The 135,813-nt window shown below is 34.9% G+C and overlaps 31 protein-coding genes across 31 annotated transcripts in view; 15 read left to right on the forward strand and 16 right to left on the reverse strand.

The window, feature by feature from the left end:
* Window positions 1-3,340, reverse strand: part of PKNH_1030000 (SICAvar, type I) — a gene marked incomplete at both ends in the record, with an annotated part of 13,433 nt that extends 10,093 nt beyond the window's left edge. Inside the window, one exon of the mRNA XM_002259745.2 lies at window positions 3,236-3,340. Coding sequence (XP_002259781.2) covers window positions 3,236-3,340 — 105 coding nt within the window. The remainder of the gene's footprint in view (window positions 1-3,235) is intronic.
* Window positions 3,341-9,403: 6,063 nt separating this feature from the next.
* Window positions 9,404-11,854, forward strand: PKNH_1030100 (protein kinase, putative; the record flags this gene model as incomplete). Its single annotated transcript, XM_002259748.1, has 1 exon — window positions 9,404-11,854. One exon carries the CDS (start codon window positions 9,404-9,406, stop codon window positions 11,852-11,854), a length of 2,451 nt encoding a protein of 816 aa, XP_002259784.1.
* Window positions 11,855-13,279: 1,425 nt separating this feature from the next.
* On the reverse strand, window positions 13,280-13,820 carry PKNH_1030200 (actin-depolymerizing factor 1, putative; the record flags this gene model as incomplete). The annotated part of the gene is made up of 2 exons (XM_002259749.1): window positions 13,280-13,440; window positions 13,613-13,820. 2 exons carry the CDS (start codon window positions 13,818-13,820, stop codon window positions 13,280-13,282), a joined length of 369 nt encoding a protein of 122 aa, XP_002259785.1.
* A 5,648-nt stretch (window positions 13,821-19,468) lies between these two features.
* Window positions 19,469-20,452, forward strand: PKNH_1030300 (serine/arginine-rich splicing factor 12, putative; the record flags this gene model as incomplete). Its single annotated transcript, XM_002259750.1, has 1 exon — window positions 19,469-20,452. One exon carries the CDS (start codon window positions 19,469-19,471, stop codon window positions 20,450-20,452), a length of 984 nt encoding a protein of 327 aa, XP_002259786.1.
* Window positions 20,453-22,568: 2,116 nt separating this feature from the next.
* PKNH_1030400 (conserved Plasmodium protein, unknown function) lies at window positions 22,569-23,288 on the reverse strand (the record flags this gene model as incomplete). Its single annotated transcript, XM_002259751.1, has 1 exon — window positions 22,569-23,288. One exon carries the CDS (start codon window positions 23,286-23,288, stop codon window positions 22,569-22,571), a length of 720 nt encoding a protein of 239 aa, XP_002259787.1.
* Window positions 23,289-24,900: 1,612 nt separating this feature from the next.
* Window positions 24,901-25,977, reverse strand: PKNH_1030500 (merozoite surface protein 3; the record flags this gene model as incomplete). The annotated part of the gene is made up of 1 exon (XM_002259752.1): window positions 24,901-25,977. One exon carries the CDS (start codon window positions 25,975-25,977, stop codon window positions 24,901-24,903), a length of 1,077 nt encoding a protein of 358 aa, XP_002259788.1.
* A 1,873-nt stretch (window positions 25,978-27,850) lies between these two features.
* On the reverse strand, window positions 27,851-30,736 carry PKNH_1030600 (merozoite surface protein 3, putative; the record flags this gene model as incomplete). Its single annotated transcript, XM_002259753.1, has 1 exon — window positions 27,851-30,736. One exon carries the CDS (start codon window positions 30,734-30,736, stop codon window positions 27,851-27,853), a length of 2,886 nt encoding a protein of 961 aa, XP_002259789.1.
* Window positions 30,737-32,389: 1,653 nt separating this feature from the next.
* Window positions 32,390-34,981, reverse strand: PKNH_1030700 (conserved Plasmodium protein, unknown function; the record flags this gene model as incomplete). The annotated part of the gene is made up of 1 exon (XM_002259754.1): window positions 32,390-34,981. One exon carries the CDS (start codon window positions 34,979-34,981, stop codon window positions 32,390-32,392), a length of 2,592 nt encoding a protein of 863 aa, XP_002259790.1.
* A 2,241-nt stretch (window positions 34,982-37,222) lies between these two features.
* PKNH_1030800 (4-diphosphocytidyl-2-C-methyl-D-erythritol kinase, putative) lies at window positions 37,223-38,749 on the forward strand (the record flags this gene model as incomplete). The annotated part of the gene is made up of 1 exon (XM_002259755.1): window positions 37,223-38,749. The coding sequence occupies one exon, from the start codon at window positions 37,223-37,225 to the stop codon at window positions 38,747-38,749; it is 1,527 nt and encodes a 508-aa protein (XP_002259791.1).
* A 656-nt stretch (window positions 38,750-39,405) lies between these two features.
* Window positions 39,406-40,838, reverse strand: PKNH_1030900 (50S ribosomal protein L28, apicoplast, putative; the record flags this gene model as incomplete). The annotated part of the gene is made up of 5 exons (XM_002259756.1): window positions 39,406-39,787; window positions 39,957-40,078; window positions 40,251-40,363; window positions 40,498-40,546; window positions 40,728-40,838. The coding sequence occupies 5 exons, from the start codon at window positions 40,836-40,838 to the stop codon at window positions 39,406-39,408; spliced, it is 777 nt and encodes a 258-aa protein (XP_002259792.1).
* Window positions 40,839-42,145: 1,307 nt separating this feature from the next.
* Window positions 42,146-42,803, forward strand: PKNH_1031000 (Tim10/DDP family zinc finger protein, putative; the record flags this gene model as incomplete). Its single annotated transcript, XM_002259757.1, has 3 exons — window positions 42,146-42,217; window positions 42,414-42,514; window positions 42,728-42,803. 3 exons carry the CDS (start codon window positions 42,146-42,148, stop codon window positions 42,801-42,803), a joined length of 249 nt encoding a protein of 82 aa, XP_002259793.1.
* Window positions 42,804-43,433: 630 nt separating this feature from the next.
* On the reverse strand, window positions 43,434-43,952 carry PKNH_1031100 (DnaJ protein, putative; the record flags this gene model as incomplete). Its single annotated transcript, XM_002259758.1, has 1 exon — window positions 43,434-43,952. One exon carries the CDS (start codon window positions 43,950-43,952, stop codon window positions 43,434-43,436), a length of 519 nt encoding a protein of 172 aa, XP_002259794.1.
* Window positions 43,953-45,053: 1,101 nt separating this feature from the next.
* PKNH_1031200 (uncharacterized protein) lies at window positions 45,054-46,296 on the forward strand (the record flags this gene model as incomplete). Its single annotated transcript, XM_002259759.1, has 2 exons — window positions 45,054-45,588; window positions 45,746-46,296. 2 exons carry the CDS (start codon window positions 45,054-45,056, stop codon window positions 46,294-46,296), a joined length of 1,086 nt encoding a protein of 361 aa, XP_002259795.1.
* An 828-nt stretch (window positions 46,297-47,124) lies between these two features.
* PKNH_1031300 (conserved Plasmodium protein, unknown function) lies at window positions 47,125-50,828 on the forward strand (the record flags this gene model as incomplete). The annotated part of the gene is made up of 8 exons (XM_002259760.2): window positions 47,125-47,572; window positions 47,889-47,957; window positions 48,102-48,350; window positions 48,468-49,933; window positions 50,041-50,121; window positions 50,261-50,362; window positions 50,563-50,679; window positions 50,796-50,828. 8 exons carry the CDS (start codon window positions 47,125-47,127, stop codon window positions 50,826-50,828), a joined length of 2,565 nt encoding a protein of 854 aa, XP_002259796.2.
* Window positions 50,829-51,037: 209 nt separating this feature from the next.
* Window positions 51,038-52,543, reverse strand: PKNH_1031400 (conserved Plasmodium protein, unknown function; the record flags this gene model as incomplete). The annotated part of the gene is made up of 1 exon (XM_002259761.1): window positions 51,038-52,543. One exon carries the CDS (start codon window positions 52,541-52,543, stop codon window positions 51,038-51,040), a length of 1,506 nt encoding a protein of 501 aa, XP_002259797.1.
* Window positions 52,544-55,733: 3,190 nt separating this feature from the next.
* PKNH_1031500 (merozoite surface protein 8, putative) lies at window positions 55,734-57,164 on the forward strand (the record flags this gene model as incomplete). Its single annotated transcript, XM_002259762.1, has 1 exon — window positions 55,734-57,164. One exon carries the CDS (start codon window positions 55,734-55,736, stop codon window positions 57,162-57,164), a length of 1,431 nt encoding a protein of 476 aa, XP_002259798.1.
* Window positions 57,165-59,761: 2,597 nt separating this feature from the next.
* Window positions 59,762-60,802, forward strand: PKNH_1031600 (conserved Plasmodium protein, unknown function; the record flags this gene model as incomplete). Its single annotated transcript, XM_002259763.1, has 1 exon — window positions 59,762-60,802. One exon carries the CDS (start codon window positions 59,762-59,764, stop codon window positions 60,800-60,802), a length of 1,041 nt encoding a protein of 346 aa, XP_002259799.1.
* Window positions 60,803-61,943: 1,141 nt separating this feature from the next.
* PKNH_1031700 (protein Mpv17, putative) lies at window positions 61,944-63,580 on the reverse strand (the record flags this gene model as incomplete). The annotated part of the gene is made up of 2 exons (XM_002259764.1): window positions 61,944-63,169; window positions 63,502-63,580. 2 exons carry the CDS (start codon window positions 63,578-63,580, stop codon window positions 61,944-61,946), a joined length of 1,305 nt encoding a protein of 434 aa, XP_002259800.1.
* Window positions 63,581-65,264: 1,684 nt separating this feature from the next.
* Window positions 65,265-66,152, forward strand: PKNH_1031800 (HCNGP-like protein, putative; the record flags this gene model as incomplete). Its single annotated transcript, XM_002259765.1, has 1 exon — window positions 65,265-66,152. One exon carries the CDS (start codon window positions 65,265-65,267, stop codon window positions 66,150-66,152), a length of 888 nt encoding a protein of 295 aa, XP_002259801.1.
* An 878-nt stretch (window positions 66,153-67,030) lies between these two features.
* PKNH_1031900 (vacuolar protein sorting-associated protein 11, putative) lies at window positions 67,031-71,000 on the reverse strand (the record flags this gene model as incomplete). The annotated part of the gene is made up of 3 exons (XM_002259766.1): window positions 67,031-70,136; window positions 70,487-70,676; window positions 70,946-71,000. The coding sequence occupies 3 exons, from the start codon at window positions 70,998-71,000 to the stop codon at window positions 67,031-67,033; spliced, it is 3,351 nt and encodes a 1,116-aa protein (XP_002259802.1).
* Window positions 71,001-71,866: 866 nt separating this feature from the next.
* Window positions 71,867-73,311, forward strand: PKNH_1032000 (conserved protein, unknown function; the record flags this gene model as incomplete). The annotated part of the gene is made up of 2 exons (XM_002259767.1): window positions 71,867-72,264; window positions 72,561-73,311. 2 exons carry the CDS (start codon window positions 71,867-71,869, stop codon window positions 73,309-73,311), a joined length of 1,149 nt encoding a protein of 382 aa, XP_002259803.1.
* A 386-nt stretch (window positions 73,312-73,697) lies between these two features.
* Window positions 73,698-76,634, reverse strand: PKNH_1032100 (chromatin assembly factor 1 subunit A, putative; the record flags this gene model as incomplete). The annotated part of the gene is made up of 1 exon (XM_002259768.1): window positions 73,698-76,634. The coding sequence occupies one exon, from the start codon at window positions 76,632-76,634 to the stop codon at window positions 73,698-73,700; it is 2,937 nt and encodes a 978-aa protein (XP_002259804.1).
* A 3,093-nt stretch (window positions 76,635-79,727) lies between these two features.
* Window positions 79,728-81,989, forward strand: PKNH_1032200 (anaphase-promoting complex subunit 3, putative; the record flags this gene model as incomplete). The annotated part of the gene is made up of 1 exon (XM_002259769.1): window positions 79,728-81,989. The coding sequence occupies one exon, from the start codon at window positions 79,728-79,730 to the stop codon at window positions 81,987-81,989; it is 2,262 nt and encodes a 753-aa protein (XP_002259805.1).
* Window positions 81,990-84,204: 2,215 nt separating this feature from the next.
* On the forward strand, window positions 84,205-85,407 carry PKNH_1032300 (rhoptry-associated protein 2, putative; the record flags this gene model as incomplete). The annotated part of the gene is made up of 1 exon (XM_002259770.1): window positions 84,205-85,407. The coding sequence occupies one exon, from the start codon at window positions 84,205-84,207 to the stop codon at window positions 85,405-85,407; it is 1,203 nt and encodes a 400-aa protein (XP_002259806.1).
* Window positions 85,408-88,568: 3,161 nt separating this feature from the next.
* On the reverse strand, window positions 88,569-89,354 carry PKNH_1032400 (skeleton-binding protein 1; the record flags this gene model as incomplete). The annotated part of the gene is made up of 1 exon (XM_002259771.1): window positions 88,569-89,354. One exon carries the CDS (start codon window positions 89,352-89,354, stop codon window positions 88,569-88,571), a length of 786 nt encoding a protein of 261 aa, XP_002259807.1.
* Window positions 89,355-93,117: 3,763 nt separating this feature from the next.
* On the reverse strand, window positions 93,118-94,184 carry PKNH_1032500 (tryptophan-rich antigen; the record flags this gene model as incomplete). The annotated part of the gene is made up of 2 exons (XM_002259772.2): window positions 93,118-93,888; window positions 94,101-94,184. The coding sequence occupies 2 exons, from the start codon at window positions 94,182-94,184 to the stop codon at window positions 93,118-93,120; spliced, it is 855 nt and encodes a 284-aa protein (XP_002259808.1).
* A 3,653-nt stretch (window positions 94,185-97,837) lies between these two features.
* Window positions 97,838-103,323, reverse strand: PKNH_1032600 (tryptophan-rich antigen; the record flags this gene model as incomplete). Its single annotated transcript, XM_039114114.1, has 2 exons — window positions 97,838-102,958; window positions 103,159-103,323. The coding sequence occupies 2 exons, from the start codon at window positions 103,321-103,323 to the stop codon at window positions 97,838-97,840; spliced, it is 5,286 nt and encodes a 1,761-aa protein (XP_038969734.1).
* Window positions 103,324-106,537: 3,214 nt separating this feature from the next.
* PKNH_1032700 (Plasmodium exported protein (PHIST), unknown function) lies at window positions 106,538-108,329 on the forward strand (the record flags this gene model as incomplete). The annotated part of the gene is made up of 2 exons (XM_002259774.1): window positions 106,538-106,681; window positions 107,268-108,329. 2 exons carry the CDS (start codon window positions 106,538-106,540, stop codon window positions 108,327-108,329), a joined length of 1,206 nt encoding a protein of 401 aa, XP_002259810.1.
* Window positions 108,330-112,152: 3,823 nt separating this feature from the next.
* PKNH_1032800 (Plasmodium exported protein, unknown function) lies at window positions 112,153-113,811 on the forward strand (the record flags this gene model as incomplete). Its single annotated transcript, XM_039114115.1, has 2 exons — window positions 112,153-112,224; window positions 113,392-113,811. 2 exons carry the CDS (start codon window positions 112,153-112,155, stop codon window positions 113,809-113,811), a joined length of 492 nt encoding a protein of 163 aa, XP_038969735.1.
* Window positions 113,812-116,606: 2,795 nt separating this feature from the next.
* On the reverse strand, window positions 116,607-118,115 carry PKNH_1032900 (Plasmodium exported protein, unknown function; the record flags this gene model as incomplete). Its single annotated transcript, XM_039114116.1, has 2 exons — window positions 116,607-117,581; window positions 118,023-118,115. 2 exons carry the CDS (start codon window positions 118,113-118,115, stop codon window positions 116,607-116,609), a joined length of 1,068 nt encoding a protein of 355 aa, XP_038969736.1.
* A 6,133-nt stretch (window positions 118,116-124,248) lies between these two features.
* Window positions 124,249-128,224, forward strand: PKNH_1033000 (SICAvar, type II; the record flags this gene model as incomplete). The annotated part of the gene is made up of 3 exons (XM_002257979.1): window positions 124,249-124,323; window positions 124,460-127,084; window positions 127,880-128,224. 3 exons carry the CDS (start codon window positions 124,249-124,251, stop codon window positions 128,222-128,224), a joined length of 3,045 nt encoding a protein of 1,014 aa, XP_002258015.1.
* Window positions 128,225-135,813: the final 7,589 nt, after the last annotated feature.

Genomic DNA, 135,813 nt, shown 5'->3' on the forward strand with positions numbered 1-135,813 from the left:
CCTAAACCCGGAACCCTACTCCTAAACCCTGAACCCTACTCCTAAACCCGGAACCCTACTCCTAAACCCGGAACCCTACTCCTAAACCCGGAACCCTACTCCTAAACCCGGAACCCTACTCCTAAACACGGAACCCTACTCCTAAACCCGGAATCCGAATTATGACACCCCTACAACATTTATTCCAGCACCCCAACAACCTTACTCCTATACCCCTAAAAGATTACACCTAAACCCGGAATCTAAGTTCTAACACCCTGACACCTTCTTCCTAAAACCGGAATCTAAGTCCTAACACCCTGACTCCTTTGTCCTAAACCCGGAATCTAAGTCCTAACACCCTGACTCCTTTGTCCTAAACCCGGAATCTAAGTCGTAACACCCTGACACCTTCCTTCTAAACCCGGAATCTAAGTTCTAACACCCTGACACCTTCTTCCTAAAACCGGAATCTAAGTCCTAACACCCTGACAACTTCCTCCTAAACCCGCAATCTAAGTCCTACCACCCTGACACCTTCGTCCTAAACCCGGATTCTGAATTTTAACACCCTGACACCTGCCTCCTAAACCCGGAATCTAAGTCCTAACACCCTGGCACCTTCGTCCTAAACCCGCATTCTGAATTCTAATACCCTGACACCTGCCTCCTAAACCCGGAATCTAAGTTCTAACACCCTGACACCTTCTTCCTAAACCAGGAATCCGAATTCTTGCATCCCTAAAACCCTATTCTAACACCCCTACAACCGCATTCTAACACCCCTACAACCGCATTCTAACACCCCTACAACCTTATTCTAGCACCCCTAAAACCTTATTCTAACACCCCTAAAACCTTATTCTAACACCCTGCAACCTTCTTTTTATACCCCTAAACCTTCATTCCTAAATCCGGAATCTGACCTCTAACACCGCACAACCCCCCTATCATCATCCCCCAACCTTTTTTCTTTCTTCTTTCTTCTTCTTCATTTTTTTTTTCTTTTTTTCTCTTAAAATTTTTTTTTTTATTCCTTTTTCGAGAGTTGCCCAATAGGTGCTATATCTTGTTCTCGTAAAAAGTGTATGGGACATCCGCGCGCGAGCGCGCGGACTATACTACGGTTTCGCGAAAAATGTGTGGAAGAACGCTAAACACTCATATAATTAGAACTTTTAAAAAAAAAAAAAAGATTCTCTCATTCACATTTATTTCCTGTTCTGTTTGTAACTTTTTTTTTTTTTGTCAAAGAACACCCTTTCTTTATAGAAAAAAAAAAAAAATTCTTCTTTTTTTTTTTAAGAACACACATTCTTTTTTTTTTCCGTCTGCGAAAAATATTTTTTCTGCCTTTTATTTTTTTTTTTTTGTTGAAAAAAAAAAAAAAAAAAAAAAAAAGATTCTTCCCCTAAATCATGTAAACAGCAGGCCATATATTGTTGTTCTTATAAACTCAAATCTTACACATATACACCGTAAAATATTATATCCCGCAACCTAAATGCCAAATCTTACACATGTACACCGTAAAATATTATAAATCCCGCAACCTAAAAATGCAAAATCTTACACATATACACCGTAAAAATATTATAAATCCCGCAACCTAAATACGAAATCTTACACATATACACCGAAAAATATTATAAATCCCACAACCTAAAAATGCAAAATCTTACACATATACACCGTAAAAATATTATAAATCCCACAACCTAAAAATGCAAAATCTTACACATATACACCCGTAAAAATATTATAAATCCCGCAACCTAAATACGAAATCTTACACATATACACCGAAAAATATTATAAATCCCACATACACTGTAAAATATTAAATTACTCATACAACGTAAAATATTAAATCCCACATACACTGTAAAATATTAAATTACTCATACAACGTAAAATATTAAATTACGAATACACCGTAAAATATTATAAATCCCGCAACCTACAAATACGAAATCATACACATATACACCGTAAAATGCGAAATCTTACAAATACACCTTGACTTCAGAATGCGGTACACTCCAATTTCTGAATGCAATACACCCGAAACATATTCATTCAATCCTTCCTTTCTTTTTTTTTTTTCTTTCTTTTTTTTCATTATTCTCTTTCCCCCATAAAAAATATATTTTATTTTATTTCTTGTCAGGCTGGCCTGTAGTTTCCAGTTGAACTGCGTATCCGGTTCCCTCCCCATTCCGTCTCCGTCCGCGGGAAGTTCATCCTTCACCTTCCCCCTGGAAAAACGTAACCCTAAACCCTAAATCCTATTCCTACAACGAAAAACATCAAACCTATATCATCAAACATTACTCCTAAACCCAAACCCTAAACCATAAAACCAAAATCATAAACCCTAAAACCCTGAACCCTGACACCCGGAACCCCGAAAACTAAACCCTGAACCCTGACACCCGGAACCCCGAAAACTAAACCCTGAACCCTGACACCCGGAACCCCGAAAACTAAACGCTGAACCCTGACACCCGGAACCCCGAAAACTAAACCCTGAACCCTGACACCCGGAACCCCGAAAACTAAACCCTGAACCCTAAGCCTTGAACCCTAAACCCTAAACCCTAAACCCTGAACCCTAAACCCTAAACCCTGAACCCTAAACCCTAAACCCTAAACCCTAAACCCTGAACCCTAAACCCTGAACCCTGAACCCTAAACCCTAAACCCTAAACCCAAACCCTGAACCCTAAACCCTGAACCCTGAACCCTAAACCCTAAACCCTAAACCCTAAACCCTGAACTCTAAACCCTAAACCCTTAATCCTTAACCCTGAATCCTGAACCCTTAACCCTGAATCCTGAATCCTAAACCGTGAACCCTAAATCCTGAACCATAAACCCTAAACCCTAAATCCTAAACCCTAAACCCTAAACCCTGAACCCAAAACCCTAAACCCTTAATCCTTAACCCTGAATCCTGAACCCTTAACCCTGAATCCTGAATCCTAAACCGTGAACCCTAAATCCTGAACCATAAACCCTAAACCCTAAATCCTAAACCCTAAACCCTAAACCCTGAACCGTAAAATGTGAACCCTAAACTGTGAACCCTAAACTGTGAACCCTAAAAACGCTAAACCCTAAAAGCGCTAAACCCTAAAACCTAAACACTGAAAGTATACTTCTATACCCTGAAACATCCCTTGCTTTATTTCCTTTCTTCTATGACATACATCCCACGTCTTCTTCTCTTTTATATATATATATATTCGCTTACCTTAATATTTCCAGCAGTAACCGGATTGTTCCCATTATTCTCCACGAGCACCTTCAGCCACTCCCCAAACATGGAAGTTCTGACTGAACTTTGTTGTATTGTCATTTTAGTTGTTCTGTTCTGTTGTTGCGTTCTGTTGTGGTTTTCGTATTAAAAATTTAAAACGGTAGCCCAAAGAAAAATTATCAAAATAAGGCAACATTCTTCTAAGAGTTCCTTTTTTTTCCTCAAAAAAAGGAAAGGTTCTTCCTCCCTCTAAGGAAGCTAAAATACCAGGCCATATTATTGTAGTTCTAATAACCGAAGAAAAAGAACCTTTTTAGAGGAAGGAGAAAGAAGTAATCTCTTCTTTTTTTTTCTCCTGTGGGAAGGTAAGGAAAGAAGGATGATTTCTTAAGGGGGGAAAGAAAAGAAGGTTTTCAAAGAAGGGGAAGGAAGGAAGGTTTATTGTGAAGGAAGAAGAAGGCTTCTTAAGGGGGAATAAAAAGAGGGTTCTCAAAGGGGGGAAAAGAATGAAAGAAGGTTTGAAGAGGGAAAAGAAGAAGGAAGGTTCTTTTTCCTCGGTTATTAGAACTACAATAATATGGCCTGGTACATAACCACCTTTAGGGGGGAGGAAGAATATTTTTTTTTTTATAGGTTTAAAGGGGAAAAAAAGAAAGAAGGTTTAAAGGAGGAAAAAGGAAGAAGGAATGTTTTGAAAGAGGGAAAAGAAGAAAGAAGATTTTGAAAGAGGGAAGGAAAGAAGGAATGTTTTAGGAGGGAAAAGGAATAGAAGGAAGCTGGAAAGGAAAAGGAATAGAAAAGGAAAGAAAATGTAAAGGAATAAAGGAAAGGAAATAAAAAGGAAAGGAAGAGGAAAAGAAAGGGAAAGTGAAGGAAAAGAAAAGGAATAGAAAGGGAAAGGAAAAGAAAAGGAAAGAAAAAGAGAAGGAAAGAGAAGGAAAAGAGAAGGAAAGAGAAGGAAAAGAGAAGGAAGGAGAAGGAAAAGAGAAGGAAATGAGAAGGAATAAAAAGAAAAGGAATAAAAGGAAAAGAAATAAAAATAAAAGGAGAAGGAAGAAAAAAAAAAGAAGGAAAAAAAGAAGAGAAATAGAAAGAAAAGGAAAGGAATAAAAAAGGAGAAGGTAAAGGAATAGAGGGAAAAGAAAGGAAAAGGAATAATGAATGAGGAAAGAGAAGGGAAGAAAAAAAGAAGGAACTTTTAAAGGGAGGAAAAAGAAAAAGTTTTTAAGGGGGAAGAAAAGAGGAGAAGATTTAGGGAAGACAAGGAAGTTTTAAAGGGATAAAGAAGAAGAAGTTTTAATAGGTAAGAAGGATGAATTTAAGGAGAAGAAGTAAGGTTTTAAGAGGGAAAAGGAAGAAGAACATATTTTAAGGAGGTAAAAGAAAGGAAGTCTTAAGGGAAGAAAAAAGAAGATGGTTTAATGGGAAAAGAATAAGTGTTTAAAGAAGAAAGAAGATCTTAAGGGGAGGAAGGGAACAAGAAAGAAGGTTTCTTAAGGGAAGAAAAAAGAAAGAAGGTTTAAAGGAGGAAGAAAAGGAAGGTTCCCTAAAGGGGTAACAGAAGAAAGAAGGCTCTTTCCTCGGTTTTCAGAACAAATAATATGGCCTGGTATTTTATCTTCCTTAGGGGGAGAAAGAATCTTTTCTTTTTGTAGGTGCTTAAAGGAAGAAAAAGAAAGATGGTTTTCTAAGGGAAGGAAAAGAAGAAAGAAGGTTTTCAAAGGGGGAAGAAAAAGATGGTTATAAGAGGGATAGGAAGAAGGTTCCTTAAAGGAGGAAAAAAAAGAAGGTTCTCAAAGGGGGAAAAGAAAGAAGGTTTTAAAGGGAAGAAGAAAGAAAAAGTTCCTTCCTCCGTTATTAGAACAGCACTATTATGACCTGGTGTTTAGCCACCTTAGGGGAACTGTTTTTTTTTTTTCTTTGAGGAAAAAAGAGAAGATTTAGAGGGTGAGTGACAGGGATTTTAAGTTATGATATGGTCACGTGAAGGTTATTTGTTTTTTTAATTAAATTTTCTTATGTGGAAATTTATATTACAAAGAATAACAGACAAGAAGGACAAGAAACATGGCGAAACCTAACAGTGGCAACGATGGACTCTTTGCATCGTGGCTGCAGAAATTGGCGGAAGGTCATACCTCCTCGAGTAGTACGGATATTCAGGTAAGGCAATATAATAGGGAAGAAAGGAAAGAAAGAAAACCCTCTCCAAAAAAAAAAAGAAATAAAGCAATAAAGGAAAGCAGTGAAGAAAGAAAAGAAAAAGAGGAAAAAAAGATAGAAAGGAAGAATGAAAGGTTTAGGGTTCAGGGTTCAGGATTTAGGGTTTAGGTTTTAAGAATTTAGGGTTAACGGTTTAGGGTTCAGGGTTTAGGGTTCAGGGTTTAGGGTTCAGGGTTTAGGGTTCAGGGTTTAGGGTTCATGGATTCAGGGTTTTCTCGGGTTTAGGGTTCATGGTTTAGGGTTTAAGGTTTAGTGTTCATGTGTTTAGGGTTCATGGGTTTAGGTTCATGGGTTTAGGTTCATGGGTTTAGGGTTCAGGGTTTAGGGTTCATGGGTTTAGGGTTCATGGCTTTAGGGTTCATGGGTTTAGGGTTTAGGGTTTAAGGTTCATGTTTCAGGGTTGAGGGTTCAGGGTTTTAGGGTTTAGGTTTAGGGTTCAGGGTTTAGGGTTTAGGGCTTAGGGTTCAGGGGTGCTGGAATAATGTTTTTCGAGTTAGTTTTATTTTCTTTAGTGGGGGGGATTGAATGAAAAACTTCTTGCTGACGGGGGGGAAAACCGAAAACTATACATCAACTGAACTAGGGGATTCCCCCCCTAAAGCTTCTCTTGTTGAGGGACTGCTGAAAACTCCATGAGGACAGAAACCAAACTGGATATTGCACTAACAGGAGAAGGATAACGGACAACAACAAAAGAAAAAAAAAATACAATGGATGAATGTTTATGGTGTGAAGCGCATTCTGAATTCAGATTGTACTGTATCGCGAATTTAAGATATATGTAAGATTTCGTATTTTTAGGTTGCGGGATTTAATATTTTACAGGTGTATATGTGTAGGATTTCGTATTTTTCGGTTGCGCGATTTAATATTTTACGGTGTATATGTGTAGGATTTCGTATTTTTCGGTTGCGGGATTTATAATATTTTACGGTGTACATGTGTAAGATTTCGCATTTTTAGGTTTGCGGGATTTATAATATTTTACGGTGTATATGTGTAAAATTTCGCTCTTAGGTTACGGGATATAATATTTTACGGTGTATATTTGTAAGATTTCGCATTCTTAGGTTACGGGATATAATATTTTACGGTGTATATTTGTAAGATTTCGTATTTAGGTTGCGGGATTTAATATTTTTCGGTTTATATGTGTAAGATTTCGCACTTCAGGTTGCAGGATTTAATATTTTTACGGTGTATATGCGTAAAATTTCGCATTTTTAGGTTGCAGGATTTAATATTTTACGGTGTATATGTGTAGGATTTCGCATTTTTAGGTTGCGGGATTTATAATATTTTACGGTGTATATGCGTAAAATTTCGCATTTTTAGGTTGCAGGATTTAATATTTTACGGTGTATATGTGTAGGATTTCGTATTTTTCGGTTGCGGGATTTATAATATTTTATGGTGTATATGTGTAAGATTTCGCATTTTTAGGTTGCGGGATTTATAATATTTTACGATGTATATGTGTAAGATTTCGTATTTATGTTGCGGGATTTATAATATTTTACGGTGTATATGTGTAAGATTTCGTATTTTTCGGTTGCGGGATATAATATTTTTACGGTGTACATGTGCAAGAATTCGCATTTAAGTTTGCGGGATTTATAATATTTTTACGGTGTGTATGTGTAGGATTTCGCATTTTTAGGTTGCGGGATTTATAATATTTTTACGGTGTATGTGTGTAAGATTTCGTATTTAGGTTGCGGGATTTATAATATTTTTTCGGTGTATATGTGTAAGATTTCGTATTTAGGTTGCGGGATTTATAATATTTTACGGTGTATATGTGTAGGATTTCGTATTTAGGTTGCGGGATTTCTAATATTTTGCGGTGTATATGTGTAGGATTTGGTATTTAGGTTGCGGGATATAATATTTTACGGTGTATATGTGTAAGATTTCGTATTTAGATTGCGGGATTTAATATTTTACGGTGTGTATGTGTAAAATTTCGTATTTTTAGGTTGCGGGATTTAATATTTTACGGTGTATATGTGTATGATTTCGTATTTAGGTTGCGGGATTTAATATTTTTACGGTGTACATGTGTAAGATTTCGTATTTAGTTTTGCGGGATTTATAATATTTTGTGGTGTACATGTGTAAGATTTCGTATTTAGTTTTGCGGGATTTATAATATTTTTACGGTGTATGTGTAAGATTTCGCATTTAGTTTTGCGGGATATAATATTTTTACGGTGTATGTGTATGATTTCGTATTTAGGTTGCGGGATTTAATATTTTTACGGTGTATATGTGTAAGATTTCGTATTTTTAGGTTGCGGGATTTATAATATTTTTACGGTGCATATGTGTAGGATTTCGCATTTTTAGTTTGCGGGATATAATATTTTACGGTGTATATGTGTAAGATTTCGCATTTTTAGTTTGCGGGATATAATATTTTACGGTGTATATGTGTAAGATTTCGTATTTTTAGGTTGCGGGATTTAACTTATAAGAACAATAATTATGGCCTGGTATTTAGATGTTTTAGGGTGAAGGTTCTTTCTTTTTTTTTCAAGAACAAATAAAAAGGAAAGAAAAAAAAAAAACATTCTTCTTTTTTTTTTTAAGAACAAACATTCTTTTTTTTCTTTTTCCGCCTGCGAAAAATATTTTTTTTCTTCTTTTTTCTTTTTCCGTTTGCGAAAAATATTTTTTCTTGTCCCTTTTTTTTTTTTTTTTTTTTTTTTTTTTTTCCTTTCCCTACTCTTCATGTAGTGCAGGTGAGATTTATCGGAATTAAAAATGGTGTGCGGATTTAGGACAGAGAAAGTGCTTCCTATTTGGACGTGCTCGGCATATTTTTGCCTCACCGCATTTGGAACTCCAATTAAGTGTGCCATAAAATTCTTTCATCATGTTGTTAATTCATTTTAGACGTGAAATTTGGGCAGTCGATTGGCGGCTGAACAGTTCTCTTCCCCCTCGATCTGATGTATTTTTCTCCTTTGCCCCATCACCGAGGAAAAAACGCATGCCCAAATGATGAGCTCCATCGGGGAAGTGTACAACATGAACGTGCATGCGGATGGGGAGGACTGCGGAACAGATATTTGCAAAAAGTTGGCCCATGAGAAAGGGGTTCTTTCGGTGAGGAAACGTACGCAAATGGTTTTTTGAGCAGAAGGGGATTTTACTTGCTTAGAGGAGGTACTTTAAAAAATGGCAACGAAAAAGGAAGCAGCATAAAATGGGTTTACATATTTGATCTTCAATTTTGCAAGTGACACATATTTTTGCAAGTGACACATATTTTTGCAAGTAACACATATTTTTTCAAGTGATACATTTTTGCAAGTGACACATTTTTTCAAGTGACATATTTTTTCCCGCAACACGCCATCGTGCCGCTCTCGGGGAAAAAGGAGTCGGGAATTTTGTAACACGCGCGCGGTATGCTCGCGGAGTGCAATACTTTCGTCACCTTTACGCGTCACTGTTCGGGCATTTTAGGGACATATTTCCGCATTTTCGTTCGGTTTTTCCCTCGTTCCTGATTAGCCCTTCGCCCATTAAAATGAGAAAGTGTTGAATTGTTCCTTGGGGGGGAAGGAGGACTGAACGACTGCATGCACAATTGATTGGATTATTTATTGGACGGTCGATTGGACGATTACTTGAATCTTCCTCGTACGTAATGCTATATATAGAAGGGTTGTGCGTGGTGCCCTGCGGATTGCTTATCAGGTTATGCGTTCGTATAATTTGAAATTCATTTGAGAAACACGTAAGTGGGGAAAGACCCCTGGTGTGTGTGGGGAAGTCAACTTGGATATGACGTGATCCCTACCGAATTGTCCACCCGTTATTCCCTCCGTGAAGGTGACGCCTCGTGACCACCAGTGAATGAGAAGTACCGAGATGAACTCCTGCCCCCCCCCGGACATTAGCGCAGAGCACAACTAGCCAGTGAAGACAATGCTGCAGTACTTCGTCGGTAAGCTGTTCGGCGACCTCCCAGCCAACTTCAGCTTCGTCATAGGGAAAAGGTTAGAGTGCCAGAGTCCTCAAAAATGGGGGTACTACGAGATATACGAAGGAGTAAACAAAAACAATGAAGGGGTATGCATATTTATATATGATAAGAAAGGGAAGGAAGGGAGTAGTAGGGAGAAAAGATATACAAGTAACCATTTGGCTTTTTCCAAAAAATTAATTCATCCAAATATTCTGAAAGTTCTATATACATACGAAAGTGATAAGAGAATCTACATAGTAACAGAAAAATGTGTCCCGTTACACATGGAGGGTGTAAAGAGTGACCCCTTATGGGGGTTATATGAAATTTTTAGTGCAGTGCATTTTATCAGCACGTGTAATTATGTGCACTGTTTGGTGAATCCTTTAAGCGTGTTCGTAAATGAAAGAGGGAGATGGAAATTGTCTCTGTTTGATTGTATTCACGAGAAAGGTGAAAGTATCCACAATATTTTGAATGACCTACAGAATCATATACTTTGTACTTACGGATATGCAGTTCCTATTCCAAATGAAGTTCATCCTACATGGGTAGATGCATACGGATTGGCGTTTCTAATGGCTTGGTCGTATAAAAATTACCTCCAACAAACAAGCCATTTTGGAGATGGTGCTCACCCAGGTCTTCCATCCATTAGGAGCAGTCCCCATGGTTGTGCCGCCATTCCATCACAGAGAGAACATTATTTAAAAACGCCAATGTTGAATGGGCAGGATAAACATGAGGAATTATCACCCAAAAATATTTTCGAAATAGACCTTCATATGAATGCACAGGAATGCATACCAAAGAGATTATTGCCACTATATAGTACCTTACTAAAGTATAGTAAAAAAGAAATAAATTTGTTCATCATTTTAAATGATGAGAGTCTGAGGGCAGACAACACGATAAGTACAATGCTGTTCCTGACGGAAATACATATGAAGTCGAAGAGTGAGAAAGTGCAGTTTTTGGATAACCTGTTTAGTAATCTAGATAATATCTCATCAAGTGTAAAGGCAGAGAAAATTTTACCTGAACTGCTTGAAAATATTGAAGTGTCTGAAAGTAGGGTAACATGTCTGAAAATCGTATTAACAATTTCCAGAGAACTACCAACAGAGCAATTTGACAAAATGATATTTCCAACTGTGTCAAAATATTTTTCCATAAACGACAGATCAATTAGATTTACTCTCCTGGAGAACTTCCATCACATAGAGAGGCACCTGAACAACAACCACATGAACGAAATATACAATTCCTACTTGTATGGATTTTTGGATAATAATACGTATATAAAAAATGAGAGTATAAAAAATTTCATTTTTGTTTTTCCAAAATTGAAGTCAAATTTGAAGTCATCATCTTTGATGACTTTGTTGGAGAATTTGACAGACTCTGACTTCTGCGCTAAGACAAATACAATAATTTGTGTGGCAAAAATTGCGAAACATATTTTGGAAGATAAAGAGAAAATACTTGAAAATGTCTACAGGGTTGGATTGCAGGAATCATTTGTTCAAACTAGGTTAGCCACAATCCAGGCTGTTAAATTTACATATGACCAATTCAGTCCCAAGAAGTACGCTTCTAATATTTTGCCGCTCCTGGTTAAGGCCCTCATTGATGATTCAGCGGAAGTTCGCGTCGCAGCGTTTGACGCTATGGATTATGTGTGTGCGCAGCTCAGGGTGCATTTGCTAAAGGGTATGAATTGTAGGAGCGATAACAATAGCAGTCCACCGGTACCCAGTGGCACGTCAAATGGGAACCCTCCTTCCATTTCTCCAATGGATTCCCTAAAAGGTTACACTTTTATAAATAAGATAAAGGGAATTATCACCGCTAAGGGTGAACTGGATGTTGCAAACGTGTCGCGGGCCACTCAGGAGAGAAGTCCCTGTGTGGATGAATTCTCTGGCAGAACTGTCCAAACGGGTGCGACGGATAGCGATCCTCTTAGCACCTTCATTTATGATGTACCCCCGGTCGCAGGTGCACTTGGCGTGGAAGGAAGTAGAGCTCACCTTAATATGAATTCCCAAACGGGGGTGAATAACAGCGGGGAGAGGCATTTGGCAACGTTCCAGCATCAGAATTACGGCCAAAGAGACAATTTCATTTTTGAGGGGGAAATGAAAAATTACCTCGACAGAAGAAGGGGTAGCCACTACGAACAGGGTAACCACGGTGACAATTACAACTGCGAGTTGGCAAGTATGAACAAGTCAGGTGAAACAAACCAAGAAGGCAACCTTCTTGATGGCAACTTCCATTTGGGCGAGTCTGCCAAAAGAACGACCATGAGAACGACCCAAAGAATCGACCTCGACATAGATGACTTTTTTAAGGAGTTCGACTTGAAGGAGGACAGCAATGACAAGGTGACATTGAGTTCGCTGTAGGATAGGTGGAATGTGATGCCCGTCCTGCTACTGTTATTTTTTTTGTTCTGCCAATTTGGCGACTTGGATTTTTTGAGTCCATCCTCCTTTGGGCATCACACTTCGAATGTTAACTTTGCCCTTGTCTTCCTTTGTTTTTGATTTTTTTTCTTTTTTTTCCTTTTTTTCCTTTTTTTCCTTTTTTTCCTTTTTTTCCTTTTTTTCCTTTTTTTCCTTTTTTTTTTTTTTTTTTCTTTCCGTTTCGTGGCATGGCTAAATTTTATAAAAGCAATTTTGAAAATTTTTACGGTACCGTCATTATTATTAATAGCGTTGGAGTAAATTCTCCCTTTTGAGTGAGCATTTTAAGACCATTTTGTGAATGCATGAAGCACCTGCTAAATGGATAGGCGAAGAGGATGAAGCATGTGGTGGGCGAGTTAACCGATTCCGCCCCAACTTTAGGTGCCCCAATTTTTCCCTTCCTCCAGAGCGAATTTCTTTGGGGAAAAAAATTTGCCACTTCCACATTTTTCCACTTTAACATCTATGAAAATTTGAAAAAGAGAGAAACATGGGTTTACATTATCTTTTATAATTGTGCTTAAATTTCAGAGGAGAAAAATAAGGAAGCAAAAAAAAAAAAAAGGCGAAAAGAAACACCTTTGTTAGACACGTGCATATATATAGGCAAAAAAAAAAAAAAAAAAAAAAAAAAAAAAACAGTTCGTTCGTGGTACTTTACTCCTGGGAATAACGCTTCCGCGGGCGAGCATGCGCGTTATCACATATAAGAATATATGCACACATTCACACAACGCATGTGCATATAGGTCGTCGGCACGTTTGCGTGCGCGTTTACAACTAAATGCACATGAGAAGTGAGGATAGATTTTTCGTTCCGGTCTGCTTGCGCGTTAAAAATGGTGCGTTTCAGGTTGCGCTTGGCGCTGAAGGCTTGTCCGCGCTTACGCCCGCGCGATGTAGGTATTAATTTCACATGACGACCTGCCAGCTACATTTTCTCCCCAGCAGGGAACACAAATTACGAATGTATACGTGCAAGGGGCTACACGCACATACGCATGTATATGCGTGCACACATTAAATGCACTTGCATTCCCCTTGGCCGTACACTCATCCCACCACTTGGTAACTCATTTATGTCATCTGCTCTGATTCATTCGGACTTTAAGGGGCATTTTCACTTGGTTAATTTTTCTTTCAATTTAAATACTTTATGATGATAATTTCGTGTACACCAGGGGACAAGAGATCACATGTTTCTTTTTTTTTTTTTTTTTTTTTTTTTTTTTTTGTGCTGCGCTGTCAAGCGAAATGCTTCAATATGGCTAGGATAAAAGACAAGTGCATCCATGTGCTTCTGCGCGTATGTTCATCTGCCTATGGATGCAGTGGAATTTTTCTTTAAAAAAAAAAACAAATTTACTTAAAATCGGCGACATCTTGGGCGCTTTCAATAACTGATGTGAGCACGTTCACTCCTTCGATTTTTTTCAGTAAGGCTTGTTTGCTGGAAGCGTAGGTCATCCTGTCCCTGGAGTTTGAAGATTCCCGTGCGTACATGAAGAAGTGAATCTTGTTGACTGCATGAGGGGGAAAAGTTGGAAACAAACGAAAAGGTAAGCAGGTGTGTGGACATGGATTAATGGTGTTGCATGGAGGTGGTGATCACCGTGTAATGGGCACTTTGATGAGCAGTGTGCTTGACAGCGCTTGGAATGACTTATCGTCCACGTGGCGGCACGACTCCCTAACCTGCGTCAAACACAACATAGGCGCACTGGATTTTATCGTTTTGATCAATGGACTTGACGAGCTCTGTAAGGGTGGTGGTATCACCTTTCGAATGAATAATTATTTCGCAGTTCTCTATGACGAATATGATCCATCGACACGTCTTCCTGATTTTCATGTTATTAAACTCGGTGATGCAGGTGTCATTTACGCGAATGCCGCTTATCATTTTGGATGCACGGGGGGGGAAGGAATAGGTAAAAAAAAAAAAAAAAAAAAAAAAACAATTGGGGGGAACGAGCAGAAGGGGGAAATGAAGAAAAAGGCTATGAACGAAATGTAAGCAGGAAGTTTTCACTTTTTTCAATTTTCTGAATTTTTTCAAATTTTTATGAATTCATCACAATTTTCACAATTTCAAAAATTTAAGGTTTCACGAATGAGAAATTTCACAAGTTGCAATTTCAGGAAAGGGGAACTGCCGCTTTAAAAATGCCACAAGTTGGAATTTTTTTTAAATTAAAAGATGGGAAAGGAAAAAAAGTTAATGGCCTCGACTGTTGTGCGCGTAGTTATTACTTTTTTTTTGGTGCAGCATATTTCATTTGCTTTTTCGTTCTGCGTACTTATTTTGTTTACTCGTTTTGTGTGTTTCTTTTGCTCATTCGTTTTGTGTGTTTCTTTTGCTCATTCGTTTTGTGTGCTTCTTTTGCTCATTCGTTTTGTGTGTTTCTTTTGCTCATTCGTTTTGTGTGCTTCTTTTGCTCGTTCCTTTTGCATGTTTCGTTTTTCCTTTTTAACATTTTATAAGTGAAGCAAGAAAAAAAATTATACTCAAAAAAAAAAAAAAAAAAAAAAAAAAAAAATTGCGATTTGAGGGATATGCATGTGTGATAAAAATATTACCTCTGTGCGTTTACGGGGGTGTGAAATTTGTGTATGTACGTGTGGGTAAATTTGCATTTGATCTTATGCATAAAATTCGTGCGAATGTTCCCATGTGTGAGCGTGTAAGTGTTACTGGGGGGTGATTTGGCCATTATGGAAAGTGCGTGCTTCCATGTGTATATACGAGCCACAGGAGGCGCATTAATTTTTTTCACTTTTTTGCGCGCATAAGCGGATGGATTTGTGCACGTGTGCTTGACACGCATACGCACGGCGCGCGAGTATAAGGGGCGGCTAACAGATGGCTAAACGAATGGCCACCCGGGTGGCCAACGAGATGATAAAAAGAAACGAATATTAGTCATAATCACTTGGCATTTGCTCCTTCCGTACACACACACCCAAATGTGTACAAAAATTGGGAAAGCCACTTTGAGTGCATCCTACTGTAAATTTTTCTTTTTTTTTTTTTTTTTTTTTTTGAGAAATATTTGCTCTGGGTGTGAATTAAGAAAGGCTAGTTGCATTTGGTGTGGAAATAAGCAAGTTCCGTTATCAGTTTACGTGTCCGTTTTGCGTAACCATTTGGGTAATTCATCGCGTGAACTATCGCAACACCACTGCGGTGAAGGCCATGGCCAAGTGTAAATTACGCATGGGTTGTTAAAAAAAAAAAAAAGAAAAACGAAATAGGAAGGAGGAAAATAAAAAAGAATAAAACACAAAAAATAAAATACACAGTAGAAAAAGTTGCTAGCTAAATGTTCCTCCAACCGTTTGTACGTACATGCTTACATGTCCTCCAAAAAATGAGTTACCCACCTAGAACAACATAATGCAAAACTTCCTTTCCTCAAGGATAAATGGTCCACGGAGTTCACCATTAATATTTTTTCCGCTTCCACGGTCAAGGGTGTGGGTTAAAAAGAAGGACATGTGCACATTGAATGCTCCCGAGGGCTCATTTGACGAAAGCAATCTGCGTAAAAGATGCACCCGAGTACGAACATGTACAAACGTATGCGTGTGTATACATTCATATCTGCAAAGGACGGGGTAGGGCAATTTTGGCACTTCCCTTCCGGAAGAAGCCACTTTGTGAACAGACGATCGTTAAGGAAAAACCATTGTGTAAGATAAAACAACGTTGTACGTTCTACACGTTCATATATATTTTTACCATCATGAGTATGAAAATTTTGTTCATTACACGGAAAACCGCTTTTTCAAAAAAAAAAAAAATGGTTCTCTCCTTCTTTCTCATTAAGGTGCGCAGCCTTCGGGGGGGATTCCGCAGGTGACAGTTCGCGGAAATGAAAATTTGCCCTCAGGGCACGTGAAATTTTGTCATCTTGCCATTTGTAGGCATCCTTTTTTTTGATCATCACCCTAGTGCGCAGCTCTTTGGTTATTCCTTCCCCTCGGTGGTTACTTCCAGATAAACTGTCTCCGTTCCGTGCAAAGGTTGGACATTTGTCAAGTGAGCTAACAGGAGCTAAATCGCGCGGGTTAAGCAAGTTGCATGCACTTGTAAAATGCCCCCATGCTATTAAGAAGAGCTTACACTTGGGGCATTGTTACACAAGTAAGACATTTTGAAGTGAACAAAAGAGAGGAGAAAAAAAAAAAAAAAAAAAAAAAAAAACGAAAACGCAAATGAACATATTTACTTTTCCGTATTGGGGGGAATAAACACTTATTGACTTTTCGAATTGTTGCCACGTTCACGTGGGCCCAAATAATTTTTCGACATCGCTTGCGATAATGCACGTTGCCACTTATCAAGTAAGACAAAGTAAGAAGCAGTAAATTTCATCATATAGCAGTGATGGCACTGCATGTTCGTTTTCTCTCATAGCGATAATTCTTTGGAGAAATTTTCGCAAGTATTCTGCTGTGAGTAAAGCATAAATGAATTTCTGTTGATTATTTATTGGGGGAACAGTTTAATCTTTCAACCTTGTCGAGGTTATTTTCTTCCCCTTCAAGATGAACCATAAGTTGCTTACACAAGGGGGTTCATCTGGAGTAGGCACACCTACGTATTTTATGTACCTACGAAGGCAGACTCGTAGGCACACAAAATGAATTTTGCATTTTTAGAAGTTTCTCCTTAATTTTCAATTTGGCGGAAAATAATTAAAATCGGTTTGAAAAAAGAGAGCCTAATGGTGAAACGTTTCTATGGCCAAGATGAAATAGGGTGATCCCTATGTTGGTACTGCAACTTTGCTGTAATGGACGTATTCCCTCGTCGCGGGAGTGGCGAAAGGGTGAAGCGGGGTCCGTGTACACAAATGTACGTTAATTCGACGGAAAAATTGTGTTTTGGTAGATTTCTCATATCAAACCTTGATGAGGAAAATAACACAATTTAAGAAAAATGGAAACCAAGTGAAGTTACTGCAAGAGACACAGAAAGTGTGGATTTTATTGCGCTTGGGAGAGTTTTTTTTTTTTAACCTTAAGCATTACAAACAAAATTATATTATTTTTACAAAAGGGATTGCTAAAAGGGAAATAAAAAATTTGCGGAAAAAATTGTATATTTTTATATTTTGCCTATCCCCCCCATGGGTTTTTAATTTTACAAGAGTTTCCCCCCCAAAAAAAAATAAAAGGTGCAGGGTTATTTATATCCCTTCACCTTATTTACATATTTCTAAGGTCACCGTCCGCCTACATTAACAGCGAAGGGGACACCTCTTATTTTACGCCTATTATTTTATGGATTTTTGCACATTTTTATACGCTATTTTTTCTTTCTGTATTTTTCCTCTATTCTTTATGCTATTTTTTGCTGTATTTGTTTTTGTGCTATATTTTTCTCATTTTTACCTCCCCCCTGCTGGAATTTTCTACTGTGTTCTCATTCCCCATTTTTTGCTATATGCTCTGCATATGTATTGGGGTGAGAAATATTTTTTTAGCTTTATCCAGGTGTCCCTCCTTCTGCGTTTATCCATTAAGCTACGAAAAAATATAAGTGCAGAAGGCTCCGTGCATCACCACAGCAGCATAATTATCTGCACCATGTAATTGCCAGTGTTCAGAAGTTACTGCAGAGTAGCATAGTGGCGTGTACATAATATAATCTACATATATATGTACAATATATGCATATATTGTACATATATAGCACATATATTATATATATAAATTGTGCGCATATAGAACGAGAGATAGTTTCTTCTTTGCCCCCGCCTGCGCGTCGCTTTTGCAGCGTTCGGTGTCACCTCGCTGCGCTTTCCTTCTCTTCCCGTTTGCGTTACTTTCCGTTACTTTTTGCTTTAACTTCACTTCTTCTTTCCCCTTGGTGGTGTTTTCTTTCCTTTTTTTTTTTTTTTTTTTTTTTCACGTTTTTCTTCCCTCCGCATTTTCTTTGAGTTTTCTTTGCATTTACGGCGAATTGGCGTTTTTTCTCCTGCTACAAAATTTACTCTTCACTTTTTTTCTTCACAATTTTGTTCACTTTCAAGCCCAACGCTTGCCATAAAATTAAATCCTTCACCTGTCGATTTAGTTTTTTGCGTGTTCAGTTTTTTTCTTTTTTTTCATTCAGTCACTGTTTTACTTCTCTATGAGAAAAGGCTAGAAATGTTTGAAGAAAAAAAAAAAGAGAGAGAGAAAAAAAAAAAAAAAAAAAAAGAAAATAGTAAATACTATAGCAGAGTTCTTAATTTTTTAAAATTTTAAAAAGGCATCTACCTCTCCACAGCAAGTACGTCCCACTTCACATATATACGTACATTTATATAAATATATGTAGATACATATCCCTGCGCGCGTGTTTATTTTGTCGAACTCTCGTATGTATATCTCCCATGTGCTCATAAGCACTTGTGTATATACCTATATCTATGGGGTTGTAAAAATGTGAAGTATACGCACAGGTACACCGATTTATATGCGTATATGTATAATATATTATTTATATGTATGTTTTGTGTACCTTCTGTGTGCCTTTTTTTACACCCACCTTCCATGCGTACGCCTTTCCATATATGTAGGACTTCCCTTATCATCGCCCCTTTATTTTTTCAATTCAGTCGTAAACCTGTTTTTAATTGTTTGTGGTGGGTTCCCTGTTCTACTACTATTTGTAATACCCCCACGGAGGGTACGTTTATATATGTATATGTACATGCGCATATGTATGTGTGTGCATATGTATAGGACACCGCTGCGCCTGGGTAACCAAGTACCTACATGCGTGGACACGTGTATGTGTATATAAGTGAACACGTAAAAACCTACAATCACTCGTTCCTGAAGGGAGCAGCTGACAAATGCAGCTTACGTTTAGGAGTAAGCCAGATAAAGTAGCTGAATCGGCCGAACCAACTGTAGACCCCCAATTTTCCAGAATCGTGCATCTGCCCAGAGTCCCCCTCGAGTTAACCCTCGTTTGAATCTCCACATTTTCTCCATTTAACGCTTTTGTATATTTAAACATATACCTTTATATATGCACACATAAAATACAGCACGTACCGATACATGCCTGTGTGGAGAGAGCAGTTCTTAAAGCGCTATTCTTTTGTACACTTTAGTGCATAACGGAGCTGTACATTATGATGTGCTAGTGTATGTTATGCGATATATCAGTGTATAATATAGTAGAGAAGTACACATCGCGAAGAGCATCATCGAGTATCTGTATAGTGCGTATTTAACTTGACTATCACGTTGAAACGCTTTTTAAAGATCGCACGCGTTTGCAAAGGTCGGGTGGACTTAGGTAGAGGATTATACTTGAGTTGTAAAGTGTCTATCAAGGGAGCGTAACAGATTGACAGTGGGTAAACATAGCGGAGAATTGTGTGGACGAAATTTAGAAAAGTGGGCTAAGGTTGGTTATAATAGGCCAGAAGCAGTATACCGAGTGGAACGAAAAAGCAAAAAGGATACTAGGCGGCATACTCCGCACAAAGATTGACAAGCCACGAACACGTGAACACACGAACAGAACATACGAGCGCAGACAAGATGGGGCCTTACATGCACCAGAGGAATCAACCCATGTCCCTGTTGATCAGGAAACTCAAGTATGACACGTCGCCATCGATGGTACGAGAAAAATTTAAAAGATTTGGAGCTATCAAAGATGTGTACCTACCGATAGATTACTACACGAAGGAACCGAGAGGATTCGGATTCGTTGAATTTTACGACCCCAAGGATGCTGAGGTAGCACTAAAAGAAATGAACGGGGCGGAGATAGATGGAAATAGAGTAGAAGTTTTTGTAGCCCAAAAGGGAAGGTCAGATCCAAGAGTTATGAGATATAAAGAAAAGGGAGGAATCCCACAAGGACAATATCCCTATAGAAAATATTCAGATTATAGAAGTAGAAAAAGATACATCTCCAAATCCAATTCTAGATACAGATCCTATTCTAGAGATAAAATAAGAAGGAGAGATGATAGATCCAGGGAAAGGTTTAGATCTAGAAATAGAGATAGCTACGACAGAAGGATGGAAAGTCATAGGGATAGAAAAAATTATTATCCTAAAAGTAGTTACAATAAATATAGAAATAAGGATTACGATCGAAGTCGCAGTAGGAGCAGAAGATCCAGAGATTACAGAGATGACAGCCCAAGATATAAAGAAAAAAGAAAGTATGATAAATACTACCGAAGTAGCAGTAGAAGGGTAAGCAGGGGCGGAGGTGCTGGGGATGATAAGTATGAACGTAAAAGTAGACATGACAGAAAAGATAATTATAAATCTAAATATGACAGTAATGATGAATATAGTGATGAAACTAGAAATTCTAGTAAGCATTCAAAAAAGCAACATGCTTCTAAATCTATATCTTTTAATACGGACAAGGAGGAGGGCAGAAAAAAAGATGACAATGCTAATGATAAGGATAATTCGAAGGATTGGCGAGAAAGTGAAGAGAGAGATGATGAACATAGCAACAGGAGGGAATCTGTAAATAGCCAGGATGAGGAGTCAAGTTAGGCTGTTTCCTCTTCCTTCCTGGGTGTGGCTGGACTATAAAGGAGCAGGCAGACTAATGGATGAACCGGTAAGTGTGTACTCGCCATGGTGTTCTCTATGGAGGGAAATAATGTGATTTACTCGTGAAGGGGCCAAGCGTGTGGTCGTGTTACCTGTTCTTAGGCGGGTCTGCGCACCTTGTGCTGTGAAAATGTGCATGTATATGTGTACGTGAAAGGATGCTTCGAAGAGGTTGTCATGTAACTTCTAGTGTGATTCCCTTCCCTTTAAACATCTCCTCCTCAATTTCTTCATTCCTTTTATAGAACAACCAAGAGGTTCACATTTTGTTAAGCAGGGCGTTTTCCAAAAGCTTAATTTTTATTTTCAAGCATATAAGCAAAAGTGAATTCATAACACCCCTTAGGAAGATGAGAATCCTCATGTCTTCATACACGCGTGTTGCTACGCTGTACGAGTTGTGTTTCGGTGGTTATGCTTCGCCCGTTGCGCTTTGCCTGCAACATTTCTCCAGCCACGATTAGCCAGTGACGCTTTGTTAACCAAGTTTTGCCAGGTGCACCTAATCACTCGCGTTTTTCTCTCCCCTTCTTTTTTTTTTTAATTATTTTTTCTTTTGCATTCTTCATATATAATTAATAAAAAAATTTAGTAAGTAATATATTTCTCATTTTCCTATTACGTTTTTTTTTTTTTTTTTTTTTTTTTTTTTCCTGCCATCCCCTTTTCTCCATTATTGTGCCACCCAAAACGATTTATTTAGTATAATGTTGTTGGTTTTTAATTATAAGTATTTCAAAAAAAAAAAAAAAAAAAGATTAAAATGCATTTTTAAAATACCAAATGTATGGAAAGGGAAAGAAATTAAATCACGAGAGAATAAAAAAAAAAAAAAAAAAAGGCCAAGAACCTCGTGGAACACGCACAAGCAACCTAACTGAACACAATATACCATGCTTGATATAACATACATACTACTTACAAATACACACGTAAACAAGAACGCAAACGCACGCGCAACCATAATCTTCTTCTCTCTTCGTTTCCACTTTTATGGTAAAGACATGTATATGAATATTCGGAGCAAGGCATAATTTGATTTGGGTTAGAGAAGAAAATTCTAGACATTCTAGAGGAAAAAAATTGAACAAAGAAGAGGACGGGGTGGTGTTACAAGATGTTTTTTTTTTTTTTCTTTTTTTTTTTTGTGTATCCAGTAATTGTTTTAAAAATTCGTTCCTGTTCTTTTATCACATTCTTTTTTCCATCCTTTTTCGTGACAACGGTGAGATTAAAAGAGAAAGAAAACGTGATAGAAGCTGGAATAGATGTTTCAAAAAATCGTGAAAAGTTTAGAAATACGGCAGATGGTGACTACATGGCAAGGAGAGCACACATTTGAACAAGGGCGATGATGAGTGAATATGTTTGTCCATGCGATGTACTATTCATCTTTGAAGGACTTGTTGCTTCGTTGCTATGGTGGAACATCGGCTACCCTAGAATTTGAAGTTTTTAAAGGCTGCTCTGTTATGAACAGGTGGTGATTTTCTTTACCAGTTTGATGAAGTAACATGTATACTTTCAGGCGTTGTTTATTTTTTTAAAAACGCCTTTCTCTTTTTTGAAGTTTTAATTCATAACAAATTTATCATGTTTTTTGTTTCTTTCCTTCTTTTTGTCTTGCCCCCAGGAATTTACCAATTATGATGGCTGCTTTTTGCATCCTTTTTTTTTTTTTTTTTGTTACTGTGTGATTCTTTTTTTGTTGTTTCTCAGTTGCCTCGCTTTTCTACTTTTCGGATTGGCCATTTTGCCACGAATCCTTTTACATTTTCTCTCCTTTTGGTGGCTTGCTAATTGAGTAGCCCCCCTCGAAATGATGGTCACTGAGAAAGGAGCTATTAACATACACACAAACATAAACTGTTTCCATTTCAAGAATGTCCATCTGTACAATTCTGACCGCTTGGACATGAACAAATGTTGGATTGTACGCGTATCCCAGATGGTGAACGTTTCTCAGCGTAAAATTTCCAGAAGGTTTTTACTTTACACGTGAATTTTCAATGTACAGTAAAACACGTTTTGCAATTTTTTTTTTTTTTTTGCGACTTTACAATTGTAAAAAGAAGAGAACCATTATTTTGATAATGTCATTGATTCTATTTTCAAGTTCTTTGTCTCCTATGATTAATTTGATCAGATCCTTCAGGGGCCCTTCTGTCGATTTAAAATATTCTTCTATATTGGGGCAAGGTTGGCAACATTCCCGATTAGCTTGCGCGTCATTTGGGGATGCATCCTTTCCTTCCTGGGCTATTTTTTCGGCTTCCTGTCCCTCCTGTGTTTGCTGCTGATGATGATCGTTCTCGCCCTTTCTGTCCGCCTCCCCCACCTGCTCATCGTCATCCTCCTCTTCCTCTTCATCAACATCATCTTCCACTTCCAACATCTGCACCTCGTCCTTTACTTCCTCATTCTTACCATTTACATTATTAGAATCTTGCAATGATATTTCCACAGGCTTCAGGGTGTGTTGATTCATTGTCTTCAAAGATTCATGCGATTCTTTATTTTTGGATTCCTTCACTTCATCCGTAAATTCCTTAGTCTCTTCCGAGGTCTCTTTCATTACATCTTTGGTACTGTCCTCGTCTCTCCCTTCTTGTGCGCTTGTTGGAAATTCATCTTCAGAGGGAATTTCTTCCTTTGGCATTTCATTCCTCAAGTTTATATTATTCATATTTCGAATTTTACCCCATACAGCCCCATTTTTCTGCATGTATAAATTTAAAATAGAAATGAAAAGGATGACACCGAGGAATTGCCTCATTCTGAAAAAGCGTGTTAAGATGGTGGAACGGAACTATTTTTAATCGATTTAAAAAAGTGGAACTTTTAACGGAATGCGGTTCATAGAAAACAATCCTTTCGATTTAATTTTTTTTTTTTTTTCAGAAGGGGATTATTAATATTATAGGATAAGTAAATGTTTAGATTTGCTAGAATTTAGGATCACATACGAACGGGAAAGTATACATATACATGTCAACTAAGGTAAACAGAGTATGACACACGGTTCAGAAAAAAAAAAAAAAATTCTTCAGTGCATTAAGTTTTAATAGATGAAATTAATTTTGTTAGTGCCACTCCAGTATATTTTTCAGCACCTGTGCATGCAAGCGTGTTATATATGGATATATATTGTGTACACGTTTGTGTATGTATTCCTTTTTTCGGTCACATCTTACCTGCACTTGTTCGTGCCATTTTCACTCGCAGCAGGACCCAACTAAGAACTGGTCTGGGTATGGGAGAGCAAGAACAAAATTTCGTGCTTCTTTTGCGCAAGGAGTCTCATCGCCTTTATTGCGTGATAAATATATATATCTAAGGGAACTTTAAATGATCCATGTGAAATGCCCTTTTATTTAGGGGCCTCAGCTAAACGAAAAATAAATAAAATGCAAAAAAAAAAAAAATAAATAAAACAACGCATACAGATAGAATGTCTCAACTGGGAGTAATTTCTGGAGGTAGTCCACAGATGGTCCACAAATCAGTATCTACCCAGGAAAATGGGGGTTATTCTGTTTGCACCTTTTGAGGAATTTTTTTTTTTTTTAAATACTAAAAGGGGACACACTTCCGTGTGTCATTATGCGCAAACAAAATCATGTCATCCTATATTTATATTTCTCCTTTTCAAAATATGGGCATGAAAAAAAAAAATGCACAATTTATTAAATTTGTGTTATGCAATATGTATGAAAAAGGGAAGATGCATCCACTGAACTCAGATTCCGAGCGTGCCAGAGAATTCCCTTAATAGAGTTTTTTCCTCCAAAACAATTTCGTGCAGACAAAAGTTCCTCCTTGTGTGCTTCTCCAATGCGATACTTTTTAATGATCATAATAGTTCGCTTAATGTAATTCACGATTGGTGATTGGAAATAGGACAAGAGAGAGTGACATTGTATTTGGGTTGACAAGGTAGAGGATATTTATCCCATGCGGTTAACATACTTGTGATGTTTACCCCATTTCGAGATTCACTCCATTTAGGGCCTAGGGGATGAAAATACACATAACTATATTTTAAGCAGACATAGTTGTCTCGTCAGTTGTTGTGTCTACTGAGAAGAGTAAAACGGAAGATGCAATCATGTACATTGGGGGGAGGGGGGTTTTCATTCATGTCATTTTGATAGATCTACACGGATCGGTCCCATTTGGTGGGAAATAAAAATGAGTGCGTGTTATGATTAACATTTTTTTTTTTTATCTTATAATGGACGTAGAAACAACTGCAAAATGGCACAAAAAGGATGTATTTTTTTTTTTTTTTTTTTTTTTTTTTTCTCATTATATTTGTTCATTCTGGCGGATAAGGCACCCCACCATCTTACGTTCAGCCTTTTCCTTTCACGAACGCGTGAGTTAGCTTACCAGAATTTCAAATATTTTATAAACTCCTTAATTTTGTTTATAAGAAGTTGCACCCAATTGAAAAATACGTTCTTTTGTTCCTGTTGGGGACTTCCCAATTCAGGCTGCAGTGCTTGTTCTTGGACCTTTTCTGCATCTGCGTGTCCTTCCTTTAAGCTTTTTTCTTCGTAGAGCAACTCTGAGCTGTTTTGCCCAGGTTGGTTGATTGCTCCTTCTACAGCTTTACTTTCCGCTGCGGGTTGGGGGCTGGCCGGAGTTGCTTCTGCCTCTGTTACTTTCTCCTGAGGAGTCGCTTCTTTCTGGGTAGGCGTTGCTTTAGCGTCTACTGCTACCACTGCTGGTGTTTTATTTGCGTCCTTCTTTTTCAAATTCTCCTTCTTCGGCTTCAAATTTTCTGGAATTGGAATTTGCATTTTTTCCAACTCAGATGCTTCGGCTTCCTTCTTGCCAGCTTTGAGTGTTTCTATTGAGTTTTTTTTTACGTATGTGGCTGCACGTTCTGCTAAATCCTTAGCCTTTTCCGCTTTATTCTTTGCTTCCTTTGCATCTTCTATATGTGTGGCTTCTTTGGCTTCCTTGACGGCATTTATGGCATCATTTTCTGCCCTTTTTGCGTCTTTCGCTGTGAGAATGGAATCCACCTTTGTCTCTGACTCAGATTCCGGCTTGATGTTTTCCTCTGGAATATTTCCCAAATGCGTTATTACCTTTTGAGACGCTTTGGTTGCCAAGTCCGCTAACATTTTTGCCTCTTCAGCTAAAAGCTCTGCTTCTTCAGCTATTTCTTCTATCTGCTTTTTCTCCTGTTCGCTTGGTATATGCACAGGCACATTCGGTTCCGCCACATTATCTTCTTCCGTTTCTTCATCATTTTCATTTTCCTCATTTAGGTTCTTGTTTGAGATGTCATTATCGTCGCTGCTCGCACCAAGAATATTTTTGCCATGAGATGAAGACCCGGTCCTAATGTTAGGTTTTCCTCCTTTGATTATTTCATTTTTTACAAGGCTATATTGGAGTATGTAAAAATTCAGGAAAAATATAAAAAGAGAAAAACTCCAAATGCGTTTCATGATGTATATATCTATATGTGTATAATTTTTTTTTAAAAAAAAGGAGAGTGAACTATTTTGATGTGCAAGAGAATGAGAAGGATGTTAGCACTTTGGGTGTTATTTCACGGGATGTGTGTGTGGTTGAAGAGGAAATTATATTTTACTTTTGCTTCGTTTATCTTTTCTATGTCTATATAATAGAACAAACTGGACTTGAAAAAGATAACTGCACTGAGTGAGGAAAGAGCAAAAATGGAAAGGTGCCAATTGTTAATATGAAATAAAATGTACACGTTAGAAAAAGTTAATTGTTAACTGCGACTTCAGAATCATCCTTTTGAGTGGCACATTGGAAAATGAGGATGAATGATGTGGTTGAAAAATGTAGGTGGGAAAATGAAGATGAAAAATGAATATTAAAGAACAACGTGAAATTTGTAAATTAAAAGGTGCAAATTAAAAATTGGTGTTTTAATCAGAGGGGCAGAACGAACAGGTTAAGATGGCAACGACATTACTTTTGTGAATCGCGTACGGTGAATGGCGCGACAACTTTGAAGAAACAACGGAAAAAAAAAAAAAATAAATAAATAAATAATATACAAATATATATATATATATATAATATAATGTGTATGCATCCAAAGTGGCAACAAATCTTTTAAATGGTTCTACATGTAATGCCCCTTTGCGCGTGAAAAAGTGCACGCACCCCCTTCAATGAAATTAATTCTCCCGTATATACCCCCATTTTATGTATATATTTTTCTACTAAATATACTGTGTGTGTTCAATAGACATTTTTCACGCGCTCGTTTTTTCCCCTCATAGTATGTGTAAAATCAGGGCGTGGTATATATATGTGCACAAGGAGGGACGAGGAAGGAAAAACAAATACGTAGTACTCTCAACTATAAGAAAAGACTCTTTCTGATTTTTTTTTTTTTTTTTTTTTTTTTTTTTTCTTGCGCTATTTAATTTGTTCAATAAAATGTCATGTTACTTATTTTACAAAAAAAATATATTTTTACTTAAGTGATGTACAAAATTGGGCGGAACCACAGAAACGTCAAATTTTATTTCCGTAGCGATTGAACAAAATTTACGGCAGATTTTGCCGAAAATTTTTCTTTTTTCTCACTTGTAGAGCGAATTGCCGGTCGTTTGGTAACTACCTTGTTTTATTAATATTCTTTCCGAAAGAAAAAATAAAAAAATAAAAGTACAAATGTAGAAAAAATAAAAAACTACCGGAAGAAGAAAAATTTAAATAAATCTTAAAGAAAATGCCAGGGGGGTGATATTGCGTCGCGTAGCTCTTCAGCGAAACCACAAAAATGAAAATTCCCCTGAGGCTTCCTTTTTGCAGACAAAACAAAAAAAAGGTACCATTATAATAATCCGTTAAAAAAAAAATAAGACAACTACTTTTATGTACATATAAGTGCATATGCGCAACCGCAGATTGCATTTGGTACGTTACTCTGGTAATTGAAATTTATTCTTTCCACACACTAAAGGATATATATCTATCTATATACATATATATAATATATATATAATATATATATAATATATATATAATATATATATAATATATATATAATATATATATAATATATATATAATATATATATAATATATATATTTTGCAATTTTGCACTTTTTCTGATTTCGTCACACTCTTCCTAGCGGTACCATGTTTGGAGGAGACTTCTCCCGCTGCGTCATTCGAGTGTAGCCGTGTCAGTGGCTCGTTCCGTTGTCTGCTCCATAGTTTGTCTAACAATAAGTGTAGCCATCTTTGAGTCAATTTTTAAAGCGGCTATAAAGGGGGCACATAAATGATGGATATTTGCTGATAAAGGTGAAATATTTCACATGCAGTTTTTTACCAGGTCAGAATAAACTGATTTAAATCTTCAGCGAAATCCTTGAGCGTGTCTAGGACTGTCGTGTCCCCGTCAAGTGTGTTCATTATATTTTTTGTTATTTGATCAACTTTTTTTTTTAAGTCGATAAAATTTTTATTGTTATCTGTGAGGAGCGCTTGGGCTTTGCTATCACTTAATGGTTTGACAACCTGTTCTGGGGATTGCACATTTGAATTTTGTTCTTTAGGAGGAGTGTCACTGGGGGGCGTATTTTCTTCCGTTTCTTCTCCTTGGTTTGCTTTTTCTAGCTCTCCTTCTTGCACGGTCGATTGGTCTACTTCTTCTTTCTCTTCTACTTTTACCTGTCCCTCTTCTTCAACGACATCATTCTCTTCTTCTTCCTCCTCGTCCTCATCATCATCATTGTCATCCTCCACGTCATCTTCCACATCATCTGCTACTTCTTCTTCTCCCTCCTCATCTGCTTCTTCTTTTTCTGCAGGATTGTCTTCTTTATTTCCCGGATCTTCGACTTCGTGTTCCACCTCTTCATTTATATCTATTACATTAAGACTTTCATCTTCAGGTATTTCCAATGGTTCTAATACGTCTTGCTTTATCAGTTTCAGGTATTCGAATTCAGTTTTCAGTACATACATTTTTGCTTTTTTGTGTGCTTTTTGTGCCTTTTTAGAAGCGTCTATTGCTTTTATTGCTTCTTCTTTGGCTTCTTCCAGCGTATTGGTTTTTTTCGCCTTATCTGCTGCAGCATTTGCTTCTTCTGCTTCAATTGTTACTTTTTTTACTTCAGCTTCTGCTACTTTTCCAGCCTCTTCAGCTGCTTGTTTTTCTTCTTCTGATACTTTGGTTTCCTTTACTTTTGCTTCTAACTCTTTTATTTCTTGTTCCTCTTTTTTTACATCTTCTACTACTTTATATGCTTGAGCTTTTGCTGCTTCTGCTTTGGCTACTTCTGCTGCTTTCTGTGCCTTTTTAGAAGCGTCTATTGCTTTCTGCGTAAAATTAAATGTCTCCTGTGCCTTATGGTTTGCTTGTTCCACCGCTTGTAATGCCTTTTCTTGTGCTTTTTCTAATGTACTTTTTATATTTTCTCCTTGTGCTGCTTCTGCTTCATTAGCTGCTTCCGTCACCATTAATAATAGATATTCTAATGTGTATGCTTCCTGTGCAGCTTCTATTGCTTCCATCTCAGCTTTCTCTTCTTCCTTTTTTGCAGTTTCTACTTCTGCTTCTGCGGATTTTACAGCCTCTACTATTTTTGCAACATTTTTAAAATTTCCAGATACCTTTTCTGCTTCCTTTTTTGCATTTTCCGCCGTTTTTGCTGCCTCTTTTGCTTTGTTTTTCTCTTCATCAGCTACCCGTGCTAACCTCGTTGCTTCCTGTTTCGCTACATGTACCCGTGCAACTGATACGGCTATTTCTGCTTCTTCTTTTGCTTTTTTCGCTATGTCTTTTGCTTCCGTTGCTTTCTGCACTTTTTCCTTAGCTTCATTCACTTTTTCTAATGGTCTTTTTTCTTTTTCTATTTTTTCTATGTTTTTTATTTCTTCCAATAATTTTTCTATTTCTTTTACCTTATTATTTGCTTGTGTTGCCTTTCCTGTTGCTGCTTCCTTAGGTACGTTAGCTGATGTTGCCATTCTTGCTAATTCATCTGCCAGATTTTTTGCTAATGCAGCTTCCTTTGCTGCTATTTTTGCTTCTTCCAATGCCACTATAATTTTTGCTATTCCTGCTAGTATTTGTGCCTGTTCTTTTGATTCCGTGTTTTTTTTCGCTGCTTCCATTGCTTCTTCAGCATGTTGTTCTATGTTCTTTACATTTGTTTCGTTTATTGTTGCATTCTCTCCTTTATTTTCACTTTTCCTTGCAACTTCCATAGCTTCAATTGTTTCAATTGCTTCAGTTGCAGCTCTAGCTGACTCAGTTGCTTTAGTTGTCTTTTGTTTTGCATTTTTCAGTTCTTCCTCTATCTTTTCTAATGCTTGTTCTATATTATTCTTCGCTGTTTCCAACCTTTTCGTTTCTTCTTCTGTTTCTTTCTTTTTAGATTCTTCCATTAATTTTGTTGCCGCCTTTTTTGCGATATCTGCTTCTTCCTTAGCCTTTTGTATTTCTTTCACAGCGTTTTCTGCTTCTTCTTTTGCTTTCTCTGCTTTCTTTTTCGCTTCATATGCATTTGCAACATGCGGTGCTATTTCGACTACCTTTTCTTTTTCTACCACCACCTCATTTTTTACCTCTTCAGCATTATTTGCGTGCAAACTGGCTACAGTAGGTGTATTCGCCCCTTTTCCTTCTTCTGTTTTCTCTTCTTCTTCCCTTGCCTTTATTGTTCCTATTTCCTTTGCCTCTTCTGCTTCTCCTTTTGTATTTGTAGTTTGTTTCAAGGATTCTTTTATTTTTTCTTCGCTTTCTGTTATTTCCTTTTCTCCCTTTTGATTAGGTTGAGGGACTTCAGTTGGTTGAGAATCCTGTTCTTCTGTTACTGTTTCTTGTTTATCCTGTGCCGCTCCTTCTTCACTTTGTGTTTCAATGTTTTCTGTATCTCCTTCTACCTCTTCTTCCGTTTCTTTATTTGTTGGTTTCAAATCGGATTGTTCCTGTTGCTCATTAACTTCTTTTTCTTCAGATTGTCCTGATAATACTTCCTCCATTGCTTCCATTTTGAAATTGCCCTCATCTGTATTATTCAGATAATCAGCATTTTTTCCATTTAAATTATTTTTCCCATTGTGTATGGTGGCCTTTTTTATTGACGAGCCATTTCTCAAGTTGGTCTTCTCAGCATTTACAGTCGCACACTTTTTAGCATCTTCGATGTGCACATACCAAAATACAAAAATGATGTAAAGGGTAATTTTCAAATTGGATTTCATTTTTTTTTGCGAGGGAGAAACTTTAACATTTTAAAGATTTCCCAAAAGGGTGTAAAATAATTGTGTATTTTTAAAAACAATTTTAACCGTATGCTCCTTTTACACTTTTTTTTTTTTTTTTTTTTTGTTTCCTTCTTTGCGAGACGGTTTATGTAAATTTCAAATAAGTGAAAATAAAGGGGAAAAAAAAAAATAATAATTTATATGATACACTACCTTGAACTTCGCAAAATGTACCCGTGCCTAGACTGTACAGAGGTGAAAAAAGTATGGAGAGTAACTGCGCAGAACTAACCTGCTAAAGAAAGGATGTATATTCATCTTTTAAGGAAGACAAAAAAATTCGAGTTGCGTGCGAAATTATACTTTCCTTTTACGCGTGATAAATTTTATTATTTTTTTTTCATTTTTCATTTTTAATTTTGACAAAGTGGAATTCACTTATTGTGTAAATTCCGCATAGTTCATTTCACGTGAGTGCTGAATAACGCGGGAAAAACGGAAGAAAGGAGCGCGCACTGTTTATATGAAGCGACACTCTGTTAGGTTAATTTTCTTTCCTTTAGGTTTGGTTGTCCAATGTCTTCCCCCTTAAGGGGAGGTGGTATTTTAAAGTCGAATGTACAAAATGAAAAAGAACAGTGCGGAAAATTGCCTCACTTTTGGCATGAATGTTGAAAAGTTGAAGAATTTTCAAATATTTCCAAAAAGTAAAGAAAATAAAATATTGAAAATAAATTAACAATAGTTCAGTCATCTAATTGGAATAAGTTTACACATTGACAAAAAGTATCTCCAAAGGGAATTAATATTTGTGTTTCCATGTTATGCACAATTTAGTTGCTAAAAGGTTATTTGAAAAAAAAAATGTAAAAATAGAATTATCGTTAACATTTCTAACAAGCGCTATTATTTTCACCCAAATGGGGGAAACGTTTATAAGAGAACACAAAAAAGTTTAACAAATTAAAAATATATATATATATATATATATATATATATAATAAACGAACAAATATTCGCGTATATAATTTTTAATTAATAATTTGAGTCCATGCTTAAATTCTGTGCAATTTCTGTGGAAGCCTTCGTTACAATGGTGTGGGCTTCGTACCTGCGTCAAAAAGGAGAGAAGGGAAGGCGTAAAAAAAAAAAAGAAAAAAGAAAGGGTATAAAAAGGAAATATTTCTTTTCCTGGGATAAGACACACTGTCGTTGGCAGGTGTAAGTTATAGCTCAGGAGGGAACATAAAAACTGAGCTCATGTACATTTGTAGATTTGTTTGTGTGTGTTGGCTCCATTTCGCTATAAATTCTTACCCCCTCATGAGGAGGAATCCATCCCGCGTGGATTCACCGACAGATACACTTTGGAAGTTTCGTTCGGGCGCATTATTCAAGGAGTGTGAAAAAGTGAAGTGCTCGTTTGTGATGCAAACATGTAGTGCTTATTTTGGTTAATTCGGTTAATTTAGTTAATTTGGTTAATTTGGTTAATTGGGTTAATTGGGTTAATTGGGTTAATCTGCTTAATCTGCGTGGTCAAGGAAAGGGAGATAAGTACCTTCCCTTGTGACGTTATGCAATTCACCTGGCCAAAGCACTCCGGTGTGGGCCCTTCCTATGGGCACACTATAATTTTGCTGATCCATATCAGAACTCGGCATTCCGATCAAAGCTGGAAAGTATGGAGGAGATCTCTTTAAGGGTCTGCTTAATTACACACACGGGTAGATTGAAGTAATACACAGTGTTCATCTTACTATGTGATGAAAAATTTCTGTTGTTCTTCATGTTTGCAAATCTGGGAGTTAATCCTTTAGGAACTTTTACAACGCTTTTTCTTTCGTTAACTTTTTGATTCTTTCTACAATTAGTTAGAATGCCAAGTTCTTCAAAATGTTCAATGGCCTGGTCAATAGTGTTTCCTTCGAGAATGTCTCTTATGTAGGAAGTTTCTGATAGATTGCTGCAGAGGCTTCTAAATCCTCGTTGTATATCAGCATAGGTAATTTCTATGAGCTGCTTTGTATTTTGCTTCTTTTCCTCACAGTCGTTTTTTTCATCATCTGAATTTAAATGTGTATCATTCACTACATTGCATGAAGCATAGAGATAAAATTTTTGAATTAAGGGGAGGCTTTTAATTTTGAAAAGTATATCTTTATGTTCCTCCAATGGAATTTTGTCTGTAATTTTTTTTATGTCTGCAATTAATACAGTGTTATCTTTTGCCGTGTCAAGAAACTCATGGTACTTTTTTTCGATGCTTTTTATTTGATTATCAACAATTACATCAAACGATTGTAATTTTTCCACTTTTATATTTTGCAATACTTCCTTTTTATCCTTGAAGTGAGGGATTTCGCTATCTATTTCATTTTTATATAGCACCTTAAAAGGGCTTTCATAACACCTCTTAGGTGTGCACTGACTAAAGCTGTAAAAAGAGTTATCATCATTTGTGTTATAATTTTTCCTTATCAAAATTTCACTCAATGTTTCGTTGTTGTTTTGTATTTTGATGACCTCCTTTTTTAGCGTTTCGTATCCGATGGAAAATTCATTTTTCTGATCTGTGAATTTTAAATTTTTTGCCTTATCGCTGAATTTGTTGGCTAGCTCAAATTCGTGTAGATTTGGCAGCGGAGTTACATTCTGCTCCAGGAAAAAGTTGTCTTCTGTCTGGTCGGAATTAGATTGGTAATTCAAATTGGAGGTATTCCTCACGTATACCTTTTGCTTTTTAATTATTCTGTGTGTATAGCTGTTCTGGCAGTATGTGTCGTTTGCCTGGTCTTCCTTCTCGTTTGTCGCTTTCCTTTTTCCTCTTGTGTGCGTGTCCACTTCAGGTTGTTCACTTTGGCTGTATTCAGTTTCATCCCCGTTCAACGCGCTCGTCGAGTGATCCTCCCCCTGATCGGCTAGGAGGAGAAAGAGGTTTCTCTTCTCCTGCCTACTGAATATTATATTCATCATAACTTCTTCTTTCAATTTGGTTAAATTTTTTTTTCTCTCATCGAGGTCGGATTTTTTATCGGAGAAAACTCTCAAGATGGCATCGAAGCACGATCTGATGTCTCCGTTCCGGTTAGAAATTTGTCGAACGTGTATATTTAGGGATACTCCTTTGAAAATTTTGGTAACAAATTCTTCCTCCAAAGTGTTTAGCTTATTTCGCACTATGTTCATAAATTGTTTCTCATTGTACGGTTTGTAAATAATCTGGTTAATTTTCATGTGCTTGTAGTCTTTGATTAGATCCAAGCTGTTGGCAATTCCGACGAGTATTATTTTACTGTTTTTTGTTTGGACGCATTCGAACAGATTTTTGACTACGTCTTCATTGAAATTTCTATGGGCATTCTTTGTCTTCAATTCCATGCGTACATTTTTCGTTGCGATAAAATCTAATTCGTCCACAATGACTATTTTTAAATTGTTCAATTTACTCGTATAATTAATGAACACCTTCTTCACCTCCTCCAGACCATTTAAGTTGTACCTGTGCTTGACATCAGTGAGAATGGTCTTTTTATCCTTCTTTATTATTTGTTGTAGGATATCTACAAAGATATCATATGGTTTTTGGCTATTTGAGCAAGAAACATAAAAATAGGAGGCGTCGATATTTTTATAATTCTGCATGGATGTATTTTCGTTCCCCTTTTTCTTCTTCCTTTCATCCGACTTTTGGTTCTTTTCTTTCTCTTTTTCTATCTCCTTAATGATGTAAAATATGCTATATGTTTTTCCCTGACCACTGGGACCAGTGAGAAATATGCCTTCGCCGTCTACATTTTCGGAGCACCTTTTAAGTATTTTTCTAATTTCATCAATTTCTGCTTCTCTCCCTACATCACTGTCGAAATCTTTGGAGTCTAAAAGGGTCTTCGCTTTTTCATAAACTTCGATGTACTTGTTACATTCGTTAATATCATCGATGATTTTTTTTTCTATCTCTTCTAATTTGTTCATATACTTTTCAATTTTTTTTATATTTTCTTCCACTTTGATGGCGTCTATGGAGTTCTCTTCATCTTTCTTTATTCCCTTTGGATTTATTTTCTTTCTATTTATCTGTTTTGTGTCTGTGTCTTCTTTGCACATTTGCACCAAGGTGGTAATCTTCTTATGTTCCTTTTTCTTTGCCTCGTTCAATTTGGCACCGCTTTTTGATCTGCTTTTATTTTCCTCCTCCTTGCTCTTGCTCAAATTTGAGGAAGCATAACTGGCGGCCTTCATTTTGTGTGCTTAACGAGGTGCATAGGGGTATAGAAATGTGCTTGTCGTGGTAGAAAATAAATGAATTGATTAATTAAAAAAGGAAAGAATCAATTGCGCGCGTGGGTAAGATATAATCGTGTTAGTAAAGCCAAAGGGCAGTTTAAAAAAAATAAAATAAAATAATAATATAAAATAAAAAAAAAAAAAAAAAAAAAATTGTATGAAGTTGATAAAAACATATAAGCGTACGTACATGTGTTTAGCAATCTGTATGAGCATCTCCTCACGGGAGTACAAAAAAATTATCCAGACATGTTTCACCTTCCCTGTAATGGTTCATAATTGAGGAGGTATTGAAAATGTCTCCATGGCAGTTTAATGCGCATGTGGTGTTGAGACCCGGCTCTGTTCATCATGTAACTGTCTGGCTCGACGATGCATTGCAAATGGTAGCGGGTGTATAGTAGGGCCCTTTTTAAAGGGGGTGGAAATGTGAAGCAATTTCAAATGGCAAACTCTTTCAACCGTCGAACTTTGTCAAAACGGGAAACTGTATCAAAACGTGGAGATTTGTCAAACATTGATAATTTGTGCTCGCACTAATTTACACACACGTTGTTTAGTGCTATTTACATCCGGGCAGGATTACGGACTTGATTTGATTTCCACTTTCAGTGGCACAAAATATGTGACTTGAGGAAAGGGAATATCAGGGCCATTGTGCTTATCCCCCATGCCCATTTCGTGGCAGTGGGAAGATAAATGTGTGGGATGTAAATTGACAAGCGCAAAAAGGTATGTTTAAATACATGCAGTGCGCTTGAGTTTGATTGTATTTGAATGGTTGTTGAGAAGGAAAGCCACAGTGTTGAAAAGCGGAAGTCAGATAAAATTGACAATGAAAGGTACGTTACGCATACCCACATGTGCGGGGATGCAAATATTAAATTGTAATTTTTTTTATTTTGATAAAAAGATTAAGCACATAATTAAGAAGCGATTTTCACATGGACAAAAGTTTCCCATGCGCGCTTAATTGAACCCCCGTGATGAAAAAAAAAAAAAAAAAAAAAAAAAAAAATACTGTACTATTTTGCATACCTCCAAGAAGGCGGGAAAAAGACACACGTGCTTCTTTTTTTAACAAGCACGAAAATTATTAAAAAAAAAAAAAAAAAAAAAAAAAAAAAAAGGACAAACGAGTGTACAAATGAGATTACACACAACAAAACATACACGATAGCACACACGAGTGCCCGACGCATACATTTGAAGCGCTTTGGAACTAATATGTATCCCACCCCCGGTAGTTTTCCCCGCGCAGGTGTACATACCATGCGTAGGTACTTCCTCAGAAGAATGGCGCCACAGCATTTATGCCCCAAGAGCAAAAAATGTTTGACGTTTCATAATGGAAAGGTAATAGGAAGATGCTAAAAGGTAGGCATTTCACGAAATAGTGCAATAGAAAAATTCCACATGTGTAAGCAGAATGAGGTGCCATTTTTTCTCATTCTGATGTATCCTCCAAGTTTGCATCACTTACGTCATTTTCGATTCTAAGGGAAAAAATTGGAATTTATTCAGACAGTGCATACGATTCCAATTGTAGAATAAATTAAAAAAGTTACTCTCCCCAAGGTGATGAAAGTTCCTCCTTGAGAGTAAAAAGATCACCGCTTAAGGATAAGAACTGTCACACTTAGTACACGCGCTTACGACATTCCAAATACAATATAGCATTCATGTACACCCATCAAAGGGAAGAATAATATGCGTCATCAGCCATGTCCTTTAGCCATTTCAACATATGTTCACTCGGTTATAATCATACCACATATTTTAGTAAAAAAAAAAAAAAAAAAAAAAAAAATTCTGAAAGGCGCTTAAAAAGGAATACCTGTGTGTTATAATGAATAGGTTAAGGTTAGCTCCCCCGTTTTCCTGCCAGCGAAATGGCATAAAAAAAATTGAAAAATGTAAAGGTGTTAACCGGACCAATTTTTGAAAAATCGTCAGAAAAAATAGAATAAAGGAAATATATCAATGTACGCGTATTATATGCTTGCTTATGCGAACACACTATGATGCGCCTAAGAAAGGGGACGCCAAAATGCCCATGAAACGTAGTGGCAAAAAGAACTCTACGCGAAAGTTAGAACGTATAAGAGGGGTTAACAACTTTTTCCTGGAAGTGGTAAAGAAGAGCAAAGTAGGGTCTTTCATGGAGAGTAAACAACCTGTGGAACGTACTCGAATATGAAATATTATTTTTACGTGAGAATTGTACTACTTCTATACGTGTGTTTGCTTTATACAATTGTAGAATCCAAAAATGTTTTGACTGATCAAAGGCAATTTGTGAGAGAAAGATGCAAGCACTTGAGGGGAGTGTCTTTGCATTTCCTTCTTTCCACTCCATGTAATAATGTTGCTAGGGGTAAATATGCTATAAAGAGGGAATGGTCTTCTGTCAAATTGAGTAACCGTGCAAAGTGCAGAAGAAAGAGGAACAAAATGAACGTCAACTCTGGTACAACAGGTCTGCAATATGAAGATGATGGTACATTCCAAAGGGGAAACATCGTATGCAATAAAAAAATGAAGTTAATAATTCAACAACTCAACAGAACCAAGTGGTATGACTTAAAATTCTTTTCCCCCGCAAAAGTTAATTTATTTTTAAGACTGAAAGAAAGAAAGGAGACGCACAATGAATTATCAACTCTGATGCATACGATAAATCTAGGCGATGATATTTTTATAACTGCTCTGAGTAAGGAGGACCAAAGGAAGTTAAGTGAGCTACTATTTCCGTGTCGATCGGGTGATTTCTTAACCATACAGAAAGATGAAGAAAACGAAGGGGAGAACAAAAATGAGGAAATGAATCCAGAGAGGAAAGACGAAGACACGAGTTATTATTACAACCATTACCCATTAAATGATGATAACATAATTGCAAAGGTGTTGAGACGATACAGAGAAGAACTAGACATACAGGAGGATGTCAAATTTTTAATTCATATAGTGAAGCGCATTCCCATTTTTAGTGGAGTCGGTGGAGGATCGTCTAATGGAGCTTCCATTTTTTATTTCTTGGAAAAATATTACTACAAATACTTAAAAACCGATCATTTAAGAAACGAATTTTTAAAAACAATAGGCAGTGACATATCCTTCTTTAGTAGCTCCGGTTTTGCCTACTGTACTGGCAAGGGAAATGATGTCATCGATTTATGTGATGCCCAGGCAACAATTTCGGGGCGCAGAATATATATTTTTCAAATAGGTGAAGGACTCTCGTCTAAGTTGGTCTATCAACATGTTGATTATAACCAGATAGTGCAGTATAACCCTGTGAGCTTGTTGAAACAGTTCGTAATTAACGCGGAGGGGTGTAATGCAGTCAAACACGTGGAAGAAGCAGAGCGCAATTATTTGAAGCAGTTCGTTCCGCTGGACGAGAAATCTCAAATGAATAGTTTTATAAACGACTTGGAACACTCTGCATTTGTTTTGCTTAATAAGGTGAAATGTTTGAAGGACCTCCTCCAGAATCAGAACATTTTCGATACTGTAACGATGAGTGGAAGCGGTTCATCGTTATTTGCACTAACAAAGAAGAATATGAGTTCAGATCAGGAGAGGATGCACGTAAAAAATTTGATAAAGCAAGTTCAGGAAAAGTTACATATACCTGTAAAGGTTTATTTGTGTAACGCTTTAAGGAAGAATGAGGACCTGTGGTATAGGCCGGGCGAACTCGCGGAGAGGTTGGCCTAAATGTAGGGGTAAAGGCCATCTGTCTGTTCTTCGTAGCACCATGACAAGGAAATATGTGTGTACTGCCGTGTACGTATGTATGTACATGCCCATTCGTACACACATTTCAGTTAATAATTTTTTTTTTTTTTTTTTGATTACAAATGGGATTCGTTAACTTCCGTAAAAACTACTGCAGGGGGGGGTCATGATATTTATTTGTCCTCCCCTTTTTAATGTCGCTTGTTAGTATACATGTGGCTACAGCTAGCATTTTTTTTTTTCTCTGAGTCGATAATGCAAATTCACCAGCTTCTTTTTTTTTCGTCCCAGTAAAACGCACATATGAATGCAAGTACCCGTATACGCATCCCTCGTATGCAAATTAAAAATTCGTTCTTTTCGACCATTTTGATATTTACCCAGAATGCCACATTTTTGAATTAAGATAATTCTCACTGTTCTAGATGCATTTTTGTGATGCATCCTTAAACTAATTCATCAAATGAGGATCGAATAGGTATCCCCCCCTTCTGTTTGTAAGTTTCCTTTCCCTGTATTTGTTTCTATTTTTTCTTCTCCTCAAAAAGGGGATCAATTAAATTTCCGTTGCCTCTTACGGAACCACTATTTCTACCGATTCTGTTTATGAAAGAAATTTCGTGGTCACGATTTTGTTAGTTATTTTTCATGTCTAAATTGAGATTTTTCAAAATTTCAGTTGCATCTTCATGCACCTGGGGTGCTCTATGATTTAAAGCGTCATTTTGTGCGGAAGCTAATTCGTCAGTTTTCTTTTTCTTTCGTCTGGGGGAACGACCAGCATCGTATTTCTTCTTGCTTAAGTCTAAGTTGAATTTTTTACAGCAGTAACCTAAGCCATATTTTTTTATTGTCTTCAATCCTCTTGCACTGACTCTCAGTTTTACAAAACGATCTTCTTCTTCAAAGTAAATTCGCTTCCTTAGTAAATTTACTCTCTGTTTTCTGTGCGTTTTGACACCTGACTTTGAGATTTTGCGCGCATTCCAGTTATCCATTTTCCCCAAAATCATGCATCTTTGCGTTTGGAATAGGACAATTTAGGAGGCAGGAAAATAGGAGAGAAAAAAAAAAAAAAAAGAAAAAAACTCGAATGTGTCTTTGAATCATTTATGAAATGTTGAAATTTAGAGCATTTTTTTTTTTTTTTTTTTTTTTTTTTTGTTAAAATTTGTGATTTTATTACCTCCTTACGGGAAGCTTTATTTCCTTATGTGGCAACATGGTGACTTTGTTTATTCGCTTTCTGCCATCTAATCCATGGTGCCTCCTGGCTGTTGAGGGTCCAGTCATTCGATATTTTCGGAGCTGTATAAAGTGGGCATAGTAAGAATGGATAAATTCATTTGCAATGAGCTCATATCATTTCAATGATAAGGAAAGATGCATTAGCTGATAAAATTGCCACTTGGGAATAATCTACATTGCAAGGCATGCCCCCACAATGTGGCACTATTCAAGGGGAGGAATCTATACTTACGGCTAACGCTTCCTTATGTCTTTTTTTCGTGAATAGGCAAAAGTTTGTTCCATGTAACTTTTTATTCAATACGCCATTTTTAAATATGTCACTTTTCTTGATTATGGGTTTGACTGTTAAAGGTGGAGGTGAAAAAAAAAAAAAAAAAAAAAAAAAGTGCATAAGGAGATAGCCTCTTTTGTTTACATTTGGTAATTTTTTTTTTTTTTCTTCTATATAATTCACTTGTTCTCTTTTGTTTTCATACCGTAAAAAGACTTTTGAAAGTTTATTCTGTTTTCATCTTTTTTGTGAATCTACAGAAAAGGGGAGAGACGGTTAAATTGGTTTCGTTATATCAGAAATTTATTTACACCACAGTGGGTTATTCTTGGCCGGCCTCCTATGGTCATGATTACAGATCGTTCTCGAGGGGTTAGAACATATATACATAATGCACGTACATATATACATGTCTGTCCACATGGACAAACTTACAACTGTCGAAACGCCCAAGAGGAGAAGAGAATTCAAATGAATTATTATATAAAAAAATATATACGCATTTCGTGCTAAGCTGTATATTTTATTTTTACATTTAATTTGCATTATTTTCTTTTTTAATAAATTAACGATATTTCTTGTGACATGTAGGTCGGGGGGGAGAAAATTAAATGAAACCACACACACACACACAAAAAAAAAAAAAAAAAAAAAAAAAAAAAAATGTGGTTACACGACAATCTTGCAATTTTGAAACATCGACGTCATTTTGTAAAATGGGAAAAACTATGTAAATGAATGAAAGCATAAAACATGATGGTACATTTACATGTTAGCCTTTCTTCAAATATGCTAAGTATCCATTTGTGAGCGCGCCAGGAATGGCCAAATTTCGCAAATTATGAGTATTTCCTTACCCATTTGCAGTAAAAATATTTCACAGGTTGCCCATAAAATTAACAGTTAACACCAAAGCGGAAATACCAAAGAAGGATGAAAAATAAATAAAAAAAAAAAAAAAGGGTTAGTAAAACTGCATAAAGAAAAAACCTTAAAAAGGGAAAAAAACAAATGAACATAAATAAACATAAGGGTCGCAATTCTCGAATACACCTCTTCGTTTATATTCTTTTTTTATTTTACCTCTTTAAGCTTTGTTCAAAATTGCCCATTTGGATTTTACCTGTCGCTAACGTGATACCTGTGTGACATTTGTGCCTTACCATTTTTTTTTTTTTTTTTTTTTATTTTCGTTCCCTTAATGAGGTGTTTTTAATTCAAATTATTAATTGCCCTGTGGTGAAGCTTTTTCCTTTTTTTTTTTTTTTTTTTTTTTTATGAACCTCTTTTTTCTACTAATATTTGTAGTTACCGTTTTGTTTATTTTCATGCGAATGCCTTTTTATAAATTTATTTTAAAAAACATATGAGGTAATAAACCGAACAAATCGAACACCTAATTGGGGAAAATACCTATGTGTAATGCAGCGTGGCCTGCTTGGCACGAAGACGTCCTTGCCCAGTTTGTAGGAAAGGGCTTTTTTCTGCAAGTAGCATTTTGATGTTTCAGTTTGTTACTCCTTTGACGTGAAAACGTGTTCGCCTCCGTTGAAGATTAATTTTAGTTCTACTGAAAGAAGACCATTTCTCACTTGCCCTGGCGAGAGGCAATACACGGCTCGCTTAAGCTTCACATTTTTGTAGGAAAAACATTTACTAGTTAAAATTTCCCCCAAGCATGTCACCTCGAAAGCATAATGAAGAAAAAGCTACTTTAAAGAATATATTTTTTGACCTTCTTTAAAACTTTCTTTATTTAGAGAGCATTTTTTAACCTTAAAAGAAGTATTTTTTTTCTTTTTGATTTCCTCTACATATATCATCAATTTTTGAAGCCAAAATTAAAGGGAAGAATGGACAGCCAGCGCGGCATGGAAGACGCCCAAAACGCCCTGGGCATGATGATATATCAGATACTGAACAATGTAATTTTTTATTTTCTTCACTCCACATGAGGGTGCATTTTTTGTTTTCTTCTGAACCAATTTGGAAAAGCGTGTATAAATTGCCAAGTTCGTCTTTTTTTTTTTTTTTTTTTTTTCCCACACTGTATAGTAACGAAGAAATATATATTTTTTTTAATGTGCCTTCTTTTTTTTTCTTTTTTCCTCCTCCTATTAGCAAGTGCGAAAAACGTGTTTCGAGAAATGTTTCGGTCAGAAATTTTCTGAGCAGATGGGGAAGAATGAGCAAATCTGTTTAGCCAAATGCATGGACCGAATGTGAGTACAGTTATTGTGTCATGTGTTTATACTATATATGTGCATACCCCACTACGGGCCCTACGCGAAAGAATGAAAAGGGGGTAGTGGGGAATTATTTCAAAATACGCCAAATTAGTTACATGTTGTTGTATTTTGCATATATATATTTCATTTATACCCTTTCTTTTTTCTTTTTTTTTTACGCCTTCCCTTCCCTCCTTTTTGACGCAGGTACGAAGCCCACACCATTGTAACGAAGGCTTCCACAGAAATTGCACAGAATTTAAGCATGGACTCAAATTATTAATTAAAAATTATATATGCGAATATTTGTTCGTTTATTTATTTTTTTATTTTTTTTATTTTCTAATTTGTTCTGTACCATATCATAGTGTGAATTGTTTTTTCTTTGGGACTTTTTTTTTTTTTTTTTTTAAATTAGACTTTTAAAAAAGGTTAAAAATTGCAAATGTGTAACGAACCATCGTAATTACAGAAGCATGATAAAAAATGGACAAAAAAAAAGAAGAAAAAAAAAATGGACGGCATGGGATGGCTACGGATAGAATGAAATTAAAGATCTCCCCACCATGTCAAAGCAACCACCAATGGGTATAATAAGCAAGGATGAATCGTTAAAGAAGTTAAAAAAAGGGGGGGTGTAAGTTGGTCGTCCTTCTGGTTATTTTCACCTTTCACCTTTTAAACAGTGCGGAGGCGCAAAGGCTAATCTACAAAAAAAAAGGCTGAATGATTAAATAAAATAATTTTCCACCATGATATACATGAAACGGGAGGGGATCCGAAATTATGATTACATTGTGGTCATCCTTCTGCCCATGTTCCGCATTTCCGACGAAGCGATTTAATTTCACCATTTAACTGTGTTCATATTTTTCAGATGAAAATATCGTGCGCTAAAGTACATTTGAACGGATTAGGGAGTTAGATAAACCGAGCAGGAACAACTCTGGCATGCATAGATGACATAATACTCGCAATATAGATTTTCGGCGAAAAGGAAAAAGTCCCCGCACCGACAGAAATAAATGTAAGCATTTTCCTCGCTAATATATTGCAAATCCACCTTTTTGATGTTCAGGGCATTCTCGTATTTTTCGGATTTGCTACCATGTTGAATGTCTTTCAAAATTTGTTCATATGCCCATACCAGGGTGACAAAATCGACATTGTCTTTTTTGGCGTTATTTTTGTCCTCTTCTTTATCCCCTTGGTTTTGCTCCCTTATTGGGACAATTCCCAGAGCACTGGTTTCATCGGTCCTATTTTTTTCATTTGCCTCCACCCCCTTGCGTTCCTTATTTCGGTGATAATTCAACTTATCCGGGTGGTAAATTATAGCCAACTTTTTAAACTGTCTCTTTGCAGTTTCTATGTTGCAATTTGGTTCTACCTTCAAAATGGAATAGGGGTTACTGTTTGGCGCATTTTCCATTTTGCTTCTGCATCAATGTTCTTCTCTTTCTTTTTTTTTTTTTTTTTTTTTTTTTTTTTTTTTTTTTCTTCTTTTGCGCTACATGTGTGGGGAAAAATTCGTTCATGTGTAAGGACAAGCAGGATGTTTAATTAGGTCATATTTATGTGATAGCTTGCTTATTTTAGGAGGTACTACGTTGGGGTTCTTCTACCTGTCAATGTCTGCCATTTTATGCTTTTGTGCCGTTTTCGTCAGAATTAGCAGTTAGCAGCGTAGTATAATTCTTCTTTTCTCTCTTCGCCTTCTGCGCTTTATTTTTGCCCAATTGGGAGAGGAGTCGTTCCTTCATTTCTGGGCCTGTTTACTTCACCCCTGGGGTGTGACAGATGGGGTTCAACTCAGTGCTTGTTTTATTCGCTCGCTCCTCGTCCGTTTGGCTCATCAGCTTATTCATTATTTCATAGCGTTCATGTTTTCATTGCGAGGTCTCTTTTTTCCCCTTTAATTTGTTCCTACTGGTGCATAAACTTTTGCTGCTCCGTTTTTGCGAGTGCGAGAAATTATCAGCATCGCGTCATTAAGAATTGCACGGGTAGTAGATACATTCGCACATGTGCAATTATGCCTCATCCATTTCAGTTACCTCTAAATACTCACTTCCTTTTTTTCTCTTCCTTTTTTCCCTTCCTATTTTTGGCCATTCAAACGTTTCGCCAAACTTCGTTTATGTAGATTTCTGTGTAAGAATATATATTTTTTTTCTTTCGCTGCGAATTGGCAAACTGGGAAATCCACCGCGGGGGAGAATCTCTCCAAGTTTATGCTATCGTAAAATTGTTTTCCCTCTTTGGGGTGTGAAGCAGACCCCCCAAAGGTATATGAGCCATTACGCAAAAGGGGGGGTTTCACATTTACATGTGTACATGTGAAGTAGTGAGTGTGGACCTGGAAAACGGGGATGCACGTACGTGCTAATGCAAAATGGAGGATGATTAAAATATGAAATATGTAATTATACGAGTTTGGAAGATCATTAGCTCCTCACCAAGTGTTTCAACACCCATGTGTACTTACGCCTTTTGAGAGTTACTCATAAATTGCCCTTTTCCCTGTAGAAGCATGATCAGTTTCAGTCGGCAACGCCTGGGTGGAGGAGTTGGAAGACGACTGTGTATGCCAATTTACAGTGGAAGCAGCGACAGTGCTTTTAAGAATAAATATTTTGTTTTAAAAAAAATAAATCATAAGTATGAAAATGTTTTACTCTTTGGGGATGTTAGCAAGTTAAGGGATACAGCAGTGGAGCTTATAAAAGGCATCTCCTCATCAGGTGATAACAGTAACGAGGGGTATGCAAATTTGAAAATAAAAAAATATATAAGTAGCGAGGAGAAGAAAGCGAGAGAGTTAGAGGATGCCGTGGAAGTGGAGATGGAAGTAGACCCGGACAGTACTGCGGATAATAATCGCTTAATGTATAGGAATGCAAATGCTGTACAAAATACCCCTTGCAAGGGTAGGAATCCTGAAATGGAGAAGAAATTCTCCTTTTGGCAGATTTACAGTATGCGGGTTAAGAAAAGTTTCCACATGTTTAGCCCAAGTGATTTTTCCCTAATTCTTCAGTCCTTTCATTTGTACAACAAGGACACAGGTAAATTTTTCTTGGAGAAAGTGTACAGAAAAATGCACCTACTATTTTTTTATCATGCTAAGTAGGCTCTTCGCATATGCATAACGGCTACACCATTTGTCCGTCCATATTTTCACTCCATTTTATTGCTACATAATTTTGTTCTGCTTCCTTTTAGGGATTTACGTGTCCAGCGTGAAACATATTGAAGGTCAAATTCCAGAGATGAACGGAGTTTCCTTTGTAATTATTTTAAACATTTTAAGTGCGAGATTGAAAAAAAATAATTATAATGATTTTTTTAAAAAGATGATGAATTACTTGCCAAATGTTATGTACGAACTGAACATACGAGACATGAACAATATTATGAGTTGCTTCTACAATTTAGAATTAAGTGACACAAGAATATGTGATATTTTTTATCATAAAATTTTGTCAAATTTGAACAATGTAGAAGACACATTTACGTTGTCATCTCTGTGTTATATTTTTTTCAAATACAATTTTGAAAACCAGCATTTTTTTGAGAGCCTGAAGAAACGGGGGTTAGTTTTGCTGGACAATTTTGACTCGGAGCAGTTATACAAATTTGTTTTTTCGTTATATAATAAGAACATTTGTTTGGAAGAAATAGTGAATAAAAAGACGAATGACGTGTTCGCTTTTTTGTCTGATTATAATGATGAGCAGAGATTATTTATGAGTGAAATTTTTGGCATAAAATGAGCGGTAGTCATTACTGCCTACTACGCTAAGTAATATGCGAGAATTATTATTGTTATTTTTTTTTTTGATTTGTCACATTTAAAAGTTTTTTTTTTTTTTTTTTTTTTTTTTTTTTTTTTTTTTTTTTTTTTTGTTCGTTTTGCCAAACTTTTTTAAGCATTATATGGAATTAGCCAAGTAACATTTTGAAATAATTTGTTTGTCTACTTTTGTGTCCAAGGGAAGCAGCAGAAATTGATACACAAATGGGAGAAAAATAATTGTGCGAGGAGGAATCCGAAGGAATTTGCAGAGGGGCAAATGCCGTAGGTACATATTCGTGAAGTTCCAAAAAGGGGGGAAAATACGCACACAGAGGAACCTATGAATATGCGCATGTGTTCATTTGTGGAAAGAAAATTGGTCCATTTCTCCACATGTGAACTATTTCCCTTTTTGCGTTTTACCTCCTTGGTGCCGCAATGGAGGTACATGTCGCTTTATTCACCACGGAGGGATAAAAGGCATATGCTCATATACGCACATATGTATGTGTATACGGAAGGCTCCTTTTGTGTTTATATGACTCGTGGGCTACTAGCTAAATGACACAAGGTTAGGCGAACTCTGTGCAGCTTCACCCCATTATGTGCAAAATTTCCTACTGTTTAATAAAAATTTGGAATCTTCTTTTTTTTTATTTCACTTCTTTGAACCCTAAACCTTCTGGAGAGTCCATACATTTTATTTTCGTCCCCCCTTGGATCAAATTGGGCAAATAAACACGACCTTGAAGAATGCATACAAGGAGATAGAAAAAAAGAAAAAAAAGAAAAAAAAGAAAAAAAGATGGGCCATAAAATAGACATTTTTTTATACATTTGCAAAAGAGAAAAGGAAGCAAAGGTTAAGAAAGATGTCGTAAAGAGACTCATCCCGACGAAAAGGAAGTTCACAAGGGGGGTAGTAATCAAATACGTTTTGCACAACTGTAAAACGAAAAATAATTTAATAAAAAAAAAATGGAACATAAGTTACATACTAAATAAGACCAAAGATAATCGTAAAGGAGTGAACAAAAGGGAGAAACCCGAAAGAAGACAATTCGATGAAGCTACTATTCAACATGGCGAAGTTACAGACGAACATAACACTGAAAATTCACCTCAAAATGGTTCGCAAGAATATGTGCGTCGAAAAAGTTCTTCTTCTAAAAGTTCAGTTACATACAAAAAACTTCTCAACAGAATACTCCGCAATGTGAAAAATGGCCAGAGCACGACGATCATAAATTCAGGTAAGATCACTAACATTTGATGGTGGATAACAAGTTTCAACTTTGGTACATATAAATGGGTGCCCAACTAGAGGTGTAGAAACGTGGATCACTCACATTGCATGAAGATGTATTTTTGGATTATCCTTCCAGAAAGGATTACAGTTATGAAAGCAAATGCTCCTTACCAGTTTCCTCCCTTAGTTTATTGTTTTTTTTTTTTTTTTCATTAAGTTATACCTTTATATGTGCATGGGATCACGCATACTTTTCTTTTTCTTTTTTTCCCTCTCGATGATTTTTCACTTGAAATGTGCGGATTTAAATTTTTTCTAAGGCGTGGACACGAAGAAGAGGGAGAAAAATGTTTTTTTCTATGGACACCTGTATAGGAGATATTTAAGGGGTAATAAAATGCATAGGCATTGCTATGCTGCTCTTGTCATCATTTATGCGTGTGTACATGCTACTGTGTAAAGGAGCGGATCACAATGCCTTTATGCAAAGCAGAGGAGAAAAAAAAAAAAAAAAAAAAGGTTACTATTTATAGACAGTGGAAATGTTCTGGAAAAGGAGGAAACACCTAGTGGTGTTACTAGTGAAAAAGGGGTAGAAACATCATCGGAGAGAGAAATAAAGAAGAAGGAATCGTACAAAGGTTGGCGTGATCCATGTTGTCGCGCGAAGAAAAAACGGAAGAACTACATTCAAAGCGCCAATTCCGAGGAATGCTTAAAAAAAAAAAAAGGACTCATTTTGGATATATACGATTGGATTGTTAGCAAAAATAGTGAAGAAGGTGAAGTTGCAAAGAAAAATGGGATTTTTTTTCTTTTACAAATTCTCTTCACAAAATTGAAGGTTATTTTTTCCCTCCGTCCTTAAAGGCATACATAAATTTTTTTTCCTCTTGCAGATATGAAAATATCAATTTCTTCATGGACTTACAAAAATTGTAAAATAATCGATATGCTAAAAAAAAAATTTAGTGAAGATAAAAATAGGACAAGTGGAAGAAAAATATGTAGGAAGACGCCCCCCTTTTGCCACAGGTGCTTTATAAAAAAATCTTTTGACAACCCAAATTTTGGGAATCCGGAATGTTGCAAAGAATTGCCTATAAAGAAGCCAATACAAAATGGCGATCATTTAACCATATGCCTTAAACGTATAATAAAAAAGTGCAGAAAAGTTTTTGGTCGGTCAAAGAAGGGAATCGCAAATATTTGCTTTGTTTTTAAATACAAAATTGGAATAGACGGGAGGGATACTTGTGTGTACTTAGTTAATTTTCCACTTTGCAACATTCAGAAGGGTAAAATTTTCCACAACATTAATAATGAAAAATCTCTTCTATTTTTGTTTAATAAAAAGATTTTAAAATCGGTGAGAGGTATTAATGATTACTCTAGTTTTGTGTTTCCTTTTAATTATGCGAAGGGGTGTCAGAGGGCCCTCAAATTGAAGAAGAAAATGCTTCATTTTGTGAGTCAGGGAGAAGGGGTGCGGCAGGTTAAGAGAGCCGATATTACGGAGGAGAATATACATGGTGAAAGCCCATCGGAAGATAAGCAAAGAAGTTTAATTGATGCAAGTCCAACCGAAGTGTGCCACCAACGTGGGCGTACTAGTAGTAGTGCCACCCCAGTTAATGGAGCAAATAAAGAGGTCGATCTCTCTGAGAAAACTGGCATGAAGGAAGAAACAAAAGGCACAGGGGTAATAACTCCATTTAAGAAGCATAGAAAAAAGAACATGATTTTCCACATGCATCTTTTCGAATTGCTCATTAGACTTATATTCGAGAACACGAAAACTTATTTTACCTTTTTCATCACGGAGTTGACGCACAATGGAGAATTCTACAAAAATGTGTACTACTTGAATTTTAGTAAAATGGTTAACGTGAGAATAAAACGGAAAGGAAATAAAAATACAACACAAGGGAGAATCATCCGTAGTGAGATATACAATCTGATGAAACAGAACGACGAATGCAAACATATGATAAGGGAAAGAGACAATACTATACAGATATTACAAAATGAAGTAAGAGAAAAGGAAAAGGCAATGTTAGAGCTAGAGGATAAATTTTCAAAGTACAAAAAGGATAATTTAGATAAAGTAAAAGTTATAGAAAATCTGAAGAGCAAAATATCAAAAAGGGAAAATACTAATCAGAAGGAAAATAATGCAAATGAGCAGATGGTAAAAAATGCTAATTATATAAAAAAACTGTATAATGAAAATAATTTATTAAAAGAAAAAATTAAAAAATTAAATGAGTCTATTAGGAAAGACGAAGTTTCTTCTTCACATTCGACTGGAAAATTTGTTGACTCCAAGGAGAATGGCACGACCAACCTGCTAGCAAATAACCAGGTGAATGCACTGTGCTCACTGGTTCACAAAGAGTGAAGATGGTAGTGTTGATGTGACATAAAAATATAGTGAACTTCCCACCTCGTCCTTTTTGACGTTCTCTACAGGGCACGAAGGATATGGAGGAGAAAAATGAAAAGTTAAATTTTTTTCTCAAGGCCTTTTTAGACACTGAGCAGAAATTATATGTAAGGGAAGTATGTCGCGCTGATGAGATCCGCACGTTTGGCTAAGTATTTCAGATAATCTCACGCGACTGTGCGTAACTGCGCTGGCATGTGCATATTCATGTGGATATTCGTGTGTGCCCCGGTTTCCCTATTACAGACAGCCGACGTGCTCATAAACACCCAGAAGGAGATTATTGCAAAAATTAAGAATGAGAAAGAGAGTTATTTTGAGGAAGTTAAACGGAAAAAAGTTCTTTTTGTAAGCAAGAACTGTGATGATTTTTTTTTTTTTTTTTTTTTGTAACAAGAATATGCCAAGGCGTGAACGTTGAGGGGGAGAGAGCACTAAGATGTTGGCACAAACATGCAGTAGGAATAGATGGCCTTGCCTGAGTGCACACCCAAGGGGGTAGTGGTGCATGACACATATTCTCTTACGTGTGCGTTTCCCCCTCGCAGAAACAGGAAGTGGAAAAATCTCTGGATTTTATACACTCCATTTGTGAAGACATAAAAACAAACAAGGAGAAAATTTGTCTGGCGAACAGGATTAACAAGCTTCACGATTGCATAAATGTAAAATGGAAAAGCATGAAAGAATGATCACATCGTGGGATTGCTCGCTTGAGAATGAGTAATGTATAAGATGCTTAATTACCATGTGTCATATGTTTCCTTTCCATTTTTTTCAGAGCTTTTTGAGTACATTTGAAAAGGGCCCCTAATAACTTCTCAGGGGGGGGGAGTCTGCGTGGAGATATAAAGTAGGGTGTGAATAATTTCAAGGGGAAAAGAATCCTCTTTGCGATTACGTGGTGTGTGTTCGTTAGAAGGAATGCAGGACATACACAGAGTAAAAGTAGCAGAAATGTGTGATAAAAGTATTGATTGACAAATGGAAAAAGGGTATGAGCGATCCGTGAAGCTAGACTTTTCAGACTGCGTATTTTCTTCCCTTTGGAAAGTGACAAAATTTGCACCAAAAGAGGGCCAAAAGAAATGCGAAAATAGCCATGAGAGGTAGGATGAATAGCATTGAAAAGGAAAAGAAGGATGTACCCCTTTTAAACTTAATTTTTACAACCTTCTTATCGTAATACGTTTCTAGAAAGAGATATACATTTTCTGAATATTGTATAGGTGTATTTAAAATTTTATCAATAAATCTGTGTGTCCTTTTTTTATTGTCTACCTTTATGAAGGCAAATAATTTGTTACTGATATCTACGTAGAAGGAGATGTTTTTTTGAGAGTTATTGCAGAGGTATTCCCCAATGGGCTCGACTCCTCCTCTTCCATCAAAAGGGCACACATTTCCATCAGAGAGGTTGTATATATAATTTGGTACATTTATATGTACATGATAATAGATATTAAAAAAGTAGAATTTCCTGATTATTTTTTTAATCATTTTTTTTTTTTTTTCAAGGGGGTTATAATTTGACTCACCCAAAAGGGTCGTTACCCTCTTGCGCCAGTTGGATTGATACGTAGATATATTTTTATCGTCTTTTTTAAGTGAGCTTGGATTACTAACGAGCTTGTGGTAGTTGGCTTTCATTTGGTCTAAGAAGCCAACTTTTTTTTCCCCCTTTTGTCTGTTATGCAGTACGTTTTCTTGAAACTTGCGTTTGATAAAATTTTCCGAAATTATATTTTCTTTTTTCCCGAGGGGTTGTTCTTTATCGAGTAGCCTTTCCTGTCTACACTCGATCACCAGAACATTGTTATACGTGTTTTTATTCAACGAGAAAAAGAAGGCATCTTTTTTATGTAAATTATTGTTTATGTACATTTGGCTGTTATGGCAGTTCGCCTGAATGTTTAGTCCTTCAACATTTTGAGCAACAGAGGTAGTATAAAAATAAATGTAACTTTTGAATTCTGTGTCAAGTAATAAATTTGTAGAGAATGACTGACTACTTAGATTGACATCGTTTAGATAGAAATTGGAATACTCGTTATTATTTTTTATTTTAATTTTATACGTCTTTTGGCTTTCATACCAAATGGTTATTTCCTCTTGTCCCGCACCTTGGAAGTGGATCCTGTATGGTAAATCAGTTAAATGCACCTTCTTGTTGTTAACATATATGTGGTACGTTTTTAGATAAAAATAATCCAGAACAATACTTTGTTCATTGTCTAAATATTCCGATGAGTTTTCATTAAAGATAAGTTCGTCTTCTGGGGAGGTCTTTTTATATATGTAATATTCCCAAACATTTAATAGTGGACTTAGTATAATTTCGTTTAGGTGTTCACTCCCTTCTAATTCGTAATTATATCGATCTTTATGAAACGTAAAAGGTACGTTGTTTATCAGTATGTTGCTAATGAAAATTGGGTATTCACTATCTTGGAGAGAACCTTGGCTGCAGCTGCTTCCTTTCGTCGACAGAATGAGAAGAAGGGGAAATTTCCAAAAGAAGTTCTTCATTCTGGTCGCTTTGAGAATAATCTTTCTTTCTTTTTTTTTTTTTTTTTTTTTTTTATTTTATTTTATTTTATTTTATTTTTTATTTTTTATTTTGAATATTCTGTATGTAGCACATAAGCATAAAAGGGGTGAGGCGTTAATATAAAATTTTAGGCACGGTAGGACACGGTGCTCGAGTCAATTACCCAATGTTCACCCTCCAAAGATATCTATGTCTGACTTAGGTGTGCATACGTGAAGGTGTGCCTACGCCGCTTTGCACCTTCCGGTAAGCTACCTTATAAGAAATTAAAATGCAATTGCATAGAATAGGGAGTGCGAGCAAATGGAAGGGCGACACGTTAAATTGCATAAATGGAATGCTATTTCGGGGAGGGGGGGCAAAAAGAAGGGTATCGCTTTAACGTACACACGGAACCATCCCGGCGGGACTGGAGGTGCACACATTCCTACGTATATGCGCATTCCCTTGTGCACCGTGAGAACTGAAAAATTCAAATTTATTTCAACCATTTTAAAAAAATTCCCGAAGAGGGTAATCAAAGGAGCAGCGGCACGTTGAGAGGTTCCACTTGAACATGCATATGAACCGAAATTGAACGCACACGCAAGGTACGTGGATCGGGTCCACGTACAAATTTGAACTCTATCATATATATATAGCCTTTAATCTACGTGAAGTTTTACCAACTTTGGGGTGTGTATTTTTTTGGGGAGAAAAAATTATTTTTCGCGAAGTGGTATAAAATGAAGTATGCTGCATTTTGTAAATTAGATGGGGACAGGGGGTTAGCATTAAGGTTAAGATTAAGATTAAGGTTAAGGTTGAAGTAATGGAATTATTTACACCCTTTTTCTCGTATATACACTTAACACAGATTCCCATGAAGGCATTTACACTTCGGTTACTATACTTGTGAAGAGCCGAGAGTGATATTCCCTGAGGCAGGAAGTTTGTGGGGGCATGAATGGAAGTGGTAGGCACGGGTACGAATACGATATGTTTAGACGGTTGAGCCATTGCAGTGTTTTAAAAAAAAAAAAAAAAAAAGGTAAGAATGGTATGGCACTGATTAGGAAGTTAGTGTCTTCCTCTCTGCTGTGATAAGAGTACTCAAAGTGGTTACATTAGACTTGTTGAATTTCCATTCTGATATAAGAGTGCAGGAAAAAGGGGTGAGTCAGTTGGCCCCCTTTTCATGACACTGAAAGCCTACGTATGTTACAGGAGCAGATGGACAAATGAAGCCACATATATCTTATCGTCATGTAAGAATGACATTTTAATGTAGCATTCTGACCTAATCGGGATGAGTAGAACTTGCGTATTGTGAGGATAAGAAACAAACAAAATTTTAATTTTATCGCAAAAGAGATAAAATGGGAGGGGACACGAACCACCTGATGCACGTGAATTTCTCCCTCTGTCACTAATCCCATAGTGGTTACATAAACATTGCTGTGATCATTTAATATGTATCAAAGGGATGTGATAAACGGTAGCATAAAAGTAGGCTTTAAAAATGTTTACGTATCATTTCTTAAGACCTTTTTCTGGGGTAACCCCAACTCTTTAACATTTTAAAAGAAGAAAAAATATGAGTTAGCTTTTCCTTTCATAAATATAAACCATTTTTAACAACTTTTTGTCTTTTCTTTTCTTCCTTTTCAAAGTGTTATTAAAAAGTTACGACTCTGAAAAAGCACAACGAACTAAACAAAGTTATATTCCATCGAGAAAAAAAAAAAAAAATTCAATTTGGTGATGTACGCGTTTTTGCAGATTTTGTTCCCAATTAAGCACTTAAATATAATTTATTGCCTTTTCCGCTTTAGAGATGTATAATACGCTTTCATTTCAAGAAATCAAGGTAGAGAGAAAAAATAAAATTTCAACGTGCAGCCAATTTTTGCAGAAAAAGAGAGGGGAAAATATAATTAAAAAAAAAAAAAAAAAAAAAGGGAGTCGGGAAAACTACACAAAATGGAGAATAAAGGAAAATGATAAAAAAATAATTTTTTTTTTTTACCATTTTTCTTTGGCTTCCCTTTTTTTGGGAACACCACATGGTTGACGTTGCACGAAATTTATGATGCATGCGCAGAAGGGCAGGAATGAGCAACATATATGGCAAGGGGTATAAAATAATAAACGCCAGCGTGGTTTCCAAAACAGTGCAGTACTGTGTTATGTATATTTATAGCATCATATCCATGAAAGGATTGTTTAAGTCATTAATGCGTTACATAAGGGAGATAAATAATGCGTCGGTATGACCACGAGATGTTTGGAATAAATATATATATATATATATATATATTTTTTTTTTTTTTTGCATGCGGGGCAGCCAGTGGGAATATGCGAAAGGAAAAGTGGGAATGAGTTATAAATTCCCATAAACAAGTAAGGATGGGGGGGCGCGTTTCCTACATAAGCAATAGATGTATATCATATGGATAACGCCCCAGAAATATTATATATAAATGCATATTTTTATTTAAGCCATTTTGTACGTGGTAGCCTTTTGCACTTGTGGTTGGCAAGCACCAAGTGGATTTATTTCTACAGACCTTAAATATTCTTATAAATCATCCTCCTTCCCCTCCTTCAAACTGAGAATAGGAGGCAATGAATGAATAATTATATTACTTATTTTATATACAAGAAAATAAATAATGAGATGCCAAACTAAACGTTTCCTTTCTCTTGAATTGAAATGATGTTTTTTTTTTTTTTTTTTTCTAATATAAAAAATAATAAAAATATTTAAGCATTTTTTTCTTTACATGATTTTGTAGTGAACGTTATTATATTCTGAATTTTTTACATTTGTTACGTATATATATGTACACATATATAGATGAGTATATAAATATACTTTACATAGGTATACGTTTTTATTCTTTAAGCCTCGCCTTTTCCGTATTTTGAAACCTTTCCACGAAGGAACCAACCCTACCCTACAATCATTGGGCCCTTTTGTAGAACACCGCGTACATTGTTTTATGTAAAAACATTTGTACATTTTTACCGTGTTGCGCTCGATACCCTTGAGAATTCAATACAATAGCAAAAAAAAAAAAAAAAAAAAAAAAAAAATTCTCAATTCTTTACCCCTAAAGTAAAAATCTATACCTATATATTTTACCCATTACTCTATCGCCTTGTATCATCAAAACAGAAGCGAAAATGAAGAAAAACGCGCAAATAATAATTTTCTTCCTCTTTGGATTGCTGAGCTGTACATGCGGAGCTGAAGGAAACGTCAACCCACCCAACAACAATGGAAATAAAGGAAACGGAAATGATAACAATGTACCAACGTTCATTGGAGGAAATAACAATAACGTGAACGATAATGGTGATGACATTTTTAATAAAAATGGAAAGGATGTGTCCCGAAATGATGGTAATCACGCGGAAAATCCAAATGACAAGAAAAACGAAAATGGTAGCGGTTCAAATGAGAAGAATTCCGTAGAAAATGCAGACAATGGCAGCGGAAAATCTGATGCGAATACCAACCAAAATGGTGAAGATGCAAATAAAGTAGATGAAGCATCTTTAAAGAAAATTCTCAAAATTGTTGATGAAATGGAAAATGTTCAAGGACTCCTGGAAGGAGATTACAGCATTTTGGATAAGTACAGTGTGAAATTAGTTGATGATGATGATGGAGAAACGAATAAAAAAAAAATGATTGGAGAATATGACTTGAAGATGTTAAAAAATATTTTATTGTTCAGAGAAAAAATTTCCCGAAATTGTGAAAATAAATACATTACAATTTTACCAGAACTCCTTAAAAAATGCTCAAATGTAGATGACCCCAAATTAAGTAAAGCCAGTGAAAAGATTAAAAAGGGATTAACAAAAAATAATATAAGTATTGAAGATTTTGTGATAAGTATGTTAGAAGATTTATTTGATAAAATTAATGAAAAATTTATTAAAGATTATTCATTTGATTTAAATGATTATCTAATTGATTTCGAACTCATTAATTATATTATTATGCAAGACACATCGGATTTGATCAATGATCTTCTGAACATGTTAAAGTCTATGAATTTCAAATTGGAATCTGCATCCTTGGATAAAATGGTTAAAAATGCACAATCAGGAATGAACTTAAATTCCAAAATGAAAGAAGACATAATTCAATTACTTAAGAAATCCTCTGCCAAATTTTTTAAAATCGAAATTGATAGAAAGACCAAGATGATATACCCAGTACAAGTTACACACAAAGGTGCCACCATGAAACAATTCGCCCTTAACTTCCTTGAGAAAAATAATGTATGTGAACATAAAAAGTGCCCATTAAACTCCAACTGCTATGTCATAGATGGAGAGGAAGTCTGTAGATGTCTACCCGGATTTAGCGATGTCAAAATTGATAATGTTATGAACTGCGTTAGAGATGATACCGTTGACTGTAACAACAACAACGGTGGTTGTGATGTGAATGCAACTTGTACTCTTATAGATAAGAAAATTGTGTGTGAGTGTAAGGACAACTTTCAAGGAGATGGAATATACTGCTCCTACAGCATTTTTAACTCCATCAACAATTTCATTTTCCTGATTTTGTTGCTTTTGTGCTTGTATCTGTTCTAAGTGGGTAATTTACGGCGCAGTTGTGACGATTTTTAGTTTTGTTTGTGCCCACTCGGCTGTATATTTCTACGCTCGCCTGTATCCATTTTTTAACTGCACAGTTGTGTAATTTTTTTTTTTTTTTTTTCACCTGCATAAAATGTACATATAGATATAAGGTTGTGCCTACGTTGGATATTTTCCACAAAAATGCTCCATTCTTTTTCTTTCATTTATTCATCTTTTTTTTTAAGGCATTTTTTTTAAAGGTTTACATATTACCATAGTATATTTTAGTTGTTGTTGTTATCGCGTGTATGAAACGTCAGGGGTAATTGCTTTTTTTCTGCACAAAGATGGTGATAAATGATTCTCGATGTTTATATTTTCCCACCAATTGATTCTTTTATACATCATTTTTTCAAATGCGCATACTGCTTTAAACGTTCATGCAACTTCTGTATTAGTTTTTCCGAATTTTACAAGTTTTCACAATTTTTACGAACTTAACAGATTTTATCACCATTAAACCTTTTTTACCAACTACTAAATAGCCCCAAGGAAATGAGATTTCAGCGTCTTCCTGGACCGAGCGGGGAAAGGATTGGTTGGAACGTTTAATTGGATTTTCTCCTGTTGCAAGACGGATTTAATTTTGTGCGTACAGCGGTTTGCCTATTTTTATTTATTTTATTTTTTTTTTTTTTAAAACTGTAATTACTTCACGTGGAGGTACACCCGTCTGACACTGCTTGAAGATTTGTTGGCACCTTTCTGTAGCACATAATTTGGTACTACACTTTTTTGAATTAGAAGAAAAACTGCCAAATGAAGTGGCGTGCGGGAAAAAATGGGAATTTTCCTCGGCAATGTTCAAACTTGAGAAAGTAGAAGAGGTGATAGGGATAAAATTGGCAGGAATGGCGTACGCACAGCTTTCTATATATAAGCCGAAAATAGTTAATATGTACACATTCTTTGGGGAACGAAAAAATTGTCACTGTGAGAGAAGGAAATATTCTCCTGTTTTACTTCTTTTGCAATTTTGACAGTTTTCTTACTTTTTTTTTTTTTTTTTTTTTTCGTGTAAAATAAATTGCTTTGAGAGGCATAAAAAAAAAAAAAAACCTAGTAAGTACATCACCGTGTAGCCTATGAAAAATGCCCTAGCGCTTTTTAAATTTAAATAAAGAAAGAGAGTTGTTTGAGGAATATTATTTTGTTTTTTTTTTTCAAATGGCCTAAAAAATTTGCTCAACTCGCGTTTGAGTTAAGACAGGTGTGCACGATTTGTGTAATTCCTTCTTTATGTGACAAAGACGTACTGCGGGGAAGACACGAAAAGACAAATGCGCGAAACAAGTTGAGAATAAATGAACAGTTTCGTGATCTTGTTTTTATCAAGCGGCATATATAGAAAACGGGTGGAAAAACAAGGAAAAAAAAAAAATGCAGACCAAAAATGTATGTGGCGTGTATGTGTAAGAGTTTATCGAGGTTGGTTTGACGAATATCATTAAATTTGCCTTTTCCTTTTTTTTTTTTCTTTTTTTTTTTTTTCGTTCCATTTTCGTCTTTTTTCTCCACTTCTTAAGTGATAGTCATTTTATCTTAATTCTTAAAGGTGTGCGTGTGTTTTTTTCGTTTCATCATTAAAATAGGGATGGTTAAAATTGACTCTTCGCAAGTTACACATTTAAAATGGCGTCTTACTATTTCACTTCATCCTTCCCCTTAATGGAGCTGAGTTTTTTTTAAATGCTTCAAGCAGGACGTATGTTAAAAGCATTATTTGAGTTATATATACATATTTATATGTATGTATATATATATATATATATATTTTATTCATGTGAAACAACAGAACAAAAATGCTCCTTATTAAATGTGAAGATTGTGGAGCCTTTTTTTTTTTTTTTTTCCAACTGTTTATGTGTTATTCGGCACATTTTTTTTTTTCTTTTACTTCAAAAAAATACGCATTTATGGGTACCTGCTGAGCGCGCAAAAATGTGTGCATGTGCGTATATAAACATATACATGTATTTATAATGCGCACTTACCCTCTGTTGTAATAATTACATTCCTTTTCTTATTTTTGCGTTCATTGTGTGTAGAAGAGTACGAAGAGCCAAGCCTGTGTCTTGGAAAAAAAAAAGATGAGCAGCTCTTACGGGAGATTAAGTATTTGCGCGTCTTACTTTTTTGGGCGGAATTTTTCCAGTAGCAATGGATAGGAATTATTCCATTTGTGGATCCCCCCTTTGACGTTTGTTCATGATGTTTTTTTTTTTTTTTTTTTTTTTCCATTTTTCCATTCCCGTTTCGTTTAATTAGTTGGAGAAAAGCAAATAAAAGTGAGAAGAATTGGTATGAAAGGGAAATGAAAGTGGAGGAAGAAGCTCCTCCTTCGTAGTTGTCTAAATTGGGGTGATCCTCGAAGGTTGCAAAACTGTGAGCATTCTCGTTAAGCGTCATTTTGTCTATTCATTTGTGATAGCACTCCCTTTGAAACACCTTTTTGAGGAGTGTGCACATTTCTTAACTATCGTGCGCTAACCACGTATCAGTTAGCCACCTTGTCGAAGAACAACCGTTGGTGCTACCTTCTCCGCATCATGGGGAACAGTTGCAAGAAAGTCATACAAGCCAGACGAAACAGAACCCCGCCTGATCAATTCAACCATCGCTTCGATTTCGTAAGCGATAATAACTCAAGTTGGAATAACACGAACTATTACAATGATTTATACTTAGGGAATTTTACCCGAGAAAAGGAACCTTTAAAAGAAAATGACAACACATTAGGACTTAACGATGAAGGCAATTTGAATGTTAACAATTCGTTGGTGTATATCGATGAGCTCTATGAGATTTTGGAGAACGAAAAAAAAGTGAAGATAAAAAAAGTTGACAACTCCGATGTAGAGGAATTCCTCATTATAGAAAAGCACATTAAATTAAAAAGGAAAAAGAAGAAAAATAATCCTTTTAAAAGGAAAAAAGAAAAAAATGTAAAAAAAGAAATTACCCCTTCATCATTAAGACACATCGATGGTGACAATAATGGCAATCTTTTTGAAATGCCGCCCTTCCCTGGAGATAACTTTCTCAACAAAAAAAAAAATAAAATGAAAGATCGAGCATCCTCCAAAATTACCGAAGTAGAAACGTGGTGCAGTTCTTCAATTGATAATAGGTGTGATATATTCGAGGAGGACAGGAAGTACATACTGAAGCAACGCCAAATGAACATGAGAGATGATCAGAAGATGGGTCCTGAGGAGGGTGGAAAAAATGCCAAGGATAGCCATAACAATGAGGAGAATACACAGAGTATGCCCAGCAGTGAAGCTAAGGTGGACGCGAATCACCCCGGAAACGGGCACAATGGTGGAAACGCCATCAGTTTAACGTTTGAAACAGGTGAAGAAGAAGACTCGCAGGAGGGGAGAAAAACTGACAAAAGGAATGATAAAAGGGATGATAAAAGGGATGGCAAAAGGGATGGCAAAAGGGATGGCAAAAGGGATGGCAAAAGGGATGATAAAAGGGATGATAGAAGGGATGACAAAAAAGTTGGCAAAAAGGGTGACAAGAATGTTGACAAAAAAGATGACAAGGCTTCCCAGAATTTTGATCATAGATTCCCAGATTGAAAGTTGGAGATACATGAACAAGGAAATAAGGGGAAAGACCAGGGGAGCCAATTGTGTAACCCCACTCCAGCTTTCTCTCTTCATAAAAAGGAAAAATACAACATGTTATAAATATAAGCTGCACCTACGTGTGGGCGCTAACTCTTTTCAGAATTCCTCGTGTGTACCTAGTGGAACAGGGTTAACCGTTTACTCCTGTGAGAATTCCTTTTTTTAATTCAATCCGTTTTAATTTTTTTTTTTCGTTTTCCTCGTCTACTTATTACTACTAGGGGTTTCTTTGTCCCTTCTCCTTTTCCGAGTTTCAATTCCTTCATCAATGTATCATTTGTTTTAAAAAACGTTTGCGAATTTTACATCGCTACGATTAGTTTAAATATTATAAAACATAATGATATTACGCGTTAAAACAATGGGTGATTTTTTTCAAAGTTAAAAAAAAAAAAAAGGTTACAAATAGGTTAAAAAAAAAGGAGGTAATTTCAAAATGGGAACTGGGAAGAGGGAATTTAATAAAAAATTAAGTAAAAAAGAAAATGATCACATCAATTCGAAGATATTACAAAGAATAAGATAACTGAATTATGGTAGGCGTGGTTAAAATTAGAAAAGGGCGAAAGATGTGAAGTGCAAGAAGGAACAAAAATGTGTGGCCGAGAACCATTTGAGCTCGCGCGGGGAAAAGGCACATTTCCCCTTGCACAGTGTGCAAAAAAAAAAAAAAAAAAAAATGAAAAAAATACACACATATGTACATATATACATATGAACGTATATTTATACATACTCTGTTAGAAAGTTCATCCATTATAAATGTCTGGGAAGGACACAGATAAGAACAGCTCGTGAGTCTCCCTTCATAATTCCAATTTGTTATTTTTTTTCTGATGCGCTATTTTTTCCTTCTTTGGGGTTGAATGTTCTTAAAAATGGACAACTCTCCTTTTGGTAACATAAAATGCGTGAAAAAAAAAATATATGCGCACTTAATCGATGATAAAATGTGAGTTAGTAACATGTTAATCTTTTTATTTTTATTTTTATTTTTCTGTAAAAAATTTCCTTTTTGCCCTTTGTTATTTCTTGAGCGTTGGCTACACGGTTATTTGGACATGGCTTATAGGATTTCTGCAGCACCTGCTCAACTTTTATTGGCGCACCACGAGAGGAAGATGACCCAAAAAAAGTCAGCAAAAAAAACCACTGTGGCTTGATAAATCCTCGGAACAAAAACAAAATTAATTAAAGTTAATGGTGTCCATGTCATCAAAGAAATGAAGAAAACCTTCATCCCAGTATTCACAATTTTGTCAATAATTTCGGATTTCTTCTGATTTTTTAACATACCATTATAAAAAAAAAAAATTGTTAAGTGGATAGGTCCAAAAATAAAATTATCAAACAAGGTAGGTATAAAAGATTTGTACAAAAAAGTGTTCGGTTTGGACTTTATAAAATTTGCTAAAATTTTCCCATACCACCATGTCATGATTGGCCCCTCTAGCGTTAATCCAATAGTGGCCATTCTAATAGTTCTTGAAAAATCGTATTCATTATCCTTTTTATGTAATTCCATCATTTGGCAGGCTATGTCCGCTATGAAATATAATGTACTCGCTATTAGGCTGTTCATTAATAGGAGGTGTTTTTCGAATAAGTTGTTCATTATCTGTGACATTCTACTGGTGGAACGGGATAAAATTCCCTTTGGGAGTTTCCCATTTTTTGCGCTACTATGAATGTTATCTGCCTTTTCACTGGTGGATAGATCCATTGTGTTGTTTCTGTTCTTCGCGTTGGCTACATCACTGTTCTTATTATGATGTGGAAAGTGCGCGTTTGGCTTTGCGCTTTCACCGCTTTTTTCTACGGTGGTTTGGTTCGTGGTTGAACTAAAACTGTCGGTTTTCTCGCAGCTCTTCCCATTGTTCTGGTTTCCCCCCGTGTGCATGCCTTTGCGCACTTCAATTTGGAAATATCTGTTCTTCTCCCGTAGGCTGATAAAACTGCTTGAATTTTCTTTAGTGATTAAATGTCCCTGCGTTGTTGCGGTTCCAGTGGTGAACTTGCGTGGGTTTACGCCTGCCCTGTCGGTACCGTTACGCATCACGACATGCGCGTAGTTGCGGTTATCAATTCGGTTAGCCCTGATTATTGTATCCCCTTTTAAGTAGCTATTTATTGTGTGAATTATCTTTTCACTAGCCTTCTCGAATTCGCACCTTCTTAATTTAGGCGTCTTAAATTGGCTTAATTGCATCTTTGCGCTCAAGGGCAGGTTACTACTTTTTACCTTAACGCCTTCATGGTTTGAAAATTTCGAAAGTGGGCACCTTTCCGCAAAGTATGGTCTTTTGAAATTGTAATCTGTGCATAGAGGGGGAGAGAGGAAGTGGAAGAAGAAAAGGAAAAATTATAAAAAATTGCATTGCGTATCTAATTCGGGGTATAGAAGGAGGGGGCGTTGCACAGACAAGTACACACATGCTAATTGGTCGTTGGAGAAACATCGTGGTAAAAAAAAAAAAAAAAAAAAAAAAAAAAAAATACGAGGAGTGGTTTAATCTGCATAGTCGAAATGAATGTGCATGGCGTTCTTCCCCCCAACTGTCTACTTGCGCATACGGGAAATTGTAGACATAGGCTGAGAAGATGAGTATAAACTCATAGTGGAGTTGGAAAAAAAAAAATTGAATTACCTTTTACCGAAGAATTCACATTTTTAAACACGAAATTTATATGTTTTCTCTTAATATCCATGTATGCATTTATCAGCATTATTTATCCTTGCCGGGTGCTCTTCCAGAAATGTGTAGGAGGTGGCAGCTTTTACCTGAGCTCTGTGGGGGTTGATATTTTCGTAGGGGTTGAAAAAGGTAGATTCAGATTCTCTTACTTCTCCAAACTGTTTTATTATTTTATTTTTTTTTTCTCTCAGTTCAATTAAGTTGTTGGCAAAAAATGATTGCACATGGTGGTTTCTTTAACATATGTTAGCTATCAATACTGAAGTTGATACAAAAGCGCTTTTAAGGGATACAAATATTGTGGTAAATATACAGTACATGCCTCTACCTTTTTTTTTTTTTTTTATGAATTAATTTTTCATTCCAGTAAATTGTAAATTTGATCGATTCGAGCATAAGCCATCTTCCCTTATGTCATTCTGTTCTCTCCATTATCTTGTATTATGCGCATATTCTTATGATTTTCCTTTTTTTTAAGTGGCAGAAAAAAAGGTACTGTGTTGCAGATTCCTTCTTATATAATGTATATAAGAGTTTCAAGTAATCGTTGGAAGTTGAGTATGTGATTTAAAAAGGGGGGGAGGAAAAGTAAAAATAAACTATCGTTTCGTGAAATTGTTAAATTTTGCTCTACTTAAAATGGAAGGAAAAAGAAGAAATTGATAAAAAAAAATATGAATTTACATGTTGAAGGAACCGTTCATGTTTTTAAAAAATTGAAAAAAATTTAAGGAGTTATATTATCAACCCACTGGATCTTGTACTAATAATTTGGGGGAACTTCAAAGGAGGGTTTAAAATTTTTTCCAAATTTGAAGAATTTTTTTTTTTTTTTTGTACACATTAAAGTTAGCATTTTTTTTTTTTCTTCTTCTTTTTTTTTGCCTTTATGAGGGTGATGAATTTTTACATTTTGTAGAATTATATTTGCATTTGTTTCGTGGGGAAAACATGAAAATACTGCGTGTTTTTCTGCGCAGATAATAATACATAAGAAATACGTAGGCACAAAATGCATCCCTGTGGTTGAGGGGTCTGGGCGGAAAATAGTGATTTGAATCACCACACTTCAAGGCGAAGGGAGACTCATAATAATAACTGACCGTTGTGATGTTATGGTTAAAACGAGGGGGAAAAAAAGAGAAAGTTACAATAATGTTGTGCCTCACTATTTGTCGTTATTTCATCTGACTTCTTCACGTTTTGCACAAATAGTGGATTTTTTTTTTTTTTTTTTTTTTTTTAGTACCTGCTGAAAAATTTTTATGAACATTTGTTTTAGGTGTACGACGTGTGAGCATTTATAACATTATCAAAGCACATCCGATCTGACAAATTTGTCTTAGCCTCTGATTCATGTGTGCCTAATTCGGTGGTCTTCGAAATGGTAAAAGTAACATATGCATCAGGGGGTACGCACAATTATGCATAGCACGTTCGTTTCGCTTTTTTAGTGAGAAATAAGATACAGTTGTGTATTCTTAGTTATGGGCCAAGACATTTGTTCTTTATGTGCGCTTCTTAATTCGGCAGTGGTTATTTAGCGGATAAAAGACACCACTGCGGTTGATAGGGAGAACGCTTTTTCGGAACCTATAAAGAAGGAAAAGGGTATTGTACACGTACACGTTAGAGTACTTACTAGCATTTTTATATAGCCCACTTGGAATAGTGTCTCTTCACTCTTTTTCCCTTTTTTCTCGTTCCTCGTTAGGATGAATTTAGTCGACTACGAACTTTCCAGCGATGATGAACGCGGTGAGGCACCCCCAAAAAGGGAAGTTGAGCATGAAAATTTAGCGCAAGGGGGGAATAAATGCACAGAGAAAAAAAAGAATAGAGAAAAGGGAAGAGATAATAAGGCTAATAAGAATGAAAATGACGATCTGGATGAAAATGAAACCGATAATGGGTGTTTAAAAAAAAAAACGCACATTCATCTAGGGCAGAAATGGAATGCAGATAGAGAAGTCATATCCATGGAGAATAAAACGCTGGACGCACACGAAATGTGTAAGGATGTGATTGCAGGGGGAAAGAAGGAACCGAGTGGAGCACCTTTATTGAGTAAATTAAATGGCGATGAAAAGAATTCACATTATGATGGTTGTCGTGACGATAACCATAACTGTAATGATGGTCGAGATACTGAGGTAAGGCCAGTTGAGCAAGACAAGAAAGAACAAAACAAACAGAGGAACGTACCACTAGTGGGTGAGCAGACAGACTATCCAATTGCAAAGGGAGCGAACCTCCTAGAAAGTAACAACCTTATCAATATCAGCGTAAACGAAAACAATTTTGATGAACTATTTTTCCTGCCTCCAAATGAATACTCAGATTGTCTCAACCAGAAAATAGAGGAATTGTCAAAATTGTATAAAATAAATTTAACAATTAATAAAAATATAATTAATTCGAATGAATATAAAAATCCTTGCATTTTGCAAAAAATTATGGAGATTTTTCAAATTGATGTGTATTCATCTAATTATCCTTTGAATATATACAACCCTGATGATTTTTTATCCATTGATTTGTTTAACGAAAAAGGAGAGGAAACGGATCAGAAGAAACCCAAGACAAAATGGTCTAACCATTGATAAGTACTTCACATGTGATATATGTTTCACAAGGTTGTTTTGCGTAATCGAATGGGTGGTTGTTAGATGGGGATAATTTTGTATGTTCTGTGTGAGGGGTGTCAAATGTGTTAACATGTCTTCATTGTAACCCTGCTTATAGATAGGTAAAAGAATAGCGGCAACGAAGCAGACGGTGTACACAGATGGGATTGCAGAACATTCTGATCAGTTCCTAATGTGGAACAATGCCCCTGCCTATGAAGGGGAGGGGGGTGAAGTAGGCATCCACGCTGTCTACCCCAACAAACTCATTTGGGTCGCTCCATTTTGTGCTAAAAAAAAAGGGAGTACACGTAGTACTTAAGGTTTAATTAGAGTTAAAAAATGTATATTATTATGGTTGGAGGCAGGGGGGGGCAATAAAACCTCCTCTTACGTTATTCAAAAATGATAAATGAGAAGGCTACACATGGGCCAAATGTAAATGGATGGGCACAAATGCAATGAGATGAAAAAAAGGCAAGACAGGAACACCCGTGCAACGTACGCAAAAAAAAAAAAAAAAAAAAAAAAAATTTAATGCCAAAAAGATGGCAGTGTTATCAGTAATGATAGTAATATTTCAAAAAAATATATCTAAGAAATGATTAGTAACAAAAACAAATTTTAAATTGAGCGAACAAATGATCGCATCATTCTGCCACAGCATGTGCTTGGCTACATCTGCAGCGGCAACTTTGTAAATTTTTTCATCACGCAACACAAAGGTGTTCCAGTTTTAAAAAACGAATCACATAAAACGAGGTAAAATAAGTCCACGGTGGAGGTGGATCTGTCCATCCCTTTTTTTTTTTTTCTCTCTCTCTCTGGAACAGACAAAGAATAAGAACTACTCTTCACCTACTTGGAGTAACACCATACGATAGATAATTCGAAATGAAGGAGAACTTATCAGGAGCGCCTTGCAAATATTTAAAAAATTCATCAAAATTGTTGATGGCATTTTTGGCCTTTTCCTTGAGTAACTTCTTTTCATTATCCTTATTTTGACAAAGGATGCAATGCTCTTCCCCATTTAGACAATAAAAATGATAGGAATGGTTGCACAAGAAATGGATAATTGGGACGGATAATATTTCTTTACAAATGGCACAATATGTATTATCAATAATGTGAAAGTTGTACTTTTGGCTATTTTTTTTTTTTTTTTTAATTTTATATAATTCCCTTTTATCTCTCACTATTTGAGCATATATTTTATTTATATTTCTATTAATTTGGTTTATATATGAAATCACCATTTTCTTGATAGATCCATAATTTTTGTTGTACTTTCCCAGAATGCTTATAAGCTGCAATAACGATATGGATGATTTTTGATTTAATGTTTTTGCAAAGCGCGTGAGGTACTTGTCATCATTTAGTAATGACAGGTAATAAAAAATGTAATTGTGGTACATGTAGCCTTTTTCTTTCATGAGGTGTATACATGTGTTAAATAACTTTTTCGCAAATTTTTCATTTGTAATTTGTATTAAGTTGTAACTTTGCAGTGGGTGTTGTAATACCTCTTTTGTGTAATTTAGTCTGAATTTTTTCACCATTTTTAGGGTTGTAAAAAGGAAATACATATCATGCTTGTTCATTTTATTGGAAACGTAAAGAAGCCCCTTGTTGTAATTATAAATGGACAACAAAATGGCAGATAAGAATGTTATATTCTTGTCTTCATTTTTGATGAGCTTATCTATGTTATAGGTGAGGATGTGGTTCTCCTTTTCTTTTGTCTTGTATTTCTGAAGCAGAATCTGCATGACGGTGACGAACAGGATGTAATCATATTCCCCATTGAAAATGTCGAACTCTATCTTTCTGTTGCTTATAATGCTGGCTGTCGTCACATTTTCGTCGTATCGCGTTTTTTCCTTGGCCACGGGGGGGAGACTGCTATCTCTTTCGTGGGTTTGTGTTGTCAGAATACTCCCCTTCCTTATAGGACGGTTTCGCCAATCTGGGGAAGAGTTCCTATATGTGTCATTTGCGTCCACCACGCTTTTTTTTTCTCCTGTACTTGAATTTTTTTTATCGAGAAATTTAAGGATAAAGAGAAAAAGAAAATCTATGTTGTCAAGGAAGAGGGGAATAAATATTGTCAAATTTAAATTGTACTTTTTAATAATTTTTTTTAACAAAAAAATAGTGCGTTGAGGGAAATATTTGATAAACTTGTATCCATATCGAAAGAGGAGAATGCATATATTTTCTACATCCAGCTTGAATATATATTTGAGGCTCTTTTCGTAATTTTCAAATTTATCAATGAGGATGGAGATGTACGTCAAATGGTCTTTATTCTTTTTTGAAAATTTTAAAACGATATTGTAGTAGCCAACGTTGCATAAAAACTTGTATGCTTTGTGCAAATTTATTTTATTTTTATTTTTCCTTATAAATGATATGATTTTTTTTTTTTTGCATTCTTTCTTGTAGCAAGTGAGAAGCATCATGGTGTGTTCATCATTGAAGAGATTAACTTGGTGTAAATTTTCCAAATATCTGGATAAATATTCATATAACTCTAGATTTAAATATTTGTGAATAACGATGGCCGTTTCTAGGAAACCTATGGTGTTGATGTAATGATGCATGGCTAACTCATACTGTTCCTTTTCGAATAAAAAATCTGCATATATTTGATGCACATGACCGAAGTTAATAGTGTGATGGTTCTTATTCAATTCTGCAAAATTTAATAACCAGAGGAACAACTTTTTCTTTTTAAACATGTGCACAATTTCGTTCATGTTCTTTTCTTTTATAACAATTTTTATTTGATTTCTACAATTTTTAAAGAGTTTATTTAATTTAAAGAGATTTTTTGAATAGTACTGTTTGTCTTCTGTGCTGTTATTTGCATCTCTTCGGGCCTCATCTTTTCGATCCAAAAATATATCATACTTTAAATCGCCTTTCATCAGGTTGCTACTTGCACTATTATTGTTAATACTATCATTGTACATTTTTAAAATATCAAAACTTTTCGATTTGCTATTTTCTGTTTCTTTAAAGATGTTGCTTATGCTATCACTTTTGCTATTCTTCCCATGGTTTACTTCTCCAGCTGCGTTCCATTTCATTTTTAGTTGTTCATAAAAATAAAACTTATCCACTTTTACCTCTGGCTCATGTATGTATTCGTCCACAATTAGAAAAAGTAAATTGTTAAAATATACAACGTTTGTTATGAGGCAGTTATACGTTCCCCGGAAAACCTGTAGCTTCATTTCTTCATGTATAACATATATGTTGAAGTAAAACTTACTTCTAACTTCTGTGAGTAGGATTAAATAAAATTTTACTGTGAACAAATTGATTACTTTATTTTCTAGCAGAATATATTCCAGGGTTCTATTGCTGAGGTCCAACACATAGAGAACTTTCAATACATTGTGGCAGATATACAAGACATTTATTTCTTCGTTGTATGTGGACAACACCGGCTCGTCGATGGGAGGTGGTCCATTATCATTATTGCTACTACTAGTGTGATAATTTGTGGGTTTTCTTTCCTCATTGTCGCTGTTGCTTGTGCTTCCATTGGAGAATTCTCCTGCGTTCGCTTTGGAAGAGTAGTTGTTCTCCAACGGAATGCACTCGATGAATGTATAACTTATGGAGGCATCATTTATAATCAATCTGTACACATTTATTGAATTTTTTTTCATCACTATGAAGATATCCTCCTTACATAGGAACATATTTTCGTAAAGTTCTTCTTCATCCTCCTCTTGGATTAATTCACTTTTCGTGATGGAATAATCATTATTTATGTGATAAAATGAAATTTTTTTATTTTCTAAGGTAGTTATATATCCGAGGCACTTGGAAATTAGTGTCTTCTTTATATTTTCGATGTTCTTACTTAGTTGTAATTTTTTCAGCAGGGTGAAGTTATACGCCCTGATGTTGTAGATGCTACATACTAGGGCATTCTTGCTTTTGCTAAAAAAAGGAGGCGGGTGAAACGTAAAGGATAATATGGGGGCACTCGCGGATGGGAGATGTATATGCACAACAACTCGACCAATCGCTTGTTGGTAAAAAGGGGCATAAATCGAATTGCAATGGTGCAGATAAAAGAAGGAGGAATCACATAGCGATGTGGTAATGTATCTCGTTTTCCATCTGCTTATGCTCCTTCTAATGCGGACGGGCGACTCTCCCTCTTATTCGATGCCATTTCAGTATTCCAACATTTTCGCAACAGTCATGTGTCTATATGTGGGAGCATGGACTGGGGGGGCAAGCATATTCATGCGCTATGCGCACACTAGAACAACTCAAAAAATTACCCAAGCACAATAAGGTTATTCGTTTTGTCACAAAAACAAAAATCGACTACCAACAGATCTGAGTTTATTGTTGTAACGTTTAGATTAAGGGGGTCTATAAAAAGCAGCTTGTCTACAAACACGTTGATAAATTTTTTGGAGGTCGAAAAGTATATCCCTTCGTGGCTATTCAAAAAGTTCTGTACTTCACCTGCGGGGGGGGTAGAAGCATACGCATATAACAAATGAGGAATTGAAAAAAAATAAAAAAAAAAAAAAACATGTGTGTGTGTATGCAATATGGGGTTAAACATATGCAGATATGCGTATACCCTAAATAACCATGCATTCGCAAGCTTTACAAAGATGCGCTTGTATAGCAAAAGGTACACACACATGGAAACATATAATTTGTTCATGATGACAAATGCGATGGGATTGCTTTTTTTTTTTTTTTTTTCCCACTTCTCTTTCCTTTACCTGTATCCTTCGTCTGGTCTCTGTCGAAAAGTTGCAGTTTTCTAAAATTGAACATCTTGTCCGTATGTACATGAATATAAATTTATATTTCTGCTAGGTGAATTTTTTTTTCATTTTTTTTTAAACCTTCAAAATAAGTACAGAACGAAACAATATTATTTCATTTAGGGAGCAAATATATATGTAACCCTTTCTTCCAGCAACTCTTTTTTATTTTTAATTTTGCCCTGTGTTCCCTTTTTCTTTTTTTCTCAATATGCCAGGAACTCCTATGAGAAGAGTTTTTCCCTTTTGTTAATTGGGTCCTTGGCTCATATATTTCTGTGCTTGTACAGTTGAAATTCCTATATTCACCAAACTGTCATTTTTTTTTTTTTTTGTAGCCATATTTTTTTCTTACGCCAAACGTGTTATTTGGAGTGATAAATGTGGGAATAAATTTTATACACTCCAATGCATTCAGAGGATAATTTTATGGCTGAGGCGAAAAATAAAAATTACTATGCGTGAAAAAAAAAAAAAATATAATAAAATAAAATAATAACAATAATAGTAATCATATGTAAAATAAATATATTGGGAGAACGTTCTGTTAGATGGAGCTTTTTGCACTTAGAAAATGGGAGGCACGTGTTGGGGCAAGTGAAGACCACGCATAAGGTAAAATGGCGGAAAGAGGCAAGATGTAAACACAAAAAGGGAAAAAGGAAGCCCACTTCATAACAGTAATAAAAAGAACAAAGGAGCAAACACCAAGGAGAAAATCCCAACAAATTTAACACTGTTAAGTGAAATGCGAGGGCCATATGTGGGAATTATATACGCACATGCCCATATTTGTATGCGAACAGAGGTACCCATGTTCCCGTACATACACATGTGCTTATACTAGGTAACGGTTAATCGTCCGGAAGAAAGAAAATGAATGATTCGAAGGAAGGTGTGAAAATAGAATTGCTGCGCCTGAACCCCCCAGCACTGAACCTAAACATTTGGAACTTTTTCAATATTAAGGAAGTAGGAAATATAGATTTTGAAAAAAGCGAAAATAAGGAAGACCTGAACTTCACAAATGAATTCAGCCTAAGTCTGCCAATCAATTCTCGGAAGATATACATTGGGCAAAATTTGAAGTGTCAAATTAATATTTCAAATAATTTGAAAAATGATATTCAAATATGCACAATCAGTGTAGATGTTATGACAAAGCAGACAACGTTTAATATTTATAGAAGTGCGGAACATGTCATCACAGTACGATCGAATTCTTTTTTTAACTTTTTAGCAACTTTTCTAGTGACCTTCGCGGACATGTTCACGTAAGAATGAGGATAACGGAGAGGGTTGATAAAAGGAACATAATTTCGTGGTTCCTGTTTGAATTTTTGTGTATTACGAGTGCCACACACATTGCGCCAGTGCACATGTGTTGCCATGCACACTTTAATATTTTGCTGTAAACCAAGTGATTTTTTCCATTTGTTGTTTTTTTTTTTTTTTTTTTTTTTTTTTTTTACCCGATGAATCCTTTGATATGGTTGTTTTTTGGGGGGAACACGATTATACTCATTTTTTTTTTTTTTTTTTTTTTTTTTTTTTTGGGGTTTCCCCACAGAGTTCACTGTGCGGTGGAATACTTGCAAGGAAGTGAAAAGAAAAAGTTGAGGAAGGATTTCAACTTTATAAGTAAAAATCCCTTCCACTTGAAGACATTGCTACTGCAGAAGGAAGACAAAATATACATACAAGCGGTGGTGAGAAATATCGAAGAGGATAACATAATGCTAACTGATGTTATATTTAAGGGCATACAATGCAAACTGATAAAAAATGAAGACGAGCTTAAAACGCATGATGGACTGTACTATTTGAAACAGAATGATGAGTATTCCATGATATTTTGTGTCAAGGATGAAGAAAGCAAATTACACATTTTAAAAACCCCATGTGATGAAAATATAACGAACATAGAGATGCTCTTCTTCACAAGTAATGGGGGTAAAGGCATAAACAATTCTCACTTTTTAAAAAAAAACATAATTACAGATAATATTCGGATATACCTGCAGCAAAATGAGAATCCTTTTTACGTAGTAAATAAAATGTACAAATTGGAAATTGTGTTTGAAAATAATACGGATGAAAACATCGCTGTGGAAATATTCATTCATAATAGTTCTGATATTCATGTAGTGAACAATTTTGTAAAGGGCCATATAATTGAGAAGAGAAAAAGAATTTCCCATTTTTTTTACGTTTTGTTTGTTAACCCTGGAATTCATTTTTTTAATAAAATTACCATATGTAATAGGATGACTAAAAAAAGAATAGATTACGTGAGGCCTTTCAAGATGTTCGTAAAGTAGCGCGCATGTAAAAGCATGCAAGAGGGTAACGTGTACTTTATGCGTGTCTACATGTGTGCACATATACATGTACTGATGTGAGCAAGTAGTTCCACACTGTGTGTACATATACAAGAATATGTACCTACCCGCAAGTGGAAATGCAGCAATTACATACTTTCATGTGCGTATACATACGACTTGTAAACGAATAGAATAAAAAGGAAAAAACTGATGGACAATGCAATATACGAAAAAACGGGTATGTTTTTTCCATATTCGGACAAATAATTTTTTAAAATTATAGCAAAAAAGAAAAGGAAAATACAGTTTGCCTACTTTATAAAATACTGTGGAATTCACAAAATAGGGTGGTGCCAAAAAAAAAAAAAAAAAAAAAAAAACGCTCACTTCTTTGTATTTTGCTCTAGGACAAAATTAGCCGCATTACCCACGACCAAATTGATTCTTCGAACTTTGGTTTCTTCTTTGTTTATTGACAAGTTGCTTTCTTCGTATTCATCTTCGCTGGATGTATAATCATTTAATTGGTCTTTGTTAAAAAAATCTATTTCATCGTAAAAGGTATTTTCGAAGTAATGTTCATCGAATATTAAGTCGTTACATTTTTTGTCAAAGTAGTAATTATTGTAAGCTTTTACATTCCCCAATTCGTTATTATCAAAGTAGTAAAAGCTGACATATCCGTCTGAACTCGAGCATGCACATATATTTCCTAAGTTATTCCATGATATATCTGTGATTGGGCAGAGGTGTATATTTTTGACTATGCTGATTGGAGTGTCCATAATTTCGCTGTCGTAAAAGTATACGCTTCCGTCAAAGGTTCCCAAGGAATAAATGAATCTTTCTTCCTTTTTCTCCTTCGTTTCGCAAACTTCCAACTCGTGTTTTTCGTCACTGCATTTGTGGGCGGCGTCCTCCTCCTTTGGGTCGGGACCCGCCCTGCCTTTGCTATAGTCATTTTTGTGATTTCGATCTCGTTGGTCAGTTTCGCTATTTTTGTCATTTTCTCCGTCTTCCATGTCATCCTCATCGTCTTCCTTGTCCTCGTTATCTTCGTTTTCATCGGCCTCCTCCTCCGTGTCTTCTTCTGGATCCTCCGCTTCGATGGCCACATCTTCGCAGTCTTCCTTTTCCTGCTCCTCTTCATTCTTGTCAACGTTATTCGATAAGGAGTAGTCCCCTGTGGAGTCTATGAAATCCTCTTTCTCATCATCATACTGCACGTCGCTATCCGAGATGGTGCTGCTAACATCTTCACTCACGTCATCTTGCACTTGTTTGTCGTTAAACAGTAATGTTTTTTCATAATTGAGTTTCATTAAATGTTCATAATTTTTTAATTCATTAATAAGACCCACTTGGTCGAACATTTTTCTTTTTTTATTGACACTGTTAGATGCATCTGGATCATTTGTCTCTGAATTCATCAAATGCAGGTAGCATCGTTTGAGAATATTATGGTGTGTTCTTAACTTAAAAGTGTTATAATTAAATTTGGCTACTAGAAAATGGCTGGTTTGGGAAAAAACCGTAAAAAATGGGATACTGTACCTAATGAACAAATTCTTATGATATATGTAGAAGCAGCTGAACGCTTTTATCTGGTTGGTGGTTTTTACATTTTCTTCTGTTTTTGTGTTTTTATCATGAATTTTTTCAATCTGTTCGAATTGAATACCACTTGGTGCTATTAGAAATTCTCCATTGGGGGAAAAATCAATGCGTCTAAAAAAAGAAGGTAACATTTCTTCGCTTGAAAATAAGCATCTTCTTAATTTTTTTTCTTCCTCTTCCTCTGCGCTGCCAATTTCTTCCTCATCTTCTGGTTCATTCTCTCCTAATTCTTTTTCTTCTTTTCTTGCGAATATTTTTTTTTTATCTTCATCATCGTAATCTTCTTCAAGATCTTCATTTTCTGCGCATGTCTCCTGCGTTTCGAGTGTTTCCTGCTGCCCCCCTTTACCTTTCTCCCTTTGTCCTTCACCTGCATCGCCTTTCCTTTCCTTTGCGAATTCTTCGGTCAAATCATCCGGTGCGCTCTGCATTTCTTTCTTCTCGTCTCTTTTCGTTGCAGAGGTTTCATGTCTGTCTGCGCCCTTCTCGTTAAACTCATACTCATTATAGGTGATGTAAGCTGTGGACCGTTTTTCTAGTTGATCTGCTTTTATATTTTTTATGGAATTTTCCAGTTTCCATGATTTCCCATCGTTTTTTTTCTTCCATATTTTGAGAGTCTGGTCAGCACTGAGGGAAGCCAGAAATTCGTTGTTCACATCAAGTGATATTCCTTGGATAATTCCAGCATGTCCTTCTAAAACCTTTACTTTACAATTCGAGTTTTTAACAAATTCTATTATGTTAATGTTATTATCCTCATTTCCTATGTATAAGGTGTCGTTATTTGACCACGTGATGCTGTTGATAACACCACTGCATCTGAATGATCCTACTATATTCCACCATTCTTTATAATCTAGAAAGCTTATGTCATATCCTAGAGGAATATTTTTTGGCTTTTTGCTCTTTTCCCAAATGTATAAAAATTTATCTTCCCCTCCGCTAGCTAAATATCTACCATTTTTGTTAAAACGGACACAATTTATTTCTCCGTTATGACCAATAAATCTGCTTAAGCATTTAACTATCAAATCGTCTTTTATATATATTCTCCATAAGTGCACAAATTCATCTGCACCACAGGTGGCGATATTAAACTTGATGGATTTCTTTTTCCCTTTTTTTGTTTTTTTTCCCTCTCCGTCTTGGCTGTCACTCTGTACATGTTCTTCCTCTCCTTTCAGCGTTGCAGGGGTGTGTTTTGATTGGGAAAAACTGTTACAGGAATTGGTATCACAGCAATTATTTTTTTTGAGTGCATAGCTTTGCTCGTTCTCATCTACGCCGTTTTCATCACTATGGAGGTTCATCGTATTATGAGCGCTCCTTCCTTCGCAGTTTAGGTCCTCCCCGTTTTTGTCCTCTCCGTTTTTACCCTCCCCGTTTTTGTCCTTCTCGATTATGATTTCCCCGTTTTTGTCCTTCTCGATTATGATTTCCCCGTTTTTTTGCATGCCATTTGGATGGACGGAAGACAAGGGGGGGTTATTCCCCCCTTCCACTTCATTTTGCACTGAGAATTTTGTGTCACAGTTATTCTCTTTATCTTTTATATATTTTTTAAATAATTCATATTTCCTGTGCAGCTTTTTGACGCTGTAGTAGTTGGGATGTGGTTGTATGTCCACAGAATAAATTCGGTCGCTCCGTTTGTTATCTTTGCTATGCCATAATATTTGGGGTAAATACACGTGTGGCATTTTTCTTATGACCAAATGGGAAAAATAACAAATGAAAAGAAAGGAAGGAAATATGCAAAACGTAAAAAAATGAGAAAAATATGAGAAATAAATAGAGGCTGGGCGGGAGTAAATGCCTCTGTGTGAAACGTCGATGCGAAGGGGAAATTTGAAAGGGGAAGAGGAATGTGTGAAGAAAGAAGAGGAGAAAAAAAAAAAAAAAGAAAAAAGAAACTACGATAAAATAATGAGCTTAAAAATTCGATGATCGTCAGGGCAGATAAAGAAAAAAAAAAAAAAAAAAAAAAAAAAATGGGAAAAATGAAGCAGGCGTAGGCGGGAAGGTTAATGTGAAAAATAAGAACGTGGGAAAATTAAACCAAGTTATCGCAAAACCTTACCAAACAAAAAAAAAAAAAAGAAAAAGAAAAAGAAAAAGAAAAAACTTATTTAAAAAATAATTTACATTATTTAATTTGTGCCTATAAGCACGAAGTCATTAAAGTTAAGGAAGAAATAAATTTTATTAAAAAAGTGTTACTCAATTGGGGAGCATATATATTTCCTGGAGCTTTGCACAAATGTGAAGGTACCCAGTAGCCGCTGAAGTAAATGTGTAATTTGAAATTCCTATAATGGGAACGTAGTTTTAACGTAAAAATGAAATGCCGAAAATGAAGAAAGTGACGTAAGCGAGGTTAATAAATTGAGAGGAAAGAAAAAAAAAAAAAAAAAAAAAGAGACGGAGAGGGAGAAACTAATAAATGAGAGAAACAAAAAAATTAATATTATCCATTTGGAAAAATGAGAAAATGCTTATTTACGCACACATTAAATAGCATATGTGCGCCTGTACGTATGTGTTAAAAATAGAATGGTTAAGGCGCGGATTCGCGAAAATGCAAAAATCAGAATGTACAATGTTTTTCATAAAAATATTTAATCCACAGCAATGTCTATGTTTAAAAAGAAAGTGGGAATATAGTCGTACTTATAATACAATATATTTAGCTAAGAGGAAAAAGAAAATGAGTGAATTACGGAGGGGGATATGCTTACGTTCTTTGCTATACCCATGTGCCCATATATGCCTACGTTATGTGTGGAGGTACATGTGTGCACATGTTTTATATATAGTACTATGTATGGATAAATATCGAAGCACGCGGCACATATGTATCACTTTGCATTTGAAATTTTTCCCTCAATGCAGTTCATCATACTACCTTCTATTGGTATTTTTTTCGCAAATTTGAGACCATTTTTCCAAATTATATATTTGGCTATACAAGAGAAGGTTAAAAGAAGCTATAAACACGGAGAGAAGAGCTGAAACAGTCGTAAGGACATTTACAAGCACGGCATTTTGCGTTTGCTTGGTTCGCGTGTGTGTACAGGGTGCGTCGTAGCGTTTTGTCATTTTGTGATGAGACACCCGTTTTTGCCATTCCTTTGTACGAATATATCTTGGCAGTAATAAGGTGGAGGGGGAAAAAAGAAATGCGGAATTGTAATAAAAATATCAGAATTAGAAATAAATTAAGCGAAAGGGAGAAAAAAAAAAAAAAAAAAAATAGAAGAAAAAAAGGTGTAATTATAGTATCACATATGTCTTGGCACATAACCCCTATATTTAACACGTTCTCCAGTTTTTGGAAAAACGTTTTTTTTTACCCATCCGTTTTTAGCATACGTTTCTATATTTTTCAGAATAAGTTTCTCGTGAAAATGTTACACGTATGGCGCTTTTAGAAAGTTGCCTCTAGGGTGTCTCACAAATTTGTGTAAGAAAACAAGCAGGTACATATAGTACACACATACACGTGTATGTATTCCCCTTTGGTCAAAAATTTTAAATGCTTCCAAAAATGTTTCATGTTCCTTATCTAAAAAAGTACATTTTTTTTATATGGCTTCATCGAGTGACACGAGGCAAAAGAAAAAGTGTATTACATCTAATTAAAAGCGCTAGGAAAAAAAAAAAAAAAAAAAAAAAAAGTGCACACATGTATATGCGTCAGCAAATTTTATTATGACCCTCTTTTTGAGGCATTTCAAAAACTGTAAGGTGTTAGCTGCACAAATATCTTATCGGTAATTTTATATATATTTTTTATGGGACTTTCTTCCTTTAATTTTATACCTATGTATTATGGGTTGTTGATGTTTATTCCTACAAAACTTACATATGGGTGAAAGGAATTTATAAAAAGAAAAAAAAAAAAAGGTACAAACAAGGCAGCAGAGAAGGATATATATTGTCTAATTGTTTCGAAACATATACAAAATATATACACAGCGTACACCGATATGAAAGAAAGGGATACATTTAAAAGGAAGAAATACAATTTTCACTCCCTGAACCTGCGGAACGGGTCGACATCCAAAGGTGTTCCCAAGAGCAAAAGAATGCACACAAATTTAGGCACAAAAAATACCACTGCTATTTATAATCTTCTGAATTGAGTAATCAATATATTGTTTCAGTTGTTCTCTTTTTCCTTTTTCCCATTTGGGTGCGCGTTGAATCTAGGATGGTAGAGGACAAATAGGCAATGTCATATATTCTCTTTACAGCTTAAATAAACGTTTACTGGAAAACGAAATGGCGGTGGAACATACTTTCAGCGTGGGCATGTGAATATACAAATATAGGTACCTTTTCCCGTTGTACTGGTGCTACTGGAATGTAGAAACTTGCGGGAGGTTCATCAAAATGCAGGCGATGAACAAAGTAGAGCTATATTTAGTAAAAATTGTTTTATTCATTTTGATGAACATTTTTATTTTGAGAGAACAGCTAAACCTTCATGGACAATTCGACAATATAGGAGAATGTTGAGTCCTTAATTTTTTTAACATAAAGAATAAAGTGTCCAGTGCATAGAGGGGAGGAGGAAGGAATAAAACAAAGTTCACCCATCTGCGCACTGAACAATTTATAAACTAGGGCGTAATGATGAATAGGCATTCGCATTACCGTTGTGCGGAAGAACAAGAACAAACTACAATTTGAATAAAGCATAATAGGGTTCTACCACGTTTAACTAATATCAAAGGAAGAATTTCCCCCTTTTTTTTTTTTTTAAACACATATTTTAAATTGGCAAAAAAATGAAGGAAGAAGAAAATTCGTCCAGTTATTTTAACTTTCTATGGCGCGCTCTTCATGTGTCCAAAAAGTACAACCTAAAATTTCAAAGAAGATTATATGAAGAGCTTTTACACACCCATTGCTACGGACAGGGGGAAAACACTGTTATCATTCCTGAGGAATCTTATTTAAATTATGGCGACTTAAACATGTTATATGAATATACAAAAAGAAAATGCCAAGATGATAACTGTGAAAATGTTGTAAAATATGGATATATCTATGCTTGCTATAAATTGAAGAAGGAAAAAAGGAAAGTTATTCTGCTAATGCTTCTGGATGAAGAGTACATAAAATACAAATGCAAGCAGGAGGTTCATGAAAAGTACGAAAAAAAGAATATAAAATTTTATGAAAATAACTTCTACGACGTGAAAAAGCTTCCAGGCCATAGTGTTGGATATTACATTATGGGGAAGTTGTATGAAAAGGAAGCTAAGAATGAGTGGTTTAATGATACGAAAAAGAAGAAATTAATAGATATAGCATTTTATTGTTATTATTTGTGTTTTAAATCATGCCCTCTTTTATTTTGCGCATTTAAGAAGCTACTAAAGCTGCATGGAAACTTTTATTCTAATGCTATGTTCACGGAAGAAGTAGAGAAGTTTTCGAAAGTGTATAATTTTGGAGTTCTTTTTTACCAGTCGTGGGGTGTGTGTAGCGGGGTGGAAGAGGAAGAAGAAGAAGCGGATGAGGACGATGATGATGGTAGTGATGATGAGGAGGAGGAGGAATACGGCGCGCACGATGAAGAAGGGTATAGCGAGGAGGAAGAAGATGAGTACGGTGAGGAGGATCTGGGCGAGTGCGAGGGGGGGGAAGAAATGGATGCGTATGACGAAGAGGACACAGAAGAGTTTGAGGTAGAGAATGCAGATATGCACATGACGAAAAATGCTGATTCCCATTGTGATGAGAAAAGATCGTTCCATAAGGATAAGAGTACCAATTGGCATGACACCATTTTCGAAGAGTTAGAATTCGGAAAGGATACAAAATCCATAGATGTGAAGAGCGCGGAGTTTATTCTATCATTAATAGGAGAAGAAGAAATGAACAAGTCTTTTTCACAGTGGGAAAATATGTTCGAAGGGGAAATAAATATGATCGCAGGCGACAAAGGAACTGAGTACATTTCAAACAAAGCAATAATAAATTTATCAACATTAGGAAAATTGTATTATCACTTTTATGTAAATAATTTTAGAAAATGCTTAAGGTTAATAGAGGAGTGGGAAGACAGACCAATTTTTAGTACATGCATTTTTTACCTTAAAGGATTATGTCACTTTTTACTTAGGAATTATGAGCAGGCGATTATTTTTTTTGAAAAAATTCATGATATAGAATGTTTTTACACGAAACATTTACCCTTCCTATCAACGTGTTATTGGTACAAAGGAGATATAGACAAGATAGAACACATTTTGATGAGTTATGAGAAGAAAGAAGTGAATGAAGATTTTTTATGTCTTATAGGAAATTATTTTTCCCTAAAAAAGAACAAAAGGGCGGCATTATATTTTTTCAGAAAGGCAATGAAGAAAAATAAGTTTTACGAATATGCCTATATTCTATACTCTTGTGAAATGAAACTTTTGGGAAACATGCGAAAAGCAGCTTTAGCATTATCCAAGTGTCTACAAATAAATACGTGTAATTTTAAAGTACACTTGTTACTTAGCGTTATATTATTTCAAGAGAGAAACTACGAGCTAGCGAATGTGCACTTGAGTTTATGTCTGAAGATAAATAGTAGTGATGCACTTGTGTGTATGTACTGCGCTTCAATATATAATCATCAGGAGAAATACGAAACTGCTTTACTATGTTTAGAACATGCACAGAAGAATGCTTATGAAGGAATTGATCTGTTCATTATGCAGGGTGTCATATTTTTAAAAATGAAAAGAAATGAAGATGCTTTGAGTAGCTTCTCAAAAGCTCAAAAAATGAACCCCCTTTGCAGTTACGTTAAAGTGCTGATTGCATTTACCTTAATGCTAGAAAAGAAATTTGAAAAATCGGAAGTAGCGATAAAGGAGTTAATTCTACAGGAGGAAAATGATGTAAACCTAAATTTTTTGAAAGACATTTACGAATGTTGTAATTTAAAAACGGTTCCAAACGAGAGGACTCTAAATAAACTAGAGTTATTTCTTAGGGAGGGTAGTTTTTTGGAAAGCTTTGGCATGATCGACAATGCTAATCAGCGGTGATATTCAGTAGGAAAAAACTTGGAATTTTGTAGTGAATGCAGGTTTGATACATTTACGGATGGGGGAATAAATACACAGGCATAATGATATACGTATGGAGACAATTAATATTGGGGGGGGGAAAGACTTTGCATTGTGATCATGGACAAGGAGGATACACACATGTGTATGAATATTTAGGAGAACGTCAGCTGCTTCAAATGGGATCCACCATTTGTTTCGTTTCAGGAACTGCGCGGTGATAGGGCGATGTGCATAAGATCGTTAGCCGAATTGAACTATTCATAATAGTGGTTTTCCTGGGGCGGAATTGTCAAGTTGGAAAATAGCAGGATAGTAAACAGAAAATTTATGGGGCGAGCGCATGAAAAGGTGTTCACATTTGTGCACATAAAAAAAGGGAATCGACGGGGAAAAAAAAAAAAAAAAAAAAAAAAAGGCGCCTAAGTGCATTGTTTATTTGTGAGTGAAAGTACGCTGCCACGCGGGGCGGGTAGAAAGCTGGGAAGATGGTTCCCCAAATGGTTGGCCAAAGAACGGATAAATTCTACAACTCTGTTGTTCAAAAATGCGCATAAATGCAAAAGTAAAAAGGTGGCGATTTTCGAAGCTTTTCATGGAAAACGAAGAAAAAGTTCCAGTAAAAAAGAAAATATGGGGATGGATTAAGGCAGATGTTTCAAAAATAATTTTTTCAGTAAAATTTACAAAAGTAACTGAAAAAAGGGGGGGGGTCATGTGTGCACGTATACATGGGCCTGTATACATATGCACCTACACATGACACACATATTCTTTTTGCGTGCGCGTATGGACATTAAATTGCGAAATTGTGAATTTATATTTTAAATGGACACTTTGTTGGATAGGAAAATATTTTTTTCGAGCGCTATTTTTTACATTTAACGCTTCTTAAATTGTATTTTTCAAAATGAGTAAACGGTGAATGGTCTATTTTTTTTGTCAAAATTGCGAGTAAATTTATGTCGATTTTTCGGATATATTGCAAAATTTTTTCCTTGTGGATCGCACTCGTTCCCGTTTGCTCGCATGATCTTCCATTTTTTTTTTTTTTTTTTTTTTTTTTTTTGTCTAAATTTTGCAAATAAATCGGGGTTTCCTCACTTTTGTTCCTTTTCTAGTGGCTAAAAATTTGTCAATTATTTTTGCGAGAGTTGGAAAGTTTTGTTAATTTCTTGTACAGCACCGTAGTTGCAGAAATGTTGTAAATAAAAATATTCTGTCTATGGCATCGTTTATTTAATGGTTGCAACAATTCCCTCTTGGCATTTAAGAAAATTGCACTTTTATTTGCGTTTGTGTTTGCATTCGTGTTTCCGTTTGCGTTCACGTGCGTATGCACCTATGTACAAACAACTCAAGTGATGAAAGAAATTAACAATTTTCTACAATTCTTTACACATTTAATTGCACATGTTTCGTAACTGCAATCAGTTAAAAATTGAATAACGTGTGTTATGCATATCAAGTGCAAAGAGAAAATTGTTTTTGTTTAATTAATGCGCAAAGTAGACACGATTTTCTGTTTTTTTTGCTTCTATTGTTTTAATTTGTTTTATAGCTTTTAACTTGTTCGCAAAAAAAAAATTGTCAAATTGTTTTAAACACTTGATATTTTTTGCAACAATGGGAAAAGAAAAAAAATAAATAAAATTAAAAAGAAAGAAAAAAAAAAATAATGAAATGAAATTAACCAATGTGTACGTTCGTAAATATGTAAATTTGAATGTTCGTACGCAAAACGAAGTGAACGAAGTCTGTGACCTGTGCTTTTAGCCAATTATGGACATTTTCGGTTAGCTGTTTTCCGTTTCTCTTCGTTTTCTACGACTTTTTTTGCGGACACCAAGTTTTGATGTGAATATTTTAATTTTTAATGAAGTAAATTTTACACTTTTCGCTGCGTACAGGTGTACATATACATGTAAGTATGCATCTACGTGTGCAGTTGAGTGTAAGCATACACACATATACGATACACACCCCTAGTATATTCATTCGCGAGAACGCGTGTGTTAGTGCCAACGTAGTATCCGCACTACGAGCGTTCAACCATTTTGCCGCTTGGTGAAAAAAGGGGAAACGTATACCTTTTCTAGGCCCTTCCGTGCCCCCCCACCCCCCCAAAAAAAAATAGAAAAAGAAGTCATTCACAGAATTGATAGTAACACTTATCCCACAGATAAAAGACAAGATGAAAGTGATAATTCTAATTTCCTTCCTGGTGATGCTTTTTTTCAATAATGGTGTGGATGGATATAATTGCACAAAAGAATTGTACAACATGAATTTAAGGGATCTTTCAATTACGTCAGTTGTTTTGGATCATAGAACTTCACGTAAAGAATTAGGAGCATGGGTTCATTTTTTCTTCAGTCATTTCCCTACCCCTGCTGATGCAATAAAATATGTAGAAGATATAAATATATACGCTCTAGATAATGAAGATCAGTCATGCTTTGTGCGAGCTTTCACTATATATTTAATTCAAAACTATGCTAAGGATATAAAATCTATGTCAAATACAGATAATTATGAAACCTTTTTCAAAAATTTATTAAAAGATGTGCACGCAGATATAAGTAATGATTTTCTTTCCATATTCTCAAGTCCAACGCTTTTGGGGTATATTGATAACTTAGTACTTAAGGAACAGGATGTTAATAATTTGAAGAATGATGTAAATATTTTTAGAAAAACTATTTCGAAAGCTGATAGGAAAACACATGCTACTTACACCAGTAATCCTATTTTATCTTTCTCTCAATATGATATCAGGAGATTCAGAAGTGCTTATTTAGTAAAGGAAGACCCTTCTATTAATATGTCGGAAGTATATGCAGCACGAGATATAAACTTTTTGGCTTTTCTTGGTGTTTCCGATATGTACTACAATTCTGATATAACACAGCCTGCAAGAGGTACTTCCATAGTTATTAACAAAAGAAAAAGGTTAGGATTAAAGAAACGTAGTACTTCACTTGTTTTATTGGGACCACACAATCATAACCCGACCTTTGGTTTTTGTGAAAAAGATGGAAATGAAGATTACTTTGGATATGTAGATGATTTGTTGCCATCCTTTTTTTCAGTTATTAAAACGAAAATGATTTATGGACATAAAAGATTTCTAAGAGAATTTGATTATTCATTAATACATAAAACTTATAAAATGCCAAACCTAAAAGGTTTCCGATTTTTGAAAAGTTTATTCAGGAGAAAGAACTTAGAAAACTTTGTAGACATGTATAGCGGTCTCATGTCCACAGAATTGGATTTTTTGGCAGAAGATTTTGCGGAACTGTTTGATATTACTATGAACTGTAACATGCGTGATCATTTCGATCGTGCAATAGTTAACTACCACATGATTAAGGAGAAAGGTATGGAGTCTTAAATTTTTTTTTTTTTTTTTTTTCCTCCTCCGCTTATCGTATAGTGCTTTGTTAGCTTTTAGATTTGTGCTTGCTTTGAATTGACGAAATTTTCGAATGCGCTCATGTGTGCATATGTAGTTGTGAATACATGTGTGCATGTGTTTTGCATATGTCATGTGCACGCGTGCGCTGCTTAACCTTTTAGAATGATTTTCGAAGAACGGTGAAGCGCGCACCATTTGGCCAAGCATTTTCGATGACCAATATGATGTGTGCTTTTTGAAAATTTTTTTTTAAAAAGCAAATGCGCCTATTTTCATTTACTCTTTTCTTTTATGTTCTTGCTTTAAGAGGCTTTAAAAATTTCAACACCATAGTAAAATTTTGAGTTTAGTCTGCACGTCCTTCTTTGTATTACTACATTATATTTTAGTCTATTTGCACTTTTTTTTTATGTTTATTTGTTGTTTATTTTTACTTTGTTTTGCTTTTTTTTTTTTTTTTTTTCGACATTTTTCCTTGTAAGTCGGTTTTATTCACCGTGTGCAAAATAGTTAGAGAACAACACATTCTACCTTTCTGGAAGTTCATAATAAAGCATATAAAAAAAAAAAAAAAAAAAAAAAAAAATTATGACGCTCATTTGTAGAACGCCCGCCTCGTGGTGGGTGCCCTTTAAATAGGACCTTCACAAATGGGCAAATGGTGCTGCGGTAATATTTATTGCCATGCTTAATAAGGAGAAAATAGTTAAAAAAAAAAAAAAAAAAAAAATTAAGCGATTACGCCGTTACGCGTTTGTTTGGTTAAAAAAGTGGTAAATAAAATATACAGGTGTAAGCCCGATAGGTGCATTATAAGTGGACTCGGCGGGGCTTCAGTTCAGTGACGGCAGGGTGCTCCATCGAGGGGAGCCCCAAATAGAACAAAATTGCATTGGGAGAAAAATTATACATGAAAAAATAAACACATATATGCTTAGGTACATGTATACATGCATATTTATGTATACACTTAGACGGTGAAATAATACAATTTAAATTTTAGGTACTGTAGACGTCTGTGGTAATTCGAGAAAAATGATGACAAACAAAAACAAAGATGCAAAGCCTTCAACGAAGGCAAGAAATAAATATAAGACCAACGAAAGAAAAAAAAGAAGGGAAAATATATGCGGCTTAGGGGATGGTGTAAAAAAACATATCCTACCAGTTAGTAATGAAAAAAAAAAAAAAAAATTGAAAAAAGTGAGTTTCTCCATAACTTCTTCTCTGTATAAGGGCGTTTAACCTGATTAGAGAATAAATTCAAGATAAGAGAAAGACGAGAAAGGAAGCATTAGTTTCTGTCTTTTTGGAGAAGAAGTTCAGTGATTCTCTCCTTTATGCAAAAATAATTATAAAAAAAAAAAAAAAAGGACAAAGAGAACTTAGACGTGATGGTATAATAAGAGAATGAATAAAAACTCTTAAATGTTCTTTTTGTGACCACTTGGACGAGTCACTATGTAGCAAATTTTATCACATTCTATAGATTGACATTATCCCCTTGTTGGTTCCCTGCCAATTTTTTGTAGGAACATTTTCTTTAATCTGTTTTTTTTCCTTCGAAGGGAAAAGTTTAAACGTATCGCTTCCATTAAATGTTTGGAAAAATTAATTCCTTCTGCGGAACGCATTATTTAGTTAAGCGGTTAAAAAAAAATATATATATTTTTTTTTCCTTGTTAATATAACACCTCGAAATATTGCATTTCATCGAAATGTGGAGGTATAGCGAGTCGCTAACATTGAAGTTAAAAGGTGATTCTCTATAGTTCAAGAAGTGGGCTGGTGAAGTTGTAAGCCTATAGCTTAGTAGAAAAAAACTTGTGCTCCCATGTTAACGTGAAATATATGGTTTTATGATACCCGGTGAATAGCTTATTTGTTTTTTTTATTCTCAATGTAATGTGTAGATTGTGAGGCAGCGTGTGTAATTTATAGGCCAAAAGAATTGGTGAAAATTGGGGGCTAAAAATAATTATACGAGATATATGTTACTTAGCGGGGTATTATGTTACGATGTGCAAAAGATTAGGAGGAATAAATGGTTAAAGTGTTCAAATGGTTTGGCACTGTAGGATGTGGGTTCGCGATTGGAGAGGGCCCTTTTCCTTTAGGTCCCCCTTTCAAAGAAGGAGAAAAAATCCGCTATCCATTTTGATAAAAATAATGTGTCTTCCCGTACAACATGTCATACGAAAAATTATTCGAATTGGCAAATTAAATGTTTAACAAAGCAAAGGATGCATCCATCACCCCTTATTTCTGAACGTTCAGTTGAATATTCGTGGCATAAAAATTTCCCAAGCAGTATTTGCATATTACATCTTACGTATATATATATACAGAACTGCATTACGGAGTTTTGAATGAGTGCCTGGCGTAGTTATGGCGATCTGACCCTCCTTGCAAGAACTTCCACTTTGAAAACGCACAGTTCGCATGACATACTTTTGTTTAGTGCAGCGAAATCGTAAATTCCATTTTCCATATTATAACTCTTATATATATTTACTTCTTTTTTTTTTTTTTTCCACGACTACTTAATATTTAATTCATAATAATATGTTCCTTTTTTCTCACAATGCGTATAACGCAAAAGTTGTCAAATTAAAAAAACAGATAAATAAACAGTATAAAAAAAACATCATATGTATATATAAGAGAGCGTCATAAAGTTATAGATATATGTATATACAAATTTAATCATACAAAAATAAGCGTATTGTAAATAAATCTTATTCGGTATTAAAAAATACATATATATAAGTACACACAGTATAAGAAACTCTACATGCAAAGTGTAAAAATGGTATATTTCTTTTTTCAGTATTTATTTTGTATTATCTTATTATGGGTTCTAAAATGAGGTATTTTTTTCTTAGCTTCCTCGTTTCTTTTTTTTTTTTTTTCTTTTTTTTCTGTATAGTTCTATATTATGTTCCGTGTTTTTCGTGTTCTCAGTTTATTGCTCTTTTGCCATATATTTATATCTACTCCTATGGCTCATTTGTTCCCTTTCTCCTCCTTTTGTTCTAAACAGTTGAAAGCAGTCTAAAGATTACAACAGAATTGTTTTTTTCTTTCTTTTCTTAGATAGCACTTTTTATTCGTATTGTCAAGTCACTACTTTCTTTTTAAATGGCATCTCCATCGAGTTTCTTACATTTTGCTTTCATTTTTTTTTTGAGTTTTTCTTCCTTGCATTTTTTCTTGCCTGCGGAACCTTTATAGTAATTATAGAACAGGATACCGTTCATTATGAACAATCCAATGAGTAAAACCATTAAGTAGTTCTTTTGTATTAATTGAATCATCCCCTTGGCATAGCTTCCGAAGAATTGTAACTTGTATAATGGAGATATCATAGGTGAGGATGGGCTGATGTCGATAGATTTTCCAAGTCTTTCTTGTTGTTCTCTATAGGCAGCTAATCTACGTTGGTAGCATGGGGAGTTTTCAATGGATTCCCTCAATTTCCTAATGGATTCTTCACTGAACATTTCATCCAGATTAGGTGGTGCTAAGATGGTTTCTTCTTCTGCACTTTCCGCGACTGGAGCATCAGCTTGCACTTCTGAGGGTTCCTCAGCAACTGCATGTTGTTCAGTGGCTTCATCAGGCATGCTGGCCAAGTCAGCAACAACATCATTAGATAACTGACCTATCTCTACGGCACCTTCATTAGTGGGTACATCTGGTACGGCGGGGGGGGTGGTTTCAGTGGTAGTGACAGGGGCAGGGGTAGGGGCAGGGGCAGGGGTAGCGACAGGGGTAGGGACAGGGGTAGTGACAGTGGTAGTGGTAGCGGTAGCATTAACATCTCCCATATTTTGCACTTCGGGAACGGTGGTGGGTACTGGATGATGTACTTCTTCAGTGCTGGGATTGTGAGAACTGGAACTTGCAAATGCTTGACACATGGTGTTAACTTGTTCTTGTGTACTAATTTTTAAAAACGGTTGATTGGTTCGCCTAGTAAATTAAAAAATATAAAAGGGGGAATTATATATATGATATATTTAATAACATATATAATATATATATATTTTTGAGGGTTTCTATCACATGGGAATTGGATCATATGTTCCAAAATTTGAAAAAGTGGAAAGAGACGGGGGGCGGGGGTTATGTGGAAACGGTATAGCTGCGAAAATAGTCATTCCCACATATGCAATGCATTATATATTGGACGTTCGTGATACGCTTCAATAGACATAAAGCATAGATATGTGGGAACTCATTCTTCTATGTAAAATGTAGATAAAATACCTTTAGGGATAAGGGTACCCTTAGAAATAATAAGGTCTTGAGAAAAAAGGAACTGTGGTTTTTTTTTTTTTCTTGCTGCTAAGCAGTTAGATGGTAAAATCTAGCGATAGGCTTTTCTGGGGTTGTCGAATAATAAAGGCTCTGTTAGAAACTGCAGAAAATTGAAGAAAACAAAAGAAAACAGAAATGTTATAATTTAGCCAATTAGTAAAAATAGTTTCTGTTTTGTACAGGTTTAGTTTTTTGAGCGAAATCTATATAGCTAATATTTGAACAAAATTATCTATAATTTTGTACGAACTAAAATATATATTCAATGAAATAAAATTTCAGATAAATATATAAAATTTTATAAAATATTGAAATTTAAATTTAATCATTAGAAATATAATTTTTTAAATTACCTGAAATGTGGGTCTTTCATCAAAAGTACTTAATTTTTAATTTTGTTTTAGTTGTTTCGAATGTATTCTTAAAATAGAAAATTTGAAAAAGAATTAAAAATGCATTTTAAAATAAATAATAAAATAATAAAATAATAAAATAATTTAAAAAAGAAATTAATTTTGATGTTTTATAAAAGTAGAAAAAATTTCAATCGAAATTAATAGAATTTTTTTTTTTTTTTTTTTTTTTTTTTAAAAAAAAAATACTAGTTAGTCGATTTATGAATTATGAATAGTGCTCATCTAAAATTTTAATTAAAATATAAATTGAGAAGATGTATGCTTTTCTTGATTATTGTCAATTTAACATATGTATATTTTATCGGATTTAAGCATGCAAAAAATAACGGTGATGTAGCGCAAGATATTAGTGATACGTCAGTAGAGTGCATACAATACACGTGAGAATAATTCATTTTAATTTAAAATTTTAATTTAGGTTTAAAATTAATTCTTTTTGTATTCTACGTATTCTTTTTTTTTCGGAACGCCGTGGTTCTATGTAACCATTATGTCACGCGTTTTGCTACAAAAATGAAACGAAACGCGTACAGCACATGCATTCTTCTTTCTCTACAAGATCTATTTATTTTAAACCAGTCCTTTTTTTTTTTTTTTTTTTTTTTTTTTCAAAAATAATTAATTCAATTTGGTACATTGTACATATATAATAATATATATGCAAGAATATAATTTCGGTAGTGACGAAAACGTATGCATACAAGTATCGGTATCATTCTTTTTTCGAAGTCCCCTGCCTCCTTTTTATCATTTTTGCATGAAAAATTTCTTTTGCTTTTTTTTTTTTTTTTTTTTCTTTTTTATAACCAGCTTTGTAATAGTCTTTTAATGATTGAATAAAAAATACATACAACAGAAAAAAAAAAAATTATATACCTCCTTCATGCTATATAATATTTTATGCTTATTTGCTTAATTTAAATTGTGCTATAATTAAGAAAACTCATTTGGATTATGGGTGAGGATTTGGATTTGACATATTGTTCCTGTGCATGCAACGCTTTTTACTATCTATTAGACGAATTGCTTCTTTCATATGGAGCCTTTTTTAATATATAATCTGCCGTTCCCCCGATCTGTAACGTAGAAGAGAGCCCGTTATGAAGAAAAACTCACATTTATCGCAAGCAAAATTCGGTTGTACAAAATTGTCTTTACAAGTAGAATTAATGGAAGCTGCTGTGCGATGCATATTTATATTGAATATATGTTTGCATTATTTTGGGTCATTTAGGCAATAGTAACGCAAAACATGCGCTACTTGTATTTATGGGTATAATATATTTTTACTTTTATGGAGGCTGAAATTTGGATATTATGCGTTTTTACTCCCTCTATCTTATTTTAAATAAAAGGAATGTTCTAAAATTTAGTTTGGTAACCTCGCTCTTGGCGCCCTTAGTTGCGACCTACAATCTTTGGCAAACTTTTTATTATAGCGGATGAGAATAAATTCGACTGCGCTATTATTGCTACAATTATTCTTTACTTTAACACAATAGTAAAAATCACTATATAAATGGGATAAACCAAATTATTTATGAATAGGAGTATTTGATGCACTTCACTCATCCTACGAGCGGTATTTTTTTTATATACAACAGGTGATAAATTAATTAGTAGTAAGTAATTGGGCGCTGAGTTTTAAGGCAACTGCGTTACTTCATTATTAAGATTTGACAGTTAGCTCCCCTAACTATTCTTTTGTGGGGTAAGCATATTTCTTTTAAATAATTTTTCCTTACCTTCAGAATTGTTCTAAATACACTTTTCCATATGCATTCATAATATATAAGGCGTGAATTTTGGGGAAATTTTATTTTTGAAATTTTCAGAAACCTAACTTGTTAAGTTGAAAATTTCCTCCCTGCATAAGTTCTCATTATACATTTATTTATATATTCGAAGAATAAAAAGAATTATTGCGCAAAAAAGGTGCCACTTGACGCTGAAATTGTTGCGGGTTAAGAGGTCACCAATTACTAGTTAAAAAAAAAAGATTATAAAATGTGATTATCCTATTACGTAATCACTTCTATAATTCAATCAATCGAATTTAATAGGAAGAAGTTTATTCCTTGCGGATAATTTTACTTTTATAAATGGGAACACGAAACAAGTATGCTTTCCTTTTGAATCAATACTCATTAAGGTTTTTTTTTTTTTTTTTTTTTTTTTTTTTTTTTTTTCCTACTTTTTTCATTTTCCATTTTGTTAATCAAAAAAGTGCTTGCATGATGCGTTAGACATTTATTGCAAAATAAAGTTAAGACGAAAAAGAATTACGATTAGGCTATGACCAAAATGGTATTATACGTACGCATATGTGGATAAACCAATAGGTATGTATATAACTGAATTAGAAAAAATTGGAATAATTTTAACTTAAAATACGTTTATTTTTCGTATATACAAATGGATTGTGTAGTTGCGGAGGAAATAGAAAATATTTTAAAATAATGCCTTTCTGTTCGCGTGAAAAAGAAAAAAAAGAACGAAAAAGCATGCTGTGGGGGAATGGAACATAAAATGAAGTGCGAGTGAATACGAATGTGTTAAACATACAACATGCGCAGAATGTATAACATACGCAAAAAATACGAACTATGCAAAATATATATGCAATCATCCATACAAACTGCTTGGAAAAAACTTATTTACTTTTTTTCTAGGAATGTTACCAGGCAAGATGAAAAACTGCTCTTTTTCTCTTTGCACATTTTTGCGCCTTGTCCGCTGATTCTTTTGGATTATTTTCACCTATTTCCTATTCCTGCTCCATGAAATGCAAGTTTGTAAAATTAAGGAAGCAATATCAAAGTATATCTTATTTTTATAATTTTTCTTTTAATTTATTTTGTCTCTCTTTTTTTTTTTTTTTTCTTCTTCTTCTTCTTCTCTTTATGGGGTTAAATCATTCAAGAGGATGGGTACACAATTCTCGCTATTATGATTCATTTTCTGTGCTTACCAAGGATTTCCATTTTTTCTCATTTACCCACTGGTTAATTGTATTATCCATCCATTCATTGAAGAATTCTTCTTTTTCATTTTTCCACATTGACCAATTATTCCACTCGTGAAATATATAAACATTTTCTTTGACGCTCAACCAAGTAGACCATTGTTCACCTTCCCTATGATTTCTTTCTTTCCATTTTAGCCAGTGTTTTCTCTCTGTCAAGTTGAACCACTTATGCCATGTTGAATGTTGCCATTGTGACCAGTAGTTGTCCTCTTCAGTTTTCCATTCGTTCAATAGCCATGCCATTATTTTTTCATTCTTCCACTGTACCCAATCTGTTAATAGTAACAAATCCAATGATGTTTCTTTTGCTTTAATCCATTTTTCTAAATCTTTTTTCATGAAATTTTTTCCTTCTGTTTTGATCCATTCTTCCCATTTTTCATCAGTCCACGTAGAAGATTTGGATATGAGATAATCTTTGTATTCATCATTAATATTTTCATTACAATTCATCCATTTATTTTCCATTTGTTTAATCCATTCGGTCCATTCATTTTCTGTTTCTTCCATCCATACGTTCTTTTTTTTCTTCATGGATGCGTTGAAGTCTTCCCATTCTGATTCCAACCTCATCATCCAGTTATGCCATGCACAATTTTTTAATTGTTCTGATTGGTCTAGGTCATCTTTCCAAAATTGCATTAAATTGTTTGTATGAGAAGGCTTGTTTTTCTCCCTTTCGGTGCTTGCCTGCAAAAGGTTTTAAGAGTTATAATATGAACAGATAGTTTTTATATATAGACCATACGTTACGTAATGTTTGAACAGGTGGGGTGGGGAATTAACTTGCATGCACTTTTGTGGGGATATGTGCATGAGCATTTCACATGTACATGTGCTTTTTGGGTACATTCCTCTGTGCATATACATTGGGGCATTTTTTTTTTTTTTCTTTTTCTTACAGAATGGGATGGATTTAAGATGAAAACTGATAATAAAGCAAACAAGATAATAGGTAAACGGGAAACTGTGATAGTTGCCGTCATTTTGGATTACTTCGGATTTCTATTTTGTGCTTTTTTAGCAGGGCAGAACTTCTGTTGGGGTGCTGGACCTTTCCTTTTTGCTTTTAGTTCTAGGTCGATATATTTTGGTGACAGAAAGAGTTTATTTTTGAGGTGTTTGGGCAATGAAAAAGAATTGCTGTTCTGCTTTAAAGGTACATAATATTTTGCAACTTACGATTATATATGTATGCTTTTATATATTATGTTGGTTTTTACTTTTCTATAAATTTAAAAAAAGAAAGAAAAAAAAAAAAAAGGAATCCAGAGAAGTGATATTTTAATTTTGCATAACAAAATGAAATATAAATAAAATAAAAAATAAATAAAAAAAAGGAAAAAAGCAACGTTGTTATTTAATTCAGCTTAAAAAAATGGGAAGAAACAAGCAGCACAGAAGCGTTCTATGCAACTTAAAAAAAAAATAATAATAAATAAAAATCTTGTGAGCTGTATATCATAATATTGTAACTTCTTTTTATTTCAAAAGACCTACAGTTATTTATATGAAAAAATCTGCTTTTTTTTTTTTTTTTTTTTTTTTTTTTTGTAAGGTTTACATTTAGGTTAGAAGTGCCTTTGTATTCATTCTGCATTTAACCAAATTGTTTGTAATAATTTTAACGGGCGCTCGTATGCCCACATTTTTGCGTGTGATTCCATTTAAAAAAGAAAATAGAGTAAAGTGTTTTTTATGCCACTATAAATAAATGAGAATAAAAATATGTCCGTACAGATATGCTTGTTCACTCATAATTTAGTAATAATTTGCGCATGGTGAATAATCGTTTATTATATGTACGTATTTTTTTATTTATCTTTCCTCATCTGGTAGAATTATTCTTTTTGCCTAAAGTGAGATTACCAAATGATGTGGCAGTTGAGGAGAGGAATGTTGCAAAAATGAGAATTTAATCGCGCACTAACCGCATGCGGTAGCAATGTGCTACAGATGATTTTATAAAGAAAAGAATTATCAGATAAATCCCTTCCTTCCAATGTTTCAATAGTATATTGCGCGAACGCAAAATGATAAGGAATGGGCAGTTTTATGTGGTGAAGAAATTACGTAATTACAAGGTATGAGAGTTCCATAAGAGTCGTTATATTATTAGTGTTCTGTTCATACTCAAAGTAATGATAAAGATGGGATTAAATGCATGTACATGTACACTGCCTTCTTCATGGCCTATCGAAAATGGCAAGGAAGGAACGGAATAAATAACGAACAAAATGTTTTAAATCCCTGTGTCTGGTACTTCCACTACGGTTAGTATCACATTTAAAATAGAGAATATAAAAAAACAGGAGATCTTATGATGATAAACGAGGCAAATGAATAGGTTTCTGATACATACATCCGTTTGCCTGTATGTGTAAACTGAACTCAAGTAATAAAAGGTTCGGTGGGCACATAGCCTTTATTAATCAGTTGTTTATTTAATTTAATTATCTCAAAAGGAGATGAAAACAAGAGGATGCCTACTTCCTAGAATAACGCACAACATTATATTTCTCAGTTTGGTCTTTTTAAAATTTTCTTTTTTAATGACAACTGACAAATTAATGATATCGTAGGGCCGATGCACTTTAAATAACCACAACTGTGCGAGACTTTGTTGTGCGGATAAATGTTAGGTACGAGCTATTCATCCTTGAGAAGAAAAAAAAAGGAAAAAATTGGAGAGAAATAAAATTAAAATATAGTAAAGTAGAAAAAAAAATAGAGTAAAGTGGAGGATGTCTGCATCCTATTTACTTGTCCCTTTTTACCTTAATATAGTCAAGACCACTTTCGCCTGGAAAAACTCCAATTGATGGGTATATAGAAGTCTCCTATTTTTTATTCACCTAAAAAATAAGGCACCCATACGTGAAGTAATGGTAATAAAAAAAGTTCGGGAATGTAGAATGAAAGGTGTAATGAGGATGTGAAAATTGGTAAGACTTATCAAAACAGAGCCGTCTGCTTTTTCTTTTTCTTTTTCTTTTTTTTTTTTTTTTTTTTTTTTTTACCCTTTTTAGATAAAATAAAAGAAAAAATATTTTATCATGAGACAATTAAAAATTGTAAAAATGAAATTATATTATTTTTTCTTAGAATAAGCATTTAATAGTAAAAATTCAGAAAATGTAAAAAGTTCAAAAATGACAGAAGAAACAAATAAAGAATTGAAGGGGGTGAATATATAAATATATGGAGGTAAAATTGGAACAGAAAATTGGATCAGTAAAAATGGATGTAAATTGGTAATGCAACAATAATTTATAGGCTACATATCCCCTCATGAGTAATAACAAGTGACTGGGATGTAAGAGTTGTACGGAAACAAAACCTTCTGCTTCTTAAATATATAATTAACAGAAAATTGAACATTCATCATTGCGTATATAGTATTTAGCATTTAACATTTAACATTTAACATTTAACATTTAACATTTGAATTCTTTTTATCAGTTAACAACATCGAATCTTTAATATATTGAATCCCTAATGCGAGGTCTCCTCCAATATGTGAAGACTTTATAGCATTTAATATTTAACGTTTAAAACGGTTCTTATAAAGTTTTCAATTAGCTATTCGTATGCGCATGGTAAAAAAATAACATAATAGTCGTGTTGAGGTGCAACAGTATATATTTATGTTGACAAAAAAAAAATTATTGTAAAACGCATACTGAAACATCATAACTAAGCACACAAATATTTGTATAAACAGTAATAACTGACACTCAAAAAAACAGAAAATTTTTTACTGTAAAAATTATCATACCAATGATTATGTAAATGAATAAATAAATGAAAATATACAAATAAATAATAGAAAACAAATAAAAAAAAAAAAGACAAAAAAAAAAAAATAATAATAATAATAATAACTGTATATATGTAATACATCATATAGATAGTACCAACTAACGGGGGATTATAACTAATTTAGAAGAATCCTAAACACAATAAACGTTTTTAATATATATTTATTTTTTACACTAAAAATATTAAAAAAAAAGTGAATTGTTATTTTAAACAATTCTATTTGTTTTGAAAATAATGGGAATTTTTATGAAAAAATAATAAGTGTTGATCCTCTAGTAATTTTGTTCTTACTTTCACCGGAAAGATATGTATAAAATAATATATACGTAACGTAACTTTGTTCCTCCTACGACTTTTCGAGGCATTTTTTGTTCATAATTCGATATATATATATTTTTTTATAAATTATGAAAACGCACTCTTTTTTTTAAGAAAAAATTCTGTCTATTGAACATCTTGATTTATTGCAATTTCTCCAATCAAGAACTAATCCTTTTTTCCTACTCCTGATGATTAAAAATGTTGTGTTCTATGTAGTGGAAGCTCTGCGCTTTGCAAAAAAGAGGAGATATTTGTTCTGTAAGTACGCTAATTTGATCTAATAAAAAATTCTTCCTCTTCCCTCTGTTTTTTGATATATACATATATATACATATATATATATTGGGGATCTTCACTAATTCCGTAAGTCTTGAGAATTTTAATGTGCGCAGTTATGTCAAGGAAATAGTCAAGAGGAAAACATTATGACACATACATCTGTCTTCTTTTGCATCGATTCAGCTGAGTTAAACTGAATCTGCTTCTCTTAATGACATCATTGTTTGGGTAATGCCCTTTGCAAGTCGAGTATCCATACTTTCCATTGCTTCTTGATTATCCAATTGTTAATAAAGTGGTTGAGCATTGAGAATAAGGCGTTTTTTTTCTTCTCTTTCCAACTTTCCCATATTTCATTCTTAACTTGTATTAATATCTGGTCTTTTTCATGGACCCATTTTTGCCAGTCTTCAGCTTCACTTTTTCTAATTTTCTTCCATGTGTACCAGTCGAGTTTTTCGTTTCTAAGTGATGGTTGTTTATTTGAATATTCCCATTTCAGCCAGTACTGATATTGATCACATTTCTTTTCACTCAATAACCAATCAAGAATTTTGTTATTTTTCCATTGTTCCCAATCTTCGAGCTGCCATAAATTGTATTCTTCTCTACTTTGGTTTAACCATTTTTCTATATCCATGATCATGATAGATTCTCCATCCCTCTCAATCCATTTAATCCATTTGGAATCGTCCCATTTTTGTGATTTTTTATAAACATCGAAAGAGTGTTTTTCTAACAATTCCGTGTTGTAATGCATCCATTTAAATTGGAAGTCTTCTATAAATTTACCGAGCTCTATTTCCTTTTCTCGGAACCATTTAATTCTTTCATTGTGTATATAAGCATTATAGAGTGACCATTCATTCTTCAATTCCTTCATCCAATTTTCCCAATCAGGATTTGTTGGCATTTCGATATCTTTATTACGACCTTTATATCTACGCCAAATCATAAAATTCGAATTAATAAATTTATCCCACAATTTTTGTATGGTGCGTACTATAGGGTTTTCCTTTTGATCAAGCCATTCTTTGTAATCTGAGAGTACAAGTTCTTGTTTGTGAACATTATTTACATGTTGTGGTTCTCTTAATTGAAATTCTTTCCCTTGCTCATGTTCTAAATTTTGATTATTTGGATCTTTAATTGTCATACCACCTTCGTGCATATTGCGCATTTGCTTGTCAATTCCTTCTTCCATATATTCTTGATTATGATAGTACACGCTTCCTTCATCCTCATCGTCTGCTTCACCCTCATAGTCTGCTCCTTCTCTGCCTTCTTGATTATGATAGTACACGCTCCTTTCATCCTCGCCATCACCTTCTTCCGCGCCTTCTTGATTATGATAGTACACGCTCCTTTCATCCTCGTCGTCACCTTCCTCAGTTCCTTCTTGATTATGATAGTACACGCTCCTTTCATCCTCGTCGTCACCTTCCTCCGTGCCTTCTTCACTAAGAACGTGCGCCTCATACTCATTTCCCACTTTTGATGCGTTTTCTCTTTCTTTTAATGTTTCTTTAGGGATACTATACTTGTTATATTTCATATAGCCTTTTCTGGTAATATCCATAAAACTGGATGCTACGCTGTTTTGGTCATCATCGTACAATGGGTTTTCATGCTCTTCGTTACCTGACACTGATTTGGTTTCCATTTTTTCGCCATCCTTATTTGGTTCTGGAGTGGTAAAATATTTCAATGCACTGAATTTGCCTTCAGTTGCTGGCTGTGTTTGGCTTTCAGTTTTAGCATCACCTTCTGATGGTGTCGTCTCAGTTTTAGCATCACCTTCTGATGGTGTCGTCTCAGTTTTAGCATCACCTTCTGAAGGTTTTGTTTCAGTTTTAGAATCACCCTCTAAAGGTTTTGTTTCAGTTTTAGAATCACCCTCTAAAGGTTTTGTTTCAGTTTTAGCATCACCTTCTGATGGTGTCGTCTCAGTTTTAGAATCACCCTCTAAAGGTTTTGATTCAGTTTTATCATCACCTTCTGAAGGTTTTGATTCAGTTTTATCATCACCTTCTGAAGGTGTTGTCTCAGTTTTAGAATCACCCTCTAAAGGTTTTGATTCAGTTTTATCATCACCTTCTAAAGGTTTTGTTTCAGTTTTAGAATCACCCTCTAAAGGTTTTGATTCAGTTTTAGCATCACCTTCTAAAGGTTTTGTTTCAGTTTTAGAATCACCCTCTAAAGGTTTTGATTCAGTTTTAGCATCACCTTCTAAAGGTTTTGTTTCAGTTTTAGAATCACCCTCTAAAGGTTTTGATTCAGTTTTATCATCACCTTCTGAAGGTGTCGTCTCAGTTTTAGAATCACCCTCTAAAGGTTTTGATTCAGTTTTATCATCACCTTCTAAAGGTTTTGTTTCAGTTTTATCATCACCTTCTAAAGGTTTTGTCTCAGTTTTAGAATCACCTTCTAAAGGTTTTGTTTCAGTTTTATCATCACCTTCTAAAGGTTTTGTTTCAGTTTTATCATCACCTTCTGAAGGAGTTGTTTCGTTAAGTTTAGAATTAGCTGATTTCTTATCTGCAGTAGCTTCAGCATCTTTTTTAGCTTTGACAGAATATGCAAATATTACTGGGATTCTTGGTTTTTCACCTACTACAGATTCTGTTTCGGTTACTTCTCCTCCTCTTAGTACTGATTCAATGTCAAATTTTTCTTCATAGTTCTTCGTTTGATTCTTTCCTTTATGTTTAGAGGTAGCTGATTTCTTATCTATAGTAGCTTCAGCATTTTTTTTAGCTTTGACAGAATATGCAAATATTACTGGGATTCTTGGTTTTTCACCTACTACAGATTCCGTTTCAGTTACTTCTCCTCCTCTTAGTACTGATTCAATGTCAAATTTTTCTTCATATTCACTTAGTAATGATTCGGTTTCTGTCATTTCATCTCTTACAACAGAATGATCCTGAAATTTTGTTTTTCCTGTCTTTGGTTGCATTTTTACTGGATCCTTTGGAATAACGTACTTCTTCTGTATGCCTTGAGGAACGTTCTTAATTTTTTCATCTCCTACTTTAAATGATTTACCTGGAACTTTCTGACTGCATGGCATTAGCTCAGGCTTCCGCGTTTTTTCTTTCACAACAACACCACATTGATGATCGATTTTCCTTTGCTTTCGTTGTTGTGCATTATGAGCTCTAATATTTTCAGCTGTTACGATGGGAATTTTGTACTTGGGCTTTTTAATTTCTTTTTGCATTTTCATGTATTGTGTTTTTGGTTGTTGTGGTTGTTGTGGTTGTTGGTGGTTGGCTGGTGGTTGTGTTGGTGGTTGTGTTGGTTGTGCATTAAATTGAGACTGTGATTCCTGCTGTAGAATTTGTTCCGGCTGCAGAAGTTGTTGGAGTTGTAGAAGCTGTTGCAGCTGTAGTAGTTGTTCCGGCTGTAGAAGTTGTTGGAGTTGTGGATGTGGTTGTTGCTGTAAAAGTTGTTGCACCTGTAGTAGCTGTTCCGGATGTATTAGTTGTTGGAGTTGTAGAAGCTGCTGTAGCTGTAGCAGCTGTTCTGGCTGTAGAAGTTGTTGGAGTTGTAGAATTTGTTCCGGCTGTAGCAGTTGTTGGAGTTGTAGAATTTGTTCCGGCTGTAACAGTTGCTGCAGCTGCAGAAGTTGCTGCGGCTGTAGCAGTCGTTGCAGCTGCAGAAGTTGTTGGTATTGTGATTTCGCCTGTGGTTCCTGTTGTAATTGCGGTTGTGGACTCAGTTCAGACTGTGGCTTAATTTGTGGTTTCAGTTTAGGTTGTGGTGGTGTTGTGGTGGTTGTGGTTGGTGGTGGCTGTGGTTGGTTGGTGGTTGTTTGTGTTGTTGATAATGGTGATGTTGTTGATGGTTGTTGTGGTTTCAGTTTAGGTTGTGTTGGTGTGGTGGTTGTTTGCTGTTTCATTTCAGGTTGTGGTGGTGTGGTGGTTGTCTGTGCTTTTAGTTTAGGTTGTGTTGGTGTGGTGGTTGTCTGTACTTTTAGTTTAGGTTGTGTTGGTGTGGTGGTTTTCTGTGCTTTTAGTTTAGGTTGTGTTGGTGTGGTGGTTGTTTGCGGTTTCATTTCAGGTTGTGGTGGTGTGCTGGTTGTCTGTGGTTTCATTTCAGGTTGTGGTGGTGTGCTGGTTGTCTGTGGTTTCATTTCAGGTTGTGGTGGTGTGCTGGTGGTTGTGTTGGTTGTGTTGGTTGTTTGTTGGTTGTTTGTTGGTTGTTTGTTGGTTGTTGTTGGTTGTGTTGGTTGTGTTGTGTTGGTGGTTGTGTTGGTGGTTGTGTTGGTGGTTGTGTTGGTGGTTGTGTTGGTGGTTGTGTTGGTGGTTGTGTTGTGTTGTTGTTGTGTTGTGGTTGTGTTGGTTGTTGTGTTGGTTGTTTGTGGTTTCAGTTCAGGTTGTGGTTCTACTTTCTGGGACACTTTTTTTTTGTGTTCGTCGAATTTCTTACATATATTTGCACGTACTTCCCTTTTACGTGAATTATCATTGGCCGCCGTAGAAAGTTTATATTCCACGACTTTATCCCATTGTTTACGCGTTTTATCTTTGTCATCTAGTATCTTCGATTTTTCTTGGTCTTTTGCTGATTTTTGTGGAAGTCCAATGCAAACTGTTTTACTAATTTCATTGTCATCTTTTAACTTTTTATTCTGCATTGTTTTTTTCCAATCTTCGATTGTATCTTTTTCATATTTATGGGAAATATTTTCCTTGTGTTCCGGGCTTCCTGTTTGATACTGAGGAGGAACTACAGGTGTTTGGTGTTCTACATTTGCAGATGGTTTTTTATCAGAGGAATTAGCTCCTTCATCTCCTTGGCCAATATTTTGTTGCTGGTGCGTGCTTCCAAGCTGTTGCACTTGTGGTGGACACATATTTCCCTCCTTCTCCTTTCCGAAATCTGCTGCTTTAGTATCCTGGGCATCTTCTTTCTTATGATGATCAGCATCAGATTCTTTCAATGCAGTTGATTCCATTGCAGGTTTCCCAGAAATAGCGCTCTCACGCTGTTTACACAGAGTAGGATCAGCACTAGCGAATTTATACTCTAAAGCTTTTTTCAAAATTTGCAATTCTCTATCTTTTGCTTTGAACCATTTATTTTTATCATCTTCCATGGACTTTGTCAATTTTTTTGATTCGTCATTTTTCTCTTCAAACCATTGGTCCCTTTTGACCGTCACATCATTATTGAAATCTCTCCAATCCTGCTCGAAGTGTTTTACAAAAAGAACCCACGTACTATTATCCCCACATTTGGGTACTCCTGCAAGTGAGCGTGATTCATCCTTGTGCTCTTCCACTCTGAGTTTATCATGGTAATCATGGTTCGTTTTGGAATCACGAGAAAACTGAAATACGTAATAAAAAGGAAGTGAAAAGAAATTGAAGGAATGTGGTTCAATTATTACAAAATGTTACAGCACAGTGTAGGTACTTGTGCGTGTAACGTATATATATATATATAATTGTAGAAATATGAACACAAAATAATCTGGCTAGGTCGTGCATAAAAATAATGTGTAATTTGCCTATCATTTTTCCATCTCACTTCAGAGCACTCCGATAGGGGAAGAACCACATAGGTCAGGAGGAATAGGATAACGTATATACATGATGAAAATGGTTTTCCGCTAGTATTTGATGATACATAGCCTTTATTCTTTTCTGTTATACTTGAACGACAGGGTGAGCTTCTTGCTTTAGGTCCCTTCATATTACTCCTTTATTTCGTTCGTTTTTTTCATGTATAACATATATATTTCATATAATAAGTAATATATGTATTCTGTAAATTAATACAGAATGAACTATAGATCATAATATACTATATTGTATGATCTGCGGTGTTCTTTATCTATATACATTTTCTCAATTCTATTAATCATTGTGAATGAGGAAGAAAATGTAGCAAAAATTATAGACGAAGACGCAGAGATGAAAATATATTTACACTAAATAGTACATGTTCTGTCAGTCAATATATATACTTCTGTTAATGTGTTTCAATCTGTTATATTTGAAACAGTATAAAGGTGCGCTCGCTTGTTTTAAACAATAAAATATGTACATATCTAATAATATTATTATATAAAACTTTATTACATGGACATTTTTTCCTTTAATAGGAAAAAACTTGTTTAACTAATATAACATTACATCAATGAATATATCTATATATCTATATATATATATACATATATAGAGGTGGATTTATTTCTGTAAGTACAACATATACTACTTCATTTTTCCCAAAATTTTACAATTTCTCATTCCTATTTTTTTAATTTATCTACTTCTGTTATTTCAAACAAAGAATCAATTTTTCGTAATAAAATAAAGTAATAAGTTAAAAATAAATTATATAAATTTTGGCAGTTGTTAAAAAAAAAAAAAAAAAAAAAAAAAAAATATGTATATATTTATAGTATGTAAATTTATGAGAACAGTTTTTTACAACAATGAACCAAGCTGTTATTCTCCCTTTAATAGCTCTTTTTTTCCTCTAATTAATTTTAGGAGAATATTAATATTTAATTTTTGTGTACATATATGTACAAGTATTTTTGGGAACTGAAATATTTTCCTAGTGCCTCTAATTTTTTCCCCTGCACCACTTTTATATGTTCATCATACCTACAGATATGTATCTTTGGAAAAAAAAAAATGATAAATAAGTATAATAAAATAAATAAGAAATAACAGTTTTTAAAAATATCTAATATGAACATATAAAAGGGTATACAATAAAAGTAAAATAACGAATTCCTTAATATTAAAAAATTCCATTTTCCATATATACGGAAGAAATGAATAATAAATTTTTAAAGTATGTTAAATAATTCTCCTTTCTTCTGTTCTATTTCTCATATTTTCCTTCTTTTTTTTTTATTTTAATTTAAGCATGCAAATAACATTAATAGCATTTTATGAAATTATGTTTCTATTTTCTGCTATCCACGTCAATTTATTTTGTTTATTATTTTCTAGATTGTCCGTATATCTGGATTCCGTTTTTTTTCCTTTTCTTTATATGTTATATTTTTGTAATTCTGCGCTTGTTCATAATTATTTTCTGTATTTCCTAATTTTTCCTTGTTCTTTATTTTATTTTTACTCTTTTTTCGGGGGGTTCTATTTTGTTCAGTTTTATCATATTTTCTTCTTTTCCTTCTAATGTGGTTACAATTGTTGTTCTGTAATTTTAATATATTTCGCCCCCTTTGTCTGCCTTTTTTTTTTTTTTTTTTTTTTTTATTAATCTAGTAAAAAAACAAACGTTCATTTTCTTGAACCTATTGACAAATGGTGATTTGTTCATTACCTGGGAGGAAGATTTAAAAAATTGGCAATTTTTGCCATAGAATAAAACATTTTACTGAAAAAACGCGGTTAATCCTTTAATTAGTGCTGTTCTTTAGAACGTGTAAATTTTGTACGGTGCCAGGCGATAGCCTTTTTTTTATTAATTCTTACACGTGCATTATTCGATGCTGTAAATATAATAGAATGTTCAAGATCAAGTTGTATTAAAAAAAAAAAAAAAAAAAAAAAAAAATGCGGGAACACACGTGCATACATATATTTGCAAAAATTACAGGCCATACGCTTACATTCGGACACAAAAGTGTACCAAAAGGAGGTACAACGAATTTAAGGCAAGACGTTACAATTCCCGGTGAACGTTGTTAATCGCGCGAATTATATGTACCCCCTATCATTTTTTTCATTAGATCCTTAAAATTTTCACTTCGACCTTTCAATTCGGATTTTGGTTCAATTTGTGCGCGGAACTCTTCTCTTAAAAAAAATTTTTTTTTACATTTGGAGACGTTTGCAAACTGTGGAATTAGAATTTCATCATCTATCGTCCTTTTTTTTCTTTTTTTTTTTTTTTTTTGTGTGTTCGCGGCCAGGACACATCGCAATATGGGCGCGCGCTTATCTTCCTGCTTTGCGCAAAAAAAAAAAAAAATGTCAAAAAAAAAAGGAGATTGAGGAAGTGACGTTTTGCGGCCTTCCGCATTCAGGATGTATATTGATTTTCGGGTTTTTAGGGTGTATGTGTAGGATTTCGCATTTTTAGGTTGCGGGATTTATAATATTTTACGGTGTATATGTGTAAGATTTCACATTTTTACGGTGTATGCAGAATTCCGGGATTAAGGTTCCGGATTTCAGCGTAAAAGAACAATAAGATGGCCTGGTGTTGAACTTCCTACGGGGAGATTTATTTCTTTTTCTTTAGGGGCAAAAAGAAAAGGAAAGGAAGTGAACAAGGATGACATTTGCAAGTGCACATTCCGCAAACATGCCATATACCATGGCATAAATGTCCATGAATTATGAGTCAATTGTTTAAATGAACCATATACTACATATTTCACCTTCGGGAGTGCACGCGAAAAAGAGTACCTTTTAATCAAATAGTGTTATAACATTATTTTCTCCATGTCAAATGGTCAAGCAAAATGATGAACGATGCGTTAAATCTGAAAGACTGGAGATATCCGAAAAAGTAGAATCATCATTCGCTAAGAACACCGAAGTTTCTGATCCATTAACACATAATCACGAATACCTCTCCTATAACCCTAATCCATAAGTACACAATACACGGAGAAGTGCATATACTGAAAATGGAGCGTTCCTACCATTCGAAACACTGAATCTTTATATCTAGTTTAAATAAGGGCGACCCTTTTTATAAAAAAAATATAATAATTTGTTCTTGTATTTTTGTTCATATATAATTTTTTTCTAATTTATACTGTAATTTTCTGTTCTCTATTTTATTACGGAATAAAATTTTTTTTTTTTTTTTTTCCTCTTATCTTCCTATAATTTTATTAAAGAAAGAAAAAAAAAATCAATAAACCAACATGGCACATACAACTGAAATTATCATCAACGACGCATCATCAAGGTCGATGCAATCCCAATGTGGTAGTTGCCAAATTGTAGGAGCTAAGCAGGAAAGAAAAATGGACGAAAAGAAAAGTACACAACGATCGTCCTTTTTCACTAAAAGAACTGCTATGTTGTTTTTTGTTGTTGCTTGCATCTTTTTAAAAGTGAGTCTAAAGCGGATTGAAAGATAAAGAACATTCATATAAATGATAATGGGATGTGGACGTTAGAAGTATTCTATACACCGTTAAGGTCTACATATAATGCCCCTTTACATTTCTCCAATAACCATTCCTACTTAACTTCAAATATCTAAACACTGAACCCTACATCCGACTCCTACCAAATCGAACACCTAAACAATAACCCCTACAACCTTATTCTAACACCCCTATAACCTTATTCCTCCACCCCTATAACCTTATTCCTGCCCCTCTATAACCTTATTCCTGCCCCCCTATAACCTTATTCCTGCACCCCTATAACCTTATTCCTGCACCCTACAACCTTATTCTAACACCCTTACAACCTTATTCTAACACCCCTACAACCTTACACCTAAACCCGGAATCTGACTTCTGGCACCCCTAAAAACCTTACTCTTATACCCCTTGGAAACTTAAACTATAAACCCGGAACCTCCGCTTCCCTTTCCTTTCCAAACAACTGATTTTTCCCTTATTCATTTATTTAACTTATCAACCAATATGATTCCTTTATCTAATGCATTTCATTCCCTTCCCTTTTTAGCACCAGGATGATACTCCAAGACAGGGTGTGAATGCTCCATTACAAGTAGATAATATTGTTTGTAGAAATTTAGGAAGCACGGAAACAGAAGAAGAAGCTCCATCGAAAAATAATTCAGGATTCGGGGGGAATAAAAAAGTTTACTTAGGAAAAGGAGCTCCAAAACTAAATGAAAAAAAACTCCAGGGGAAAGAAGATTATGTAGGAAATGCTCGTATGGATGATAAAACTTATTTAAATACATTACAAGAATCATATGACCATATGGATAATGATGATAAGAAAGAACAAAAAAGGAAAGAAGAAAAGAAGAAGGAGAAAAAGAAATGTCAAAAAAAATTCAGTACATGGGAAAAAAGGAAAGACAAAATGGAAGAATGCAAAGAAAAGAAATATAAAGACAAAATATCAAAAAATCGCAAAAAATGTTTACGACATGATGAGCAAAAACATATAGATGAAGCAGGTGAATTGGACAAATTATTATTCGGGGAATTGGAATTATTAGAAAAATATGGAACCCATAAAGTTAGTACTTTCCACTATGAAATGATTCCTATGGATAAATTATTAACAGATGATGAAATAAATAAAGAATTAAATGAAATGGAAGAAATGCCTAAAAAGTGCGAATTAGTTGCTCTTTACTGGAAATCATACGTAAATGAAATACGTAATTATGTCGATACTATTAGATATTTGTTCGAGAAATTTCTAGAATTAAAAAAAAAACAAAATTTCGAAACTTTGGGAAAATGTAATAATAAATGGAAAAAATGTAGTAAAATAGTTAGTACTAACTTTAAAGATCAACGCGACTATGTTAATCATATATTTTATGCACATATGACAAAGGAAAATTTGAGCAGAGATGAATTTAAAGAGATTTTGGGCCACCTTAGGGATTCATGGAAAGAGTTGACCCTTAAGGTGACGCAAGAATGTGTAGCTCTTTTGGAGGAGCCAATTGTCCCGGATGTCAAAATCCTCGATTATAAACCTTATTCTGGGAAAGCATTTTTTAAAGTTACACGTATGAGCAGCCCCCAAGTGAGCTCCTAAAGTTTTGATTTATTCGGGGAAAAAAAAAAAAATTCCCAAATGCTCGGTTTCCTCAAATGAATATGAAGAAATGTGTGCTGCATATTGAATTGTAAAAACGGAAATGGTAAAGGACATCGAAGGAAAAAAAAAAAAAAATGTATAACCGAAAGGTGAAAAGAATGTATGAAAAAAAGGAAGAAGGCGGAAGGGTGGGTGAAAAAAATATACGGAGCTATTATAGCAATTGTTACAATTTGGTAGCAAATGTAAAACTACCACACCTTTAATGTGTTGTTCTTAGCGCATCCGACCCGTTCCCGTGGGTGGGATTATAATAGGAAGTGTACACATAAGAACAGTGCTAATGAGGACATTCGTCAATTATATAACTTTCGGGATAAAATGGGAAGTCAGAGGTTCTACGCGTAACATCGCAAATAATATATCGTACACGCTTATACATTGTAATTGCAAGGCACATGCCAAGGAAACATGGTATATTTAATAAAAAGTTGGTACATGTGTAAATGCAGTTTTAAGGTTAATATACAAATGCATACGTTCGTTTGGGATCAGCGGCCTAATGAATTATTTAATATTACGTAATAATGTGCACGTGCTTATGCTACTAAGGAGCATCCATCCTATGGAAGCGCGTCCCGGTATGTACAACATGTTCCTATAATACGTATCATGGGAGAGAAGCAAAGGATCAGCATACTTTTGATTATTATCATGGAGGGGATACTTAGGAAGAGGCGTGAGGTGGGGTGGGGAATGTACCTTTCAAAGTATTTTACCTTATCCTTCAATTGTTATAATAGGAGCAGCATATATATGTAGCGGTGTGTCGTGTTTTATTTCAAAGTGCGTACTGTGTGCACGTTAACATTTGTATAACTATTGAAAATGTTGGCAAAATGGGTTTTTCTAACAAGAGCAGGGACAACTAAAGTGCAATACGAACGGTTGGAGATGTGTTATATATATGAAATAATATGATGATTTATTAAGTTGCAAGATGCAATAAAATCCAAATTTAAGGTAATTGCGGAGGAGTGGATATGAAGAAATGAGCGCATTGTTTTCATAAACACAAAAAAAAATGAACTACTCTTCAAGTTATGTCAACATGTATATATAACACTGGAGGAAATATTTAACAGGATTGTACCATTAGGAATTGTGCAGTTCCATTGGAATAACACATCAAAAGAATGTATTAGCTTGGTGTGTTGGAGGAATTATTTGTTTATCCCTTCTTCCTGAATCTTATACTAATGCATTACTGCGCGTAAGGGAGAAAGCGTCGAATGCACCCCCAACAAGCGTAATCTATAGTTTGTGTAGATTTTTCCATTCCCTGTTGCTTCATAATAATAGAGAATGATGGAGCGGATAAATATATATTGTTCATCAGTTCCTTATTTAATTTTATCGTCATCTAATAAAAATATGTAAAAGGGGGAGGAGGTGGACGGGTGGATGGATATGTGTCCTATTTGTTCAGCGCATTTGCTACTTTGGGGGAACGGAAAATCTTCTAATATATACCTGAGTGCACCGTTACCAGGATGGCACACAAGTATGCGTACGTTGTGCTCATGGAAAAATTGTTTCTACAATTAGGCATTCCATATGAATAAATGACTCGAAGATGCAATGGAATGTACACTAGGATAGTGGCGGCGGGATATCGTGATGGCAAGATATAATGATGGCGGGATATAGTGATGGCGTACATTAGTACCATTTCCTATGTGTAATGTGAGAGCATGGAAATGCAGGAACTGAGGAAACAATTTATTCTGTGGTAGACTCACAAATTTATAATATGAATGAATTGTGGAAATATATTGAAAGAAATGGGCATGGAGGAAGAAAGGGGGGGGGAGGAGGAGCAGCAGGGGAACAAAAAATGACAAGGAAAAATGGAAGATATATTTTCTGTGCCTAGGTGTATTAGGGAAATATAGAAAGTACGCATCTCGATCAAAGAAAAAGGAAGGATAGACTTGACTTGAATAATTTACCTCAGTTCCATTTCCTTGTATTTAAAAAAAATGAAGGAAGTCGCGTTAATGTTAAAAACATGAATTATGTTCATGTGGAATTATTAATTTTGAAAAATAATCATACGTTCTTTGCTTCTGTAACTGCGAAACACTATCCTTACTTAATGAAGAGAATGGCACGTTTCCATATGATCCACATGTACTGAGCGGAACTATTATTCATGTAAACACCTTTTGAATGAGGTCACACCCATGACACATGATGTGAGTACATTTCGTATTCCTTTCTAAACAGCAGGAAGGGTGGAATTTTAGAAGGAAGGACACTTAAGCATGTATATAGAGGACGAATGTAATGATTGAATATACTTATTTCATTAATGAATACATGGTCTTTTAGTAAGGTTATGATAATTTTGTACAATTTTTTTTTTTTTTTTTTTCAATGGATACCTCGAGTACTATATTGGCAATACGGTTATTCCCCTCTCCCCCTCTCACCATGTTTCTATATAATCACAGGAACAAACTTATATAGTATAACGAAGAAAAATGAAGTATTCTTGAATGTTGCGGAATGTACGCATTTTTTTTTTCTTTTTTCTTTTAAGTGAAATGGAAAATACAGATCCGAAGTAAGAATACAAGAGTATTCTGCCTATGTTGTATGGAGTACAAAAATTTTAAGGGGGTAAAAGAAAATAGGAAAGAAGACCCCCTCCCCTCCAATAATTAAAGGAATTGTGCACCTGTCTCGTTCAAGGAGACAATTCATTTATTAAGATTGCCATTGCAATAGTAAGTTAACATAAAGCTTGGAATAATTTTAATTGAATATATTTGTACATGCTCAAATTTACTTCTACAATGTATAAATTATTCTTTACAGAATCTACAATGAACATAAGAATCATGGTAACTTTATTACGAATATATAAATATTCATAAATATATAATTTTCATATATTTCTTGAAATTGTGCTCGTTATTTAATCAGTCTTACTTATATTTGACAAATATCAAGTACATCCTAATCTTCCTTTTTTTTTTTTTTTTTCATTTAAAGTTTTATTCTACAATGAAAGTGTTACACTGCGTTACAGAAAAAAATAAATTTGGGGGGAATTTACGTATTTGTATTTTAACAGAAAAATAATCATGTACAATAAGTTGTTGCACGTTCAAATATGTCTTTTATGGACTCAGTGTGCATTCATTCATACAGTACATGCGCATATATTACTAGCTACTTTATTTATTTTTTTTCATAATTAATGTCCTTATGTTGAGAAAACTAATGATCTAACCTGTTGAATGGATGACTAAATACAGAAAAAAAAAGAAAAAAAAAAAGGGAGGAATAGTTCAAATAAATTATGCACTGTGCAAATGAATTTATGCTTTTCTTTTTTTTTTTCAATAATTTTAGCGACTCCCTTAATAAATCCGTACATAAGAATTTACTTCTATAGGCATTTAGTTACCTATAATCCCTTTTCTTTTTTTTTTTTTTTTTTTTCTTGAGTATATAATATCGTAAATTTGTTTATCGTTTTATTTAATTTTTGTTAGCAAATTATATATATATATATTTTTTTTTTCTCACTTATGACAAGGATACAAAAATATATTTAAAAGAAAAAAAAAAAAAGGAATAAAACCTCATTTTAAAAATAAAAAATAAAAAATAGAATAATCGCACATTTTAAGCATTTACAGAAACAAAAAAAAAAAGAAGCTTCCTACACATTAAGAAACTTTTTTTTTTTATTACACTTAAAAAAACAAATAAAGAAAAAAAAACATTTGAAAGAGAATAAGAAAAAATGGCACCCTTTTCTTTTACCAAACTTTCAATATTAGCTTTCGTACTTTACATCTGGGAATATTCTACCTACGTAAGATGACAAATATTTGTGCTATTGAGAGAATTTTTGTACATATATATATATATATTCATTATTACAAAAGACTACACACTTAAGGCAAAAGGCAGGGAAGAATGAAAAGGAAAGAAAATAAGATAAGGAAGTAAAAGGAAAGGAAAAGCAGGAATAAGGGGAATTGAGAAGGAAGGATTTTCTATCGTTCTCTTCCCCTTTCGTCTTTTTTTCCCTATCTTCCTATTCTTTTTTCTTTTCCCCCCTTATTTTTTATTCCTTCTCCCTTAATCATTAAAAAACCTGAAACTATACCCTGAAACTATACCCTGAAACTATACCCTGAAACTATACCCTGAAACTATACCCTGAAACTATACCCTGAAACTATACCCTGAAACTATACCCTGAAACTATACCCTGAAACTATACCCTGAAACTATACCCTGAAACTATACCCTGAAACTATACCCTGAAACTATACCCTGAAACTATACCCTGAAACTATACCCTGAAACTATACCCTGAAACTATACCCTGAAACTATACCCTGAAACTATACCCTGAAACTATACCCTGAAACTATACCCTGAAACTATACCCTGAAACTATACCCTGAAACTATACCCTGAAACTATACCCTGAAACTATACCCTGAAACTATACCCTGAAACTATACCCTGAAACAGTACTTCCTATTCCCCTGAAACAATTATTTCAACACCCCTACAACATTATTCTAACACCCCTATAACCTTATTCCTACACCCCTACAACCTTATTCTAACACCCTTACAACCTTATTCTAACACCCCTAAAACCTTATTCTAACACCCTTACAACCTTATTCTAACACCCCTAAAACCTTATTCTAACACCCTTACAACCTTATTCTAACACCCCCAAAACCTTATTCTAACACCCCCAAAACCTTATTCTAACACCCCCCAAACCTTATTCTAACACCCCCCAAACCTTATTCTAACCCCCCAAAACCTTATTCTAATACCCCTACAACCTTAATTCCAACATCCCTACCACCTTACCCTAAAACCCGGAACCTTCCCTTCCCTATCCTTTCCAAACAACTGATTTTCCCCTTATTCATTCATTTAACTTATCAACCCATATCATTCCTTTCATTTCATTACATTCCCTTCTCATACCATTCCCTTCCCTTTTTAGCACCAGGATGATACTCGAAGACAGGGCGTGCATGCGTCCCTACAACTCTTTAAGTGTGTTGGTAGAAATTTAGGAAGCACGGAAACAGAAGAAGAAGCTCCATCGAAAAAAAATAAATCACGTAAAGGATTGTTCGGCAAAAAGAGAAAAAAAGATGAAGTGCAGGAGGAAGATCCTGAATCCGAAAATGAGACACCAAATGAAAAAAAAAAGACAACTTCTACTGGTAATGAAGCTAAAGGTACGCGGGGGAATAAGGGGAACTCCAAAGTTACCTCAAGTAAAAGCGGAAATATGGGAAATGTGGGAAGACCAGGAAATACTGGAAATCGCCCATATCGTAAACCCAGGGGAAGAAGTGATATAAAAGATGATGAAGAGTACTTTAGTTCGGATGAAGATGAATTTATTAGGAAGTGATAAACCACTTATAAAGAATCGTAGGAATTTTAGAACAAATCTATCAGGTAAAATAAATATAGAGTAAATGAAGGCTAATGTAATGAATGGTTTAAGCATATTAAATGGAACTGTACTTTTATCACGAATGATATACATATTTTATTCTTATAATGATCCCATGAGAAAAAAGTGGAATATGATCATTTAGAAAAATGATTTATTTATGGTAAGCATACACAGCAAAGGAGTAGAATTGCACAGATGTATTCATAACAGAGAAATGAAATAATATTGAAGATTTCTTTATTTTGCACGGTATGTTCGTTACAGAGTTGCACCATAATGAAGTACCTCTTCGGATGTGAAGCATAAATGACCGCGCGCATTATACATATGTGAAGTGTGGAAAGAGCAGAAATGACGTTTCGTTCTTTCACTTTTTTATTTTTTTTCTTCTTTTTTTCTCTTTCTTTTCAATCTTTTTTTTCTTTTTTTTTTTCCTTACTTTTTTTTCTCCTTCCTTTTTTTTTTTTTATAAAGTTCTAATTATATGAATGTTTAGCGTTCTTCCACACCTTTTTGCGCGGAAACCGTAGTATAGTCCGCGCGCGCATGTCCATACACTTTTTACGAGAACAGGATATAACACCTATTGGGGGCAACTTTTCGCAAACGTGCAAAAAAAGACAAATTTTAAGAGAATAAGAAAAAAAGGAGAAAAAAGAAAAAAAGAAAGAGGAAAAAAAAATATAAGAGGAAAAGAGAAGGAAAGAAAAGGTTTAGGATACCGGGTTTAATGTTTCCACGTTTCAAGGTGTAATGACAACAATATATGGCCTGGTATTTAGATGTTTTACGGGATGATTCTTTTTTCTTTTTCTTCCTCAAGAACAAACAAAAAGGAAAAAAAAAAAAAAAAAGGTGTGTTCTTAAAAAAAAAAAGAATGTTTTTTTTTTTTTTTCTATAAGCAAAAGGTGTCCTTTCACAGAAAAAAAAAAATGAAAAAGGAACAAATGTACCCTAATAATAAATTTGTTACAAAAAAAGAAAAAAAAAAATTTGTCCAAAAGAAAAAAAAGAAATGTGCCCTAATAATAAATTTGTCACACAGAAAAAAATTGTTGTCAAAGAAAAAAATAATTTGTCCCTAAGGAAAAATTTCTGACACAAAAAAAAATTAGCCCAAAGAAATAGAAGAAAATTCTCCAAAAAAAAAAAAAAAAAAAATAATAATGTACCCTAATAATAAATTTGTCAAACAGAAAAAAACGTGCCCTACTAACAAATTTGTCCAAAAAAAAAAAAAAAAAAAAAAAAAAAAGGCGAAAGATCCCCTCTCCTTTTTTCATAATTCTATTAAAAATTAAAATACATTTATATATAATTTTTTCTTCGACGCCTTTTTATTTTTTTTTTCACCCGCCGAATCAGACGTTAATAGTGGTGTTTTGCGATGTATTATTAGAGCAGTTGTGTGCTGAACAGTTGTGTTGTGAACAGTTGTGTAGTGAACAGTTGTGTGTACATTACATTTTCTGAAGGAGCTATTTTCCGTCCAAGTGCCAAACCTAATTTTATTTCCCCCAAATTATGTACTTTGTGCGCAGGGCAAATGAGGTTGAGGGGAAGTATATATACGGAAACTATATCACACGAATGGGCACATTCCTTTCCAGGCACAGACGGAACAACAAATGGAGGAATTATTATTCATTTTGGTTAGGTTTCATCTATGTGCATTAATTATTATTCATTTCGATTAGGTGGCGCCATGGCGTTCATTATTTAGTTCAAGTTGGGTGCGCTGGGCCATTCGAAAAGGGTGGATAGCGCCTAGGTTTATGAGTATATGACCATGTGGTGACTATGCGCCAAAAAGAAAGGGAGTAGGCGAAGTCGCATACATGAATAAATAATCATATATAGGCCTTTAAAAGTAGATCACCCTAAATGGACCTTTTTCCAAATAGGTGTAATAATAAATTGATACAATAATAAATAGGTTAAATCATAAATAAGCCATTACAATCATGTAAGTAGCCTTCTGTTGGGCAGAAGATGCAACACTCTATGAACTTAGTATTGCTCTTACAAGAAGGGGAGGTATGGAGCAATCATCCCATGGACGCATTCAGGTTGTAATTGTAGAGGGGGAGGCAGGAAATGCATAGAGGAGAGCCCATATGGTTCCATTCCTTCGTTGAATAATGGAAGATATCGATCCACCAAACACAACTCCCCCACCGTCTTTTTCTCCCTCCTCTTTTTGAACTTCCACCTTTTGTGCTCATTTTTTATTATGCTTCCTCTTTTCCCTCCTTTTATAGCTTTTCACTTTATGTGCCAAAATATTAGTCCATTTCTCCTTGCTTCGGTTAGTACTTCCATGTGTTAACTTCCGAAGACGATGTAGTACATTTTCAAATGGTACAGTCCATATATATTTTCCTCTTCTTTTATCAACAAATTTGCGAAAAAAATTTTCACATGTCCTCTGGATGCATTCCAAATCGTACATGAGCTCTTTGTTGCATTCTTCTCACCATTTTAACTTGTAATCATCTGGCAAATTATTGTCTTTTGCAACGTTGGAAAACCATTTGTTCAGCTTATTCACCATGGTGTAGTAATTCCTTTCTAAATATATCCCATAGTAAAGATATAAAATAAATGCCTTTCTTTTATTAAACCAAAAAAATAATTCCTGCGGCATTTTTAATATATCTTCGCCTATGAGATTCCTCGAAATGTCATGGGGCGTGGGGATCAAGTAAATGGGAGCACTGATCTGTGCCCTCCTACAATATGGTCCTTAAAAAAGGTACATGCCTCCACAGTAATGTCCTGCCGCAGCTGCATAAGTTGGATAAGTGCAACCTCCATAAGTGTGATAAGGGTAACTTACACACGATGGATAAGTGTAACCCAGATACGTTGGATAAGTGTAACCTACATATGTTGTATGAGGGTGAGCCACATAAGTTGTATGAGGAAAACCTACATACGTTGTATGAACGTAGGATCCAGAACTTTGCTGGGGGTAAGATCCAGAACTTTGTTGAGGATAAGATCCGGAACTTTGTTGAGGGTTGGATCCAGAACTTTGTTGAGGGTTGGACCCAGAATTTTGTTTAGGGTAGGCCCCAGAACTTCGACGAAGGTGGGGCTTCTTATTTTTTCCCGCATGGGACTTGCCAACCAACTTCCTATGGGACCTGTCAAACAGATTTTCGTCGGACTTGTCAAACAGACTTTCATTGGACCCGTCAAACAGACTTTCATTGGATCCGTCAAACAAACTTTCATTGGATCCGTCAAGAAGATTTCTATCGGATCTATCAAACAAACTTTCGTCGGACTTGTCAAACAGACTTTCGTCGGACCTGTCAAACAAACTATCATTGGACGCATCCAGCCGATTCCTGTCGGACTTGTCAACCAACTTCCTATCGGACCTGTCAACCAACTTCCTATCAGACCTGTCAACCAACTTCCTATCAGATCTGTCAACCAACTTCCTATCAGACCTGTCAAACAGACTTTCGTCGGACTTGTCGAATAAGCTTTCGTCGGACCTGCTGCCCACTGCATGTATCCCTGCACGTGGATTCCCCTCCGGCTTCATGTTATTGTGGCCATTTCTGGAAGTGCTGTGATTCTTATTCGTGTCCTGGTTTTCACTCAATGTAAAATCATCTGAAAAGAGCGATAACTCGGACAAACTTCTTGCACACCCAGATGGGTATGTCCTTGTCCAGGTCCCTACCTGCCTTTCTCCATTTAAGCTCTACAAAGAAGAGAACAAAGTAAAATAAAAAAGAATAAAGTATAATAAACTAAGGTAGAATGGAATCAAGTAGAACGAAATGAAGTAAAGTAAAACCAAATGAAGTAGAAAGAAATGGGGTATAATGAAATAAATTAAGGTATTATAAAATAAAAAAAATTAGAATGTAGTAAAGTAAAATAGAAATAAATTAAAATACAAAAAAAAAAAAATAAATAAAAATAAATAAATAAAAAAATAAAATAGAATCACCAAATACTGTGAACGCAATGGAGAATATTAAAGAAGATGACGCCGAAACGGGAAAAGCTAGTAGAGAAGGTTTGCAATGATAAATTTGGACAAAGGGATATATCATAATCCCATACACTGCTGTAGAGCAGATGAAAGAAAAAAGGAAGAAGAAAGAAAGGGAACATGTTTCTTACAACTTCCACGTACCAGGGACACAGTCCAAAGCAGGATAAAGTACACAATAAGTAAAGGGTACACCAACAAACGACGATCCTTGGGATAAACCATTTTCCTTGGCATTCCTTTCTGTGTGGAATTCGTTAAATATTCAGTTAAAGCAGAATATATATATTTTTTCCTTCTTTTTTTTTTTTTTTTTTTTTTTCTTTACTATTATATCATTATTTCAACTGCGGCAAAGTTGGGTGGATACACTTAGCAGCAGAAATTTCTTGCTCAAATGATTCAACAGTTTTTTCTACTCTTTTTTTTCTTGCATTCACTTTAGCGCATAAGTTAACATGAGTATAATGTTTTCAAATTAAAAAAAAAAGAAAAAAAGGGAAAGAGCTTATACTAGGAAATAGTACGCTGCAAAAAATTGTGCATTTTAAACATAAAAATAGCGTTATTAATATATAATAAGAGAGTTACACAACGTAGTTACGAAATAATCGCACTGTAATATTGGGGCATAATACTTATAAACGGAAGTAAAAAAGAAGAAAAAAAAAAAAAAAAGAAAAGAGTGCAATAAATGAATGGAAGAAGAAAAGTAAATTCCTTCCAATTTTTTATTATAAGAGACGGACTTACGGTCGAAATAATTAAAATAATTTGCATAAATACGGAACAATTTTCCTAAAAAGAGAAAAAAAAAAAAAAGGAATGGACCTAAAATATTTCTTTTTCAATTTTTACCAATTTTCTTCCACATTTTCTCTGTATTAAATGGAGCACACTAAATTATAGGAAGTAAAATAATTTCTATGAAATACCAGCAGTCTGGAAAAGTTGTTCATAAAAGTGTATCCTAGTATATAATAGTAACTGAACTGACGTTATAAATTTCTGTTTATCTGCACCAAGAGAGAAAAAAAAAAAAAAAAAAAAAAAAATGCGGGTTATAGCGACACACAGCTAGGTATAAAGTGACCCAGATTTTTTATATGTGCTTCCCCAGATCCCCCCCCCCTTTTCTTTCCTTCTTTCACAGCATTACTACCACGATACTTCATGTTATCGGCAGGGGGGGGGTAATTTCAAAAGGCGCCAAAAAAAAAAAAAAAAAGAAAAATGGGGTCAATCTTTACATGATGGACTGTACCTATCGCCCGGAATAGCTGCACCTGCTTGAACAGTTCGCTGCTCAGTTTTTAATCGTATGTCGTAGCGCCCTTATTTGTTCTTTTTTTTTTTTTTTTTTTTTTTTTTCTCTCTTGGTCGCTCTTTATTCGATTCATTTCAGGTCGAATCACCCAGCACTAGTGCGTTGCGCATACGGAGGATACAGCCTAAACCGTTGTGTATCAACCTCCCCCCTGCTCCGCCCCTTTTTAGGTAATGGGGAAGTACGGGAATTTGCAGTTTCTTCTCCAGCACACGTTAGGCACTGACCCCCCTCTCCCCCTTTTCCTTTTCTATTTTCCCTGCTGCATTCTACTGTGAAATAAACCCAATTTATTTTATTCCAACAATTTCACACACAAATTCATCAGTTGGATCGTTCAGCACACCCCAAAGTGAAATCCATGAGGAAAAAATGAACTTTAACACGCAACAGGACAATGCGGTAAATACGCAAACACTATATTTCGTTCACGTGAAATATACACAACGAAGAGTCATTCGATGAATATTTGTGCATTAGCCTTAAATAAAAAAAAAAACATTTATGAAAAGAGAAAAAAAAAAAAAAAAATCACGCACTGGGTATATAAGCAGACAGAGCATTGCGTAAGCATGTACATTATATGAGCATGTACATTATATGAGCATGTACATTATGCGAGCATGTACATTATATGAGCATGTGCATTATAGGAGCATGTACGAATTAAACTTTTCATGCATACTGTATTGTAACAAAGTGATGAGCGTCATTTATGCATGAAGTCCATAATGGCCTATACCTCCCGTGGAACCTTCATTTTTAAATCCATGAAATCGTTATCGTTCCATGTTCTGTTCATTTTGCTCCTTTTTCAGCGTTGTCCCTTTTTCCGTGACAACTCTGCTCTCGCGATCTGCCATAAAATCGTTTCTTATGTGCAAAAAAAAAAAGAATGTCAGAAAAAAGGATGTTCTTAGAGAAAAAATTATTTTTACCGAAAAAATAAAAACTTAAAAAAGAAAATTGTGCGAGAGCGCATCATCTTTTCTTTTTTTACATAAATTGAAAAAAGAATAGATATGAAAAAAAGGAAAAAAAAAAAATAAAATAAAATAAAAGGAAGAGACGGATGGGGAACTATTCTCACTGAAGAAACAGTTTTATTTATTTACTAAAAATGTAATCATCTGAATGCGAGACACTATTTATCACGCTAAAGAAAAAATTGTGTTATCCTTTATTCCTGCGCATTCCTTTACTTGTCCCTCCTTCCCTTTTTTTTTTTTTTTCTCCGGTGCATTCCTTTACGTGTCCTTCTATCTACATTTCTTCCTTTTCCTTTTCCTTATTTTTTTTTTTTTTTTTTTGGTAAAAGAGAAAATGTGCAGTTATAGACAATAAGCGCATAATTCACGTGTAATACATAATATATAAGTTCCTACGCTATTCACAGAATTTAATTACAAAGCCTACGCCCCCCTCCGCCCTCCAGGCGCGGGGACTAGATTACAACAGTTGTGTTACACATTTAAGGAACACACAATAATAAAAAAAGAAAAAAAATGGAATGGACAGAAAAAGTATTTTTTATTTTATTTTATTTTTTTTTTCTTCTTTTAATTTTTTTTTTCTTTTTTTTCTAAATACACAGAATTAATCACGGCGTTCCGAGTATTCTTGTTTTTTTTTTACTAAATATTCTTTTTCAATTTTTTTATATAAAATATATATATTACTGTGGAATAACATTTCTTATGGAATAAAAAATAGAAAAAAAAAAGAAAAAAAAAAAATTAAATTAAAAAAAAATCAAAAAAGGAATGGACTAATAATGAATGGAGAAATTAATTTATTTCAATTATTTTATAATCAAGGAACGCCATAATCATATGAAATGGAACTAAAATAAATGTATATATGTGTGGAACAACAAATGCAGAGACAAAAAAAAATATGGCGCACGCGAATATTCCAGGAGTGTTAATTTTTTTTGGACACCCCCCAAAAAAAAAAAAAAGAATGAAAAGTCCTTATATAATGTCATTACGCCGAAAATTTCCTGCGTGACCAGTTCCATTTTAACATTATTCGAAAATATGATCAGCTCGTACGACGTGTCCTTCTGCTGCTACATTTACTATACCTATGACATGCACATTAAGCTTCTTACAGAATATACAACGGACGTTATAAATAAACACGAAATTCTATATACCTCAAAACATAAACAGTAAAATAACAAACCATATGGCCTTTCCTAAAACCTAAACGTCTACATCCTAAATTCAGTTATCCCCATATCCTTGCCATTTTCATACCCATACAAAAATTTTCCATTCATATATCCATACAAACATTTTTCATTCTGATACTCATACAACATAATTCTAACAATCGGATATAAACATTACCCTTAACACAAAACCCACTTTTATCCTTAACCCGCAACCCACTTTTATCTTTAACCCGGAACCCACTTTTATCCTTAACCCGGAACCAACTTTACTTTTAACCCGAAACCCACTTTTGTCCTTAACCCGAAACCCACTTTTATCCTTAACCCGAAACCCACTTTTATCCTTAACCCGAAACCTACGTCACTTTTAACCTGGAACACACTTTACTTTTAACCCGTAACCAACTTTACTTTTAACCCGGAACCCACCTTATGCCTAACCCGGAACCCACCTTATGCCTAACCCGGAACCCACCTTATGCCTAACCCGGAACATACGTCATCCTTAACCCTGATCCCACTTTTATCCTTAAGCCGGAACCCACTTTATCCTTAACCCGGAACCAACTTTAACTTAACCCGGAACCCACTTTATCCTTAACCCGGAACCCACTTTTATCCTTAACCCGGAACCCACGCTACGCTTAACCCGGAACCTACTTTACCCTTAACATGGAAGCCACCTTACCGATAGTCCGTCACCCACTTTTACGCCCCTAAACCCTAAACACTTAAACCTAAACCACTGAACTCTGAACCCTAAACCTAAACCCTGAACCCTAAACCCTAAACCCTAAACCCTAAACCCTGAACCGTAAAGCCTGAACCGTGAATCCTAAACCCTGAACCCTAAACCCTAAAACCTAAACCCTGAACCCTAAACCCTAAAACCTAAACCCTAAGCCCTAAACCCTAAGCCCTAAACCCTAAGCCCTAAACCCTAAACCCTGAACCCTAAAACCCTCAAGAGTGAACCTATAACATCGCCCCTGAACTCTGAGGCTCGGACGAACAACATCACCTCCGAACTTTGAACCATTAAACTTAAAGCGTGAGGAATTACTTCTAGGGGCAGTTTTTACCTTTACCTATATTTCATAAGTGCGATAATTACATATTTAGGATATATTTCTATTATATATATGGAAGGAAGTTGATAAGAGAAGGTTAAAAAGAAGGAGGAGGGAGTAACATTAGGAACAATTTATATAGAACAAATGAATTCTATACAACACAACATATGTGAATAAATAACTGAAATATAATACAACCGAATGTTGCATATATATATTTCCTGTTCTTTTATGTGTTCTGTTCGAAGGGAAAGAAAAAAAATAAAATTTGTGGAGTCCAGTTGGGAAAAACATTTCTTACAACAATGGGTGCATAAAGGCCCACATGAACAAACATTATAATACGGAAATATATTTGCAGTTGTGAACAATTTTTATATTCTAGAACGGTGCCCTAGAATATATTTTTTTCGATGCATTTTTTTTTTTTTTCAATGTGATCTATTGGCAAATTTTTTTTTTATTTTTGCCTTGTAGAGAAAACGGTATGTTCAAAAAAAAAAAATTTTTTTGTGGTGAATAAAATACTCTTTTTTTTTTTTTTTTCGTCAATGATTAAAAATTTTTGCTCTTAATGATATTTTGTTTATTTTCTTTTTTTTTGTTTTGTCAAATTTTTTTTTTTTTTTTTTTTTTGGTGACAAAAAAATTTTTATCCCTGTGATGGTTATACTTTAAAGAGGAGGAAGCAACTTCCTTTTCCCACATTTATAATTTGGAGAAGAATGCATGTAAGAGAGAAGGAGACCCTTTTTTTTTAATGGGCAAAAATTTCGTCTTATTCTGCAAAGGTATATATGGGAACAGAATAGAAGAAAAAAGGAACAAAGTGTATATTATATTGTAGGATGACGTGAAGAAGAGGAATATATATATATGGAATAGGTATAATATTCTATAGAAATGAAATAAAAAAAAGGAAGAGAGTAGAAGTATAAAGCAGGAACGAAAAGAAAAAGAAGAAGCTTTTCAGTGTATAGAAAGTAAGGTTTATGGGGTATAGCATTCAGGTTTTAAGGGTGTTAGAATTTAGATTTCGGGTTTATAGTTTAAAGTTTCAGGGGTGTTTGAAGTCAGATTCTGGGTGTTAGGAGTAAGGTATCAGAGTGATAGAAGTCAGGTTCCGGTTTTAGGTTTAGGTTTTGGTTTTTTATTTAGGTCTTTTTAGAGGTAAAGAAGGAGGAAAGGAAATATTCCTCGTAGACACTAAGGAAAACTGGAAACTGGACTAACCGGAATCTGGACTAACCGGAATCTGGACTAACCTGAATATGGACTAACCGGAAACTACACCAACCGGACGGAAGGGGAAATTTGTAGAAAGCGAACAAAGAAAAATGAATGGAAATGAACGGAACTGAGAATTATGTAAGAAAATGTCAAAAATTATTATTTATTATTTTTAAAAAAAGAAAAAAAAAAAAGGAGGTTGGGGGGTGCGGTGGGGGGGGGAGGATATTTTAATGAAAGGTAAATAAAGAATAAAAAAAAAAAAAAAAGGAAAAAGTCATTATTTGGAGGATAAAATTCCCCCCTGAATAAAATAAGGGTTGTTGTAAGGGTAAATTGAATTTAATAAGGGGGTTGCTGTGGTATAGAATAAATATATATCAAGAGGAACTGTGCAAACTTGAAGGAAAAAGGGGTTCCAGCCCTCCCTGCCAAAAAAATTAAAAGGAGGGGGGGAGCGAAACCTGCCACCTTAGAAGGTGCATCTAATGAAGGAAGACCACACCTATGAGGAATAAGTAGTATTAGAAGTATAGAAAAAAAAATAAAAAGCATTTCAAGATGGAGGACTTCCATTACTTTGCAGAATTCATGAAAAAATGGTTAGCGGAGGAGGGAACAGGTGCTATGGACGTGGTAAGTTTAGTTGTACTACCCCATAAGTGCTTATGGAATAAATGAATTATTGTGCATGAAAAAATGATTGAGGAGAACTGGAATCCCGGAATACGGATATATATATAAATTTTTTCCCCCATATTCAACGTCTTAGAAAGTTCTATTGAAGAGAGTAGAAGAAGGAGTTGAGGACATGCTCGATAATGCGCAGGACAGAACGACGGATGAAGTGGAGCAGTGTGCACAGCAGGATACGAATGGAGAACCAATATTGAAGGATCCGAAGGAAAAAAATTTATGTAAAATTCTAATCAGATTATTCTACGGAATAGCTAGATTAAGACAGGTGGGAAAGAAAGAAGGGAACAAGACGGAAAATTGGGAATGGATAAAAACAGTGATGACCAATTCAACGGAGGAACATGTACAAGATTATCTAAGATGTATAATAGGAAAAATACTTATAGTAAAAATGTTAGCAGCACAATGTAATACGAACAAAGTGGTTGAAATTGTGAAGAACGCAGTGGACAGTACCATAGAAAAGAAAGGAGCTCAAGAGGAACATGATAAATGTAAGAAAATAGATTTTAAAAGTTTAAGTATGGGGCAAAAATTTTTTTGGGCAGAAATACAGGACTCCATAGAGAAGGATAAAGGTAATGGTAAAACTATTAAGGACTTAATTGAGCAGCAAAAATGTGAAGAGGGGAATGGTACCCCGGGGACGGTGGGTAAGAACGATGAGAGCAAGTGGAAGAGTATTAGGGAACTACTTGGATTGAGTGAGGGGGATAAGCTGCATGAATTGAACACTGATAGTAATACGTGGCCAAGAGGAACGTGGGCCAAGACACTATGTTACATAAAGAATAGGGGTAAGGATGAGATTAAGGAAATAGAGGGAATACTAAAGCAGGTGCATAAGTTAGGTGGAAAATATAAAGGACAAGTAACAGGGTCGGAGGGAAGTCAAAATGATAAGAATACAAGCACTCTTGCCGAGTGCGAAAAAATTGAAGAAGATGTTCTGCGCGCTAGTCCACAAACAACAGATCTCGCAGCACCTTCTACTTCGGTCTCAAGTTCCCCTTCCTCCAGTAGTTCCAGTAGTTCAAGTTCTTCTTCATCAGCTTCAGTTTCTGGATCTTCTGGAGATGGTAGTGTTTCCGCTGGTGGTGGAGGTGCTGGTACTTCACCAACTTCTGCTGGTAGTATTGCAAGTACTGGTGCTGGTTCCGGTTCACAGGTCCCAACAGAAACGAAGGAACATTCCGGAAAATCGGAAAAAGTACTTTATACTTATGAAGACATTAAGGGATTGTGGGACGCATTCGGTGGCGGTGGTCCAGGACAACAGCCGCCACCAACACAACCTCCACCACAACAACAATCTTCTCCTGTCGTTGCAGCACCAGCCCCTGCTCTCGCTCATGTTAATGGTGGAGGTGGGGGAACTGGTGGTGCAGGTGCAGGGGTACTGGGTGGTTTAGTACCAGGTGCTGGTGGGGTTGTACCTGGTGTTCCAGGGGTAGGTGGTGTGCCAGGAGTTTGTACTCCAGCAGCATCAGCTACAGAAATTTCTCCAGGATCTCCTGCTGGGGGCGGTGTTGCCGGTGGTGGGGGAGGTGCATCTTCTGGAGGTGGTGGTCCAGGTGGCACTAGTACTGGTACTGGTGCTGCTCAAGGACCAGGTCAAAGTACTGGTTCACCAGCTCCACTACCCCCCCCACCCCCTCCTCCTCCACCACAACCACAACCACAACCACCCCGTCCTCCTCCACCACAACAACAACAGAGTGGCCAACAAAGTAATCAATCACCTTCAACATCATCAGCATTATCAACACCTGTTACAACATCAACACAAACACCAGCAATATCACCAACAACACCATCAGCAACAATGACATCATTAACACCATCACCAACAGAACCAACAGAATCATCATCAACACAGTCCACACCAGAATCTTCGGGTTCGGGTATATGGTCGGGAATTCTTGGGAAGGTGCAATCAAAACTTTCGTCCATGCTATCATCTCTTATATATAAAACAGCCTTTTCCGCCATTCCTTCCGCCATTAATACTGCTTATGATGTAGTTACCCCCGTTCTACAAGAAGCTGTAAAGGCTGAAGCAGCTGCAAGAGCTGCGAAAGCTGCAGAACCTGTTCCTCCAGCACTTGATCCTCCGAAAGCACCTCCTGTCGCTCCGGCAGCAGAACCTCCTGCTCCTGATCCCGTTAATGGTAGTGTCGCCGTTTCTGGTACACCACCAACTTCTCCTGGTGGTGTTGGTAGTGTTTCCGCTGGTGGTGTTGGAGAACCAACAGCAGCTGATGCGGCAGCTCCAGGTGGTCATGGGGCTGTACCTGGTGTTCCAGGGGTAGGTGGCGTCCCGGGGGTTGGTACTCCAGCAGCGGCCGCAGCAGAGACTCCAGGATCTACTGCTAAGGGTGGTGGTGCAGCTGGTGTTCCAGGGGTAGGTGGTGTGTCAGGGGGAGCGGGTGCAGCAGAGGCTCCAGGGTCTGCTGCTGGTGCCGGTGGTACCGGTGGTGGTAGTAGTCAACATACTGGTCGTGTTGGTAGTAGTGTACCATCTGCTGCTGGTAGCAGAAGCGTAAGTCCGCGTAGGACACCACAAGGAGGTACAATTCCACTTGGACCGAAGGTTGTAGAGTGGGATATAAGGAATATAAAGGATGTTATCATCCCTTATATTCCAATAATTCCTGTTGTATTAGGTGTTTCTGTATTTGGTTTCCTTTTTTTTAAGGTAAGGAACAAAAACACATTTTTAACAATAAATGTATTAAAAACACAACTGTATTGTATAATACTATATCATGTGCGCATATATAATTTGGTGTAATTAACTATAATGTGCGCATTATATATTTTGTGTAATTAACTATAATGTAAGCATATATATTTTGCGTAATTAACTGTAATGTGTGCATATATAATTTTGTGTAATTAACTATAATGTATGCATATATAATTTTGTGTAATTAACTATAATGTATGCATATATAATTTTGTGCAATTAACTATAATGTATGCATATATAATTTTGTGTAATTAACTATAATGTATGCATATATAATTTTGTGTAATTAACTATAATGTATGCATATATATATTGTGTAATTAACTATAATGTATGCATATATATGTTGTGTAATTAACTATAATGTACGCATATATATGTTGTGTAATTAACTATAATGTATGCATATATATATTGTGTAATTAACTATAATGTATGCATATATATGTTGTGTAATTAACTATAATGTATGCATATATAATTCTGTGTAATTAACTATAATGTGCGCATATATATATTTTGTGTAATTAACTATAATGTGTGCATATATAATTCTGTGTAATTAACTATAATGTGCGCATATATATATTTTGTGTAATTAACTATAATGTATGCATATATAATTTTGTGTAATTAACTATAATGTGCGCATTTTCTTTTTGATAAAATTGTTTGTTCTTTTTTCCATCGCACCCTAAATAATCATCTTTCTTTTTTTTTTTCTTGTCTTTTCTGTTGCAGTATTTTGGATTTTCTGGTCGGCAAAAACGACGTTCCCGACGTGCGCCACAAATCCCGAGGAGTCCTCCCCCTTTGGAAGAACATATGGAAAAAGGCGCTCTAACCATATCGTATGCACCTTCTCAGTATTATATGGTTAGAAGACGCCATCCTCTATTTAGTACCGAAAGGCAGCGAGTAAAAAAACATATCTTAAAAGGAATAAGCGAAAAAACTATTATTCATGTTCACTTGGAGGCACTAAATGAGTATAAGAACCAAGAACCAAACTATGGGTCGCCGCCATTAATGGATAAAGTCGATTTTCTTCAAATCATCGTGGAGGAATTTATGGGATCTGCATAACTACAAGCAGCGGGGGAGAAAAAAAAAGAAAAAAAAGAAAAAAGAACTGTTCCATGTGAAATAGGACAGAATAGTCCTGCAAACAAAATTTCCTTTCTTCCGCTGTAATTGGTTATGTGTTGATAATTTTTTTTGCGAATTTAGAAAAATATATCAAAATGAATACTTGCACCGTATGTGTGCGTCCGGGCGCGGTGCAAGCCGTTTCGCACGTTTCTCTTCTTTTTTTTTGCAACAAAAAAAAGAAGAAGGAGGTGGGTTATTCTTTACACACCTTTCCTTGGCCCGTGTGCATGCTTCGCAAGGCGAATATGCTACCACGGAATGCAAAACTTTTTTTTTTTTTGTTTGGCTAATATATATTTTTTTTCTGTGACAACAATTTTTTCTGTAATTACAATTTTTTTTTTTTTTGGTGACTTACAATTTTTTTTTTTTTTGGTGACTTACAATTTTTTTTTTTTTTGGTGACTTACAATTTTTTTTTTTTTTGTGACAATTTTTTTTTTTTTTTCTATATAAACTCACAAATATATGTAGAACATCGTAAAAACTCCGTAAGAAAATTGTGCAAACACAGTTTTAAATGGGAACCGGGTAAAATGAAAACTACGTAAAAAAGTGTATGCGCAGTTTTAGATGAAAACTTCGCAAAATGTGCAAACACAGTTAAATGTGAACTAGTTAAATGTGAACTAGTTAAATATGAACTAGTTAAATGTGAACCAGTTAAATGTGAACTAGTTAAATATGAACTAGTTAAATGTGAACTAGTTAAATGTAAACTAGTTAAATGTGAACTAGTTAAATGTGAACCAGTTAAATGTGAACCAGTTAAATGTGAACCAGATAAAAAGAAAACTAAGTAAAAAATGTATTGCACAGTTTTAGATGAAAACTGCATTAAATGTGCAAACACAATTAAATGGAAACCATTTAAATGTGAACACAGTTAAATGTGAACACAGTTAAATGTGAAGCAGTTAAAATGATAACTCCGTAAAAAAGTGTATGCACAGTTTTAGATGAAAACTTCGTAAAAAAAAAATGTACGAACACAATTAAATGTGAACTAGCTAAATGTGAAGACAATTAAATATCAACCAGTTAAATGTGAACCAGTTAAATGTGAACCAGTTAAATGTGAACACCATTTTAAATGATAACTCCGTAAAAAAATGTATTGCACAGTTTTAGATGAAAACTGCATTAAATGTGCAAACATAGTTAAATGTGAAGACAATTAAATGTGAACCAGTTAAATGTGAACCAGTTAAATGTGAACCAGTTAAATGTGAACCAGTTAAATGTCAACCATTTAAATGGGAACCAGTTAAAATGATAACTCCGTAAAAAAGTGTATGCACAGTCTTAGATGAAAACTGCATAAAATGTGCGAACACAGTTAAATGTGCAAACACAGTTTTAAATGTGAACCAGTTAAAATGATAACTCCGTAAAAAAGTGTATGCACAGTTTTAGATGAAAACTGCATTAAATGTGCAAACACAATTAAATGCGAAATAGTTAAATGTGAACTAGTTAAATGTGAACTAGTTAAATATGAACTAGTTAAATGTGAACACCATTTTGAATGATAACTCCGTAAAAAAGTGTATGCACAGTTTTAGATGAAAACTGCATAAGAAAAAATGTACGAACACAATTAAGTGCGAACTAGTTAAATGTGAAGACAATTAAATGTCAACCAGTTAAATGGGAACCAGTTAAAATGATAACTCCGTAAAAAATGTATTGCACAGTTTTAGATAAAAACTGCATAAAATGTGCGAACACAGTTAAATGTGAACCAGTTAAAATGAAAACTGCATGAAACGTACGAACGCAGTTAAATATCAACTAATTAAATGGAAACCAGTTAAGTGTGAACCTGTTAAAATGATAACTCCGTGAAAAATGTATGCAAAGTTTTAAATAGAAATTACGTAAAAAAAAATGTACAAACACAGTTTTAAATGTGAACCAGTTAAATGTCAACCAGTTGAATGTGAACCAGTTAAATGTCAACCAGTTGAATGTGAACCAGTTAAATGTGAACCAGTTAAATGTGAACTAGTTAAATGTGAACACCGTTAAATGTGAACCAGTTAAAATGATAATTCCGTAAAAAAGTGTATGCACAATTTTATGTCGATTGTACAACGCGTATCGCGCAAACGACACACATCCCGCAGCAGAAAAGTGCAAACGGGATACGGCACATCTGTTGCTGTTCCGCGAACTGCGACGGTTATTTGGACGTGCGCACAAGGGCAAATTTACACGGAAAAAAAAATGTTGCAGAAAAAAGAAAGACGTGGTAAAGGAAAAAAAATAAATTAGAATAAAAATAAATGGAAAAAATAAAATAAATTGGAAAAAGTAAAATAAATTGTGAAAAATATATATATAAATAGAAGAAAAATAATAATGAATAAAATAAATACATAAACCAACAGAAGAAATTTATGTTGCCAAATGGAAAATTAAAAATTAACGCACACAATAAAACAGTATTAGAGGAAAAGGAAAAAGGAGAAATCACCTAATTCAAAAGAAAGAAGAAGAAAAAAAAAGTTTAAAAATTAATAAAAAAAAAAAAAAAAAAAAGAAAAAAAAAAAAGGAGGAAAAAAAAGGAGGAAAAGGAATTGTATGAAAAGAAGGAAAGGAAGAAAGAGAAAGGAAGTGTAAGGAAAAAAGAAAAATGAAGGAAGAAAGGAAAGGGAATGAAAGGAAAGAAGAGAATGAACGAAAAATACAAAGAAAGGGAGCAATGAAAAGAGGGGGGGGGGGGGAAATGTAACTTGTGCAACTTTCAGTAGTACACAGTTATAGCAGGTCGCGATTATTTATATTACTTTCATATATTGTATTACACTGCAATATGTATTCCATCTAATTTTAAATGTATTCCATGAAATGTATTGCGTGTTGTGATCACCTAAATTTGTTCTTCCGTGCTTCTGCTGCATTTGTTCTTATGGCTGTCTTACATTTGTTCTTATGGCTGTCTTACATTATTCCGCCTACATCCCCATCCTCTGGGTGCGGGTAGTGGGAATCCCCATATTCTTTGTGCTCAGACTTTACGGCAGGGTCCTCCCTTGTGGAGAAGGTAATGATAGGATCATAGTTATCACTTCTGTTTCTAACGGCTTTAAAGAAAATAAAATAAGTGAAAAGCGTCTATATGCACCTAAAGAGGAGTACTGGAGGTGGAAAGGGTGGGTGCAATGGAGAAACGAACATGAGGGGGGGGTCGCTGTAATTAAAAGGAGGCCTCAGGATGAGAAGAATGTGATCTTAGTGAAGGTTAGGGGGGGTTTAGGGAGAAAAGGGGAAAGGGGGTCTACGAAGTGAAGAAAGTGTCTAAGGAGGAAGTAAAAGTCTAAGGAACGGAAAGAAAGGGATCTAATGAGGAAAGAAAAGGATCTAAGGTCAAGCAAGTGATCTGGGGGGGAACGAGAATTTAGGAGAAGGGTTCAGGGTTTAGGTAATCTCTTTTTAGGTTTAGGGTTCAGGGTTTAGATAATCTCTTCTTAGAGGAAGGTAGAAAGAAGTAATCTCTTTTTAGAGAACGGTAAAGAGTAGTAAGGCAAAATAATCCCTTCTTAGGGGGGACGGTAAAGAGTAGTAAGGGCAAAATAATCTGTTCTTAGATGAAGGAAAAGGAGGAAGTAATCTATTTTTAGAGGAAGAGAAGGAAGTGCAGAATAATTTCTTCTTAGAGGGGAAGGTAAGGAGAAAGTAAGGGACAAATTATCTCTTCTTAGAGGGGAAGGTAAGGAGAAAGTAAGGGACAAATTATCTCTTCTTAGAGGAAAGAAAAAGTGGAAGGAGAAGGGCAAAATAATCTTTTCTTACAGGAAGAGAAAAGGAAGTTATCTCTTCTTAGAGGAAGTTAAGGGGAAGGATATAGAGAGGGCAAAATAATCTCTTCTTAGAGGGGAAGGTAAGGAGTAGTAAGGGGGCAAAATAATCTCTTCTTAGAGGGGAAGGTAAGGATTAAGAAAGGGACAAAATAATCTCTTCTTACAGAGGGGAAGGATAAAGAGTAGTAAGGGACAAAATAATCTCTTCCTATAGGGAGGTAAGGAATAGTAATGCAAAATATTCTTTTCTTAGAGGAAGGAGGAGAAAAAAAAGAAGGGGATAAAATAATCTCTTCTTAGAAGGGAAGGTAAGGAGAAAAATAAAAGGGGGGCAAAATAATCTCTTCTTAAGAGAAGGTAAGGAAGAAAAAGGAAGGGACAAAATAATCTCTTCTTAGAGGGGAAAGTAAGGAGAAGGATATAGAATAGGGCAGAATAATTTCTTCTTAGAGAAAAAGAAGGGAGCAAAATAATCTCTTCCTACAGGAAGGTAAGGAGAAGGAGTAGTAAGGGCAAAATAATTTCTTCTTAGGGGACGATAAGGAGTAGTAAGGGCAAAATAATTTCTTCTTAAGGGAAGGAGTAGTAAGGCAAAATAATCTATTCTTATGGGAAGGTAAGTTGTTGTAGGGCGAAATAATCTGTTCTTAGAGGGGAAAGTAAGGAGAAAGGAAAGGAAGGCAAAATAATCACTTCTTAAGGGAAGGGAGTAGTAAGGCAAAATAATCACTTCTTAAGGGAAGGGAGTAGTAAGGCAAAATAATCACTTCTTAAGGGAAGGGAGAAGGGCAAAATAATCTCTTCTTAAGAGAAGGTAAGGAAGAAAAAGGAAGGGACAAAATAATCTCTTCTTAGAGGGGAAGGGTAAGGAGTAGTAAGGGGCAAAATAATCTCCTTTTAAGGTAAGGATTAAGGAAGGGACAAAATAATCTCTTCTTAGAGGGGAAGGGTAAGGAGTAGTGAGGCACAAAATAATCTCCTCTTAGAGAAAAGTAAGGAGTAGTAAGGGACAAAATAATCTCTTCTTAGTGGAAGGAAAAATAATCTCTTCTTAGAGGAAGGAAGAAAGAAGTAATCTCTTCTTAGAGGGGAAGGTAAGGAGTAAGGAAGGGCCAAAATAATCTCTTCATAGAGGGGAAGGTAAGGAAGTTATCTCTTCGTAGTGGGAGAAGTAGTAAGGACAAAGTAATCTCTTCTTAGAGGGGAAGGTAAGGAGAAAGGAAGTAGTAAGGGGCAAAATAATCTCATCTTAGAGGGAAGGAGAAAAAAAAGTGGGGGAAAATAATCTCCTCTTAGAGGCAGGTAAGGAGAAAAGTAAGGGACAAAATAATCTCTTCCTACAGGAAGGTAAGGAGAAGGAGTAGTAAGGGCAAAATAATTTCTTCTTAGGGGACGATAAGGAGTAGTAAGGGCAAAATAATTTCTTCTTAGGGGACGATAAGGAGTAGTAAGGGCAAAATAATTTCTTCTTAAGGGAAGGAGTAGTAAGGCAAAATAATCTATTCTTATGGGAAGGTAAGTTGTTGTAGGGCGAAATAATCTGTTCTTAGAGGGGAAAGTAAGGAGAAAGGAAAGGAAGGCAAAATAATCCCTTCTTAAGGGTGACGTAAGAACAAGGAAGGGGCAAAATAATACCTTCTCAAAGGAAGGATAAGAAAATTAAGGGGGGAAAAAGTAAAAGGGGGAAAAATAATCTGTTCTTAGAGGTGAAGGTAAGGAAAAAAGTAAGAAGGGACAGAATAATCTCTTCTTGGAGGGAGGTAAGTAGGGTTCAGTGTTCACGTTTTAGGGTTTCAGGGTTCAGGGTTCAGGTAATCTCTTCTTAGAGGGAGGTAAGGAGTGTTCAGGGTTTAGGTAATCTCTTCTTAGAGGAAGGTAGGAAGGGTTCAGGGTTTAGGTAATCTCTTTTTAGGTTTAGGGTTCAGGGTTTAGGTAATTTCTTCTTAGTAGAAGGAAAAAGTAAGAAGGAAGGCAAAATAATCTCCTCTTAGAGGAAGGAAGGAGAAGAAAATAAAAGTGGGGGAGGCAAAATAATCTCTTCTTAGAGGAAGGGAAGGGACAAAATAATCTCCTCTTGGAGAACGGTAAAGAGTAGTAGAGCAAAATAATCTCTTCTTAAAGGAAGGAATAAGGAAGAAGTAATCTCTTCTTAGAGGGGAAAGTTAGAAGTAGTAGCGTCAAAATAATCTCTTCTTAGAGGGGAAGGTAGAAAGAAGTAATCTCTTCTTAGAGGGGAAGGATAAGGAGTAGTAAGGGACAAAATAATCTCTTCTTAAGGGAAAGGAGAAAGAGAACAGTCCTTCTTAGAGGGGAAGGTAAGTAGGGTTCAGGGTTTAGTTAATTTCTTCTTAGAGGGAGGTAAGAAGGGTTTGGAGTTTAGGTAATCTCTTCTTAGAGGGGAAGGATAAAGAGTAGTAAGGCAAAATAATTTCTTCTTAGAGGGGAAGGATAAGTAGTAGTAAGGCAAAATAATTTCTTCTTAGAGGGGAACGTAAGGAGTAGTGAGGGCAACATAATCTCTTCTTAGGAGAAGGTAAGGAGAAAGGAAGGGGGCACAATAATCTCTTCCTAGAGGAAGGGAAGGAATAGTAATTCAAAATATTCTTTTCTCAGAGGAAGGAGGAGAAAAAAAAGAAAGGAACGGAACGGAATAGAAAAGGAAAGAAAGGAACGAAATAAAGAAAAGAAGAAAAAGGAACGAAATAAAGAAAAGAAGAAAGGAAAGGAACGAAATAAAGAAAAGAAAAGAAAGGAACGAAATAGAGGAGGAGGAGGAGGAAGGAAATAAAGAAAAGAAAAGAAAGGAACGGAATAAAGAAAAGGAAAGAAAGGAACGGAATAAAGAAAAGGAAAGAAAGGAAGGAAGAAAGGAAGAAAGGAAGAAAGGAAGAAAGGAAGAAAGGAAGAAAGGAAGAAAGGAAGAAAGGAAGAAAGGAAGAAAGGAAGAAAGGAAGAAAGGAAAGAATAGAAGGCAGTAGAAGAGAAGAAAAGAAAAGTAAAAGCAAAGACAGCAAAGCAAAGAAGAAGAAAGCAAAGAAGAAAAGAAAGAAGAAAGAACAAATGATTCAAGGAAAAAAAAAATTTCTTTTTTATATATATTTTTCCTCAATAGTCATAACAGTCATGTTCATTTTATTTTATTTTCCAGTTCATTCCACCAGTTCACTTCATTTTTCTACCAGCTCATTTTTCCTTGTTCATTTTTCATTTTTCGTTCTTAATTCTATATAATATATATGTACAAATTGTAGAAGAAGCAGACGACCATCATGGCGGCGGGAGGGGCAGCGGTGCAAGCAGGAACGGCGGATCCGTGCTCCGGCGGGCAGGACGATTCAGGAAGTGAAGCTACAAGGACAAAATTGAAGGATGCATGGGATAAGAAGTGGAAGGAATTAACGCAGAATGGACAACTTGTCCAAACGGAAAGAATTCCGGTGAGTACTTTTATTATTATCCTTATCCTTATTATCATTATCATTATCATTATTATTATTATTATTATTACTATTATTATTATTATTATTATTATTATTATTATTATTATTATTATTATTATTATTATTATTATTATTATTATTATTATTATTATTATTATTATTATTATTATTATTATTATTATTATTATTTGTTGTTATATTTTATTTTTTTCCATATGGACGGAAGGAATATATATATACATATATAAATGTTAGGGAAGGAGAAAAGAAGAAGGA

The sequence above is a fragment of the Plasmodium knowlesi genome, assembly GCF_000006355.2.
Source record: "Plasmodium knowlesi strain H genome assembly, chromosome: 10".
NCBI classification, from domain to species: domain Eukaryota; phylum Apicomplexa; class Aconoidasida; order Haemosporida; family Plasmodiidae; genus Plasmodium; species Plasmodium knowlesi.